The following is a 144,179-nucleotide window of genomic DNA, read 5'->3' on the forward strand; positions in this document are numbered from 1 at the left end:
AAGATTATATTAAAAAGATTAACTTATACTACCATTTGGCATATCCTTGTCATGCAGTTTGGCCTCTAGTTGTTTTTACAAGTAGCCTTAGATTTCCCTTTCGTCACGGGACACTCCCCCCCCCAAAGTCACGTGGTATGGTATGGGGGTTCACTCTTGTTTGTGGCCATACCCCCGTGATGGCACGCACCTGTACGGGGCTAATCATTAGTGTTCGTCAGTCTATTCAAATCCCCCGTCGGTGCGTGCCTCAGGGTTGGTCACTGTGTGTTAGCGTCTGACGTAGTATGTTTGTATCCAGGCTTGTGTAGCCGTTATATTTGTTTGTCTAGCCCATGTTAATTGTTAGCGTTAAGTGTGTTTATGTTCACCATTAATGTTGTGTGAGTGCCACCTTTGTCCTGTGTTCAATGTCATTAAATGTTGCACAAAGTCGAGGGAGTCAGTGCGACCTGTTCCATGCCCCGTGGCACTCGGATCGTTACACCTGTGGCCTGCTCAAATGCATATTTTGCTGATGTATATTCTGTTTTTACTGATTCATATTTGTAATTACTGATGATTTTATGATGATAAGTATTTTATGATATCGGACTGACCAAGGCAGTCCTTGTGCTTCAGCATGAAAAGTGACAATATGTGACAATATAGCAATGAGCTAGTTGTGTCTGAAATTTTTGGTGTGGTTGGTGTGACTTAGTTGTACATTCAGACCTTGTACAGAACCTGCATTTTCATGTCTGGAGTGAAGGATGGCCAACACATCTTGTTAGCATGTGAATGGACAGTGGGTAATGTTTTGACAGAGTGTTTCCAAACCATGTATCTCAGCTTTCCCCTACTGGAAATGCTTAAAAGAGTTCGTCTGACATTATATTACATTATTATTGACATTACATTACTATTGACAAATTACCAGTGAGATAGAGAATGTATAGAGTCTTCCTACATTGTATTTACATAAAGAACTATTAAACCCAAAAATACTACAATCATTTTTTTTTTTTCCAAAGTAACATTTTTAAGGGGACATTATGACCAAACATCTACTGGAACCTCTAAGTGCAGTACCTCAAAGATCCACTAATAAATGCAGCTTCTAATTGAGAAACTGACCTTCATGAACCTACTTTGTAGTGTATTTAGTTTCATTATATGGTTAGACATTCTGAATTTCCTGTTTAGGAGACTTTGTTTGCACTCTCTTCTGTTCATGCTTGAATGGGTAAGTCACAGTTTGCATTTGTTTTTGTCACTTGTACACATCCACGTTGCCTTCCATAGTACATTTAAGTGGAAAGCATACTACTGGCCTGCATGAAAAGTGAATGGGCAGCTCAAACTGAAAGTCATGATCTCCTGTTTACGAGACATACGTTCCCCTTGGATGCTGCTCTTAATCAATTGTTAAATTCATCTTAACTTCTGGCTCCAAATGGATTTGCTCATCTTGTCAGCATAAAAAAATTTGTCCTAACACACACTAACAAATGGAAGCCCAGTAGATACCATAATGTTTAAAAGGGACTAAGAAAATAAATAATTCACCTGCTGATCTGAAGGTAAGACCTTCATGTTGTGTGCTTGGTTAAGTAACACCAAGCAACTGGCTACATGAGCTTGGGGTTCTTTCTGTATAAGCTAAACAGCAATCAAATACACTCAGTACTGGGGTGATGAGGATCTGGAAAGCAGTTCTTGATTGGATGATGTCTGAGGGTTGAGCACCACCTAATTCCCCAGAGGATTATGCAAATCTTAGTTCAGAGCTGCAGAGCCATGACAACAAAAGACATTTACATCAGAGATCTACTTTTCATCTTAGAACAGCCTAACAAATTAACATTTGTTTAATGGAAGGAATTAGTGCTTTAACCTTGAAGACATGCAAATACATATGATAATGAGACACATGATATGCACTTATTTAAAATTCAAAAAAGTGTAGAGCCAATCCACTGACCAAATGTATTCTTTCATGAAGAGTTTACTAAAAATTCAAATAACAGTACTGCAGTTACAAGCGCATATTAGAGACACCAAGTAACAAAAGAAAGTCAATAAACCCAGAGCATTTAAAGGCTATATATGATGGTGCAAGAACTGCAGGCACCACAAGAATGTTCCCCCACTGAAAAATACCCACTGATTTCTTCTTGTCACAAAGACATAAGGATTGAGCATACGATGACGCCACAAAGTTGAAAAGGAGCTATAAATTGTATCTTAGATAAAGGAGTAATGCAGGGGCTTTATGCCTCACATGGACTGCATGTGCAGGTGCTTCCTTATACCAGTTTTCTCAATGGGTCCATAGTGACCACAGGACATCTGTGATTGGTACAATGTCTGAGCTAGAGAAGAGTAAAATGCTGATTGGTTTGCTTGTACAATATGGAAAGTATGGTATTAGATCAAAAATGTTATGTTTTAGAGCTGGTGCTAAATGATCTAAACTGTACCAGGTATTTATTTATAGGTTGTTATTGTTATTTATTTATTGTTTTTAATGGCTTGGTCCAGGTATGCTGGGAGCTCAGAGAGTAAAAATGTTGACTGGCTGGATAGTTCCAAGGACTGGGTTGAGAAACACTGATCCAGGCAAAACATCACCATCACCTGCCTGCTAAGGATATTTTAGTTGTAATAAGTTTTACAAGCACATATCTAGGGCAAATACCAAACATACACTTTCCACCATAGAAACGGAAATCCCTCAGCTTACCTCTATTTATTTTATTTAGTTCTGAAGCTGAAGTAATGGTTTCATTATGTAGTTGAGCAGCTGTTCTTTCCATTCAGCGTATTGGCTTGAAAGAAGAATGTTAGCTGTGAGCTTGATTATACATGGACAAAATAAAAAAACTGTGGTGTAGGAAAGAAATAAAAATCTGGCATTTTAGAAGTCACTATTACAATCAGACATCATCTTGGCTTCCATGCATGAATTGTATGATCAGTCATCAATGCAGGGAATTGTCAGTTACTCAGCAGCATCCAAAACAATTGTTGAAAACAAGTACCCTTAGCAAAATAACTTTCTCACTGCCATACAAACTATTGTTCATAAACTTGTTCATTGACTTGTAATTGTTAATCTTTGTGTGATGAGTGATGACATAGACATTCCCAGTCGTGTAATAAATTACTTCATTGATATATCCTGCATTCTGACAGTGTGCAGAATTGTGCCACTTATTGGACTCTTGGGGAAGCTTTTAATTGTAATTGTAAATTGTAATTAAAGCACCAGCTTGTAAGCATATGAGCAGCTACACTTCCAGAGACTAGAACATTTTCAGTGCTGCCCTTTTTCCTCCAGAACCATTTTTTTCTGAGACAGACACACGAGAGCTTTGAATATTCTCAAATACTGCCATTTCAATGGTAACATTTACTGACCCATCTAGTGTCCTCTCCATCCAACATGGCAGATGGTGACCTATCTGTAAATGTAATTTATGGGTCAACGATACACCAGCCATCACCAATAAGGGCACCTCAACAAATCTCACTCCCACTTGGCATCAAATTACTCAGTGAGCCGAAAGGACTGGAAAAAAGGTCTGACTTTTGGATGAGGTCAAGTGGTATTTCATTGCAATAAAGGAATATGATATCAGCAGTGATGATTCTACCGTAGTTCGCCTTCGAGACATGCTTTGCAGGACTGTCACAGCCAAAAGCACATTGGAGAGGTAATGAGGCACATGCAGAGTGGAAGGTCATCTCCATATGTTGCATATTTATGATGTAAATGAGAGGCAGGTCTAATTACAGTTTTGAGGAGTGGTGCTGTGATTCTCCTTGATAGAAAAAGCTGTCTCATCCAGTTACCTGATGAGAAAGAATGCATATGTAGATCCCTCATATAATGACAGACCAATGATGATGAAGATGATGATGATAATCATGATGATTAGGCCTTTCCCTCTGGATCCAAGATTTTTCCTCAGTGCCTCTCATAATCACTCTGCCCTTAAGTTCATCCATCTCTCTCTCACCTTATCAACTTCAATATCGGTGTGACTTGTTGATTACAGTGATTAAATAGAGCAGTTAAGTGTGAGTATGCAGCTCCACAGTATGCTGTTTCTTTTACATGTGTCTTAAATGAGAGTGAATTATAATGACAAATCAGGTGAGTGTGGCTACAATTCAATTTTCTGCTCTGTACACAAACTTCAAACATCCTTAATCCCTCAAAAGCTAGAGAAGTTTTAAACAGTACCTTCTCTGTCTTTATTGGTGTGATCTTATGTTTGCATGTGCATATGTGCATGTGCAGGTTGGTGCCAGTGGGAGACTGACTGCTGCCTGTCTACACACACAGCAGGATTAGATCATGTGGTGCTGCTATGCAGGGAACCAAGCAAAATCAAGGTCATTCATTCCATCACACAAATGCAGACCCATATAGTCCAAAAAGGCATTCTCTCAGATTTAAGATCTGTAGCTAAATGCATGACTTGTTTGTTCACTTATTTGTTTGTCTTAAATTACTATGATTTTTGCTGCCATTGCTGATGTAACCAGTGAATTAAATAATCTACAGCACTAATTCACTAATATTCACTAATTCACATATACATGGGATCTCTTGACATTAAGCCATGTCATAGTCATAGATGTCATAGATTTCATAATCCAACAAGAATGTGTCACAGATGAGTCTGTGTTGATCAAGTATCCATTTGAGGGAATCTCTCTGAGCTTACCTCACACCCTCTCTCTCTAGGGATACGATCCATCTCAATGGTAACATGCATTCTATCAGACTCAAGGGTAAATGAAGATGTTGGCAGATTGTAAGAGACATTTATTCATTTTTTTTCATGAATTAATTGTCATTGCTTCAATTTATTCGATTTAAAAGTAGGCTTTTAACATCTGTCTAAAGCTCAATACTTATGATCATGGAACAAGTTTTAAAAAACAGCATAGTGCATAAAGGTTGAAATGATCAGGGACCTTCCTAATCATACAAGGACTGTATGCTGTTAAAGAAAGTTAAATTGCATATTGATTGCAAGACAAAGATAGTGTGTGTGTGTGTGTGTGTGTGTGTGTGTGTGTGTGTGTGTGTGTGTGTGTGTGTGTGTGTGTGTGTTACTAGGTCCTCAAGTGTCTATCATAAATGTATCAGTTGTAGTAGTGAATGTTTTCTTGTATTCACCCCCAACTTTGTTCTGGTAGTGATCTGGTAGTGGTAGTCCAGTGGTTAAGGTACTTGTAATCAGAAGTTTGCCACTTCAAGCCCTACCCCTGACAGGTTGCAACCCTGTCATATTGAGTCATATTTATAAGTCACTTTGCATAAAAGTGTCACCTAAATTCTGTAAATGTAAAGGATCCAGTGACCAAAAAAAACGACTACATCAGATCCAGTTGTCAAGAAATGTATTGTAAAAGTACTTTTTCTGAGCTGTTTTTGTATTCCCTTCTACATTAGACCCCCTCTCTCAGTCTCATTCAGGAACTGGCTGGCCTCAAAAGTAGAAAAAAATGGATCACGTCACTGCCGTTCCACTTCAGGTCTATTTATCAAACAGTATCTCCTTTAAAGGCCCTACATTAATTTCCTTTGCCTGCTTGTTTTGTCATCATATAATCTACTATATGTAACTGGAAAGATTAATGTGTAGCATCTTAAATAAATTCTGTTAATCTGATTTTATGTTTTGGAAATCTTCAATGTTGGATGGAGTTTGGATATTTAACCAAGTGAAGTAAAAAGTGGTTGGTGCACATGTTGATCCTGACTCTAGCATGTAGTTGTTAGTTAATGTGTGTCTGATATAGCTGCAGTAAGCTATTTAACACTTTGGCTAAATAGTCTTTACATCCTGATAGCAATCACTAAAATAGTTGCTCTAGAAAATGTTTCAGTGACTGTCCAGGGCTCTGTAATCAGCAACTAAAAAATGTAATGCAGTCCAGCTGTACCCAATCAGGAAACCTGTCTATGAGAAGAAGACCCACCCTCCCTCCCTGTCGATGATCTTGTGTGTTCATGTAGCAGATAGAAGGGTAGGCTAAATGATAAATGTGCATGTCATTGAAGGAGCTTTGGAGAAAAGTCTGCATGAATGGCATGGGATTAAAAGAGGGGGTGAACTTCTCTGGCCTTGTCTGGCAGCAGTTGGCAAGCACAGAAAAACCGATTACAGATGCTTTGAGTAATTACTATTTTAAGTATCATTTTATATTGTTGACAATGGCAGTTGCCAAGAAATTAATATTAGAGAATTGGAAATCCAAAATTCCACATCAAAGGAGGTTTTGATGAATGTTAACCCTACAGTCTCCTAATTGTACTCTTGAGGAAATCCACTATAGTGTAAGAAAGTAACACAATACCACAGATCTCCTATCCCCAGTCAGCCCAAAATAGTCACGTTTATAAGTTCATATATTTGAGGGAGAAGATGATGTGATATTTATGCCATAAAATTTGATGTACAAATTGCATTACAAGACAGTGACATGTGTGATGCAGTGATCCTACAATTGAGAAATTAATATCATACTCATGAGAAAGTACTCTAAAGTACCAAAACATGTTTATCCTCAGTCACATCAGAATAACCAAGTTTATGTTCTTCTAAGTTAATTTAGGAGAAAACCATTATACCATAAAATTGTACTGTAATGAATATTTGTTACATTGCAATGAGGAGATGTATGCTGCCAGAGCATAGAGGAATACTATTATATGTAATTCCCTAAAGGGGAAAAATTGCACATTTACGGTTCAATAGTATGTATATTTGTGATTTTTTTTTTTTATAAATAATAAAATAATTTCTACTAAGTTATATAGCCATACTTATCATTATTCTGGGATTCAATCCATCTCATTGCAAAGTCAGTTCATTTTTTAATGCATTGATTGGCTGTTGGACCCACAGGTCATGCTGGGCAGATCTCAGACTTGAAGTGGGATTTTTGAAAGACCATGATGTGTTTATTGATAGATGCACATAGCTACTGACTACATGACGCCATCTCTTATGAAGGAATGGCCAGCTCAAGGAAGAGCAAACTCAGATACTTACCCTCTCACAACTTGATCAAACTTGATCCCTTGGATAACTTGACAACTTGACCCCTTTCAGCCCATTGTCTGTCTCATTAAGGATATCAGGACACTACAGAGGGCAGTGCCACTGAAGAGGTTTCTATCACCTTCACTAGTCATTTTTGGCCTGGGCTGGTGCCCGGCAAGGCAACATGTACTTATATATTTACATACGAACATCTTCGGACCATCAGAATCAAGGATTTGTAAAAGGCAAAGTATTTTAAGGCTAATGATCATAGTATTAATCACATATCTGTTTGCAATGCTACTTGCAGCAATAAATATCTGAATCTCACAGGAAAAGAACTGATCTACACTTGTGGAACTTTAGAACCCCATGGAATGTATGTTATAGTTTAAACATTTGCCTTTTCTAATATACACTGGTTACACCCCCTAAAACTTCAGAATCACGTTGTTTGCACAGCTGGTGAAGAACAAGGAAACCTTGTGTACTTCATTGCAATTTTGACACTTTTATTTATATATGTATATATATGTGTGTGTGTGTGTGTGTGTATATATATATATATATATATATATATATATATATATATATATATATATATATATATATATATATATATATATATATATATATAGGACACCCATCTAATAGCGTGTTGGACCTCCTTTGACCTTCAAAACAATAGCAGTTCTTCATGGTGTAGATCCCACTAGGTACTGAAGGAATCTTGACATATGAAATATTAAGCTTCTATCCAATCAGAAATTAAAATTCAGAATGAAAGCTTAAAAAAATATATTTTGCTACAACTTCAACATTGCCATAGGAACATATCTGTGCTGATGCCAAGACCTGCTATCTTCAAAAGTCCATCCTTTTCATATTAACATGAAAGGTTTAATTATCGTAGTTCTAACTACACATGCCGCCTTGATAGTGAATGCCTTAGGAATAGCAATAATTATGTCAGGTCAAAGGTTAACTGGGTTCTATCAGGAGGAAGCTAAATTCAAATTCAAGTTACAGATAGCTTAAACACTCTGATAGGAGACATTTTTAAAAATTTGTCTAATTAGTGGAAAGTGCTTTTAATATTTACAGTGCAAGAAATTGTCATTTGAAATAGCTACACTGGAGTAAAACCTTTGTAAAAGTATTTTTCACAAATCAACCTTTAAAAGTGCTCTTTTAAGATAACTTTCTATGTTCGTAAGTTAGAGGTAAAAAACTGAAAATAGCCTTGATCCAGTGAGCTTCCTCCACCTTGCCCAGGACCTTTCACAATTACAGGGATTTGTTGTTCGGTAGCACTGCAATAAGTTCACATTCAATCTAGTGGCACATCACCCTGCAGGCCATTAGTGTATGTTATACAAACCCCAAACCTACATGGTGGACAGGAAAAGGTAGGAGTACTGCTAGCTCTGACCACGAAAAACTAACATGTTAAAAGAACCAGACAGTGCTGAGTTGACGTGGAAACTGGAAACCGATTAAGTTACACTTATCAGCATTAGGCTGATAAATCAGCGCTAATTTCCCATATGCTGTGAATCTGCACGTAGGTGTTAGCCATGAACAGCATAGCAATTGCTTAAAGGTCCACAGTCGCCACTCTCCAGTGCCACAGCAAACTTGAACACTGGGATGGGACTTTTGCTCAGAATGCTCTTGTATGTAGGTAGTGGTTGATGATCCAAAGGACTGTAGAGGGGCAACATGTAAAAGCATCTCCACCACTAATGCAAAGTCAAAACACAGCATGAACACAAAAGCCTGTGGGATTGAACTGAGAAGCACAACATGATATTTGCATTTGAGCTCCAGTTCTAAATACACATCTTACAATAACATGCCATATAAGAGAATTAAACACAGAAAATGCAGCATCATCCTAAGGGTACAAAGTGTCTCAATGTGCTATTTTCCAGCTCAGCATGCAACCTTTATGCCCCTGGTAGCAAGCTCAGTAGGTTACGAATCTTTGCAGATCAGACTGGTGCTGTCATTTAGTGGGGTCACAACAAATAGTAGCTGTTAATCAATTTGGCTTAAACAACAGTATCACTGATGAAAGGCAAAATATGAAATATGAAATGGTAAAAAAGAGCTGAGCATAATTAGTCAATTTTTAATTAAAGACAACTTTAAAATGAACAGGTTAGTACAGAAACACACAAATTACACCTGAAATAAAGCTTGATCTACTCAACAGTTTAGTGTATATGGGACAAACCTGCTGAGTTCCTAGTCTGTGATCAGATAGACTTAAGTGCCATTTATGTAGCCGGAGTGGTAATGACATTCAAAATATCATAATCTACAGGTAGTCACACATTACCTCTTTGTTGGTGGTCTCGGCACTTTCAAGAGATGTCAACCGATTGATGTTGTCATCAGTCAAGGACAGGAGGTTTGATTAACATGGATGCAATTTTGAATATTCTGCATGACAAACATAACATTTTGATGTTATTTTAATAAATATTGCATAATACTTTTAATACAGAGATGTGCTATAGCAATCCCTAAAGACGAAACTTTCAGTACAAGTTGTTCATGAGTGAATTACTGTGGATGTCACTAGATACTTTTTTGGGTTCCTATTGCAGAAGCTCAAGCTGAAACTGCAGATCATACAGTAATGTGTGAATAATGAAAGACTGAACTTTTGGCTGGTTTTAACTTCATGGTCAGTGTCCACCAATCCCATCACCTTCACCTGCTACTTTTTATTTCCTTCCTTGAGCATTTATTTTCTTCCTCTGATATTCCTATACCCTTTGATGTTACATGATAAATGACACAAAAAGTTACTCAGATCATTTAATGATATACCACTATACTTTTCAGTTCACATGCATCTATCTTTTCATCAAAGAATATTTGTTATTTTTACCCTCATGCAAAAGCTCCTTTGGTGATGAATTATGAAATGTGATAATTTTATCAAATCTAGCTGTATTTAATTAAATAACAGTTTATTGTATCAAATCAAATTACTATTTATAACACAAATTTCAGTTCAAATGCATTTTTATTTTTAATTCACATTTGCTGTTTCTACACCTCATAAATATCAGTCTCAAATCATTCTTATCTATATGGAAAGGGGAAAATTTTTGCTCTTGTACACATTTAAACTACTCAATGTCACACACTTGCATAACTCATAAACTCATTAATATGCATGAGATTAAAATATCATATAACAATTATTACAATACATTTCTCCAACCTATCTTAACTAAAATAATTATTCATTCTATTGTAATTCCTAGTAATATTACTGGTGTGAAGTAAAACATATCTAGAAGAGCATTCTGATTAGTTATTATTCTATGTATTCAAACCAGAATTCTTAATATCTACAAATATAATTTAGAGATCTTACAAATAAATTAGAAATGCCTTGAATTAATATTTCTAAAAATCAGAATTTATCTACATATAGGTGGACCTGGTCACAATTACAGTGTGGATATATGAAATTATAATCTTTATTTGTAAAACTGTGGTTTTTTATTTAAATGTTTTTAATTTGAATTTTTACTAGCAAAATGTAATTGTAGATATGATTTTCTGTGTAAATTTATGAAAACACTAAACTGGCATTTATAACACACTTACCACGATTGTAGAACTGCATAATAGCTATAAATACATTTTTTGCATATTAACTGGGTGGATCCTACAGGATGAGGTACAGTATCACATTTTTTTTACCAACACTTTGCTGCTACTTCACCTAGTGTCTTTGCTATCCAGTCTTGATAAATTGAGATTACATCTTTCAAGATTCTTATAAGCATGGGATGAAAAACATACATGAAGAATGTTTGCCAGTATACAAAGGGAATATGACATGTTCATGTGAAATTCTGCAATAAGAGGTTTTTCTATGATTTGTTTGACCTTAATTTGTTAATTCTTCTAAGAGGTTATATTTCAGCTACATCCAAAATGAAAATGAAGAGCGCAGTCACATTTGTGCTCCAAGGTGTAATCACATTTTGTTAGTTTAAATTCTTGTGAAAAATTGCTTTAGAATGTAATTTAGCACCATTTTAAGTAAATTTGATCATACTAGTCATGAAATTGAACAGTTGCTGTAGTTTCTGCTGTATCAAAGTTCGTTCAGAATGAACCTGCATTGTGAACCTGCCACAGCATTATGAATATTAAAATACAGTAAGCTTATACAATACTAAAGTGATGGTGTTTGATGTATATTTGATCTTTGGTGCCATTAGACATACCTAACTTATAGATACATCATACTGATAAGACTGTAGCTCATCTTTTTTCATGCAAAGCTTGCGTAAACCCTCCTCTATACCCTCATCACTGGTCCATTTCTGACCAGTAGTTTCTCTTGTCTGGAAATGTTTTGGTGGTACACGATTCTCAGCCCAAGAGTGACACTAAGGTATGTAAAATTCTCAGCAACTCCTCTGCACCCGATACATTCATACCAGCATGCATATATATATATATATATATATATATATATATAATATGCAGTTATATATATATATATATATATATATAATATGCAGTTATATGTATTTACATTATATGCCATGCCATAAGTGTAAATTGATAAACTAGTTAATATTAACAAAAGCAAATATAGTAAGTTTTTAAACTTTTAATACACACCTGTTGATAAAGGTTTGATTTGTCCATGTTCTCTAATCATGATCTTTCCACCTCAAATGTCTTGTTTTGATTACTATAGATTGCAGTGGGCATTTTATAGCACATAGATCAGTTGATCAATAAATATTACATGTGAACACCTTCTCCTAAAGGCCAACATCCTGCAAAAATGCTAAGAGTCAGAAGCAAAAGAGACTGCAGAAAAAGATGAGATTCCAGAAGAAAAAACTGCATTAGCAGAATTTGCAAAAAGAAACAAAAAATACTTCACACAATTTCTGCCAAAATGTCATACTTAAACTTGCGTTGATTTTGTAGATTTTTTTGCTGTTATGGTCTTTTCCTTTCAGATAGGTCAGCATGTATTGTGTTTTCCAACTATGTAACGTGGGGTGGACGCAGGATGCAGACTCCAACGTCTGGGATGTACATTTATTAACATGCTACACTAACGGCACTCAAGATTCACATACGATTAACATTAAATACGGACGATAAACACGTATACATCTAATAACGAAGATTGACAATAACACACCTCATTAACACGTTACGTCAACAATGACCACCTACACTGCACACCCTGACTTGGGTTTAAATACACAGACAAACGAGGTGCAGGTGTGTGCAGGCGTGGCCACAAACGAAGGTCCTCCCACTGCATGTAGCACGTAGCTCATTATTTTATTATTTGCATCCTTTGTTGCATTTTACATTTTGCCACACTCTCGCCTTTGCTAGGTTTAGCTGAAGATGTTAAAAACTTTTTAAATCTTTTTTTCTTTCTTTCTTTTTTTTTTTTTTTTTTTTTTTTTAAATGTTCTTCTAATGTACCTGCCAAATACTTACCACCTGTAACCACAAAAAAGCCTGGGGACTTTTGACATTTTCTTTTTTCTACAGAATAATTATAACCATTTAAATTGATGAAATTAGAAAAACAATTTCAAACATCATTAAGAAAATATTTGCATTTTTAATAATAGGATGCTCAAATACTGCAGTTTCAAAACCTCTGAAGGTGCATCACAGCACTGTCAAATGTGCCTTAACACTCAACAAAGCCTGGAAACATTTGAATTGAGTTTATAGTGTTTTGAGAAGCTTTCCTCTTTTGTTTATTTTACTGTACATACTGTATTTACTTTGAAACCTGTTGGAAGGGGTACACCTATTGGTGGTTTTGCTGATTTGTATTCTACAGTAAAAATAATGAACTTGTTATTACTCAGCATAAAACAACAGAAATATCAGATGTTATGCTGCTGAAGATGACAGACAGTTGATAATAACTGATGCTGAAGAGATCCGATTGAAAAATCATCTTTAAGTATATGGAACAGTAAATTAAGACCATTTAAGATTAACAGAAAATTAAGATTAACAGAATCCAAGATAACTTGGGGGGCAGTGAAACTCAGTGGTTAAGATAGTCAACTAGTAATCAGAGAGTTGCTTTCAAGCCCCACTACTGTCAAAGTTGCCACTGTTAGCTAACCCTCAATTGCTCAAATTGTATTCAGTAATAATTGTAAATTGCTTTGGATATGTGCATTCCTAAAACAGAGAGATGGGAGCTAAAAAGTGTGCCCTTTTACCAATGGGAAAGGGTTTGTGGTGCAGTAAGATCCACATAACCCAAATCCAGTGGCCATCTGGTCAGTCTGGATAGCAGGAACAGGAAGACAGCTCTGTGGGGAGGGACACCTTTTACAGAGTGCATGACAAGGAAAGCTAGAGAAAACCTCAGCCTGAGTATCACAGCTTTGACTGTACAGCACCTTGACAAATGCTGCAGCACCATACTGAGGAAATTTCAACAGCTGTGATTGGACAGGAGATTGCCAGAGGAAGCTGTCTTGTATAAATACCCTGGACAGAGGCAAGCAGTTTACATTTGTGAGAGATCATAAAAAGTCATAGGGAGAAGCTAGATTTAGCAGGTCATACAAGAGTAGTAGATCAGGTACAAGACAGGTACATCTGCAGGTTTTTTCCTGAGATATAGTATATTTAACTGGAGTTTGTCATTTCTAAAAATGTCAGTTATTCCTAACTTCATTCATGAAAAATAATACTTCTTGCAATCTGAATAAGAAGCAGACAGGTGTGTAATTCCATAGTCACAGGTACAATTGAAAAATTGTACTGAAGGATCACTGGTGAGAGTCCAAAGGGTCACTGGTGAGACAATCATAATGAATTGTCTACAGTTGTAAGAATTCCATACAATGTCTTTATACAATACTTGATTATTATTTATTGCTGTTATAAATGTAATGTAAACAATACAAAGAAACCCACTTTATAAACATATGATGAATTAGTCACATTAGTTGGATTTTTGTGGTACTTTTGCATTTAGTACAATAATATTCACCATTGGAATGCTGTGTTCATATAAAATGTTTGTGTATACTTAAACACTAAATGGAGCATACACTTATGACAATGGAACGCAGGCATGTTCATGTATGAACCGAGATCGAAGCTCTTTGACAGATTTCTAAGAATGTGTGCAGCTGAAAAAGTGGATGATTGAGCTCTGGGTGGATGATTGATCTTATTGATCAGCCCATCACCTATTAGTGTTGCACCTAGAAACCTTGCACCTACAGTTTGGTACTGAAAAAAACAAATAAACATTAAACCTTTTAATTTTATTATTATTGACCCCCAACCCAACCAGGTGTAACACACACGCACAAACAAACAAACACACACATACTGGCCAACCTCAAGCACACATAAACATATGATCCCTGTCTCATTCTCTCTCTCTTTCTCTCTCTCTCGCTCTCTCTCTCACATGCATACATACACACACACATAGACACACACACACACACACACACACATCCCCCCTCCCTCCTTCAGACTCAGTCTTCCCTCTCCCAGCCTCAGTCACTGGTGTATTGCACCAGAGCGGGCGTGAGACCAAGCACGGTGGATCAAAGCTTGCGAGCCCTACCACCACCACCGCCTCGCCCTCCACCCTCTCCTACTCGTTTACTCTCTGCACGCGCTCACGGCTGACTGTTGCTCTGTGCTTGCCGGAGCAGCAGGATGGGTGTGCATGCGTTCCAAGCAGCGTGCTCTCCCTCTTCGGACTGCAAAAGGACAGCGGTCAGCATACAGACCGGAAGCACAAACTGACTCTGCAGGGAACAAGGGAGAAAAAGAAAGTGGAAACCCAGGCTTTGTTCAGTCACAGGTAAGTGGTTTCTGCTGTGCAGTGTTCTTATAAACAAAGTTTTACAACTTTGCTTTACTTGTTTTGATATTTTCAGGGATAAACCCTTTTGAACTTGGTTCCAGGCAGCACTAAAGACCTTATATGGATGACAAACATTTACACTGTTACATTCTGGATGTGGAAGCTGCTTTAGAGCCTTATTGCTATTTCCCGTTACAGCGCCATGTTGATCTCATTTGTAAGCAGTTGATGGGATTCCTTGTCTGCTGCTGACCCGGTCACAGGCTCCAAGTTTGTTTCCAGCAAATTGCTGGATGTTTAGATTTGATGTGTTCGGAGATCAAAACCTGACTGCAAATAGTTGTGAATGCAGGCACTTTACATGTATATTCAAGTGCCAAGAAAAGAGCAGGCAAATCGACCTTGAGGGAAATCAATGATTTATTGGCGCTTCATTTACATCTGTAGTTGATGACTCTTGATGTAACTGCGCGCCTTTTTAACAGGCTTTTGTACTCTGGCTCACTCTCCCCTGGTTCATCCCACTCTTGTAGTTTATCTTTGGCCACAGCCTGCATGCATGCTCATGCTCACCAGCACACAAGGACTCTTGATAGGATACGTAGATGAATGCTGTACCTTACACAGACCCAGCTACATCTTTTCAACTTTCCATCCGGTTACTGGAGACCAGGAGCTTCTGGCAATGCTGTGTAGTTTTCAAACTACAGTAAGCATATTTGTGCGTATGCATGTATTTGTATTGGTACAGGTTTGTGAAAATGTGTGTGTACGTGTGTGTGTGTTGTATGTGTGCATGTGCAGGTGTATATGCGTGTGTGTGTGTGTGTGTGTGTGTGTGTGTGTGTGTGTGTGGTTGCCTGAATATTCCTTTCTTGGCGGGAGTGGTACTTGAAACAGGAGCAGAGAGAACAAAGCATTGGACTGTACAAGAGAACAACAAGCACTCCCCAGATACACCGTGTAACAGCTGTCTACAGCAGGAAGGAAACCTCTTCATAACTGTGTCTTTCTGAGAGTGTTTCTGAGTGTGTTTGTGAGTGTGTGTGGAAAGAGAGAGAGAAGAGAGATAAGGGGAGCTCTATAACAGTGTGCAAGACACTGTGTGTGTGTGTATCTGGTGACATGCCTGGCTGAAACCCTACCTCTGTGTGTTATGGAGATGGCACTTCATTTCGTTGTCACGCAGCAGGCCAGCAACCTTGAACAGAGCTATGAAAAAAAAAATACTGAACTGCTCTGGGGTCACAGAATTCTGTAGATCTTCCTTTTATTTGTTGTCCAGATTATATTACATTATTTTGGTTTAATCTCTCAGTGTAATATCAGGTTAATCTCGCCCTCTGATTAATGTTTCTATAGCGACTAAACCAAAGAGCTCTGCTGGTAAGAGTAAGTGAGTCCCATTGTTTTTTAGTTTTTAATATGTAAATAAGAAGTGCATAGCTCTCTGAACTAGCTTGAGATAATGGCTGCTTTACATCACATCCTGCCTGTCTGTGGTTTCTGCCTCTCATGTGATATCCAGCAAAGCTCATGAATAAAGAACTGAGAGTCTTTTCATGGTCCATCCCCTCCAGGGGATAAGGAAAACCTTGGCCACACTTTCTCTACAGTACTGACTACCTAATACAGTACTTAATACAGTCGTTTGAGCCGTAGGAAGTGTGAAAATCATTTTCTCAAGTCCCTCCTGGTCAGATATTATTCCTTTTTAGGTTAATGTCTCTACTTTGCCATAATGAAGTCTGTAGTTCAGCTGTCACAATATCCCAGTCTCACATTAGTTATTTCCGGTGTTTCTGAAAAGTGAGGAGAAAATGGCACGTTGTCTCTCACCATTTTTAGTCTCCAAAAAATGGTAGTGGGAGCAGTCAGGGTGAGTGTATGAGCTCATGAGGGAGCACTCTGCGCGGAGTTGATTAGTGTAGATTAGGTAGAGAAGTGCTTTCTCAGATGCCTCTTCTAGTCTTTCTGAAACGGAGAGGTCATTATGTGCCGGCAGTTCAGATATGTGCATTTTAAATGATTCCAACCTCCATATTCTCGCATGCATGAAACATATGTATTCAGGCTCAGACCTTCTTAAAACACTCGCTGGATGAAACAAAGGGGAGAAAATTTGTCCCTCAGAACTAAGGTCCAAATTTAGACGACTAATTTTAGGCAGAACTTGTCATTACGTGAGAAGCATGGTGGATTAATGTGATACTTAGTCCCCATATCGAACCAGCAGGGGTTACCATACCGAAGCGGCAGGGGTTATCTGCCTCTTTGCAGCTGAGGAATAAGAGCTGGGAAGACAAAAGTCTTTTATTTCATTCCTTTGCCTCACTACTAGGGGCAGACGTTTCTGATCCTTCCACTTTGAAGGCACATCATGAAAAAGAAGTCATGTGTAAGGTAAAGCTCTCTCCTTCTGAGCTGCATGGACTCACTGGGTGCCCCCCTCTGACTGGCTCAGCAGATATCGTTCAGCTTGCCACAGTCTGACAGACATTATCCTGCTGCCTTTACATGTTGGCAAATGACACTCACCATGCCATTTCACTGATCCAACTACTGGAATCTGTGTACCATTAGCATTTCCCGTTGGGTCACAACAGTGTCAAGGTGGCTCAAGGATGTAGATAAAGGTCTCTGTTAAAGTGTGTGTGTTGGGGGGGGGTATTATTCTTGCATTACTATGAGAGAGCTGATGGGGTACACAGCAGGAGATCGCAAATAAATCCACTCTGTTAGGCAATAAAAAAGCACTTTAATGGCAGAATGAGGGAGGAGGGGTGAGAAGACCCATCCAGTCTATATTAGAAAAAGTAGATGTTTAAATCATAAAATTCCTCTATAATTACAAGAGTGTAGATCAGTTATTTTTCTTTGAGTTTCCTAGTTTCATTGCTGCCATAGGAATAACTGGTAATGCAAACAGATTTCATTAATGCAGTGCCCATTAATATTAAAATGTTTTGCCACTGGAAATGACAAATCCTTAATTCTGATGGTCCAAAGGTGTTCAACAAACCGATCAACAAGCCTTCTCTTGGTGTCTACAATATAAAGCTGATTACATCTCTTGCAAGTGATACAGTAACTCCTTGCAACTCCTGCAGCAAGGCGAGAGGAGAGATGGATGATGATGATAGCGGATCCTTGTGTGCCAGTTATTTTAGTCGCTGTGTTAATAAATTTACATGTAGCGCAAAAAGAGTGGTTGGAGGCTACAGTACAACAGTCATTATCTGAATGGTTATTTATCTCGCTCTTAATGAACATGTCTTTGATGTTTTTGTCTGTAGGAGATTAGTGGAAAATCCTCACAAAGCGATGTGGTCTCTGCATCATCCTAAAGGACTCTGAAGTGTATAACTATATAAGTATAAAATTAGCCACTGTTTTATTTGTAGGATGATACATAGGCTTAAAAGTCTTAAATGTAGATTGTTTATATTATAGGTCAGTATGTCTACTTTCTGAAAAGGTAAAACATGAGCAAAGGCATCATCTACGACTTCCTTAGGAAACCCAGAGTTTTGAAAATGTTCACACATATGTCCATATTTTTCTGGAGGTTTTCATTCTCACTGCAAATGCACTCAAGTCTATTGTAGTAAGAGATGTAGAGATATTCAAAATTTTACTAAACAAGGGAAACAGGATGCTTCAGACAGAGGTCCTTCATTAGCTGTGCAAGCAAAGTACTTCTGAATTTGTAGAAAGAGGAAATTTATATTTGAAAAAGTAGATGTTTAAGTCATAACATTCATTCCATGGGGTTCTAAAGATCCAAAAGTGAAGATCAGTTCTCTTTTTTTTTTTGCTTCCATAGCAACAAATAGCAGTGCAAACAGATATATCATTAATGCGATGACCATTAAACTTAAAATTAAAATGCATTGCCCATGGAAAATGACAAATTCTTTTTTCAGTTGCGCACAGTTGACGAATGCACAGCTAATGTGCAAAAAAGAGGCTACTGTTGTTCATATGGTCAGTAGTTAAGATTCTTGACTTGTATGTGTAAGGTTGCTGGTTCAAGCCCTGCCAATGTTGGGCCCCTGAACAAGGCCCTTAACCCTCAGTTGCTCAAGTTATACTCAGTCATAATTGTAAGTCACTTTGGATAAAATTGTCAGCTAAATGCCGTAAATGTAAATTCATCCTGTAACATTCTCATTTGTGAGAGCCAGTAATTGGTCATGCATGCACTGCTGAAATACACTTAGTCCTTAACTACTTTAATATTAACCTAATTTATGTGTACACAAATAGGATGAAATTTAACTTGAACAACTTAAAAATGACAGAATCCCAGCAAAACTGGATTTGCATCAAATAGATGAGACCTCATAACCACTGGCATCACATATGGCTAGGACACTCCATCAATGCTAGACCTTCTCTCTGCTCTCCATGCAATGATGCCATTAAAACATTTTTTGCTTTTGAAGATAAGGCAAAGTAAACAAAACAAAGCCAACTCTTGCTTCTTCAAATCAGAGAAGGTCATTCAGTATGTTGCAGTCCCTCACTTTGTGTCTGTAACACATTTGTAATTAAGGAGAGAACTGCAGCATATTGCTGTCTTGTATTGGGTACAGAGCAGCTTATTCGAATTCACAGACACTGTGCATGCAGCCCTGCGGCAGTGTTTAAGCCAACACGGATTTCTTGGGCCACAAGCATTCAAGCTTTTCTCCTTAGATATTATCCCTGTCTTTTAAAGTACATATTCTTACAAGCTGCAGAAACAAATGCAACAAGACAGTACATAACATGAAAGAAATTAATAACTACTGCCTTATTTCCAAGTATTCCTGTCACCTTGTAATGTTTCATTCAAGTTATTTTTTAACTACATTGTAAAAGCTTTGTGTGCTTACAAGGAATTTACACCATTCTACACTGTGGAGCCCCCATTACGTAATTTGCTGTATGTGTGTGTGCATAAACAAATTTCTTAACTAATTAAAACAACAGAGTAGCTATTTGATAGAAGGATATTAAAAAGAGGAATGGTCTATTCATTTAGGAACAGTGGAAAGCAAGCGTGCCTGTGTGTGTGTGTGTGTGTGTGTGTGTGTGTGTGTGTGTGTGTGTGTGTGTGTGTGTGTGTGTGAGTGTGTGCAGTGATGCATACAGAGGAAAAACTCCTTATCCAAATCCTCATAACGTATTGATCAGAAGGTGTAAACACGCTCTACTTGTCTGTGTTTTGTGCCTTCTTGGGATCCTCTCCTGTAGTGTTCTCAGTTTCCTCATGGTGCTGTAACCTTTCCTCTGCCTCTTCAGTCTTCTCCCTTTCTTTCTTTCAGCCTCTGTCTCTCACTCACTTGCACCCAAGCACACACATACATTCACTCACTCACTCACTCACTCACACACACACACAGACACACACACACAGGTCCTCAGGGGACAGATAAACACATTCTGTAGTGTCACCTTGGGACAAGAAGCAGGCAGTGTTTTCTCCATCATGTGCACTCCCCGGGCCTTTGCCAGTGGCAGAGTTTTATTTGGGTCTAGGGATGCATTTATGACAGCAGAGGCTCTGGCAGCGATCTTTCACCAGCAGTATTTTCTAGCCTGAGCCATACTTCCATATATTACCTGCCATTTAGTATATGGCTTACTACATTTGAATTTAGTGTTTATCATTAATTTTTTATGTTATTGGTTTTGAACACAATAAAATGTATATAAAAGAAAAAATTTATATATATATATATATATATATATATATATATATATATATATATATATATATATATTCAAATTGTTCATCATTATTTGTAAATTTTTAAAAAGTTGCCTTAAACATTCATCAGATGTTAAACTTTGAGATTTTTTAGACATCATCCTGCAGGTGCAGCTCATTTAAAGCACTCATTACTGTGTTTCTCAAAAATAGCAAACTGCAAGATAAGACTCCAAAACATGACAGGCTGTGGTAGGCTGCCCCAAGATGTCTCAAGCTATGGTAGCTAGACCACATTTGCTTACAGGAACACTGATTGCAACTTACACAAACAGCATGTCAATATAAATCACAATATAGTGCAAAATTAAGCACACACATCACAGAAAAAGGCATTTAGCCTAATGGGAACTGACAAGTCTTTGATATTATTTGACCAACGTGGTTCTCTCCACTCTCAGAAAGATAAGCTGTGACCATTTATGGACACCCTTGTAAATGCACTTTTTTTCATTTCATAAAACTTAGGTTCATATAACACACTGAAGACAAATATAATAAGGGTTTTCCAGATGTTCAAAAATAATATTGCAACAAGTGTCTTATACACTAAAATGCTATTAAATAATACTTTGATCACCAAAACTAGATCACAATGCCATCACGGTCACTGGCTCACAGGTTCTGCTAAAGTAAGTTCCATTTCAAGTAATAATGAGCATTTAGGTGAGAATCCCCACAGATTCTCTGAGCTGACATCCTCTGGATAACAGAGTGACAGTAAAAAGAGACAGCTTGGTGAGTCCAATGTAGCTCTTACTCATCAGCCATAGAATCTAGAGATAGAAAGAAGAGGAGAGAGAGAGAGAGAGAGAGAGAGAGAGAGAGAGAGAGAGAGAGAGAGAGAGAGAGAGAGAGAGACTAACAGACAGACAGAAAAGATGAGTTCCATTCATATGCTGACTTTGCTTGTTGGGCAACATCTCGGTGAGATGAAAGGATGCGTGCTCTTGCATTACAATGATGGATGCCACGTAACACATCTGTACATCTGTGCATGGTGTAGGCCATACTGAGTCCTGAAAAGGTTCCCTGTGTGTGTAGGAAAGAGAGTGACAGATAAAAAAAAACAGGGAGAGAACTGTGATGCAATAGTTTTAGTGAGTGGCATCCAGCGTCTTTCTTAGAGCATTTTTCTTCCGTCTTCTTCATCATACTTTCTCTTTCTCTATACCCACTATGCACACACCCTCTCTCTCTCTCTCTCTCCCTCTCTGTTTACACAGTAGCATCAGTATGTCTGTTTAGTTTACAGCTATGCTAACCTTCATGCCAAGTTCATCATAACACACTATCACACTGTGACCTGCCCACCTGCTACCATTCATCACATCACACTTCCTACACCCCTATAAACAAAATACACATATACTCCTATACACAGAAATGGCTCACCAGGCACAAAGAGAATAATGATTCAAAGGTGCATTGAGTATGGGTTACGCATGTGCTACTTAGAATTAACTCAAAGGGGAAGTCAGTAATATCATGAAAACAACTTTGGTGGCGCTTGTCCTAGGATTTGTCTTGGTTCTTAAATACCTTGTGATTCATGGTGAAACTGTACATCTGCTGCACGTCTTCAGTGATAAACAACCTTCTGCTTTTATATGCTAAACTGAGAAAACAAACAAACAGCACACAAAAACGACCTCATGCGCATGAGCACATGCCACGCTGTTGCCTTGGAAACACATATGGAGATAAAGAAAGCAGCAAAGTGTTATATTTTTATCTCCAAGCAAGTCTAATAATTATGATTTCTTTTGTGGAGATGCAAGAGAACGCGCATATAAAAGAGGAAGTATAATGTCGGACCCAAACAAGGGGACAAATGGCTAGATATTTTTCCTCCTTTAGGTCTCTGAGCACAACAGTGACTTTGTTGTTATGAAGGAGGATGTATTTGTAATGGGAAAGGTTACTTCTGTAACTGGAGTTTTTAAGTGTGTTTTTATCAAGTTCAAATAAAGGCTGCATGTTGCTGTCACAGAGTGAATGCTGACATCAGGACTGAACCAGTGTCAATACTAGATTACAACATTCCAGGCACAGTGTGGAAATCTAGAGAAGATCTGAAGACAATATTATGACAGGCAGCATTTGCCAATTAAGATCACATCTCCGTCCAGTCAGCTAAATAGGTCTTGGATTTGTTAATTATATATTATCATTGTGCTAATCATTGCAATGAATGATGAACATCAGACCCTCCTTGACAGTTTTGTCTCATGGTTTTGTCAGAAGCAGACTCTACATGCTTCTGTCTAAGGAGGTCAAACAATTCCGACCACAGTGGAATAGGGGCTGCTTAGGCAACAAATGATCTGAGCAGAATTACTCCCATGAAATATTCGACCAAGAGTAAATTATGATGTTAAGTAAAAATATTTTGCCAGAACCCAGAATCCTGGCTGTATTGAATGTCTACGCTTAGTAATATAGCTGGGATCCAAATAATTTTAAAAAATGGTAGCGAGCCAACAGCAAAATTTATTTTGAAGGTGAAGCAACAAGAGAAAAGTTAAAAAGTTTGTTTGTTAATTTATTTGTTTTCAAATTGTACTCAAAAGCCAGGAGAAAAAGTACTTTACTATGGCACAGATAACACATACCATAACCCTGTTCAAAATAGCTACAGATTATAGCTAGCCTTGGAGCAGGCATTTTGAGAGACACTAAGGCTGAAAACTCTCCTCTCATTTCTTCTCTTTATCCATATATATACACACACACACACACACACACACAGTCTGTATTTGTTTTTATGTTCAGTTCCGGTAGGAGGAGTGCCAGTGGAGGGGCTAAGTGATGTGTGTTTGCTGAGTCGTGTCGGCCCGCCCTCCCCATCTCCTGTGCTGGTCCTTCCTCCATGAGAACAGAGAGATGACCATGCACGGCCGCTGGTTACACAATGTCCTGGCCATCATTTTCTTCCTCCTGTTCTCTGCAGGTGAGTCCAAAAGCGATCACGTCGACACACAGACAGAAGATATCGCACACAGAAAAAACATATCAAAAGAAGAGCTGTGAAAATGCTGAATTTCATTTTGCACCGAGCTAACAGAACCCAATTTGATATTTCATTGTTTCACCAAGTCAAAGGCAAACCAGATCTTAGTGATGCTTTAGGAGAGGACAACAATTTGTGCACTTACTCTAATTTAGTGGCTATTGAGTTATGTCATTGGGGTTGATGTGAACATGCCCAATCAAACTAATCTGGTTGGTAGAGTGGATCACAATAATCATAACAATAGTTTCATACTAGGTTAATGATCTGAATCACAGTTTTTCTGTCTTCCACATTGTCAAAAGACCTGTTTTAAATTGGTGTAAAGGAGAGTGCAAGATGAGCAAAATTCTTCACAAATGCTAGGGGTACAGGGATTTGTAAATGTTGGAGAGAGGTGACAAATGAGAGCTTGTCAAAAACAAAGCTTTGTTGACTTCAGATAAAAGAAGAGAGAGGGAAAGAAAGAGACAGAGAGAGAGAGAGTGAGTGTGAGCTTTCATAGAGATGGAGAGAGAGAGTGTGTGAGCTTTCAAGAGGTGCTGTTGAAGAGGCAAGCAGATGAATTATGCCCTGTGACAGAAAAAGTAATAGCACCTAAACCAATGGCAGATATATGAGAAACTGAGATGTCCTGCTAATTACAATCACATACCATATCTTTATCAATCCAGAAAAAACTCAGTAGTACACACTTATGGAAACTATATAATATAACCATCCTGCTTTACCTCTGACATCTTTTCAGAATTCAGACATGGTAACTGTAACACAAACACACAATTATACCAAGTCATTTAAGGACAATGCCTACTTTTAAACACACATCTGCAATTATTGAATATATTTTAAAGGAAAACCTCTCTCACAGTCATTCAGTCAGTTGTTTTGAGCAGAAACACATCTCCTTTTATTATAAAATTATAAAAGTTGCCAATCAAAATCATTCCTTTCCTGAAGATAATGAACCTACAACAACCCATACGTTGGTAAAAACGTGTCAAATAAACAATAGATAAACATTATCTATGATGCCAACATACTGATTAAATGTTTGTCTATACATCATCCTGTTCAATGGGAATGAAGTCATTAAGTCATTCTTTCGTCTGTGCTCAGTGATACCCTTACATTTATTATAGAGTCAGAGGTGTTGACATGACTCAGTTTACATGTCCAGTGTACATCTCTGGTCATGTCCTATCTCTCTTCAGCACTGTTTGCTCAAGACTGCACCTGTCATTTCAGCTCTCAAGCTGTGTGTTTCCCTCGTCGTGGGGTTCTGCTGAGACTCGGCGTCTCCGTGCACTGTGGTCAGATGCCTCAGTGCATGGCAAACCAGAAAGCTGATGCTGAAGCAAAACCATGTTTGAGGAAATTGTATTAGAAGTGTGAAAGCGGGGTTTTTCCCAACTTGGCTCTGGTGCTAAAGCAAAAAAAAAACAAAACAAAAAAAACCCAAAGCAGTGAAATGCCAAGGATAAAATAAGCATGGCAATGACTACACTGCATGTTTTCCACTAAAATGTATAAGACATAAACTGTTTGTTTAGAGAAAAAAGCAAGAAAGTAAAGCTTTCTCTTGCACTTTCTTTAATATAATATTGAGAAAGAAAAATAAATCCAATCTTATGGCTGCCCAAGGACTTCACATACAAGTGTGGGTGCAATTTTGTATCCTAAGCTGAGATCAATTACTGCTGCACTGAAAAAAAAAATTACTGTTGCATTGAAAAGACAATTACTGTTGCATTGTGTGAGACAAAGACATTTATACTTTGCATTAAAATGCGATCTGTATCTAGACATCTTATTTGAACTGCAGGGTATGCAAATTGTACATGCGCACAGCATGCATTGTGATTGGTTGTGATTGGAATGTGATTGTAGGTAGCCTGGCTCACACCATAATCAAATATTGGGTGGGTATGCAGTCACGTCAAAGGCATTTGTGTTAGGAGAAAGGACCCATCCACAGTATAGGCACATCATCAATGTAGTCCAAAGATCACTGCAAACTGCAGTCACTCACCAACAGGTCCTCATCACAACTTTTGAAAGCAGGTCTGTTGCCTATTGCCAGTTCCCCTATTGAATGGCACCTGGACATATTCAAAGTTATTAGATCAGTTTGGTTTGGTTTTGTTATTTTGTTGAATTAATACCAGATTTCCTGCACCTCTACACACTGCATGCAAGAATATCTAATCATAAGGGAACCACAAGGATCATTTAAAAAGACCAAATGAAAAACATGGGCAAGACCAGATCATTCATCCTCCAGATGCTGATATTCAGATACAAACCGTGCAAAGTGTAAATGGAACTAAGGCGGGCATGAGGATGTCATGATGAGGTACAGTGGCAGTCAAGGAAGCAGAAACTAGCTCTGGTGCCATTTCAAATTCAGGTTTGAGTAGATGGGGTAGGGAGGAGGCGTTCCCTCCTAAATCACTTCAACATGTGTCTGACAATGCTGCTGGTGAGCTTTGAATGAAATACACATCAGAACAGTTGCCATGGAGAGAGAAAGAGAGACAGAACGATAGGTATTCAAGCTTGCTGTTAGGGAGGTGCCTCTGTACCCAGTGCCCAAAGGAGAAGCCTTCATTTCCCATTCACTCTACTCTGCGAGAAGTGGACATGAATGGGGTCAAGCCAATTATCTGTGAAAACCTATAGGGTGTTAATGATGCAGCTGGCAGAAATCAAAACACATTGATTTGTTTTTAGCCACCATAGTGAAAGGAAATAAAACAGGTCTCTACAGGTGGTTTTCATTTCATACGCCTACCTTTTGCCTTTTGTTTAGTTTTTTTCCTCCCCAGGAATATGAGAGCCTTGCAGCTCGACTCCTTGCTGCTTTGGTTGATGGATACACAGCCTGGGTGCTCAGTCAATGCTTTTTATGAGTGTAGAGGTGTTCCTGGAGGGCTCTCTGACTTGTCTTTAACACTCCTGATTTATTCCCACTGTACAGCCCATGCACAGGGGTAATTGGATGTTTTAGGGCATTTAAAAGGGTCAAATGGAGCCAACTTCAAATTGTTTCCTGTTTTGTAATATATTTTGTAATATTTCTCATTCTCATGTTCACATATGCATTTCAAAATACATTGCTCAAGTTCACTTTCTGAATATGTGTTTATGAATGAACTAAATGCCTATTGGCATAGGTCACTTGTTTTATTCTATTTATGTAATGGTGTGGTAATAAATATTACATTCTTTTTCCCTCTTTAACAAGAGGAGAGAATAATTTAAAATATATATATTAATTACACTTTATTGTTTGCACACTAATTGCAAAGATGGCCTTCCTAATGATTATCTCATGTATCATTATTAATAGAAATGGGAAGTATGCCTAAATGCTAGAAGGCTCAGTTGTTTTTCACTAAGCTCTTTGGACCTCATTCTAAATATTTGTGCATGCAAGACCCTGACTTTCAAGGCATAGATGCGGTCAGCCAGTTAGCTTTCCTACAATGATTTGCCATTGATTTTCAAAAAAAAGTCTCACTGATGTTTATGAAAAGCTGTGCAAAGCCATTTAGGCATTGCTGACAATTGATTTAGAAATATGACACTCCCACTTAGGTCTCCACTTCCCTTATGAACATGAACAGAATGGAAATGTACTCAAATGTTTAGCAAAGTTTCATTTTTGTACTTGAAATACTAAAAATACTTCATTAACTTTTTGAAGCATTTATCTTCTTTTTTCAAGAAGTCATCAGCTCATTGTGCCCCTGAATATTCCCCTTTGTCATCATAAGAAAACTTCCATTTGCCTGTATCAACTGCAGCCTTTCGAAGTATATGCTATAAAAGTATGCTATTTTTGAATTACCAGTCCCAATCTCTAGTATGCACATTAATGATCACACTAAAATGATTTTTAATCCTGACAAACACTACTAGTTGCTTTATTGTTATTGTTATTAGTTATTGTCCTCTTAACATACTATTTTAAGTCCAGTGATCTCCAAATTGTAAGGCAACAAGATATTTACTAAGTACAAACAGCAGTTTTCTTTTATAGTGTAGGATGTTTTTATTTTATGAATGTAGCTGCAAGGTAAACATTTCTAATATTGTGGCTCATGAGTGTATACACAGGTACACCTTTGATGCTCTAAAGCTTCCTGCTTTGAAGAGAGATTCTCTATCATGGAGAGCAGAGGAGCCCCAAACAGGGAGAGCACCTGAGTTAGGATCCCCTGAATTTTTCTGTATATCCCACTTATCTGTCCTTCAAACTCTCATCTATATGCAAATGATGGTATTATCATGCTCTTCCTCTGGAAGACTGGATATGAGTTTAGATGGGAGTGGTTGAGTTTGTGGCCAGACTCAACAGTTAGTCCTGATGAGGACAGCCTGACTCTGGATTCTGGGGAGTTTTTGTTAATATAAAGAGGGGATTGGGAACAGCAGAACTACTGCTCTTGTCCCTTATATGCTAAGATATCACAACCTTTTACAGGTTGTCAGGCTTCATCAACTGTGTGCGATGTCAGGACTATTTCATGGTGGTTTTGTTTGTGTGCTGGGGTGCCAGCCACAATGGGCTATGGACTAAGGAAGTCCATAATGTGTCATTTATGATATTCAAAGCCATATTCAGCCAAACTGCCTTCCTTTTTGACAGCAAAAGATCTCACTTTTTATAAGAAGCCCCCTTCACACTTTGGGACTGAAAAGACACATAAAGGCATGCATGGGCAAAGTTGTAATTAAACATAATGAAGCATTCTGCCTGGTACTTTTATCGGAAGAATATGTAACTGTTCTGATCCCTTATAATAGAATCAGTATTACCATTCATTTTGAGGTGTATAACATGTTGTCTATGATACTCATTTAAAAAAGGTGAGACTTGTAGCAGCAGAGTGACTTGTCATGTCTTCTTAGTGTGTCTCAGTGTTTATATTATGAATGCTAAATATTTGATGATGTACTGAACAGATTTACTGTGAGAGTAAAGGTGCATGTATATATGCAGTGTCAAGTCAGACAATGATCAGTCAATTATCATATTAATATGTACTGTATATGTTCAAATGTGAATGAAGTAACTTTCGCAAATATATTTATATAACGTCTGCACTTAGGAGGTTGCTATAAGTTCTGCATCTTGCATTTATAATGCATTTTTTTGTAAGTAGTATTAGAAAGACTGGTTATGTGTTGTAATTATGAAATGTCAGCAAAGTTCTTCTGTCTCAAAACAACCTTTTTCATATTGTCCTTCTTTGGGACAGCTCTTTCAGCCCACTTCAGGATGTGCGAGCCCTATTCAGACCACAAGGGACGCTATCACTTCGGCTTCCACTGCCCCCGTCTCTCTGACAACAAGACCTACATGTTTTGCTGTCACCATAACCACACAACCTTCAAATACTGTTGCAGTGAGAAAGAGTTCCAAAGCATCATACAGCTCAACATCACTACCAATTCTGATGGCATTGCTCACAAGTAAGTGGAAAGAAGTGGGATGGGATGATAACCGTGATTAATGTATTTGGCTGTTCGCACTTCTTGACATGGCAAGTAGTTTATTGCTTTCAATGGCAGATGTCATTCAGTCTTCTATAGCTGAAGCTGACTAGAAAGATGCTCAGGAAGGACATTAAGGTAGCATGGTTCTTGGATTGTGGAGCAGATATTTTGTTCATGCTCAGATAAACAACAAAAAACAGAAGTCTCACATTTGTCTATATAATCATTTTAAAAAAATAAAAGGAGTATTGAAATAAATCTGTAGTTGCTCACCAATTTTTCCACATTTTCTTGCTCAAATGTAAATGGTGAAGACTGAATTTATTAAAGGGCTTCAAGAGCGTCATCAGGTTGAGTGGTTTGTCTTGTAATTTCATTTTCACATCATTGGGATATAAATGACGAATATTGGAATGATGCTTGAAAATACAAAGTGATGTTACAGGTACTGTTTAAGGGTGTTTTTTTGTTTGTTTCTTTTGATGAAAATGGACATTGGCTGCAAAAGAAAATCTGCATTTGTAAGAATATGTTGAGAATGCATGACCTCCACATTTTTATCACAGCCTTTATGAATCTATAATATTCACAGAATGATAGAGCATTTTTCTCCATTGACAATCCATTGCATGGCTCAAGCCTGAAATGTAGTGAACTGACCCAAGGTCATGTGATGTTCCTCTCCTCATCTTAGCTTATTTATTTCTCCACTCAACTGAGGATGGCACATTATAGGTATACCTACTTAGAAGTGGCGTGCAGTGCATACAAAGGATACTCCCACCCCCAACCCACACACACATTTTGTTAATGCCACATAAACTTAGGCTTGACTTTAAATTACTGTACACAAATGCAATTACAATTACAAATGACAAAACAGAAGTAGCATGTATGAAATATGATATTTTTTTATTTTCCATATATTAATTTTCTATGTAATGCAAAAAAATCCATGAATCCTACAAGTACAGCTGTTCAGCAAGGTAGAATCAATAATTTCATATGCATACAGTATGCCAGTAAAGCCAAAACATGTATACAAACACCAAACTCACCAGTCTGTTAGGCTTAATTGAAAATAAAGTCCATCCTCTGCTCCTTGGCCAGAATATTATGCTGTGAGACAGCTGTTACCCAGATATACTTATCGTAGTTTGTCTTATAGAAAGTACATGCATACATTTTTCCTTTCTGACAAAGATTTATAGGTAGAGTTAGCTGACCTCACTGAATTATTATAAGTTTCTCATGGAAGATTAGCCTTGAAATTGCTTTTTAATTACATATGCTACAATATCTGTCTCATTTGCAGTCACAAAATCTAGCTAGCTAACCTAGTAAGCATGTGCATAGAAAGTGATAACTATGGGCCAGCTCCCTTAATAAAAATCATAAATCTGATTGGTCAGATTTGCCAATAGACCTGCATTACAAAACCCTTCAAAATATCATCAGAAGGGTCACACAGGCACATACACAGGAACAAGTCCCTGAAGCCATTCTAATGAGCAGTTTTAATTGGTTATTACTGCTATCGGACAGCTGATATGCATCCTATAGCAACCAAGAAAATGCATAATAGCATTTTGAGCTGGTTTATGTTTTTGATTTTACTTTATTCATGAAATAAATGTTATATTGCATTCATGAAATACTGTATAATCCATGAAAATCTTCCATATACTTTTTTGCTACCTGTTTTCTGAAGGGTTAAAGGGCCTGACTTCACACCACTACTTCTTAGTGAGATTTCTTTCCCTTTATAATCATACAAATGTAAAATATAATACATTGGTATCTTATCAAGTGACATGCCTTTGTTTGATCTATGCTTTTTGATATTCCATCATTACATTTATTGTATATTTTCATACATAGATTTAATTTCTTATCTCATGATGAAAGAACTTCTTAGTGGACTTTTTAAGAGCTTCCTATTAATACAGAAATGAAGTCAGAGCTCTACAGAAGGCAAAGTTATATCACCTGATTTCATTTGTGCAATTAAGTAACATACAACAACCATGTGTAGTATGTAAATGCAAACAATTCCATGATGCAGAATATCTTCATTTTTACCATTACATCTAAATATAGACATCAGCTCATCAGGGAAGCCTGTAACCATCAACTGGCACTAAGCAGGCATAAAAAGGAATTTCACACTTCAGGCTCCATCTGATCCTCCCAGGCATCCATAGTCTCTGAACAATGGCCCTCCACCAAAGCCAGCTGTACAGCTCTGATCTCCATACCCAGTCTTATTAGTATCTTGCCAAAGCAGTCTCAGCAGCAAACACAAGGCAATTAAGCCACCTTGCTGTCACTCATGAGGCTGTGACCCCTATTTTCCTTTCATCGCTTGATTAGAGTAGAAGGAATTTGCTCTGTTTTCCATTATTGGGATTTTTCGTTCCTTACCCAGAAGGGTTTTAAATATTTTCTCAGAGGATTGTATTTGTTATGTCCCTGCTAGGGTGTAATGCTTGCTTCTAATATTGAGGAGCAGATACAGTAAAAAGCTGCTTATGGTGGAGAAATGATGCTATGTGATGCTACAGATATGGAGAAAACTGTGAGAACTTAATAATAATAATTACTATTATTATTATTATTATTATTATTATTATTATTACTATTTTAGTTTTTCATATAGCACAACAAAAAGCAAAGTAAAATAAACAGTACAAAACTAATTAAAACAATTGGGCATAAAAGCTCAGTCTAATTAAAAATAGTATTAATCAATGACTAAGAGTATGAGTCACGTAGAGAATTATGGATCTTAAGGTTGCAGCAACTAAAAGTGGACTCCCCTGTGCTGGAACGGTATTTGAAATGAAAAAGGAAAGTTTCTTAAAATCAATTCTACAGAAATATGGATAACCAGTGTAGTCAAATGTTGATATGTGATCCCCCATTCCTGGTGCATGTGAGCATTCTAGCAGCAGCATTCTGTACATCTTGTAAATTAGCAATTGCGCTCTCAGTGGGGCAGATAAGAGGGTGTTGCAGTAGTCTGTTTTAGTTGACACAAATGCATTTCTGTTTCTAACTGTTTCAGCACTGGACAGAATGTCAGGGACCGTAGAGATAGACATGTGTTTTCTTTAAACTGATACCACTATCAAAAATGGAAAAGGACAGATATAACTGCATGTCATCTGCATACTCAATAAAGCAAACGTTATGTTTATTAATGATACCAGCTTCAGCAGGAGAAAGCATGTTGTATATAACCAGTCTCTAACCAGTCAAGTATAATCTCATTATCAACCACATTTCAAAGGATGCACTGAGGAGTTTTCCTATATTTAAAATATGTTTCTGTCACTAACTGTTAATTATTCTTTTCTGTCTCATTTCCTCCTGATTGCTGCAGCAATTACACTGCTCTCATTGGCGTATGGGTTTACGGTTTCTTTGTCATGGTCCTGCTGGCTCTGGACTTCCTGTACTACTCAGCCATGAACTATGAGGTGTGCCGAGTCTACCTGGAGAAGTGGGGATTGGGCGGCCGTTGGCTGAAACAGGCTAGGAGCAATTGGCACAGCACAGCAGTGGATCAGGAGTTAGAGCTGAGCACTGCAGCTGCTTTGAGCCACGACCCCCAACAACACCATGATCCCAGACATGGTCTCAGAGGAGAGGCCCAGAGCCCCACCCTCATGACCTTCCAGACCTCCACAGCCTGGTGAGTCTCTTTTTCTCTCAAATGCATAGTGACTATTTCCACATAAAAGGTAACAGTTTTCATGATCCTGCCTATGGTTGTTATGAGTCTTCTGAATCACAACATGGCATGAGTATATGAGTCATGAGTCTTCTAAATGAGCACAAGTCAGTTTGTCCTTTGCAAGCTCATTGTTATGCACATGCAGTGAACAAAATGGATCATGTATATGCAGACTGCATATATCAGCCTCAAAAATCTGTCAAGTGTACAGTCATGGCCAAAGGTTTTGGGGACTATTTAGCTTTTTTTTTTTAAGATCCTCTTGTCAGATGTTCATATGATATAGTGCAATAGTGGTAAGTACAATGAAATTATTATTTTTATTGACAAATACATCCAGTTTAAGCAAAGACCTAATATTTACAATGTTTACAGTCTTAAAGTTTTTTAAGACTTGGCATGCTGGATATCAGCTTCTGGGCAAAATCTTGACTGATGGGAACCCATTCTTGCCTGATCAGTGCTTGGAGTTGATCACAGTTTCTGTGTTTTTGTTTGTCCACCCTCTTTTTTTAAGGATGAACCACAGGTTCTCAATGGAATTGAGATCTGGGGAGTTTCCTGGCCTTGGACCCAAAATTTCAATGTTTTGTTCACCCAGCCACTTGGAACACCAGGTCACAAGGCAAAAGTGATAACCATCATGCTAGAAAAAGCATTGTTCATCACCAAATTGCTCCCAGATCGTTGGGAGAAGTTGCTTTTGGAGGATATTTTGATACCAATCCTTATTCATAGCAGTGTTCTTAAGCAAAATTCTGAGCAACCTCACACATGAATGCACTTTTGATGCAATGCAGTCATGACTGCCCATGTTTCCTAGTAGGTAACCATGGTTAATAGAAGAAAGCTTTAATCACCACCACCCTTTTAAAGCAACCAGTCTGCTCTTTTAATCAGTATGACAGTGATATCAGCTGCTTTGTACTCGTTAATACTTTCTTCTGAGCTAATGAGAAGATCACTGAAATGATGTTAGCAGGCCATTTTGTGGCAGGGCTGAAATACAGTGTCTGGAATGCAGTAATTTTTGTGATTAAGTTCATTTTCATGGCAAGGAATGACTGCAATTAATCGCAATTCATCTGATCACTCTTAACAATCTAGACTTAATGCAAATTGCCACCATAAAAACTGAAGCAGCAAACTTTGTGAAAGCAAAATTTGTGCTAGTCTCAAAACTTTTGGCCACGACTGTAGTGTATACACAGTTCTTAACATGGAATGAACTAAAACATCACAAGGCACTTCAAATCTAATGAACATAATTAAATGTTTAAGGACAAAATTGCACAATTAACAGTTCAATGAGCATGGATTTGATACATTGATAATTAAATAGTAATGAACTTGTTCAAAATAGTAATACATGTCAAAATTTTTGTTGATACCACCTGATCATCTCACGGAACAAGTGGACAGACATGCTGAACACTGACTTAAGAAGTGTCCTAAGCAATTAATTGGAATATTTGTCAATCTACTGCTGAAACTTAATTGCACTGCACTAACAGACTAAAGGTATCAAATACTGGTCCTGATGGAGCGCAGCACTACATAGTTTAACCTGCTATGATCAAATGATTCATGTGGTCTGCTTCCCTGGTTCCTGAAGCAAACAGCACCCTTGTTGAAGGCACTACATACATTTTGACAACAATTTTTCATATCTAAAAAAAAACCCCACAAAAATGTAATTACTGACAGCAGGACTAAGAGTTCCATTACCTACCAGGAGCGTCCAGATGCCCAAGGAACTTATGGTGATGGAGCAGTGACTTCAAGTTGTCTGGGTTACTGATGGATTCCTCACAGTCCTTTAAAACAGAAGGACTCAGAGCCCAGCCAATCTACAGTCTTAAATCACAAGGATAGAGAAGCATTTGAACAATTCCTTTAGTCAATCAAAACAATTATGGACTGAGCAATTAGGCCCATTATTTGTATAACACAGAATTATTAATTATTTTTTGGATTGGTCATCAAAAATCAAAGTAGACTCATTTCAAAATGCTTCATGATTTCCTACCTGCAGGAGATCAGGGACAGGCAGGAAGTGCCCCAGTCAGGACAGAAAGTCCCACATTAGCGTCTGAATAGCAGAGTCATAATCCGGACCAAACTCCACTGGAAATATATGCTGTAGAGAGCAGAGACAGGGATATAAATAATGGAAATACTATAAATGTTACCACCTAACTAAATGAAATTCAAAATTCATTTTTACACAGTTAAGATTGTTTATTATCCTGGAAAGGCATTTGAAATTACTGAAATTTGTGGAATTTCTGGTACTCGTTTCATTAGGGCTTTACCACATCTGGTAAGAAATCTTCACAGTGTTCACAGATTTAATTAAAAACACATAAAAACAGAACTGACTAAATAATGCACAATTAACAGTTCAATGAGCATGGATTTGATATATTAGAAGGATTAAACATGCTTTAAGGACTTAGGCAAACACCAAAAAGCTGTGCGGGCTTGCAGTTGACAGTACTAAGAGATTGTGTGATCATGTGCATGTGTGTGTGTGTGTGTGTGTTTCATTGGGTTTGCTCTTGGATTGATTTCATATTCTGTGACTTCCTGCCAAAATGTACCACCTACCATCTTTTACTGTGTTTCGAATTTTTATGAGAAAATTATGAATGAATACATGCAAAAGAACTGAAGCATTTGTTTTGGAATGCTAACCCACTACTTGACATTATAAACAAACTTTCCAGACAAACATTAAGTCTACCAGTTAAACAATAAAGATTTTCTATGTACAGTCTGCACTGACTTAAGTCAGGTATGGATGCTGCAATGCACTTTTTTGTGGGGGCTTCCATATTTTATTCACCATGAATGTAGGTTTCAAAACACTGATATATGCATACTGTTATTCATCTCTACAACACTAATTGCTGTCGCAGCACTGGTTCTATTATTGTCTATTATGATAAAAATAAATAACCATATAAATGTATAGTTTCATTTCTTTTCTCTCAAAATCATACAGGACCACTATGATCACATTCCGGTCCACTCTGGGTTCCAAGCCATAAGTCCATATAAAAGTTTAAAAGAATTCACACTTGCTATTGGAACATAAAATCTATTAACGGTCCATTCTTTTGTTTTATGGTCACAGCAAAGCTTGCAAATAGTTTACTTCACATTTCTCCTGCTGAAGCACGTCTGATTAAAAAACGTTGACTATGTTAAGGTTAAAGAATTTTTTGTAACTGAAGCACTATTTGTTAACAAATAAATCTTTTGAAAATTCTGGTTTTACATTTTGCTAGTTGTTGAAGTTCCAACACATATACAGCTCAAGGGAATTGTATATAAGTTAGGCCATAGAGTTAAAACACCAGTCTGCAGAGGTAAAACACCAGTCTGGAAAACCAACAGCAACATAAAAGAATAACCCATATTCCTTCATTTGAAAACAAGACAGTGAAGTAAGGCTAAATAGGAAGATAAAACTAGAGAAAAAACTAAACAAACAGGGAATAAACAAACAAAAGAAAGTGAATAAGCAAGGCCAAGGATGGAGCCAAAGCAGAGACCAAAACACAGGCAAATGGTACAGATGGTGAGGGAACCGTGGTGGAAATGGAGAGGGTGATCAGTGAACCGAGGAAGAGTGTCATATAGTAATAACACTCATTCTCTACTGAGATGTCTGTCATTTCCAAATTGCCTCAAGAGCCAATGTCTGTTCTAATGTCATGCTTTTATATCAAACTAATCAAGTGGTTTTTTTATCTAGTTGAACAGCAATCTAGCTACAGAATATATTTTAAAATGCAAAAATTGTCATCAAACTGCTTGTTCCCTCCTCCAGCGCACTGTCTTGTCGTTCTCTCCTTTAGTGCATCTGGAAAGAGTGAACTGGGCTGGAGGCAGACAAGTGGAATCTAGCGTGTAATGTAATGATGATGTGCCTCAGCCTTTGAAACGAAGAGGTGCTCTCACAGCTCAGAAAGGCATAGATATACTGCTGGGTTGCATTTAACTGTTTTTTATGATTCAGTCTCCTGAAGCTTCAAAGCCTCTAGAAAGAGCAATAATTGTAACACTAGGCTAATATTACAGTCAGTGTGTCTTTAGATTTTCCTGTTGTCATCTAGATTGCATTCAGTATTTTATAGTCAGTGCTCAGCTGCAGGCCTAACAGAAGTAGGTCTGCACCCTTGGGCAACAGAGGTTAAAATAAAATTCATAATTGGACAATAGAAGGTAAATCCCACTATCACTGGGACAATTATTGCCCACAATTAGATTAACTAAGGTAACACTTTAATAGCTATTAAATGGCCACTAAATAATTATTGGCATAAGTCCATGTGAGGGAAAGGCAGCTTGGTATATACTGAAAACAACTTAAAGGTATGCACAATTTCCAAGTTTACAATTAAGATTTTAAATGGATAAAGTCTGCAAATTTTGATGGGGGAGGAAACTCAGTCAATCATTCAGGTTAAGATGGCGTACTCAACAATTACCACAGTTTTAAAATTGCTTTTATTAATAGATCCTTAAAGTTTTTTGTAAAATTGAAAATCAAAGTTAAGATTGGACTGACTCCAAGAGACATTGTCTGTGGTAGACCTATATTTGAGGACAACTGTTCAGTCCAAAGAACAATGCTGGTTTAACGGTCAGAGTCCTCTGACACTTAACTGCATGAACCTCGGAGACAGAGGTTCTCACATACCAAACCTGCAACACTGCATAAAAGCCTATCACTATACATTATAAATGAGAGTCAAGTTCAGACGCTTTTAAAGTAGGCCAGAGGAGTACACACCTGCTAGAGTGTCAATCGGATTGTGTGAATGACAGGGCAAAGGTCATGTTGCTAGACTGAATTGGACATTCATCACTATAAACGTCTGTATTCATATCTTATTTAATTGGGCTGTTTCTCTACAGTGCTACACTATTGTGCTTGCATAGCCAGTTGCCCATATTTATCTGTTTTTATTCTAAAAGCAGTAGTCAGCACAATTACAATGGATTGTAATGGAATATATATAAGAAATGTCTGTGTTGCCATTTGCAAACATGCACAACCAGGGTGGGGGGGGGGGGGACCTTTCTTAGGATGGTTTCAGAGAAACCAATCTAGTTTATCAGCCAGTTCAGAAGTATACAGTGGTCTACATGTAGTCTAGGAATGTAAAACCCCAAATCTTTATTAATGACACTATCTGCAATAAAACACAAATAATGGCTATTGCAATAATGTACCTAAACTATATGTACTATTCACTGCATATCATATTACCAGTAAACACAAATTAGGAATTTAAAATATGGTAATCCAATTAAATAACTGTCATAACCAAATCACATTTAACCGAAATGTGGTCTTGGAGAAGTGCAATAACAAATTTGCTATTCTTCTTCAAAAAGCAACTCATTATCGTGTTAAACACTGAACTAGCAGGTTGTCTTAGGTAATGGAGAGATTAATTGGCTGTTGAAATTATGAATAAAGAATAAAAGAACAGAACATATTACATTCTTGTACTTGGCCACAATCTATTCATTTCATTGTTCTGTCATTAGTTTTTGTCATTATCGTTTATATTACACAACACTCTTTCACTAATCCCGAATGCCCTTTATTTGATGTTTCAGGTTTCTTAACGTCTTGTTACATATTTCATCATTCCATTTTTAAATCTGAAATTTGTGGTGAACTTCAGTTTTAAAAAGTGTGATCTGCCCTGGTCTTTTTGGTGGAGGTAGGATGTGGGTGTGTGTGTGTGCTAGATGAACTAGCTGAATATAGGCCAGAGAGCACTGAACTGCGCTGCAGCCTTCATCTTCTCTGTACACTTTGGATTCAATTCATGACTACTCACACCAGCACACACCAGTCTTGACAGTAATCACAATAAGACACCGCTGTTCTTGGTTTACCCTGTGCAGTTTGTTCAGACCTGCAATATGCCCTAATTAAACTATTAGAGGGATAAAATTAACCTAGTCCTATAGTTTGTGTAGCCTCAGGGGCTACATTTAGATTTCAACAGGACATAATCTTCAAATAATAGGTTTGTTTTTGATTACATGAATGAATCTGTGGTGACTGAAATATCATCCGAACATGGTAAGCTCTGTACTTGTTTACAAACCAGTGCTTTTGGGAATCTCCACTCTGGTTTATGTGTTTACACATGCAATTGGTATGCAGACATTTGCTAATGTGCTTGTATCCAAATATAAATCTGATGGATTATAGTGAAATATGCTCCTTTTTATATGCTCCTTTTTCCTCGATAAATTTCAGTGAAAGATCAGACATATAACACACATTAAAAAAACAGAACTCCTGTGTAAACATCCATAACTGGTAACCTTTATTAGGTTTGTGTGTAGGCATCATATTTGCTTTTCTATCTTGCCAGGTCGTGTTTGTTTTCAAAGTGACTAAAGGTCCTTATTTAACTGTATATAAGCATATAGCCGCAACAGGTGCTGGAGAACAGCTGTTGCTCTGTAAGGGTATAACTCAGGCTTGCTTCTACAAGAGAATTTCATAAAGTTTTTTCTTTTCCTCTCATTTGTGCATGCATACAAGGTGATTTTACTTCAGAACCATTTGACAAAAGTGTAAAGAAAAAATAATAGATTTTCTCTCTCTCCCTCTTTGTCTCTTTCTCTCTCTGTATGTGTCTTTATAGATACTTGAAATGTGACTTACTATAATGGACTTTGCTTAAAGAGCCATGGAGGAATGGTCATGCCCTTCTGGAACCCCACTCTTAGTTCAGTGTCCCCTCCATGGCTCTATCAATCTTTATGATGTGGATGGTGTGCTCCAGCACTGAAGGCTCCTCTCCCTACTCTCATGACCAGCAAGGAGATTCCATCACCTGCTCACCTCCAACTCTGCAGAAAGAGTGCTGTGGCCATTCCACTGTGGAGTTTACTGCAGTAAACAGCAGCCTGCACATCTGGGGAAGCTTACTGGGTAAAGCTTCCTGTCTTCTAGTCTCTTCAACCAATGAAACAGGGTTAAGCTCTTTTTCGAAGAGAAAAGTTAGAATTCTAGATGTCCCCCTGCAAGCATTTTGTCTACCTTGCCTACCAAGACCTGACGTTTCCTAAAGCAGAGGAAGAATTATTTATTACAGCTGCAACTATTGTACCATCTCAGTAGTGCTTTGAAGAGTTTAAATATGAAGGTGACTAGAGAGAACAGATTCAAGACTAACTTAAACTAGTTAAAAAGTGCATTTAATTCTATAGTTTACACCTTCTTGCTTTACTTTATGTTAAGACAGCAAAATAAATTGATTGGGTTAAAACATGGATTGAAAAATTCGATCTGGTGTCCAAGCACTCAATGGTACTTGTAATTTTGCAATATATTGAAGTACTTTTAACTACTGAGGTTGAGTGTGTCAGATAAAGCAATATATAATGGTAGTAGATGTTGGATTTTACCTGTGTGTGTGTTCCATATCTAATACCTAATAATGTGGTAGAGCGTTTTACTTTAGCCAGACAAAGCTATTCGCCTGACAGACCCCTTAGTGGATATAAAATCCTCACAGTAGTTTTGTTTCCCCTGTGGAAAATGTGCACTGACTAAATGTGTGTGATTAAGAATAGGTAAGGCCAGGCTAGTTAGGCTAGTTAGAGCATAGGCGTTAACCTGCAATAATGGACAGTATTGTGTTATACTGTATTAGAAAGAGACCTTTTGTGATCACATTTTTTAGTGTTCTGGGGGAGTCTAAGTTTTCCTAACTGGAAGACACTCAACATGGCAGTAACTGCTACTGGTCATTGTATAAGTTGCCTTACAGTAAGTCTATAGTGCACACCTAACGTGTTGCGTAGTGATAGACACCGCACTGCAGGCATAGTATGTCAGTGCACCTATTCTTTGTGTGGTTTTACAACTGCATAGGGTGTGTGGATGCAGTACCGCTGTAATTGCACTTATTAACTTTTTATTGACACAAGCTGCAACAAATAAAGATTTATCTTTTGCAGTGTGTTCAGTGCCTTGTTCATCATTTCCTGATTCGCTTTTCATTCACTTCCCTGAATCTCCCAGCGACATGCACATCACAAACTGTAATGACCTTGTGCCGTTCCCTGGTTTTAAATTCAGGCTTTGGGAGTTCTAATGGATGCACACATCTGTATGCGATGGGTCAAAGCAACTCAGCTCTGATTGTTAAAAGCTTCTCTGTAACTCACAGCAACACAGGCGTGATGCTTATTTCCAGCCCAGAGGGGGAGTCACACCTGTTCCTTCCACTAGCCGCAGAACATGCCTCAGGTGGGTGGATGTGCCAAGACTGCACTAGCTCTAATTGGTAGGAGGCAGGTGGCTCTTCCCCTGCGAAGGCATGGGGCTGCACCCACTCGAGGAAGTACAATTGCCACTTTCTCTGTTTTGCGTCCAAAAACTGCAACCAGGTGCCTTAAAAGAAAGCAGGACAGACAGCAGCCTGTGCTCACAGGAGATGAACTCGCCAACTGCGAACACATTAGTCCTGCCCCATCTTTAGAGCCCAGCAGTGCAGAAGCGTTAGAGCTATTGTGCAAACATAGGAGAAGACATACAGATAAAGAAGGGAGAGAGATTCAGGAAGATTGCGGATGAGGGAGAGAGAGAGAGGGTGGGTGAATGGGATATTATAATAGTTTTGCATATACAGAAATTGGAAATTGCCACCATTTGCATTCATAGGACCTTCTTCTATCCACCATGTATTCTTCAAAATGCCAGAGCCACAAATCAGAGACTGCATTAATCTATTAGAGCTCTATTTATATCCCTCATCCCAGCCATCTGCTTTCTGTCGAGAGGAATGAAGCTATTCATTGGGAGGGAAGTTAAACAGGTTAGCTCATTAGGCTTGAGCAGGGCTCTTTAGGTATGCATTACAGCTTATTCTAGCACTCTCCACAGAGCTCTTAAATATTTGGAGGCAGATGAAGACACATCTAGGTTCACCTCATGAGGGCAATGGCAATCAAGGGAACAATGTTTGAGTCTTTGTATATTTATTTCCAATATTTCAGTGAGATGGAGGACATTCAAGTTAAGAGCAACCATCTGACCCAGTCTGGATTTCATGGTCACTCCTTGGTCACAGGCACATGAATGTGATTTCTGTAAAAGGAAATCAGCTGTTTTCTTCCTCTTTGAAAAGAGGTAAAAATATATAACAATAACAAAATTATATTATAAATTACACTATTACATTAATAATTACAATATTTTGTCAAAGACAATATTTTCATAGAATGGCCCCGGACAATATATGTCTCCTCATTATTGATAATTAATGATCACATCTATTGCAATGTAATATAGAGTTTAAAAGAAAAGATTATTTTATAAACTGCCCACAGAATCACAGATCAGTGACAGAACACAGATTCTAAATAGCTTCAGCACTTCATTACCTTCTTGTTTGAAGACAAATCCCTGGAAACCTGACAAAATCCTTTTTCTTAAATAAAGCCTGGAAATAAAGCCCTATCTGAAATCCACATAGACCACACCAATACAGGTACAGAGGCTGCTAACATACTCACCACTCCATGGGTGTTTGAGTTTCATACATGAGGGAATTTGTCCATGTTTGACTGTTAGAAATTCAATAACTCGCCTCTAATCTGGTTTAAAAGTCTCATATGTCTGCAAAGGCGATGCCCATCTTTGGGCAATAAAGGATTACTTCATCCAAGTAATTGATTGTTTGAGCTGTGAAGTGGAGCTAGACCATGTGATGAGTGCAAACTATGCCCTAAGGAGGCTACTTTCCCCTTAGTTCAATTGCAAATTACAGAGTACATCATCATCTACAAATACACAAACTTTTAAGGAGAAAAGGGAAATGGAAAATGTCAATTGGAAAGGGTAGTCAATACATCTCAGTTTCTGCTGTGATGTGTTTCACAATGCAACTTGAACTGGATCCAGTCTCACTGTAAAAGACTTAAAGATCCTCTGCTGTCACCAATTAAAGCCATAAAAACTCATCTATGCTCATCAAAATTACATATTTATAAGTCATTTCCAAGAAAAAAATCCCTTAATGCCAAAGTGTCTTAGATGTAAATCTACACCTTTGTCTTATTCAGTATGCATGGATCTATGAATATGCAAATAGGCTCCCCTTTTATCTCCACCCATGCCTCTGCCACTTGCCTGCAGCTCAAGCTTACTTGCTCACCTTCAACTGTGCTCATTAAAGACACTAAACTGCTTGTTTCCTGTATTGCTAACTACTGGGTGCTACGCAATGATAAGCAGTAATATTGGAGTAATTCAGCCTACATGTTTGAACTGGAAACTGACCCAGAAGAAGAGCAAACTGTACAGAGTTGCCTACAAGTCAATGTATCAGAATGGTAATGTGTTTTGTGCAACACTCCCTATAATTTTAGAAACCTAATCTTAACAGATAAAATGATTCTTTGGCTTGACTATGGTCCAGGTCACCAGCTCTGACAAGTTAACTACTTTGTAAACATCCAGAAGTACCATAAGGAAGAAACAATTCGAACACCACAGAAAGTCTCTGGAAAAAGGCAACTAGTTTGTAAAGAATATACAGTCTATATGCAGTATACTATATACAGTGTGCAGGTATTACATTTACAGTGACATTACATTACATTACATACATTATACATACATTATAAGAATAACTGAAGATACAGAATGCCCCATTGAAAAAATATTTCAAAATAAACACACAATCTCATATCCATGTCTTATATTTATTTAGTTGTGCATGGTTTTCTTTGCAAAATGTGCCAACACTGGTTTCTTCTTGACCAGAGAGCATGGGCAATGACTACATGTGGGAGTTGCTTGCCTTCAGGGCTTTGTCAGAAAGCATGTGTCATATGCACTTGCTAACGCAGTTCTAGCAGCTTGAGGATGACCTGTGACATGTTTTCTTTGTGAACAACCCCAAAGTTATGTGAAGTATTCTGTCAGAATTACTGTAATGAATATAACCATCATTAATTCAGCAGCTTGGCTATCTGACAAACTGTTTTGAATAACATTCAACCTAACTTTCTTTGTCAACATCCCAAATCATAACATGCCTTTTAATATGAATCAATTGACATGAATCATTGTGGTACTTGCCAGGCTAACATCTAACATTATCTAGCACACTAGTTTTGTTGTATATAGTCCGCAGATAAAACACAAGAAAACTAAACTTACTGGTTGACCATCATGTTGGCTCGTACATGCTGTGTCCCCAAGAAAAATTAATGGAAGAGAATTGGGCTTCAAAACATCTTTTTTTTAAATAAAATTTACAAAACAATCCTCTGTAAAGTGAGTGCTGCCAACCAGAGTTTATTCTGGAAGTTTGTCTAGGACACTCCAATTTCTCCACTAATTTTTTGCACTTATTTCTCTCGGATTTTCAGATCCATTGGAAATATATGAAGCATCACATTCACTCCTTTCACAACTTTGCAACTGAAAACAGAACGCGTCTCTGCCATAATATTTAAAATAGTTCCAACAGCTGGCCAAATCAGATATCAACTACACTTCTTATACCACACATTTCACCAGAGCATTATTGTAATGATATGGAAAGTCCCACCCTGCAAGTTCATAGGCTTGGTTCCTTGTTTCTAATGTATAAAACCTTGGGTCTCTGTATCTGTCATTGGTACACCTTAGTTCCAAAGCCAGTTTGTTCAGCCATAGTGTTGACTGCTTATTTCGGTCGTGATTTGTCTTCTAACATATAAAATCACCACATAGACATGTTACCAAGGTTAAAAACATTTCCACTGGAGGGGGTCTTTATTTAGGAACTGACTGACTTCTGAGCCCCACATGGTAACAAGACCAATGCTATTCTCATATCTTTTAGCTCTATGTTGAGATACACCTGGGAGGATGCAGAAGGAAATTAATTTGGATGCTGAACAGTCTCTCTCCTCTTTTATAGAACAACTGCTTCCGGTGTGAAGAGGAATGGACCTGAACTTATTTATTAGCCAATCTAGCATATCTCAACATGACACCAGAAAAGCAGTCACTCCACCTCACAATTCACCAAACCTCTTTCTGCCAAATGAGATCACTCTCCTGTGTAAACTGACTCACATTGCACATAACACCAGCTTTAACTCTACAGAAGTGTTAAATGAATAAATCTGAGATATTGGTAAACTCCTACTGAAAATAGAGCAATATAGCACATTATAACTGCATTGTTAATCTGATTTCAGTTTTGAGTTTTATTTGTCTTCTGGATGTAAACCATTTGGCTACATATCACGTAATAAGCAAGCAGCACCATTTCAAGTTCAAGTTCAAGTTCAAGTTTCAAGTTTGGTTTATTTGTCACATACATAGTCATACACAGTATAACTCGCAGTGAAATGGTTGAGAGTGCTCTGTCCAAACTGAGGAAAAAGAAAAAGGGCACTGTCCTAACTTCCATGTATTTTTCACATACTAAGGCTGCACTCAAGACCATAACCTTTCATCATCGAATAAAAAAGACAAAATTAAGCCCAAGACACAGTCAATCAAACCTCTTTAGCACAGCCTAAAACCATTGTTAGTAAAGCACTCCAGCAGGCTGAAACAACCATTACAAAACCAAAACTGCTTGTGTTCTTGGGATCGCTTCAGCACTAGAAATCACACATCGCTGATCTATGGTGTACACTGCGGCTAGACCTCTCCCACTGACAGCCTTTTCCAATTCTTGCACAGATTTTACATGCACATTCCCGATTTGCTAAGCAGTAGGGCATGGCTTTTTCTTGACTTCAAAGGTGAAGGATGCCACAATGCCGCCAACAGTTCATGCCTCATGTTTTAAAATAGTATAGCAATCCTTCCTGCATTCTAAAGAGCTGTCCTACACAATCCAATCCAAAATATTTCTTGCTTTTTGTCCAAAGCCTGACCCCATGATTCTCGGCAGGAAACGTTAAATGAGTATTGTTAAATGGGTGCTGTTTAGTGACTTGATGTTTAGTGACTTAACTGAACAAATTATACCTTTACTGACAACTGGTCTTTTAACAGCTTGTTCAGTATATAAACATGGGAGCTTAGCTTCAGAGCTGTAAGCTTTTCCAGCCAGAAATTGTAATTACAGTGTACATGTTAATTACTGTGCCTTTCATTTACAGAAGTTTGAACGAATTCCAAAAAAATCATTCTGACACTGGAAAAAGAATGAATCATGCTGTCCAGTGTATAATCTACCCAGGCAGCCAGACAAAGCTCCTTCGAAGAGGCTGGGTAAAGCATCTGGGCTTTCATTGGACACTCAGCACTGAGTTGCTTATTAAACGTAATAAGTTAATTTAGTGTTTATTACAGAGAACGGGTTATTGCAAAGCCCTATAAAATTAGTACCTTTATATTCATACCTAGGTAGAGAAAGTTGGCACTATTCTGTTGCAAAAGGACAACTCCTATGCAGAGCACTTTTGAGCACAGAAGGTCACTGCACAGCAGTAAGGCAGTTGAGCCATTCTGATTACACAGCAGGATTCCAAAGCTGGGGTTTGGTGAGAATGAAGAGAGGAGCCGGGCACAGTCACCTGCTGGCAGTTGCCCTTTATGCCTTTCTGCTGTCCGGGAATTGTATTGAGTTTCCCATTTAGTTGGCTGCACACCCTCAGGAGAGGAAAAACCATGAAAAGCTTTTAGCAATCTACAACATTCAGAATCCATTAACAGATTAGAAGATGGCACAGAGAACTATATTGGTGTTTATTGTATGAAATAATTTTTTTGTCAGAAGCTAAATGAAACTTTAGTGCAGCTTTGCAGTTTTAAGTGATGTTTCTTGTGCCGTGAATACAGGAAGATTTTAAATCAGTGGATTTAATGAGTAAGAAGTAATAACTGGCACACGGAAAACATTTAGATGAAAAAATGCTGACATCAACTGTACAAATAAGGAATTACACTTAACTGATGGTACGGAAAAGGCCGAGACAAATGGACTGAAATTAGAGAGCGCAGATGTAACCATGTTCTCTGAAATGATCTTGTTTTTTTTGCCTTCAAGTAGCTGCACACGTAAATTCCAACGGTTTTGTCAGAAATGTAAAAATGTATGTCTATGTCTCTGGGGAAAAGGTGAGTGTTATTTAATCTACTATGTCCATATCTATTTTATAAGTATAATAAAGTATAAAAAAAATTAGGGGAAAAAAAAGGATTTAAGTATACAAATTCAGTAGTGAAAGGCATGCCAAAACACTCCAAAGCCAAATTACAAAATTACATCTCATCAGTCCTTTTTTAACCAGTTCCTGAGTCCAACATATTGAGAATATATTCAGAATACATTTAATGAAAACACCATCTAATAATTCTTGGCAGCAATATGACAAGTTGTCTTACTGATAAACTATAACCATGTGACATGTAAATGTAGATGCAGTGGCATCTATAGCAAAAGAACAGTCTTGCACTGTTGCATTCTGTAAAAGCTCTGAAGGTTATAGTGATGGCACCGATACTTTCATGGCTGAAGAAGCCATTTGGAATTGTGTGTTTTCATGTGTTGTAATACCAGCAATAAGAGGGCACAATATTTTTATATTTAAAAAAGTCAGCAGCTTAATGGAATCATTCTTCCATTTACTTGTGACCCGTTGTTTAATTTTGGCTTTGGAAAACTGGTCCCACATCAGCAGAAGCTGGTAATGGAGATTTAAGATGAAAACAAAAGTTTCTTCTGTTGCTGTTTGGCAGTGCTAGTCCTTTGTGATCTCTGACTTGATTCTGCCTACATATCATAAAGATAACAAAACAGTTATTGTTGTGGTCGTGCTACGAGATCTCTGATGTACTGTTGACTGTAGAAGAGTCAGGTGAAAAATTGGTGTTTCTAACCAGCAATGCTGATATTCCTGAGAGGGAACTTGCTGATCTTAGAGAAGCATTACTGAGTTAACATAGCAAATACCTGCTGAACCCAAGCCCTTGTTACCAATCTGGCCGATTGGGTTTTTAGTGATAAAGGTGCATCTGCTTTGAAACAAAACCCCAAGAAGAAGGGAAGAAAATCCTCACATAAAAGTGTTGCTAATCATCCTCCCTGTTCTTTCGCAGACATGAGTCCGCCGGTGCACCTTAAGCACATAAGCCTGCCTGAAACGCTTCCCGCACTCTGTGCACTCAAACGGCTTCTCCCCGGTGTGAATCTGCATGTGCCGCTTCAGACGGCAGGATGTAAAGAAGCTTTTGCCGCACTGCGGGCAGGTGTATGGCCTCACTCCAGTGTGGTAGCGCATGTGCAACTGGAGGTAGCAGGCCTGCGTGAAGCTTTTGTCGCAGTGCGAGCACTGGAAGGGCTTGTGGCCCGTGTGGTAGCGCTGGTGTTTTAGCAGCTCGCCGAAGGAGAAGAAGCTCTTGCCGCAGTCGGCGCAGAGGAAAGGCCGCTCACCCGTGTGCGTGAGCTCGTGGCGCGTGAGGCTGGCCTTGTAGGCAAAGGTCTTGTCGCAGAGTGAGCAGCGGAAAGTCTTCTCCTTGGTGTGGCCGGCCATGTGGGCACGGAGTGTGCGCTCTCGTTTGAAGCTCTTGCCGCAGTGTGAGCACAGGTGCGGCTTCTCTTTGGAGTGCGTCCACTCATGCTTGCGTAGGGCGCCTGGGTAAAGAAAGCTCTTGTCACAGTGCGCACACTGGTACGGCCGTTCAGCCGTGTGTATGCGCTGGTGTGACAGCAGGGCACCACGGTACGTGAAGCCCTTACCGCAGCCACAGCGGTACGGCCGGTCAGGCCGGTGTGCCAGCAGGTGCCGCTTGAAGCTGGTGACGCAGGCGAAGGTGGCCTCACACAGCGTGCACTTGTGTGGCCGCTCGTCCAGGTGGCCGCGTTTGTGCCGGACCAGCGCCGCCTGGCAGCTGAGGCGCTTGCCACAGTCGCTGCAGCGATTCAGCTCATCCTGGGCATGGCTGCGGTGGTGATCCCGCCGTGCGCTCAGTGAGCTGAAGTTCTCACCACAGTACAGGCAGCAGTACATCTGGGGCTCACTGGCTCCAGGCTCTTCCCCCTTCGCCTCGAGTCCCAACTCCTCGGTGGGCCTGGAGGCATGGATGAGGCGATGGCGGCGCAGGGCCTGGATGTGGGAGAAGCGGCGGCCACAGCGCAAGGCCGTGCATTGGAAGGGTTGCTCGCCAGTGTGCGTGCGCTCGTGTGCTTTGAGCATACCTGGGTAGCGGTAGCCTTTGCCACACACCTGGCACATATGAGGCTCCTTCTTGCCATCCTCCTGTGGAACCGGGTGTATCTTTTTGATGTGGCTTTTCAGGTACCGCTCTTGAGCATGGGTGAAGGGGCACATAGGACAGGAGAAGACCTTTGAGGAGACGTCTGCAAAAGAATCTGGTTTGAGAGACAATACAGTGTCAGTTGCAGTGACCAGTATAACCAAAATCAAATAATTCTCTATGTATTACGTTAATATGAAGCAAACATTTCTATTGCACATAAATTAACCCGAATGAACTTGCTGCCAAATGGTAGCTTACTATACAAACAAAGTCTGATATTACTATTATAAAGATGTGGATGGGATATAACCTGTAATTCCATCATTTGAGATCAAACCAGAAGACACATCAGAAAGTTCAACAGAATCCCTTGAAAACAAGGAACATAATACAAATATACAGGATAAATACATTTAAATAAACTTGGGTCTTAATTTTTGTATTTACCTCTAGATCTCAGGGCATGGTCTAACATTCAATTTATTTTGTGACAGAATCATGATCCAATTATTACTGAAACATGGTGTCCACAACCTTTGCTGTGAGACGAACGTTTAAGCATTTTGCTAGCATGTAAAAACATACTTGAACACAATGTGACTTAGTAACAGAGGAATAAATTTACATTTATGGCATTTAGCTGACGCTTTTATCCAAAATAACTTACAATTATAAGCCTTGCTCAGGGACCCAACAGTAGCAACTTGGCAATGGTGGGGTTTGAACTGGCAACCTTCTGATTACAAGTCAAGTACCAATGAAATCCATGTCAGCAGCAATTCCATGTGTTTACCTGTTATTTGATGCAACGGGACCTGCATTCAACTCTTTGACTGCTTCAGAGTTTCTCTTAACTGTGGCAGGCCTTCTTCTCTGCTTTTGGCAGCTAACCACTTTATGGAGCACAGGTTTTCTTTTCTGCTTTTGGAGGTTCACCATTTTGATCTTCCAAGTCTTCTTGGGCTCTCGGGCTGATCTCCGAATCGCTGTGAGATGCGTGAGCGTAGTTGACTCTTCATGGGCGCATGCAGGCATGCATGGCGAAGGGTCCAGTGCGGATGTGCCAGCTGGGTTACTGTCCGACCAGTTTCCACCCACTGTAGGGTCACACACATTCTCCTCTGGTCTCCGTCTTTTCGCACCCTTCAAAGATCCGTCACCCTCCTTACAGTGTAGAGCAGTTTCCCCCAAATAGTCCTCAGCATCAGCCCCTCTTTCACTCCCAAGGTCATTTTCCCTAGTTGTTCTGTTATCCTGTGACTGCCTCAGTTGAAAATCATCAGCATGCAGCTGGTTGATTCCATGCTCAGCAGCTTCCACTCCAGGAAGGCACTCTCTGGCCGGATTTGCATCTAGTTCGCCATCTGCCCATTCTGACATGACCACAACGGTCAATACGTCTGTTGCATCCATAACACACTCCGGGATCTGAGCGGGAACTGAGTCCACTGGGGAATTTGGCAGATGGCTGCCTGTGCCAAGACGGTGCATGGTGTCTCTCTTGCCAGACAAAGCAGAGAGGATGCAGCCACCCACACTCAAGCATGGTGAGGAGGCTTAGGAGGGAAGTAAAAGAAAAGTGATCAGCTTCAGATTTAACTAGCAGAGTACTCGGACTTTATAACTTGGCAACAAGTTTATCAGCTTGATTTGGGCCAATTTTGTGTGTGCTCCTTTCACTAAAGTAAACTAAAAGATTAAATAAACAGCTATGGACAGGGGTCCTAAAAGTAATGAAAATGAACTGAAAAGGTATATGTACATAAATACTGACAACATTTAGGGTCATGATTTAGAATTCATCTGTCACAGCTAGGAAGTTGTATTTTTTAATACTGAACTGTTGAACATTAAAGGTTTTGATAGTTCAACTGTTGAACAATAAAAGGTAGCTACGCTGTTATTTCTTTGGTTGTATGCATGTAACAATGCATTCTACAATAAGAACACAATTACAAAATATAACAATTAACATGTACTACAAAAAAATGCAATTATAAAGGCATCTATCCATTATAATAGCTTTTTATGACCTCTTAACCGCATAAGAACTTTGGTGAAAGGCCAACCAATATTTTATTGGTTCTCACTTTGATTTTGGGGTATAGATAACCCAAAGAATCATGGACAATAATTAAATACTAATGAACTTGTTCAAAATAGTAATACATGTCAAAATCTTTGTTGATACCACCTGATCATCTCACGGAACAAGTGGACAGACATGCTGAGCACTGACTTAAGAAGTGTCCTAAGCAATTAATTGTAATATTTGTCAATCTACTGCTGAAACTTAATTGCACTGCACTAACAGACTAAAGGTATCAAATATTGGTCCTGATGGAGCGCAGCACTACATAGTTTAACCTGCTATGATCAAATGATTCATGTGGTCTGCTTCCCTGGTCCCTGAAGCAAACAGCACCCTTGTTGAAGGCACTACATACATTTTGACAACAATTTTTCATATCTAAAAAAAACCCCCACAAAAATGTAATTACTGACAGCAGGACTAAGAGTTCCATTACCTACCAGGAGCGTCCAGATGCCCAAGGAACTTATGGTGATGGAGCAGTGACTTCAAGTTGTCTGGGTTACTGATGGATTCCTCACAGTCCTTTAAAACAGAAGACTCAGAGCCCAGCCAATCTACAGTCTTAAATCACAAGGATAGAAAAGCATTTGAACAATTCTTTAGTCAATCAAACAATTATGGACTGAGCAATTAGGCCCATTATTTTGTATAACACAGAATTATTAATTATTTTTTGGATGGTCATCAAAATCAAAGTAGACTCATTTCAAAATGCTTCATGATTTCCTACCTGCAGGAGATCAGGGACAGGCAGGAAGTGCCCCAGTCGGGACAGAAAGTCCCACATTAGCGTCTGAATAGCAGAGTCATAATCCGGACCAAACTCCACTGGAAATATATGCTGTAGAGAGCAGAGACAGGGATATAAATAATGGAAATACTATAAATGTTACCACCCTAACTAAATGAAAATTCAAAATTCATTTTTACACAGTTAAGATGTGTTTATTATCCTGGAAAGGCATTTGAAATTACTGAAATTTGTGGAATTTCTGGTACTCGTTTCATTAGGGCTTTACCACATCTGGTAAGAAATCTTCACAGTGTTCACAGATTTAATTAAAAACACATAAAAACAGAACTGACTAAATAATGTTACTATGACATTACTATAAAACTTGGATCAACTGTGTCATTTCTACGATAACTTCTTTAAACATTACAATGGCAAGGTGATCGCAATGAAAACATCATAGCATATCATAGCATCCCTTAGATGTCATTTTGGCTATATGTAAACTGTAATGATAAATATATTATTATGTAAATAATAATTATGTAATTATGTAAATTAATTTACATAATTCACTTTAGGCAAACTAGTTTTTATACTTTTTAAAAAACATTTTGCTACTTGTGCATATGTTACACTAGTGGGAAACAGCAGACTAGCTTGCTGACAGTAAGTATGAATAGCAATTTTTAGTAATAGCGCAAGTTGCTTAGCGACTGTCACTGTTACACATTTCACATGGACGTGCAACACAACAAATGGTCTTAGTTGAGCTTAGGCAAAAACTTTACTTAGGCTCAACTTTACTGTAACAAGCCTGAAATCCTGTCTGAAAAATGATCTTAGCCACAACCAGTTTAGCAATTATTACCCTCAATATTCTGCCTTTAAAATCTGCCTTTATTTTTTTTAAGCTTCTTGGAACACAACCTTCAGATCTCTCTCTCATAAGGTTTAAAAAATTATTACATGAGCATGGAAAGTCATTTCCTAAGAGATTTCTGACCTGGAAGAAGTGATCTCTCTCATCAGTGTTTTTAATGAGGGTTTGGACCAGCTCCACAAAAGGCAGTCCTGCCTCTCCCACCTCTGCGCTGTCCACCTGCATGACCAAATGGCAGACTGATCGCAAGTTGCATGTACATTTCTCCATACACTCCTGCACTTCAGTGGGAGCACATATAGTCCAATAAATGTGCAGGCTGCATGATGGTCTTTCTGATATTATGGGGTATATTTGTCTTACATCTTTGACTAGGGGCAGGGACAGCTGGATGCTGTTGAGGTGAGTCTGAATTGTATGTGTATCCACTGGCTCGCCCCGGCAGCACAACTCCAGAATCAGCTAGAGGAAACATATACATATCCTTATGATCAACTGCTGATACTGCAGGTTTAAATAATTTGTAGCAATTGAACCAGTGGAGGCAGAACATTACAAGTCAGTGCAATGGCATGAAGCAGTTCTAAGAAAACAAAAAACAGAGGACCATAACTGAAAAGAACGAGGGAAATGGATAAATGCTTCCTATAATTAAGCCTGGTACTGGACCAAGGCCAAAAGTCACACATTAGCTCAAGCACTGCCACCCTTCAAATGTAATGTACACGGCAATCATGTCACAAATTTCCTACCTTCTGTTCACTCCAATCAAGCAATTGATCAGTACATCAATAAACACACAAGAGTTCATGTTGAAGGCATCACCTTTGCTCGCAGTCCCAGAATAAGTTCAACTCCGTGAGTGTGGCTGAAGAGCTCTGGGACAGCTTCAGAAACCAGTGACACAAAGTCTGCCAATATCCCATATTGCATCACATTCCGCTGCTGCATGACACGCCACAGGAGGGCAGACATGAGCCGAAGTGGTGGAACCAAAAGGCGCAGAGAGGACAGAGGCAGAGACTGATCTGAAACATGGCGCACGCTGTCAATTAAACATCATTAAACAAAACTTCAAGAGCCTTGCTGTGACAAACAAGCATAAGCGCTTTATTACTATAAGTGAGGAAAGGAATTTTACTTCAGTTCAGTTAAGCAACACTATTCATACTAACGTGGATCTTTTAGTTTACCAAGCTGAATGAATATAAACTAAACTACATGCATCCCCTGCGTAGTAAAGGGTAATAATGCAGTGAGGATCTAGTTCATACCTATGCTTTGTCTGACACAGCTCAGTACACATTCTTACGGATTGAAAGGATAGTATCTGCAAGTAAACAATTATTTTTACAAAGTAACTAGCGAACATTTGCTTCGTTATTCCTTTTAATCTCACAAACAAACATTGCTTTTGGGTGGAATGCTCCGTTAACAACAGGTTTTCTGAGCGTAGTATTCCACTAGATGGTCTACTGGTGCTGTAACCCAACTCCCAGTACACCTGTAGCCCACTGGAATGGCTTGGTCCTGGCGTACTGAGAAGTGGGATAAAGCAAATAACGTGGAAAGTGTGTCGAAAAAACTGCCAAAGCACCTTAGCGTTAGCTACTATAAGCACGTCAGATAATGTTATTTCCCTCTGCTGCTGACTCTCACACGTCTTTGGTTTTGACGATCGCAACCATTACAACTGCCGAGGACGTGAATTCTGTTCGGTTCAGATAACGTGTACAAACCTCCGCACTAAACGCTCCCTATACTTAAAAAAATAATAACTACAGCCAAGAGTGAGTATACATTATTTGCTTCTGGAAAAAACTATTCGCTGCTTATTAATAACCTTCAATTACCTGCATCCTCCTGTTTTGGCAATCCGACTTCCATCATTGCAGCTTGATAGCTAACACTGTTAGCTGGCTAGGTAGCTACGATAGCAAGGTAAATAGTCTCCTAACCTGTAACTAGCGTTACTTTTTAAGTTACTATGTTCCCACGTGCATTCGAGATGGGTGCTCAAACTCATCATAAATAACTAATACGTTCGTGTCATTACGGTAGGAGAATTGACTAGGAACAGTTTACAACAGTCTGAACACTCTCGCAAGTCTTCACAGAGCTGTTTAACCACCAGACGTTTGCATATGCGCTCTTAGCCGAACCATAGCGCCGCCGTGCGTCCAGATGACTAAATGGTTGCGTCTTTTCTCCCTCCTGTGGACGATGTTCATGAAGTGATAATCATTATACACTACCGTTACCAAACTAAACTTACACGTCTCTCTGAAGTGCTTCAAACTAAATCTGTTATATTCTCATTTGCTGAACCTTCTACAAAGAAACTAAGAAAACGTTTAAGTTGTTTATATAGCTATTTCAGATAGATTATAAAGTTTATAAATAACTGTTTTGTCAATTAAGACCAGTCAAAACATTTATCTACAGCCAGCTCCTTTATTTACAACTTTCAGCCAAACCAAAAGTGGTATGAAATATGAAACAATGTGAAAATAAAAATTCACACTTCCTCTACATTTTATAACTCAAGTTACAGATGAAGGTAGTTCTTTGAATTTTGATGAAAATCTAGAGCATGTGGCCAACATCTAGACAATTCTATTGCATGTTTGTTCTCTTCCAGCTCCTAACACACCTGTCATGCCAGATAAAGAACTGTAGAATACCAATTCACCTGCTCAGGTAAAATGTCGTGTCATCTGTAGAACTGTCATTATAATGAATCCATCACATGCTACATCACTACAAAAACAATTTCAAGTTTGAACCGATGTAATATAAAAAGAGAGCATTAAATGAATGTCTGTGTGTCCATGTTTCATTTAACGTGTGCTCATGTTTTTACAAGTGTCATGACAGAGCATCAGCCACCTCGCTCTCATGAAGGGTGGACTCATGCACTTCCACCGTGTGGCTGATGTCAACTGGGCACTTGCTATTGTCCTGCGCAGCATGGATGCGTGCGTGGCTCTTAAGCTTAGCGGCACTCGTGTAGGTTTTCGAGCAGTAGCCGCAGGCATGTGCTCTGGCCTGCGTGTGTGTGCGCCGGTGCCTGGCCAACTCCGAGGAGCTGCGGAAACGCCATGGGCAGGTGGGGCAGGCGTAGGGCCGCTCGCCTGTGTGTACCCGCTCGTGCAGCGCCACTTCCGTGGCTGTAAGGAAGGTCTTTGCGCAGTGTGCACAGGAGAAGGGCCGCTCGCCGGTGTGCATCAGATGGTGGCGGTTGAGAGCAAATGGCTTCGTGAACCTCTTGCTACAGTAAGAGCAGGCATAGGGTCGTGCGCCCGTGTGACTGAGCGCGTGCTCCCGCAGCGCACGCTTGGACTTGAAGCGCTTGTGGCACTGGCTGCAGGCATGTGGCCTCTCGTCCGTGTGCGACTTGTCGTGCTTGAGGAGCTCGCCTAGTGAGAGGAAGCGCTTGCCGCACTGGGAGCATAGGAATGGACGCTCGCCCGTGTGCATACGCTCATGGCGGTGCAGAATGGAGATCAGGTTGAAGGCTTTTGGGCAGTGTGGGCAGCGGTACGGCCGCTCGCCCGTGTGCGTCATGTGGTGCTTCTGCAGGCCCGAGCGCAGTGCGAAACTCTTCCCGCAGAGGGCGCACTGGTGCGGCCGCTCACCCGTGTGGCTCAGCAGGTGCCGCTTGACATCAGCTCGCCGCGAGTATGTCTTGTCGCACTGCGGGCACTTGAACTTGCGGTGGCGCCGGTGGCTTTGGCGGTGCGCGGATCGCTGCAGTAGCGTGTCGAAGCCCTCGCCACACTGCTCACAGCGGTACTGCTGTGTGACACTGTGCGTCCTTCGATGTGCCGCCAGCGCAACGGCACTCGAACTTGCCTCACCGCAGATAGAGCAGTAGTGGGGCAGCTCGCTGGTATGGCTCTTCTTGTGGTGCGCTGTGAGGGTGCGCAGGTTGACAAAGCTGCCCGTGCACAGGCGACATGAGAAGGTGGCCTCACCGTGGAACTTGCGGCAGTGCTTGGTTAGGTCCCACGCATGCTGGAAGGTCTTCGCGCATTGTGTGCAGTGGAAGGGCCGCTCGCCAGTGTGGGTCAGCTGGTGCCGGCGCACGTCTGACGTGCGTGTGAACTTCCGCCCGCATGTGTTGCATAGGTATCGAGCACGGGGGTTTTCTATGGTTTCAGTCTTGCAGGACTTTGTTGTTGTGGGACAACGGTCATTATTTAGCAGTGTGGTTTCCATGCCGTTCTGTCCTGCCTCTGGTTTGCTGGGTTTTCCATCTACAGCAAGAAGCAAGACAGCTAACTAAAAAGTTACTTTAAAAAACGTTTTAGTAATTAGAAAGGTTAAATTCTTAAAATATATAAAACTGCTAATTTAATTAATTGTTTGCACCCCTCAAATATGAATTTTCCAATACACACCAACTTAATTTCAGCAACAGAGGAAAAATATTACACATGATCAAATGTAAGAGAGAGACTACCAGTACAAACATTACAGTGTAAGGTATAAGGTAAGGTAAAAAGGTATATTTTGCGATGTACCTGATTTTTCTCCAATATCCTCTTCGTTTTTCCTGAAAACAAAAAGAACTTAAGTCTGCATGCCCACAAAACTACTGAAAAGGGAATGATGAGGGAGGTGTGATCATTGGTCCATGTACATTAGCCATTTCCTTACTCTTTCTCTGCTTTGACTGTTGGAGGCCGCCCTCTTCGCCTCCCAGGCTGCACCACCTTTGGCGCAACTGTGTTCTTCCTTGGTCTGCCACGCCCCCGTCGGGGCGGCAGCACCTGGCCCGTGCCTGCTTCAGACAAGCTCTTATTTCCACTAAGAGTGCAGTTAGCTTGTCCACTAGCCCCAAGGCTAGCATCAGCAGTGTGCATTATGTCTTTCTGTCCAATAATTTCACTTTGTCTTTCCATATCAGTTCTGACGCTTTCGTCGTTTTCTGAGCTCTCGGCTGCTCCCAGACAACTCGGGGATAGTAATCCTCCTCCATCTCTTGGAAATTCCATTCTAAGGTCACACTGAACTGATTTCTCACAGAGAGCTTTCTTCATTTCTTCCCCAAGTTCTACTTGCTGATTCATGGCCATCATCTCGTCCTCCTCACCTAAGGTGCCTCCCTCAGTGAGGATCGCCACCACAGATCTGCTCTCCACATTTACTGCGCCTTTCGCTGCCGGGTCCTCCACGCCTCCATGAGCAGCCTCTGACACCTCCTCCAACACATCATTGGTGCTCAGCTCCACCTCAGCATAGTCGGTCACAATGATGGCCTCAGAGCCCAGCTGGCCCAGGGTACCCTGGCTCAAGATAGTCACAGTGGTAGGCTGCATGTGGTAGACAGTGGGCTCTGCAGGAACCACAACATGCGTCGATGGAGGGATAGAGAGGCTGGAAAGGATGCAGTCCCCTGATATGGACAGTGCAGTCCCTGCAAGTTTAACCCAAAAAACATCAACAAAAAGAATATAATGGCAAAATGGGCCTTAATTCTTTACTGTTTATCAATGCATTTCATCATACTCCCCACACAATACAATATGTAAAATATGGCCATTACCAATAGGTGCTAATTATCTAGTTACCAGACCTCAGAATTATAGACTAATAATCATAAATAAATAAAGTATTTACTCTCATAAAATTACAAACTATTCATTTGTCATTTCAATTAACAACTTGGATGATTTAAAATTATTACTGGAATTACTATTCGATCAGATCAGAAATCATAGTCTTCTAAATAAAGAGAATAATATTAGTGACAACCAAGTTCTCTCTAGGAAGGTTTTCTGAAGGAATTATTTTTATAGACATTGGCAACAACCAAATGATGCCAACTTTGTTAATAAATGAACCTTGACACACACACACACACACAAAATCTTCTATTAAACACAAATGAAAAGAATCGACAGTATATTTACATGAATGTAAAGTGCATTTGCTGGACAAAGACAAAATACTGTGCATTCGTATTTTTCTTATGAATTATTTTTCCCTTTATGTTATTCTATGCTATGCTCATTATTCTACCTAGCTGAGAGTGCATGAAAAGACAAAAGATCCTATTTGCTGTGCACATAGATATCCAAGTTTAATCTGTTATATAAAAAAGTAAGTGGCAAGGTTAAGACATTAAACTGAATTCAAAATATGTGCAAGTATGTCATCAAATCAAATTCAAAATTCACCAGTGAGCAAAACCCTTATGCACAAAAATTCTTCCTTGCACAAGAAAGATACATACACATTTCTGGAAGTGATTGGTGGTCTTCTTGTGAAGCATAATCTGAGCTCACCTGATTGTAAATTGATCATTTAGAAAATCACACTTCTAATCATCTAAACTTAATTTTCCCCCCTTTATAGAACAAAATATTTATTACATTATAAAATATATTAACAAATTTGTATTACAACTTTGCTAAAATGTGCTTTGAACAAATACACAGGAAAACAAATACACTGAAAAGGGAAAAAAAAAAAAGATTACTCCAAGTGACAAGTACTGACAGTCCAGCAATCACAACCAGCTTCCAAGAAGTATCCAATCCTATCTTTGGTTACAGTAGCCATGCATGGGCCCTGCTCTCAACTATCAAAATAGATTAAACTGTTAGGTGACAGGATATTTAATAGCAAGCAAAAAAGACACTTGAGAATCAGGCTAATTTTCCTTGTACAAATAGTTCTCTTTGGTAAAAATTATGTTTTTTCCCCCCTCTCTTACACAAGTAGCACCTCATGCCAGGGTGGTTTTGATTGTGTGATTTCCCTCATGCACAGCTGTTTTTGCTAGATTATGATTTTTTTGTTATTTGACACCATAGTGCAATGTACTTTGGCAAATGAAACTATAAGTTACATATGAATGTACCTTCTTGTTTAACAAAGAATTTTTTTAAAGACTGCACACCATTTTTCCTCCTTACTCAAAATGTTATATGAGCAGGAAGTATGTGATTATCTTCTTAATTCTGCTTCAGTTCAACATTTATTGGGCACTGAAGAATGCATAAAATAACCTCCATTTTTTGTGTGTGTGTACTGCCCGCCAACTACCAAAGAATTACACTTCATTTGGTATTATCTTTGACGTCATAGATAACACTAATTTACTACTGCAAGTCATAAGTTATACTGCATATTCATGAACTGTGAAATTAACTGACCCTCCCGCACCTCATTCACTCCATCGCTCTTCTCGACTAACAGACATGGAGAAATGCTACTCTTTACAGCTTTCCTGACACTTACTGGAATCAATGTGGATGACAAGTTGGTAAGACTTTATTTTTAATCAACAGTTATTTTTCATTATTTTTATTATTCAGGAATGTAGCAACCATTGCAACTATAACAATGTTCAGGTCAACTTTTCCTAATTTTATGTAATTTAGGTCAGCTAACCAATTTACTTTTATAATGTTATATGATGCGATACACTGACATTTTTTAAGTTGCCATTTCCCATGTTTAGCTCCCGTTGTCGATAGTCAAAGCCTGTTAACTAGACCTGGTTATAAGATAGATAGCTAACTAATGCTAGCTAACGTTAGCCAACAGCTTTAATGTAAATGTGATCAATATGTAAGAAACATAGTGTATACAATGGACGGGACATCACAGTTGACTCCCACTGTGAATTTTTGAAGCCACCAAGATGGCCGACATGGGAGTTGCCATGAAAATTGCAGATGAAAATTGGAGCCAATTAGAAACCTCCATTAGTAAACACCAGATGAAGAGAAGGCCTATGACAAAGTAAAATGGAAGTTTTTAATTGCCACATTGCATAAGTTTGGTTTTGGAGAGTCATCCATGGCCACAGTCATTACTAATGGGATAACGTCACAAAATTTCACACTGCTCAAATCTTTATAGAACTGCCACTATTTACCAAAATACAAATCAAAGGTATTCAGACAACAAACCTAGAACACAAAATCTGCCTATATGCAGATGACAGTTTAATGAACCGAAGTGGAGTAAAATATCAAAATAATCAAGAAATACTCTAAAATACCAGATTACTCAGTGAATTGGACCAAATCAACCATCCTTCCACTTAACATAAAGATATCAAAAACACTAAAACACACTTTACCTATCCCCCTTAGTTGTCAACACAACACCCAGCTGTCAGAGAGGCATAAACTTGATGTTAAACCACTACTCAAAATTATAACTGATGATCTTCAACATTGGATGAACCTTCCATTATTCCTTGTTGGCAGTTTCATTTATTAAAATAACATTACCAAAAATAAACGATTTTCAATGACTCCCATGCAACCCCCTTTAACCTGTTTTAAATCTTTAGACTCCATCCATTATCTCCAAATTCTAGTGGAAAAACAAACCACCAAGAATTAAACTAACCACATTACAAAAATTTTAAATGCATGGCACTCCTAATTTTCAACAATATCTCTTCGCAAATCAATGAGAGTATATTCTCAAATGGACAAAGCCTAGTCAGTTAGATGAACCTTGGACAGTAACAGAACTAAGTCTAACCAGTGAGATTCACATATCAGACTTGCTGTTTATCAGCCCAATATTTAAACAGCACCCTTGTTTCACAAATCCAATGATAGCTGGCACACTGAGAGCTTGGTGGAAACTACACACAATAAACACCAACCAAATATATACCCATATGGCAAAACCCTGACTTCCCACTTTCCATATACCAAATTTCCATATATGGATACAAAAGGACATAATACATTTCAAGCACATTTTTCAGATTAATAATTTTATATCGTTCTCATATCTAACCAAGACATAGCACTGGGAGTAACCAATACCTAGTATAGTTACAACTTAAAACAATTACATGCTCAAAAGTAAAGAAAAAAGATATAAATGACAAACATAACCTCCCCAAAATCAGACTTCATTAATATCTCTTCTACAAACAAACCCCTATCCAAAATTTTAAGTTAATATCCAAAACAGATTCAACTATATATATCATGTAGGAAATAGGAAGATGATCTTTCACTTACAACTAGCAGTGGTAGGCAAAAAAAAAAATCATCAAATAACATGTATAACATTAATTGTAAAGAAAAATATTGGGAGAGATATTAATGTGAGGGGACCTCATAGAATTGACAGAACACAATTGCCAAAAAATTAATTAGATGTGTAATTTGAAATTAAAATTTGTCGTTTGCACAATTCACTTACATGGGAATGGGCAGGGTTAAAAGTTGTACAGCAGGCAGCCACTAGATCAGACACATAGTGGCTTCCCTTTTCACCCACTATCATCCAGTCCACTTCTAGATAGTCTATGTGAGAAACGCACAGATGATACTGCTCTAAATAAGTCCTTAAAATATTAACTGTGGTGTTCTCCAATTTAACCAAAGAATTTGATTAGCTTGTATTTAAAGACGGCACGGATTCTGCTGTTGACCGAGACCCCTAACAGCCTTTCACCTCTTCAGGTTCAGATAAGTAAAGTTGATGCGATCTAATTTCCAGCCTGCTCCATAAAGACATTCTGACTAACTGTTATGTTTGACACAGAGACTGAATCAGTCAACTGGGGTCCATGCCCACACAGCAGAGGAAAAAAAAAAAAAGAAAATTCAAAACACTCCTTTTAATGTCCTTTTGGGGGGGAAAACTGAAGATAACTGGAAAACATTAATTGTAGAAATATTTATTTTTCATAGAGTTTTAACAACAACTGTGCAGGGCCTTTAATGAATATTTAATGATGATCATCTGGGAATTCAATTATGTGGGTTTTAATTCAGACATGAGAGTACTTTAAAGAGGGTTTTGGTCACCTTCATTATCCTGACCCCACAACTTATCTTTTCTGAATTTATAAATGCTAAGCAATATACACCATCAAAATGCACTGCACCTACTTTTACCACCATCACAACTTACTACAACTGCCAAACATACTAGCCTTTATTCATCAGATATACATATGATCAAATCGGATCGTAAATGAGTATACAGAAATTTCAATGAGTTTCAATAATATCATGTGTGAGATATTTACATGATCATAACAGTTTAACAAATGTGGGACTTGCTTGTTTTGTGGTCAGATAATCAAAACTGTTATCAATTATCACTGATAATTTTAAAATGTTAACATTTTTAAAATTTGAATAATAATACACACAACCATTTGTACTAAAATGGTATGTATTTCAGTTACTGTCAACATTCATAATCTGTAAATGTCAATTCTATTTTGAAGACCTACATTATAATTAATAATTGGTTCTTCAACTAAGTATAAACAACTAAGTATCAACTAAGTAAGCTTTAGTGAAATTTCTTTTTCCTTCTAGAATTACTTACTTCCTTTATTCTTCCATTTTGAAGTACAATCTGCTTAATGCTTGCCTCTTATTGTCTTACCAGTACAACACCTGCATAAATTTATATTTAATGCAATTATATATTTAGGGAAATTCAATGTGTGCCCATTGAAAATGATATGTAAATAAAGCGCCGTTGCACCCACATTTGTTTTCACACAGCTGAAGGTGATTAAAGCGCAGTTGATGAATCACCACTTGTTGTAATGACAGTTTAGTGAATCAGACCTGTAGCACTTTGTTCAGGACAGTGCTTATTTTCTACGTAACTTTGATAAACAAGGGCCATGAGACTAAGCAGTGCCACACCATAATTACTGTAAGGTATTGTGTTTAAGTCACAGCTCTGTGAATAGCATTCCAGTAATATCTGCACCCACAGGAAATGCATAGGTACATACAGAGGTATATCTGAATTTCAGCAAACACTTAAATGATGTATTGCCTCCCAAGTCATTCTAAACAATATACTCTACTAATAGGAATTTATGTTTAGATTCTAGCATGCATGGAAGTATTCTTGAAAAAGCATCTGTTGAAACATCTCCCAGTTGCTAACACATATATGCTGTGCAACATCACATGTTACAAGGCACAGTCTGTATAATGTAGCTATATTGTCCATTATAGTGCACTCAGTATGTTCTCAGGAAATCAAATACTATGTTGTGTAATTTGAAAGTCCAGTATATCTGATTTTATACCAGTATAGCTTACCTAGTTTGGAACCTTTACTCCAGTACTGATTGTCCACATTACTGATGACTTTATGTTGCTGTAGCAGTTCTTGCAAATATTTTGGTTCTGATTCTATGCATTCATCCAGGCCAGCAGGGGCAGGAGTGAGCCAAGACAGCGTCTGTAAGACAATTTGATTCATTTACTGGAGAAATAAGTAAGACTCAGAGTACCTATATTTCATTAAAGAATTTCAGATTTGTACTCAAGGTTAAGGTACTCGACTTCGAGCCCCATCACTGCCAATTTTCCACTGGTGAGTCCCTGGACAAGACCCTTAACCTGCAATTGCTCAAGCTGCTTTCAGTCATAATTTTAAGTCGCTTTGGGTCTAAATCTAAACTATGCTGCACATGATGCAATTAGCATTTTTATTAATTTATTTTATAACAAAAATGCAAACTGCAAATGCATTGGCCTTCAAAAGTGTGTTTGAAGATGCTTCTAAATGTAAATTAATACTCCTCTACATGAATTTTAATTTTTTCACATTCACACTGATAAAAAGTATTAATAAGTGTGACTATGTTTTTCACTTGTGTCTAACATACATGTGTTACATCACACAAACATGGCAGGGTTCAACAATTCTCCAAGGTTGAAAAACTTTTAAAGTAAACAGTACTGTGAGAAATTCGCAGTACAAATCTACAGCTGTGTACAACTATTACTGTACCTTTTTAAAGTCTGGAACAGGAAGCAACCTCTCCAGACAGGACAGTAGTTCCCACATTAGTTCCTTGAGTGCTGTGTCATACCGCGGTCCGTACTGCACAGGAAACACTGCCTTGGTAAGAAATAATTAGAGGCAAACAAGCATTTTAAAAATATTGTCCAACCTTTACATAGTATTTCCATGAACAGAAGCCAGATTGAGGAGACATAACTGAAAAATTGTCTACTTCACACCTGGAAGAAATAAGCTTTTTCTGCTGGGTCCTTTAGCAGTTCAAGCACCAGTGCCTTGAAGTTAGCCACTGAGAGCTCCAAATCAGAATCTATGTCCTGAAAACATTAAAACAGCTTATTAGCTTCTATAGGCAGTCTGTAAATGTATGTGCACAGGTTTGAGGTTGGATTTCCTGTGGTAGATTAAGCCTAAAATAAACTCAAAATTATCTTCAGTGATTTACCACAGTCACTGCAGTTTACTCTGATACAAAGTTTTGTCCATGTCAGAGGAGCTGGCCCACACAGACTACTGGTAAACACTCCACCAGTATGAACAGCATCCATCTTTAACATATACTTACTACTGAGCATCCAGCTGGAACAGCAGGAAGTCCCATTCTGTCCAAGTGAGCTTGGATGATGACTTTTACATCCACTGGGCCTCGTAACATCTCTAAGATCATCTTAAAATTTAAAAAATGAATTATGATGGTTATTCTTTGAATTTTACCATCCTCTTGCAGCAAGGACAGTGGACATTTTATTGATGATGCTTTTATTAAAACATACAAATACACCATACTACTAAATATGAATAGAACCTTTAAGTTCTGCTTTAAATGAAGGAAAAAGGACATCAGAGCTGCCTGTTTTTTCAACAGGTAGTTGGCTAACTAATCTAACATGTAAACACCTAAAGCACTCATGATAAATGAAATCCTCACAGATCTTAGATTTAATATACTCAGTCTAGCAGAAACTTGGATCAAGCCAAATGAGTACATAGCTTTAAATGAAGCATGTCCTCCTGGCTACAGTTATGTACACTGCCCTAATCTAACTGGCCGCACTGCAAATATTTATAACGACACATTAGCTGTAAACCAGAAAGCTGGTCATGATTTAGTTTTGTTTTTTTGTTTTTATATTAACATATACAATGTAGCCAGCGATAAGACCCTGCCCAGCCTCTTCCACTTATTGGTATCTACAGGCCACCAGGATCCTATTCAGGATTTATTAATGAGTTTGCAGATTTCTAATCTAATCTAGTCACTCTAGTAGAAAGAGTTATTATTGTTGGTGATTTCAGCATTCAACTAGTGAATAGTGCCCAAGACCCTCTCAGATGGGCCTTTAATTCTATATTAGTTAATTGGTTTCACCCAATGTATAAGAGAACCCACATTCTCTGGTGGAAAAACACACTTGATTTAGTACTGACATACGTGCAGATACAGAGAACAGTCATACTACCCCAGTCTAGTTCCATCTCAGACCATTCCCTCCTTTCATTTGAACTATGTTTGAGCCACAATATAGTAACCTCTCACTTAGAATCAGTATTTCACTGCACACTCAATGATCTTGCACCACTTAAGAATAAAAAATTAGGTACATAAAATTAGTACCTTGGTATAATGATCACACTCACACACTTATTAATGCTTGAATATGTTATCTCTCAACCCTAATAGAAAATTAAAATAATCCTAAATTTTAATTTACACACAATTGCACATCTAACTAGGAATAAAACTGACACCAATGCTCAGATTACAACATCCCATAGTAGTAATGAGTTCATTAGTTTTCTCAATTTCTCAACGAGAAAATTTAACATATTGGAGATAACATTCAGAGTATTAATGTGACACTGAGCAGCTACTTAGAGATCAGAACAACCAAGCCAAAAAAAAAAAGACTCTAGAATCCTTTACTCTTATCCATGGGCCTGAATTTACATCTCTGATTTCACTCTCAAAATCTTGCACTTGCTTACTAGATTTGCTGCACACACACTTTAACTGAGCCTTTACTAAATTTAATAAACTCCTCTTTGAACATTTGGCTACAAACCTAAGTCATTCAAAAGAACAGTAATCAGACCACTTAACAAAAAATCTAATTTCGACCTATCAGCCGTCATGCCAATCACGAACCTTCCTATTTCCAAGATTCTAGAAAAAGCTGTAGCTCAGCAGCTAAGCTAATACCTGAAATCAGATCCAAATACATGAAGTCTTTCAGTCAGGGTTTAGGCCTCATCACAGTAAAGAGATAGCACTGATTAAAGTAGTTAATGAGGAGTTGTTTGCTTCTGACAAGGGCTATGTCTCTTTACTTATATTGCTTGATCTGAGTGCAGCATTTGACACCATAGACACATTTTACTAGATAGACTTGAAAATGGTTTTGGGATTAGCGGAACAGACCTTTCCTGGTTTAAATCTGATCTATCTGATTGCTACCAGTTTGTCAACATGAATGGAAACTTTTCAGCATACAATGTTAGGTATGGTGTCCCACATGGATCTGTTCTAAGGATTCTGCTTTTTTCTTTATATATGCTACCTCTAGGTGATATTATACGTAAATACTGTGCTAGTTTCCACTGCCATAGTGATGTGTCCTCTGGTTTGGCTGAGTATCATCAGTTTAGTATTACTGAGGAGTACGTAAGTGACATCAGACACTGGATGTTGAAGAAATTTTCTTTCACTTAATCCTTACAAAACAGAAGTGCTTCTGTTAGGCCCACAAACAGCTAGGACCTCGCTCTCTAATTACTTGATGAACCTCAATGGTCTCCCAATCACATCTTCTTCAAAACTTAAAGCTCTTGGAGTGATTATGGATCCCAGTCTCTCATTCGAAGCTCATGTAAATAATATTTCTATTACCGCCTTTCTCCACCTCAGGAACATTGCAAGATGAGGAACATACTCCCTTCACATGAATCAGAAATGCTATGACACGCATTTACCACTTCAAGATTGGACTACTGTATGCCTTACTATCTGGCTGCACCACTAAGTGCCTAAACAAGCTCCAGCATGTTCAAAGTGCATTAGCCAAAGTTCTAGAACTAGAAAGTTTGATCACATTACTCCTATCTTGGCTACATTATATTGTCTCCAAGTAAAATTTCGTATTTATTATAAAATACTTCTAATGACCTACAAAGCACTGAATGGTCTTGCCCCCAGTACCTAGTACATTACAACCTCACTAAACATATTATTACACTCCTTACTTAAACATGTCTTAGTAAACATTCTGACCTTAGTATCATAAGGTTTGATTTGGCTGTTTATTGTTAAGCAATTGATCAAAAGCAACTAATATATGAAATTTGACATGGTGATTTGGTGTTTGCCTACTCCAATCCAGGGTTAGCAAGGAAAAATGGGCCCTGAGTTAATGTATATGAGCCATATCATTGGGCATTTATTATCTACTTCTTGAGATGTATGTCTTAATCTGATATCACTGACAATGTATGCAAAAACACAGCAGACCTGGTTGAAGGTAGAGCGACCACTGAGTTGTACTCTAAAAATTCTAGCATGGCTGACAGAATCGAGCACCAGCACCTAGTTAGTCTTCTAACCTCACTAACCTTTGCATCTTTAATAATTAAAATGCTAAGTAGTATCAATCCATAGCATTGTTTTGTTAGAAAAATGTCTAATATTACCAAAGTTACAGCAAGAAAATGTTATTTTACCCATTTATGGTCAGGAACGCAATATCATCTATGCATTTGGTATACTTTGCAATCATGTGTAATAATGTAAATGATATTGTCTAAATCTCTCCATAACATTGGGGGCATCAGAAACACTCTGCTACAAAACAAAAAACAATAGGTGTCAGTACAGAGTGCAACAAAACACCTATAGAGAAAATCACTTATTGCTGCTTTAAAATGGCATCTCCCAAATCAGTGGACATAAGCCTATTCTTTTACTTTATTTCTTTTTATTTCAATTTAGGTCATTTAATTTCAGTTTCTTCAGTTTGATTTTTCATCCTTTTCCCTCTTAAATAGTTTTTTTACTTTATAGAAAAAAAAATCACTTTCATAAATATTTTTGCTACTTTCTACTGGTAGGAAGAAAATGACCATTCGACCTCAGAAATACTAGGTATCAAGAATATGAAAATGTCTGGTGATTATATATTTTTGTTATGTGATATTGTTTTGCTGTATTATGCACCCCCAAGTTCTCTGACTTCTGCAGTTTTACCTCCATACTCATTCAGGTCTACCTGTAGCTATGTTTGGTGGGATGGATGAAGTTATGAAACATGGTGAGTCATCACTAATAGGCTAGCACATCCAGGAATACACTGGGTGTGATATGTAAGTCCTTCTAAGTAATACCAGATTATGCTTATGGGGAACAGTGTGTGTATGAATGTGTGTGTATGTGTATGTCAGCCAACCACCTGGCAGCAATTCTGTGCATTTAGGCATGGTCAAGACTACCTGCTGAACAGCTGAACTTCAAACCAAGCCTCAGAATGAGAGAATGGAAAAGAAATGTGAATTAAGAGAGGAAATATCCATATATAAAATATAAAAGAGAAAATATCCAGTGAGCAAAAGTTCTCTGGGCAAAAATGTCTTGTTGGTGCCAGAGTTCAGAGGAAAATGGTCAGACTGGTTCAAGCTGATAAAAAGGCAGCAGTAACTCAACAGAAACTCAAATAACCACTCATTACAACCGAGGTATGCAGAAGAACATATCTGAGCGCACGACACGTCAAGCCTTGAAGCAGATGGGCTACAGCAGCAGAAGACCACACCAGATGCCACTCCTGTCGGCCAAGAACAGGCAACTAAAGCTACAGCAGCTAAATCTGAGGAATGTTTCTAGCATAGCACCTTGTTGAAGAATGAAGGCAGTGCTGAAGACCAAAGGGATCCAAACCAGTACTAGAAAGGTGTACCTAATAAAGTGGCCAGCAGAGAGTGTACATGCATATACACATTATTGCAAGACATATACACACCTACTACTTGCCGATGCAACTGACCTCTGTTCGAAGAGGCTGATCAACTAATCTCAACAGCTAGATCAACTAATCAACTAAAGGTTTGATGGACAATTAAGATGATGTAATGACTGTGGACTTACTGCCTGACCTGTATAATACATAATGTATGTGAAAAATACAGGGCTGGTTTCCTAGTATTACAACTAATCTAGGTATGGGAACCAGCCTTCAGTATAAAAAAAAAGAATTATGCTGTGTACACTCACCCTCGCCCTCAAACCCAGTATGAGCTGTGCTCTTTGTCTGTAACTCATCAATTGTGGAACATTTTCTGTAACCATGGACACAAACTCCTCCAGTTTCCCATAATGCAGTACATTTTTCTGTTGTAGAACTTGCCACATAAATGCAGACATCAGGTGCAAAGGTGGAACCAGAAGACGCAAAGAGGAAAGGGGTAGTCTGAAGCCTACAGGGAAAACAGACAAATAATTGCATTAAATATATGCTGCTTTATTAATTGGAAAATGCAAATATGTCTAAATCTCCAAATACTGTGGTAAAAAAAGCTCAATATAAAATGATCTACAAGTGAACATATATATTCTATACATCTGTATATGTAATAGATTAAAAAATAAAAATACGATGAAATTATTTTGAAGTTGTTTTAAAGTTTACTCAACCTTCATACAGCTATTAATAAAATACATTAACTAGATTAATGCAACTTGTACAGTGCATGCCATATTTAACCCCTAACACGAAAGCTCATAAGTCACGAAGCCAAACTAACAAGTACACTCCGTTAAAATACATAAATCAATTATTACTTCATTCCAGCCAAAGTCTTTTTCCATATACTAAAAAGGTCTGCCTAATACACTCCAATCTTTCAGTATTTTAGGCAGAAGTTTTCGAGACAATTTGTTCACTTTCTAGCGTAGCAACACATCCCCATCTTGACGTTACCGATTCGCTAGCTAGCTGGCATAAATAACAACGTGAAATGAAGTGATCTTCAGTGTACAGAGGCCAGACAATATGTACCTTGAGCTTCTGTTCTCGGTAACTGTTGTTTATCCATTGCTACCTAGAAAACTGAACAGCTAATGGATAACAGGTAAGTTATGATATTTTCCTTTTTAAAAGATTAGCCAACTAGCTAGCATTGCTTACTACGTGAGCGCAGTACGAAACCAAAAACTTCCTGTCTACAAATTCCAAAACAAAAGCACGATATTTACTCCACTAGTATCTTATCCTAATGTGTACTATTCATAGTGAAAATTATTATTACAGTGAAACCTCCACGCCTATTAATTTTTGCAATAATTACGTTATATCATAATGACCTTTGTATATGAAAGTTATTTGTCAAGGGTTTTTATGCTATTGAACTCTAATTGGCTGTAATCTTCCTAACACTGTTTGGCAAACTTCTTTCAATCCAGTAAAAAAGATGCAATAGGCAATAGGCAACAATTGCCCCACTTGAAAATGATGATACATTTCAAACAGGTTGTAGCAGCATATTTTTCACTGGGTTTGGCTGGTTAAACATTTAATATTATTTAATGTTTTAAATAACAAACTGTGGGTTTGTTTTGTGCTAAAATGAGATTTTTCAGCCTATATGCGCTCTCTTTTTCCTGTACTGCCAGCATTTGAATCCCTCAAGATAGAAATATGCTAGCCTAGGAGTCTGTACTAGCAAATTTAGTTTATTTTGCTTTTTTCTATTAACATAATTATAATTGTGGATCCTGTAACACACTGCAATTGTGTAACAGGATTTTTCTTAAGTAATTGTGCAAATTCTTAACAATATGTCACCATCTTTGCATAGGCTATTTGTAGTCTTTATGTATATTTATGGTGGTAAATATGTGTGGTAATTGCAAGTTTGGTTAAAATCATAAAACACTGTTGTGATTTTGGGTATAACCACTGTCTACTGAATAAGTATATGGTACTCTATATGAACCATTTTGGGGGCACACTGTTGAGTCTGAATGTGTGAACAACAAACTACTGTAAAAATATTTCCTTTACAGTGTCATGATTGCAGATGTTTTTGATTATGTTTGTCACAGTGTAGCATTTTGGATGGCATGTAGTCTGGCCTAATAAAATCTGGAAGAAAATGGTTCATGAGTTTTGAAAAGTACATTGGGAAGAATTCTAATTTTCTGATCAGGGAATCCAGCAGACTGCTAGTGAAAACACTTCTACACTGGGTCTGAATTGTGTAGCACATACCATTACAGACTACACCTTATAGGACTTGATTATGATGCCTGCAGTAGTAACCTACTGTATCTAAGAGTGTGCTTGACTAATGGTTTCTACAAGGGTAAAGTGATCTGCATTTCATACATAGGCACAGTTTTACAGTAATCTTAGATGGCAGTGACTGTGCAGCTCTGTACCAAATCTGTGTAACGTGAATAATATAATCAGAATAATAATAATAATAATAATAATAATAATAATAATAATAATATTCTGCATTAATACTTCTGAATTTGCCTTTATGCACCACCTTAAATAATCTTTACTATGCCAGTGTTTGGTATCTTTTTTTCAGCACAGTATTACCTATATAACCTGAAATTTTATTTTTTTTTACTTTGACATACTTTATTACACTTTATCATATAGGACCCAAAAACCACAAAAATATACATAAAATCAGATTTGAAAAAGGATGTTTACTATAAAAAAGCATTTCAAAGACTGAAAATAGAAACAGGTTGCAAACAAGAATATTTAAATGTAAAATTGAGAGTAAATTAAACTATATACAATTATTTACATCAAAATGCTGGTGTGGCCATAGGGTTTTTTTTCTTCTTTTTTTCCAAATCTGTGCCACTCCTCCAAGCAGTTTCTGTTAACTGTGACGCAGAGACCTTGCACAGGATTTGCACTTCCAAGGAATGAGCTTTCTTTTTTTGTCCACTTGGAGGCAGCATTGGCGGGTCTGGCGGCCTTCTCACTAGTATCTGTAACCTTGGCAATGATAACAGAAACATGGCAAGTGCTCCTGTTGATGGGAACCCCTATCTTGTCCACTCCACACAGTTGGGACACCATTTCAACCAGGAGGTTCTTGTGAGTTATGTACTGGGCCCATTGTGTCTTGCTGATCTCACAGTGCAGGATGTAGGCATTTGTTGTTGCAATGTCCATAAAGTGTAGGAACATTGTATGATACCAGCAAGCACTTCTGCAGTGGGTAGAGTATTACTGGAGGAGCTGGTCCGATAAGTCAACCACACCCATGTTCTTATTGTAGGCGATGACTGGGCAGGGAATGTCTTTCAGGGAGTGTCCATCTCCATCCTTCATGCTCCTCTTCACTACCTCACCAGAAATTGCAGGATGAATTGTGGAGCACACAAACACCTCTCATGTGTCCATTCACTTCACAAAGTCCAGGGCACCCTCACTGATTCAACTTACTGTGCCTCTTTTTGCTTTTCTGGTGAGGGCATTTGCTCTCCCAGTGGGACATCCTATTCAACTGACCCTGTAAGAAACACAGGCTCCAAACTTCATGCTGGCCAAGTCAAGGAACAGTGGGGGACTTGTGTAGAAACTTTCCATATAAATATAGTATCCAGACCCAAGAAATGATGGCCGAATGAGATCCATGACAGCATCATATGACAGTCCATGCCAATATACAAGTTTAAAGCCAAAAATGGACCACCCCCTTCATTCATTAGGTCAATGGTCAAAGCCCGATCCGTACGGCTTGGCTTGAAATACCTTGCTTCAAGGACTCATGGACAACAAGAATCGAATGGCTCCAAGATGGTGGAATGAACTCCAACTTGCAGTCCCTTGCAGTCTTCAAACGCAGACTGAAGACCCATCTATTTGTAGAATATTTAAAGGAGAACCAACACTGCTCACATATTGAATGACTAATTTAGTACTTATCGTAGGGTATTTTTTTATTATGTTTTAACAAACTCTAGCACTTATTGTTTATTGCACTTATCATTGTTTAAGATAGACCTTATGTATTTTGTATTCTAGGTACCAGCACTGATCCCTGTATTCTACAATTCTAGTTCATTGTAGTTCATTGTATTCTAGTTCATTGGTATGTTGGACTCTAACCTACTGTACTGTACTAGGATATTCTATGAGTAAATGACAAAGCACTTTTATTAGTCCCTCTGGATAAGAGTATCTGCTAAAGGCTGTAAATGTAAATGTAAATTGATGGTGTAGACATTGCTTGACTCAGCTAAGACGAAAAGCTTGATTTACCATTTTGTCCTTCAAATATTAGGTCATGCCGGTTTTAGCCTTAGTTGCCACCATTCTCTCATCGGGGTGCCAGTTCCTTTCTTGGGTGGTAATGAGGTTTGCAGGCATTGTGAATGTCATCAAGAAGAGGCTTGACTCTGAACACCTTATCAAATTGTGGTGTTCCCTTTTTCTTGTCATTTTTTGCATCCTCTTCTGGATCTTCTGGATCATTGAGGTGGATGCCCAATAGTAATGCCCTGATTCTGTGTCTTGTCATGATAGTGTCTGAAAACAGGACAGTCAAGATGTGGCTGTGTCTCCAGTAGTCTTGGACATTTGGCAGTAACACCAATGCGCTATATATGAGGAGACCAAGGAATCTGTAGAGTTACTCAACTTCAACCTCAGCCCACTTTTACTTCTTGCCCATTTTTGTTGCATGCTTGTTTTGGATAAAAACAACTGGAAAAGGTCCACAGATGAATGCATGGAATGTGTGTTTCTGGTGTTCTGCGGGGCATGAGGCTACTGTTTTGTGGGGCAGAATCAGGATCATATTCTGTCTAACAGGGCTCAGAGCAGTGGTGTGGCTGTGCTGACTGGGCTTGTCAAGATCTAGATGTGGCTTTATCCCTCCTTCCATACTTCCTCCATGTAGGTCTCCGTCTGCTCTTTGTTGGGGTTTTAGATGTTACTAGCAGCTCATAATCTCTGAGTGGGTACATTAGAATAATACATGTAAAACATTCAAGATTATTGAAGCAACACTGTACACTGTATATACAGATAAAAAAGTTTATAAAGTGTACAAAAGAGAGTAATGTGCAAAACAAAAGCAGGGTTGCCATCTTTCATTTTTTGGCACAAGACATTCTGAGGAGAATGTATTGGATGTAGTATACAATAACAATCAATTTGTTATAAAGTTGTCTGGTATCCCTTTAACTTCTGGATTAATGATTATTTAACTACAACATGCGTTTTTCAGCAGTCACTGCTGAATTTCCATTGTATAATGGCAGTTTGGTTTTTGTCATTCAGGTGTCTACTGCATGGCAGGTGGCACAATGGAAAAATATGTTAATTGATGTAAAAGATGTTTTGCAAATTCACATGTAGGTCATGATCAGAGCTTGGATAAACTTTTCTTGCTTTACTGGCAGAGTCTCATAAATCTTTAAGGGCACCAGCATCTTTTAGGTTGTGTGCAGTCTGTCTCTGTTCTTGCGGATATTTTCTTCTTGCTATCCCATTTGCACCTCCTCATCCCACAGTTGCGGCATATCTGCCGCCATGTGCAATGTACCTTAGCACAAAGACATCATGGATTATGGGAAACTGGAGGAATTTGTGACTTTGGTGACACAGATGGTCTTGGATCTAATGAGCTGTAAATAAGAGGGTGAGATTAAAGGTGAAAAAATAAGGAAGAAATAGTGTATTACAAATATAGTGGTATACCTTTGTAATAGTGAAATACAACGGTGTCATAAAAAAAAGAAATTTTGAGATGCACAGTTTTAATGGCAACAAGGAGAGAATTTCAAAAATTGTGGTCATAAATGCATTTTGTTTAACGGCCTGAGTGACACAGGACAAGGAGCAGGACGTACAGAATCGCTCGACAGAGACAGACGTTTATTGACGAACACTGAAGACACTGGCACTCACATATAACACAAGCGGTGATCACATACACAGGCATTGAGAGGGTGACCATTTTTATGGAACTGGATAAGTCCCTACTGATGTATTCAGGACAAAGGGAGCACTTCTTGGAGGCAAAGGTTTTTCCTGATTTAGTTTCGTGATGAAAAATAGGAAATACATTGAATCTGAAGTTACACTGGAATAGTACTTAACTAATTTAAAAGCCTTGAAACTTTAGGAATGCAAAGTGTTTCAGTTCATTCAGCAACTGCTACACTGCATCTCTTTCACCTTAAAGGATTTCTGTATGATTTTTAATGTTGGTGCAAGTTTATGGTTGTTCTAATGTTTTTGAAGGGTGCAGATCTTTAATAGTGTGGTGGAAAATCAGTGAAGAATGTTATGTACTTGTAGAAAATTACAAATCATGTATTGTAAAAAGTGCATGTTTAGGGGTTCTTAGGACATGTAATGTAAAAAGGCATTAATGAGACAGACACTGTCACAATTTTAACACCAGCAAAAACATACAATCAAGAAGTGCAATATATATATGTATATATAAAATATTTTGTTGGACCGCCTTTAGCTTTGATTACGGCATGCATTTGTTGTGGCATTGTTTCCACAAGCTTTTGATGATGGGAGATTTGGACCACTGCGCAAAGTCTTCTCCAGCACATCCCAAAGATTCTCAATGGGGTCCAGGTCTGGACTCTGTGGTGGCCAATCCATGTGTGAAAATGATGTCTCATGCTCCCTGAACCACTCTTTCACAATTTGAGCCCGATGAATCCTGGCATTGTCATCTTGTAATATGCCCATGCCATCAGGGAAGAAAAAAATCCACTGATGGAATAACCTGGTTGATCAATATATTCAGGTAGTCAGCTGACCTCATTCTTTGGCCACATAACATTGCTGAACCTAGACCTGACCAACCGTAGCAACCCCAGATCATAGCTCTGCCCCCACAGGCTTGTACGGTAGGCACTAGGCATAATGGGTGCATCACTTCAGCCGCCGGTCTTCTTACCTTGATGTGCCCATCACTCTGGAACAGGGTAAATCTGGACTCATCAGACCACATGACCTTCTTCCATTGCTCCAGAGTCCAATCTTTATCCTCCCTAGCAAATTGAAGCCATTTTTGACAGTTAGCCTCACTGACAAGTGGTTTTCCTAAGGCTCCACAGCTGCTTAGTCCCAATCCCTTGAGCTCCCTTTACATTGTGCATGTGGAAATGCTCTTATTTTCACTATTAAACTTATGAGTTCTACTGTTATTTTTCTACAATTTGATATCACCACAAATTTAAGTGATCGCCAATCACGATCATTCAAGATTTTTTTCTGACCACATTCCTTCCTCGAAGATAATGTTTCCCCACTGTCCTTCTACTTTTTAATAATGCGTTAGACAGTTCTTAACCCGATTTTAGTAGTTTCAGCAATCTGCTTAGATGTTTTCTCTGCTTGGTACATGCCAATAATTTGACCCTTCTGAAATAGATTAACATCTTTTCCACGACCACAGGATGTGTCTTTTGACATGGTTGTTTAACAAATGAGAAGCTACTCACTGCATCAGTTAGGGTTAAATAACTTGTTGCCAGCTGAAACATAATCAATCATGCAGTAAGTATTCAGTGGGAGGCTCTTACCTATTTGCTTAGTTAAATCCAGGTGGTGACCTTTTTTTTGGCCAGGCAGTGTATATATGTTGTTGTTTTTTTACATATATATGATTTTTACATATGATTGAACATTGTATCAGTAGTATTCCAGAAGGACTGTGCTCTTCATAAGTGCACTTTTAGACTGTGTATATTGCTTTATAACATTTCTTTGGTGCTTTAGCATCAGTAATAAAATTTTAGGATTTTGTTAGCAGGTGACGAATGTAAAGAAGTTTATAGGGCCATGTGGCCTCTTTTTGTGTAAAGTGTAAAAATCCCAGCGACCTGAAGATGCAGTTGAGGGCTTGCACTGAGAGTAGCTGTTCTCAGGCAAGAAAAAACAAAAAACAAAAAAAAACCTTAAAATAGAGCGTCTCAACCACCTCCATCCTGCAGAAGCACATGACGGCATGGGTAAAGTAGAAATTAGCAGCATCATTCTGAAACAGGTTTGTCTTAAGATCACTTAAGGCAGCAGGTCATAATGCCTAGCATAGTGTTGCAAGTGTTAAGATGATCCTTGTGTTAATGATTCACTGAAATGATGATGAAACACTGTGGCATTTGTGTTAACATTTCACTAAAAAGTTGCATCCTAATGATTGCTATTCCAACTATACATGAATAATTGGCACACTAGTCCTTCCACATTTAACCAAGTATAGACTTACATTCAGTGGAACTTTGGTTTGTGGGTGTGACTTAAATTACCCTGTATGCAGTTTAGCACTGGGATCTTCTTTGTGTGTGAGCTTGAGAACATACTGCTACTATAGACTTTAGAAGCTCTGTAATCTTCAACCTAAGCACTACACTCTATACTGTTTTCTAATGTTACCACATCAGAGACATCACAATTGCAACTAATATGCAAATTATAATCTTAATTTTCCAGGAATCACATGGATAAATTAAATTAAAGGAAAATGCAGGATGCAAAAAACAGGACAGTGTTACGATCCCACCAGGAATAGGCAGAGGTAGAACACAAATGCAGGAGGCAGTTTATTAAAGAAGGAAACATGAATGGTAAAACAAACAGAGGCAAAGGTGTAACACACACACACACGACAGGAGTAAACCAAAGTAATGACAACAGTAACACAGGCATAAGGCAAACCTGACAGAGAAACATAACTTACCATAATAACCAACAACCGGAAGACAAAACCACAGGGCTTAAATAAGCAAGACAATCAGACACTAAAACAGATACAGGTGAACATGGGAACAGCAGAAACTTAAACAAGGAGTGGAATCGAGCAACAGACGAGGGCAGAGAAAACGAAACTAAGGCATAGAACCAGGGAGTGCAGGAAGACAGGAAAACCGTGACATCAGGGACGTGAGGAAGGTGGCCATTTGTGACAGACAGCAGCTTGCCTACCATGTTTAGTTTATCATATGTCTACCTACATCTTATTTAAAGGGGTATTCCAGGCTAACTGTAACTTTATGTAAATAAATAATGTATGACTGTGTACTGAGAAAATACAGAGTTTTCTAGTTTGTTAGACAGAGATTAGGTTACTATTAGCCTGGAATGTCCCTTTAACGTAATTTATATAAGATAATAGTATTTATCCAAGTGTTACTGAGAGCACTATTAATTGTGCACCTGTGGGGTATGAAAGAAGGCACGATATGCAAGCTTTCTCCAGGCAAGCCTTCACCCTCCCACATCAGCAATAACAGGAACAATGGCAAATGTAAAACAGGAGAATAATGACAAACCTCCATTAAACTTATAGGTTAATTTCTTCATGACTGATATCTTATTGCACACTTTACCAAGAATCTAGTTCACAAAACAACTATTTAACTAGCTTGAACAAAGCACTGCTTTTCAGTTCCGAACCAGTAAAAGCACAATTTTACTTGCTATTTATGCCTTTATAAAATGTAATGAATACTGGTGCTGCATGAACATTTGGCTAAACATAACAACCAAATATCTTACAATTAAGATTTCTATTAATGTGATAAATATATGAATATTAGACGTAGACTTAACTTGCTGACAACATTCTGTATGCTTAGTATATAGATTGTTTGCTGAAACATTTAAAAGGCTATTCACCATTAACATCTCTACACTAAAAATCTCTGCACATATCATATCCAGGGCAGAGTCTGGCATTTCTGGAAAATAGATAATGTCAATCACTGATTAGTTAAAAGTAAATTTAAAAAAGGTACAGAATAATCACTAGCATGCTACTCACCTCCCCAGCCAAACACCATCTGTTTAGCAAATCCACAATGCTTGGATTAACATAATTTAGAGGGGTGAAGTAGTTCTATTCCAAATATCACATTTTTTTAGCCAGAGACAAACAATGTGTGAAGGGCATTTTATTTGTCATGACGTTTAAACAAATGGTAAAGAAAAATAAAATTATTTGTAAGGGATAGAATGGTATTCCAGAGCTCACATTTACTGCTGTGTTCAACATGAATCTGCAAATCTACAGAGACCAAAATGAAGCCTGCACCCAAATGAAGCTTAGTTATAAACATACAACAAACCAAGTATTAAACAAAGCTTGTTAAATGTACAACTGTGTAGAGTACACTCACTGGCCTCTGTGCTAGAAACACTTAACTTGTACCTGAGTTCACTGGCAATTTACCAAGCACACCACCTTTACAGGTACATGTTAAAGGGGTACAATTATAGTTTATCGCATCTATGATGCCATGCAGTTTGTCAGCCTCTACTGCATTCTGATCACTGGTTGGTCCATACATAATTTAGACAGTAGAAAATGTTAATCACACCATTGTGAGTTGAGTGTTCCTTATGCTACAAATATCCATCCAACAAAAGACAACATCCAATAAGTCAGAAACTAACTTTTGATAAAAGGAAATGGTTAAACATAAATTGCCACCCTTGACAATGAGCAAAAATGTCTGTCATGTAGAAAACTTTGCTTTATTAATAATTCCATGACTAATACATTCATTTAATTGTTGATGTGCATAGTTAATACAGAACCAAATAAGCTTTTTCATATTCTCAACATTTAGCTTGATATAACAAGTTTATTAACCTGTAATAAATGTTAGCTTTTTAATTTCTAGTTGTTCAACTTCCATTATTACCATTCAGGAATGTCCCCTAGCACCTAATACCCACCCCAGGCCCACTTTAATCCCATTGCACAACACCACTATGCACCCTTATTATGAAATGCATCACATCAATGGAACATTTCTATAAGGTTGGAGATATAAAAAAAACAACTGGATTTTTGATTAAGTGCCTCATAAACCAAATGTCCTTTTCTCTCTGCTGTACAAACATTTTCCAGGTGTCTCCTTCAATATCAAAATGAGATCTGGTCTCCAACATCTCAGAGCACAGATTTATATTGTGGTAGAATATGAATAGAGCCAATACTCTAGTCAAAAGATGCTGACTAAGGCCCCCGATTCAAAAAGCAGTTCTACATGTTCTCTTAAGAAATTAAGAAAGTTGCATCCCAAGTATGGAGACACAGGCTTTAACTAAAAATCAGATTACTTTTTTGTTGTTTTATAATCTGCATACTTTTGACATGTACCGGGAATGGAATGGAATACCACTGGTAATTTAAGGCATAAATTTCTTCAATCTTATGCTTAATGTCTGGAAGAGGATTTGTTAGTATATAAAACTTTATGTGAATACACTAAAATTACTTTGTATTGAATGATGAGTCTTAACATATTTTTATTCATATAGCTACATCTTGCTGTTTCTCATTTCCAGTTTTGCACATGGCATTTGTTGGCTAGGGCATTCCAACTTTACAAAAGTTGATTTAAGTAAAATTATATTTGCTTCACTTTTAACTAATTTGTTTATGAAAACAAATATAGCTCCTTGGATATTAATTGGATATTGCACCACAAATATGCTGTATTAGAGGGGGAAATTCATACCTGATTTTTTTTTTAACCACCAGAGAAGTAACCTTTTCTTCATTGTATAATATACTGTGATTTTTTCTGTAACAACATTGCAGCTAACAGCTCTAAGAGTTTGTTAAATAAAAGTAAAATCATGCATATATTTTCATAACAACATTCATAATGAATAATGGTAGAATGTAGTGATTTTTTATTCTAAATATCCTACAGCACTCAATTTTGTGGTAGTGATTCTATGTGATACTGATAAAGAAAAAAAAAAAAACTTACCAAATCAACTACTGAAAAAAGACCAATCAAATTTAATTATTGCCATTATTTTTTACAGCAGTCAATAAAATAAAAGCAGTCATAAATAAAAGTATCTATATTTAATATAATAATTAGTCAGTCATCAGTATGAAATCATTTATCTCCATTATGTATTCTCTGATGTACTTTTAAGTATCCTGATCTGAAAAAGCTCTTCCCACACTGATCACATTGGTAGGGCCTCTCTCCAGTATGTTTTCTCTGGTGAACTTTTAAGGAACCCGGATGAGAAAAATTCTTCTCACACTGAGAGCACTGGTAAGGCTTCTCTCCAGTATGGCTCCTCTGATGGACTTTTAAAGCACTTGACTGAGAAAAACTTTTCCCACACTGAGAGCAATGATAGGGTTTTTCTCCAGTATGCACTCTCTGGTGGCCTTTCAGAAGGCCTGCATGAGAAAAACTCTTCCCACACTGAGAGCAATGATAGGGTTTCTCTCCGGTATGGATTCTCACATGGATTTTCAGTGATGTAAGGTGAGAAAAGCTTTTCCCACACTGAGAGCAGTGGTATGGCCTCTCACCAGTATGGATCCTTTCATGAACCTTTAGTGAACTCGGGTGAGAAAACTTTCTCCCACATTCAGAACAGCTGTAAGGCTTCAGTCCAGTGTGCATTCCTTCATGATCTTTCAGTGAGCTTGGATGTGAAAACCTTTTCCCACACTGAGAACAACAAAAAGGCTTCTCTCCTGAATGCATTCTTTGATGTTTTTTTAAAAATTCATGTCTAGAAAAACTCTTTCCACACTGAAAGCAATTGAAAGGCTTCTCTCCAGTGTGTATTCTTTCATGCAGCTTTAATGATCCTGAAAGGGCAAAACTCTTCCCACACTGAGAGCAGTGATAGGGCTTTTCTCCTGTATGGGTTCTCAGATGACCTGTTAATGTAGCTTGATGAGAGAAAGTCTTGCCACACTGTGAGCAAACGTAAGGCTTCTCTCCAGTATGTCTTCTTAGGTGAGTTTTTAAAAACTGTAGCCTAGCAAAAGTTTTGTCACATTGAGAGCAGTAGTAGATCTTTCTAGTATTCCTCTCTTGATTTGTTGCCTCGGCTGAAAAGATAACTGTCTGAACGTTTTGATTAATGGCTTCCTCATTGATCTCTGCATCTTTTCGTGTTTCCTCTGATATACTCTGGTCATCTACTTCATCTTTCAGTTGCACTGTAATACCTAAAACAAAAATGGCAATCAAAAGGTGATACAAAGAGTTGATTCTTTGAATTTCTTTATGGAACACATCATAAACACAATTTAACTTTTAGATACAAAGACTCAATGATAAAATCTTACTGTGTGAAGTCTAAAGAAATATTTTAGTCTCACTCATGGATCTTTTCCTGTATAATCTTTTTTTTTTCAATTAAACAAATGGCACAAAGAAAGAAAGTGACTTTAAAATAGAGTTCTATGTACTAGGCTTTCCAAAATGATGACTTGTTAATCAAATAAGAACCTCCTTGTTTTAAGGTTTTATTTAAAATATTTAATCTGTAATTAGATTTATTAGGATCTGTAATGAGGAGTGTGTTACTACTATTCTACTGTTCTACCACTAGTAGTAGTGGCTTTTCATTTGGAATTTAACTGCCGCATGATTTTCACTGCACAGGCCCATTTTAAGCTTTCTTATAATTGTGACCAATCCTTTTATTACATTACTTAGCAGAGACTCTCAATTTCTAAAACTTAGAAAACAACCTGTAGACAACACTCTTAACAGCCCATACAAAACCGCATGTCAAGCTTGAATTTGCACTTTCTGTAAATCATTATCTTGTTTGTCTTTTCCCTTTCTCCTACAGTCCTGATATTAGATATATTCTGTCAATTATAATATTTTTCTCAATTCTGATATAGATGTACAAATAGGATCCAACACAAATAAGCAAAATTACATTTTAACATTGACATAAAAAAGCACTGATTTTGGGCATTTTCTGACTATGAAATTTATGTCTACTGGTCATGCAAAGACAAAACAAATGCAACACAAACTGCAAATCGACCAATTAAGAAATCCATAAGTTGACTGATGGATCTTGACCGTTAATGTAAAAGAATAATCGTTTAATTCTACGATTTGACTTTCCACAGACACACATGCTAGATTATAACCTGCTTTTTACCATCAAATGAACTGTTATGAGCAAAATATAAATAAATGATAAATAAAAACACTTGGGATTCCTAAAGGTACGTGATTCCTTCCGTACGGTAGATACTAGAGCAAAGAGTAGCCTGTAGATACAACGCATTTTACGCAGATTCTTTATTACCTGAAGTGAGGGCCTAAGACAGAATTCAATGGGTGCGAGCCCCTGTTATTAAGGACGGGCTATTGCTTAGCTGGAAGCAAGCCGTACTTTTAGCAATGTGGATTCTAACGCAGGTGAATACACCACGACATCAGCAAAACTGCAGTTCTCTTTAAAACTCACCTTCCACTCTCATATCTACGCTGGTTTCGTACTCCTCTATTTTCACTCCGCACTCTGTGAGAGTAACGTCTTCATACTCCTCTTTCATACTACATTGCATTGGGGCCACTTCCGGAAAAAACACTGAGGGCTGAAACATTGTGGAAAAAATTGACAGAGATCTGTACAATGAAAAGATTATCACTTATAAAACATTTTAACGCTTGGTATAGCTATTTTGCTTTCCACCTTCTTCTGCAAAATGACACTAAAGTACGTACAAGTAGGAGGGTACACTGCCCCCTACTGTATGAAATATCCACAACCAATAAAGCATCTCATAGGAAGGTCTTCTAGAATTATTCATTACCCATCATTGATGTGATAGAGTGTTATATCACGCTCAGCATCTTTGTAGTTTTAGTTTGTAGGCATATAGTTTAACACATCATTTTTAACACATAGCGCCAGTTTCTTTGTGCGTTTTTTTTTATAATTTCTTATTATTTAGTTATTTTTTGCAAGTAAGCATTTCCACTGCACAGGCACAGATATACCACATGGATCATAATAGCATAGAGAGAAAAAACACTGAAAAAATCATTTGATCATACCCACAGAGCAGCTATGTGGGTGTCAAGATAATCCCAATTCTGAACATAGAAAGACAGCAAGTATCATGCTGCGTCCAGCAAAACTGGAAAAGAGCAAAGAATTAGACCTACTTCTACCCTACCTGACTTTGGTTAAATTTGGAACTGGTTTTAGGTTAACATCAGTTCAGTGTGCAGCAGCTGGCACTGAAGTAAATTCAGTGGTTTGTTCTCCTAGGCATCAAAGCTGAGAAATGCAGGGAGAAGTAAAAAATCCATTACATATGGCACACAAACATCAGGGAGGACTGTCCTTCTGGTAAACTGTAGCGCATCCTCAGTAATTAGTTACAGGTGACTAATTTGTGGTGGTGTCTTTGTTTTTAAATCTGCTAGGATGGCAGTTTGACTTCTCCTGCATTTCTTTGTTTTGTTTGGGTGAAGAGTCCATAAGGTAAAGAGTGGTTTTATTTTGTGTTAGCTAAATGTATTGCTTGATTTCATTGATGGCAGTCTGATAGTTGCATCCTCCCCTTAAGGAGGACAGAAAAATTGCAAAAAGAAAAATCTGTAGCACAAAAAAAAGTGGTTTAATGAGTACAGCAATCCATGTCTATAAATATTTTATATAGATTAACTATAAGTAAGTCATAGATAGCTTGAGAAAAGTGTAGTTCATTTTTAAGATTGTCAACAACCAAGGTATTGTTTTAAAAGTTCACTCAATAATATATTTATGCAGAATTGGTTTACACATTTTAATTAAATATGCCCTAATTTTGCTTATAATTTATCCAATATTTATGAACAGTAGAACTGTTACAATTTTACATTTGTTGGCTAGGGAAGGGAGGGCACAGTCACAGTATCCTCCACCAAACACATGCCTCCTGGAGTCTGTAGACACAGGCAGTGGTGGCAAGGCATGGAAATGCAGCCACACTGCACTTATTCTAGTAGTGCGAAAGTCATGTGATCCTGGGTTGGGGTGTGGGTGGATACAGTGTGCACCACACCACCCAGGGCACAGAAAACACTGCAACACCCAGGGCTTGGGGCACAGTAAACACCACACCACCCAGGGCTTGGGGCATGGCAAACACCACACCACCCAGGGCTCAGGGCATTGTAAACACTATGCCACCTAGGGCAATGGTGCCCCCTTTTGTCAACTATACATGTACACCGTGTCCTCTTTCATTGATGGGGGCTCTTTGTGTCGAGTGGGAATGGAGATGGCACCATGTTGCATCAACAGAGCCATCTTGCGTTGTTGAGGCACAGAGACCTCTTACACCCTCTTGCACCCATGTAAAACGTGCTCGTCCTGGCATCTGTAGACATAGGCAGCAGTGACAAGGCATGGAAACGCAGCCCCACTAACGGAACTTTTCTAGCATTTCGCCACTGTACAATTCAGGGAGGTTTGAGCATGGTAAGCACGGTGTGGTCCCACCTAGGTCTCGGGGCATGGTACCAACAACAGAAGCACAATCACATCAGCTACAGCACCTAGCTATATTGCAAATCTCCCATCTTTATAATTTCTGAAGGGGATGCCCTCAAACCCAGAATCTCAAACCCAAACCCTCAAACACATACCCTGATCAAATTATTTATGTCTTTAGACTCAACATTTCACAGCACACATAATGATGTTGTATAAAAATGAATAAAAAATTTGAGAGAAAAAAAATAGTGCTATAGTGATGACATATGCACTTGGTTCCAGACTAAACTTATCATTTTCCAGCTTGCATGAAAAGAGAGCCTTCTTATAGAAAGGCAGTTTACTGCTCAAACAGGCTAAGGTTTATTATATATGCATTTTTCTATATACATGCTACCTCTAAGTGAAATTATTTTTGAACACTGTGTTAATTTCCAATGCTACACTGCTGACACTCAGTTTTACAGTATGTTTTGGCCAAACCAAAGGAAAAATATTATAATGTTACTGTAGAATGTGTAATGGACATCATACACTGGATGTTGAGAATGTGGCACTTCTGTGTTTGTACCACCTTGTTTGCCTGTTTAATTTCATTTTCTGGTTTCCCTGTGTTTAATTTTCCTGTTTTGGTTTTGTTGTTTTATGTTTAGTCTGCCAATTCTTAATCTGTTAGCCATGTACTGTGATTGTTTCTTTGTGTGACTCTCCTAGCTATTTGATCCTGGTCCATTCACATGACACGCATTATGGATTTGCCCTTAATAAATCTTGCTCCTCTCAGCTATGTGTCTGTCCCTCGATTGCCCCTAAGATTACATAAGTGCTCTGATTATATAATAATCCTTGATGGTTTCCCAGTTACATCATGTTTAACAGACAAAGATCTTGGTGTAATTATAGATCCAAGTCTCTTGTTTGAAGCTTGTATAAATATTTTTAGGACAGCTTTTTTTCACCCCAGGAACATTGCAAAGATTAGAAATATACTATCATTACATGATGCAGAAAAGGCATATGCAGAAAAGTCTATGCATTTATCACTTCCAGATTGCACTACTGTACTGTTTTATTATTGGGTTCTACCACTAACTATATAAACAAGCTCCAGTTAATTCAAAATGCAGCAGCGGGAGTTTGTACTAGAACTATAAAGTCTGATCTTTTCACTCCTATCTTAGCTACACTAGATTGGCTCCCAATAAAATTAGTTATTGATTATAAAATACTTCTCCTGATCTACATAGCACTTTATGGTCTTGCCACACAGTACCTTAGGGAACTCTTGGTGCATTAGGATCTGCCACATCTGATTGGATCAAAATGCACAGGCTCTTTATTAGTACCTAGAATGCAGATATCTTATACAGGGCGCAGAGCCTTTTCCTATAAAGTTTCCAATCTATAGAATAACCCTCTGATAAATGTTAGAGGCTCAGACTCATTATCAATATTTAAGGCTAGGCTGAAAAACAATTTGTTCAGTCAGGCATATTAAATACCTCTCATTTTAGATAAAGGTGTAGATCTGGGGGTGCATGGGCATTGAGAGTTATGGTAAACTGGGATGCTGGGATGTTATGATGCTATCACTTCACCTCTTTTTTGTCACTCAAGTTTGTTGGATGAGAGCAGTAGAATGCTGATGTTCTAAGGAGACCTCATGTCTGTATTAGCTTTTGGCTCTATCATTTTACCTGTGCTGTTATAGCTAGATCTGCCATCCTTGCACATTACATTTACATTTACAGCATTTAAGAGAATGCTCTTATCCAGAGCGACTTATAAAAGTGCTTTGTCGTTCACTCATAGAATCCTAGTACAGTACAATAGGTTAGAATCAAACATACCAATGAACTAGAATACTGTAGAATACAGGGATGAATGCTGATACCTAGAAGTACAAAATACATAAGGTCTGTCTTAAACAATGATAAGTGCAACATAAACAATACCCTACAATAAATATTAATTCTAATAATATAACACTGCTCCCATATTGACAGACTAAATTAATATTTATTGTAGGGTATTATATATATATATATATATATATATATATATATATATATATATATATATATATATATATATATATATATATATATATAAAACGTCTATAGTCTGAGGCGAGTGAGATGTATCTGTTTACACACAGATTAGTAGTTTCATTGATAGCATCATAGTTCCAATTCAGAATTCAAGAACAAACATGTGGAAATATCTTACTCAAATAGCTGTATTTGGAATACGTTTTGCCTTGGTTAGACAGGGAGCATGAAAAATGTACAAGGGAGTGATCGCCGGAATTGTATGTTGCTAGCTAAATTGCTGTTTCGATTTCAGTTGAAAACCATTCTAATATTATATTAATTGGCAGATGAAAACTACAGTCTAACATTCATTAGCAGTAAAACCACATTTTATCATTGCTAAGAGGCTTATGCAGGTGTATATAATGCAGGTGCAGGTGCAGAGGCTTATGCAAGTGTATAGAAACGAATTTGATCCCAAATGTAACTTTTAAAACATGAACGGGACACTTTAAAACGTTAAAGCTGCATTTCCCGCCCATCTTCGCGCCTCCAAATGCGGAACTTGCGCTAAACTACTTCCACCCGGTTAGACCGTTGCTTCCGTACGAATACATTCAACAAGACGTCGTCAGGCTGCAAAGAATCCTCTTCCACAGCTCAATAAATCGGCAGATTAACATATAGACATGCACATCAAAACAGGTAAGATGTTCATTTTTTGGGCTTGCTTGTTGTAGCTTGTTCTATCGGTTTGTTTTTAAATGCGTAGCTATCAAACTTAAGAAAGTTTCAAGCGATCGAGTCAATAACGCCCGAAATGAACGAAGTCCGACGAAAGTTTGTTGCGAAAGAGTACAATTATTTTACATTTTCATTCAATGTAATCAGCAAATCGCTGAAGATTATTACCAAACCTAAATATTCTGGAGGACTCTGTCTAGCACATACCATGTGTAGCACGTATAACAAGCTTTTTAGCTAGCTACTGAGTTTGGGTTGCTGTGCAGTTTTACAAGATAGCTAACGTCAAGCTACACCATGACACACAATCTAGCTAGTTAGCTAACTAGCTAGGAGACATTTCAGTAACAAACCATCGGGGATTATTGTAGACGCATTAAGGCATGATCGCACTGCTTTAATCAACTATGATGGCTATTAATTTCCGATATTACGTTAATTAGCTAGCTCTATAACTGCTGGTGTCTTTCTGTTGAAGCTAGCTAACCAGAGTACTCTGCTAACCTAGGTTAGCTAGCTGGCAAATGTTATTTCATCGTATTTGATTTTACTCGCGCGTGTTTGATTTTATTCCTTACCACATTAAATTTGTCAGTCTGGGATTAATTAAATGTGCTAAACTTGATTTGCTTCATTTTTATTTGTTAAAATAACTTGATAAACTTGGTACCACCAACTTTCACCAGTATGTATGGCTGCATCTATGCTAGCATAACTAATGCTAGCTAGTTAACGATACCAGGAAATTCTAGCTAAAAATAAAAGTTCCTTGCCCATGAGCAAGCGCAGCGGCTATCTTGTGACGAAGAAGACAGTATCACCCCATGATCTTTCTATACTGCGTCTGTCCTTAAATGGCTTACACACTATATTTTCAAGTGTGCATGAAAATACTTTGAAATAATAATAAAAACATTTATTCGTATATTAAGCAGTGAAGTTTTAATGTTGCCATGTAAGAATGTAACATTGAATGCATTTTACTAATGCAGGTTTTGTTAAGTAGTAGATGCTTAATAGATTGGAGCCTATGACTAGCGGCTACAATACTTGCTCGAAAGCAAGTTGGTTAGCTAGATATTTAACCGAATAACTAGCTAATTATCTCTAATAGTACAATTAAGCATCAATCACCGAGTTCACAAAACTAGCCATGCATGGCAAATGTACTGCTTCTTATCTGCCTGTCGAGAATGGTTTCTAAAGCAGTCGTTTATTTATTGTACTGTCTTGTAACTTTGGGGAAGGATTTCAGTTGAATAAGATCAAAACTTCATCTGTATCGTTGTGGTTAAGTGAGTAACTACAGTTTTAGCAGATCTCGCTCATTGACGCGGCTGAAGAATGTGTAGATTTACATTTATTTATGGCATTTACTAATGCGTTTATCCAAAAAAAAAAAAAAACCTTACAATTATGACTGAATACAACTTGAGCAATTTATGGTTAATGGCCTTGCTGAGGGGCCCAACAGTGGTGAGGATTGAACTGACAACCTTCCAATTACAAGTGGAGTACTTTAACAGCTGAGCTACCACTGGACAGATATCGCACCTAAAATCATTTATCTTACCTTTCATCTTGTGCGTTAATAAATGCTTTTATTAAGAGATGAGAACATGGCGAATCAGATTCTTATAAACAACTGTGAGAAGCCTATGAAAAGAATTTAATTTTGAGGTTGTAAGAATTTTGGCAGATTGTCTGCTTAAAAACATCGGTGTGCCTGCACCTGCTGGCTTCAAAAAGGGTGTCTGATCCTTGAGCCTTTAAACTCATACCTGTGAAGTGTCATAAAATGTTTAAATCATTATAGCATCTGGAGGAGTATGTGAAGCCATGAAACTCCTGGTTTCCTTTGTCACCTACTTTCTTCTATAATAGAACTAAGTACCCAAGTGAATTTGTCAAATTTGAATTTGAGATGCAGTCTTCATGCTCCTAATCCTAATCAATCTTTAGTGAGTTTTACACATCATATGATGGCATCTATTTCTTTTGTCAGGTACCTGGGAAGCAACTAATACAGTGTGTGAGTCTGACCCACTGTGTGACCCCGCGGTACTTGTTTCACCCCCAAAACCGGAGCCACACATACGTAACCGGCGCCTCTCTCCTGGCTCCAGTGGTTGTGGAGGTGGAGGAGGCTGTGCATCTGAAGTGGACAAACTGCCCCCACGCCAGACACCCTCCGGCAACCCAGACGTCGACGTCCAGGCCCCCATCGCAGACAGGGAGCGGCGAGCCCAGTACAGGGGGCGGGGCCCTCGGCGGGAGGGAGCCAGTCCAGCGGCTCGAGGAGGGGAGAAGCTCCTCAGGTCTGCTCTGGCCCATGTACAAAAGGACAGGTGGGTGGGGGAGACCCTAACATCTCTCAGACCACCACCTGCCTTCCCCGTGAAGGACAGCCCCGCAAAGCTGCAGCCTGCAGTTAGCTACGCCTCCAAGGTGAAGGCGGGCGGGGCCTCAGGGGGTGTGGCTGAAGAGCCACCAGGCATCCGTGTACTTCTGCAGAATCAGTGGGGGCTCAGCTTCATCAGTGACGGCCCGCCGACAGAGAGCACAGCCTTGGTGGTGCCTCAGGATGTTCCAGAGGGGAGCCCAACTGCAACGCTGCACCCTGTCACCGGAGAGGTGAGCGCTGAAGAGCCAGCCACCTCAGAGTCATTGGCGGTGTCTTTGTCCAGCCAGTGCCCAAAGGAACCTGAGCGTTTTGCAGAGCTCCTGCTAACTACTCATCATTTAGTAGAGCCTGTGCAGTATCATACTCAAGGTGAGTCTTTACATCTATAATTTTACCATGCCTGTTAAATAGGAGAACTAAAAGGTTCTTAATCCATTAACCTTTTGACAATGCAGTTGTCTGTGCATATATCAAGCCCTAGTTGCTGGACTAAAGTATTGATGAGCATTTAAAAAAAAAAAAAAAGAAATCAACAATCTGAAGTATGCTGACAATTTGCACTGATCATTTTACATGCTGCTGATTTATTTAAAAGTTACATTTAAAAAAGAAAATCTTAAATTGATCCACTTGTTTTTTAAAGGAATGTTGTCTGTGGAAATGCTCTTTGCACATTTATTTACCCTGGTATGTTTTAATCCCTACCCTACCCGACCCTGCAGAATGGAGCGCAATATTGTGGAAACAGAAAGAAGGTAAGAATGTAATCTCCCACATTTAAAAATACACACTGAGTGAGACCAAAGTGGTTTTGCTCATTTAAAGCCACAGGCTTTAAAGCATATTTCTGTGCATCTGATTTATTTTTCTTCAATGTGCAACTATTTGGCAACTCTGTACATCAGAGATTTATATACACTCTTAACTCCTTACTGTGTTTCTCAGTACTTGTATTGTCTGGACCACTACATTTTATTAATATATTCATACATTATTCATTAAAACGTTTTTTTAAATGTTCAGTTCAGTGGCATAACTGCCACTTTGTTGTTCTGAGATGCCTGACTAGGACTTTGAGTGCAGCCTAAGTAAATAATTAAAGCAAACCCTCACATGTCCATTTTAGGAGTGGGTTTGACAACACTGACACTACCACTTATGGGTTTGCTGTTTTTCCAGATCCTGCAAAGGTCGTCTGGTACCGGGACACCTCGTAGCAGCTTCCCCAGTGCATGTGTACAACTTAGCAACACACTTACTCCATACATACACTTTTTTTTTCATCTCTCTCTCTAGCAGGCTTATATGACTCTCAGGTTGTTCTTTCCACACCTATTTGCACTGATCTCCACACACAACTCTCCACCCATGTGTCTGTAGAAATTATGTCTCGGGCACATTGTTGCCTTAACCTGAGGACCTTCCTATAAATCTCTTATTTTACCTTGGTGGAGAACTCTTTACTCTTTTAGAATTTGGCAATCTTGTTGTAAAGAGCTGAAATTTTACTTGGCATTTTTCCCTTCCTGTTAATGTACAAGTGGCCTATTAAGAACTTTTGTACTTAAACACATCCTTGTGTCTGGACCCACAGTTTTTTAGAACCGTGTGTGTGTTCAAAGGTGTCATTCATTTTGTCTTCACACCATTAGTGTACATACTTTTTTGATGCTGTTTACATGGATGCAGCTGCAAGTGTAGCAGCATCCTGCTCTGTCTGTTCTCAGTGCTGTTTTAAAAGTATTTCACCCTAGTTTGAATGTCATAAATGTATAATGGTTTTTTTTTTTTTTTCTGTTTTCTTATTTTAAAGGGGCACTGGACAAGATTCAGACATTTAAGTGAACAGTGTTGCATAATAAAAGCAAATTATGAGGCAAAAAAAACCCCTACAATTTTATATGGTGATTTATTGTGTGTAACCCTTCTTCCAGAAAAAAAGGGTAATGGAAATATGGAAATGGGTAGTCTTAATGATTAATATCCTGATTGTGTGTAATGAGATGCTATTATAGTGACTGCAATCAGATTTTTTTTTTTTTTGAGATGCAAAATGTAGGTGTTAATATGGGCCCTCCTATAAATCCAAGCAGTCATCCCCCTCCCCTCCAGTATTTCAAGTCACATCTGCATAAATGCTGATGTTGACTATCTTGATTCCGTAAAAGGTTCCTACTGCTATAAATATCTGCTTTGTCCATATAACCTTTTTCAGAATCCATCATTAAAACAGTGGAACCAGAACAAGGCAGAAGAATGAAAATATTGATGCCTAAACACACTGCTGTTAGCATACTTTTTGTAGAGCAACAAGAAAAATTGAGTAGCAAAAAGGAACCCAGTAGTTGCTAATTTAAAGACCTACATGCATTCATCTTCAGCTGTATGTTTCTCTATACGTTGTTGGAAAACTGCATGACTGTAAGCAACAGCAACATGACCAGGGTTTTCTGAATGCTATGGACAATTTAAACCAAAATCTAAGTTCATGAGCTTGCAGGTTTTATTCTGTAGCAAATTCTCCCATTTTCTATTTTATACAAGTCAGTACGTTTGAGCATAGAAGTAGGTGCTTCAGGACTCCAGTCTAGGGCTTCATAAACAAATACAGAGCAGTTACTAAGTGCTTTCCACCAAAAAATAAGTATATGGAATGTCATTCATGAGAGATTTGTTATATTTATGGTCAAGTTTATTTTTCTGCAATTAAGAAACTTTCTTTAATAACAACCTTTAAGATCTTCATAAAGAATCTAAAGTGTGAAACCAAGTTGTGATGCTTATGTACACAAATGACATGCAAAATTGGCTGCTTTGAAGACATACTATTTATTAAATGATCCACATTTAATAGAAGCCAGGTAATCAAGTCTGAACTATTTAAACTGATTTTCATACTAGATAACTCTTGTCCAAGTTGCAAAATGCTCTTTCAAGATTGCTGTGTAGCTGCATGTCATTAAAAACTGGTTTTCAAAAATATTCCATTCTCTGCTAGTTTTTTCCTCAAGTTAAAATAGTTATCAGGGTCTGTAAAAGTTCAGTCTCGCCAGGCAACGTCTACTTCATCTGTCCTGTACCTGTGATAGAAGAAACGAAATACCCCATAAGGGGTAAATTCAGCCTTACACACTAAGAATACATGCAAAGTTGACATTTAATTCTTAGTTGAATGCAATTATTTTTAATATTTTGTTCTATACTAAAATCTTTTTTTCTGACTTCTATTTTAAATGTTTACAATCTGTCATTGAAAATGAAATGGTCTCGGCAGAATGTAGCATTGTAGTAAAGGTATACCTCTGTGTGATCCAGGAGTCGGCCAGCTCCGTTGTCTGACCCACTCGGAACATTTCCCAGCCAGCTTGTGCAATCATCGCTCCATTGTCGATGCAGAACCTAAAAACCGAGTGCATACTTTGAGCTTCGTGGCAAGCATGGAGGAGCGGACCAAGTCGGCCCAAAAAACAAGCTGCCTCACCTCTCATCTGTGGCAAAGAGCTGAGCGCCCCTCTCCTCACACATCACACCCATCATCTCCTGTAGCCGCAGGTTACCTATGGTTACAAATAAGTGCAGAGAACTTTGCAAGTATACTGTCAGTAGCTGCAATGAATACTCAACGGCTGCGGTCATTAAATAACCTTTGTACAAATATGGGGCTAAATAAATAATATTCATGTGTGTTATGTGAAGATTAAATATAATCACTTTTGACTATAGAGAGATGTGTACTTCAGTTTATAGGGCTAACCACTCACTCACAGCCTACTCCTCCCACAATCAGCACTTCTTGGGAGCCACAGTGAGCCATGGCCCGTTCGGTTATCTCCACTAGCATAGAGAATACAGTCTCCTACAAAAAGATGGCTTCTTAAAACTTATTGCTCATTTAGAAGAGAAATCATGTCAGGAAGATGTTTTCATTCCTTGCCTGCAGGGAAAAGCAAAGGTCCTCTGCTGAACACTGCCCAGAGCTCAACATTTTGTGTGCCACCTCCTAGGTTTCAGTTGGCAAGAAAAAAAACAACATTTTAAACAACAAGCACAGTACTCTGTTTTACTCTTTCATCTCCATAGCCTTACCCCCTCCTTAGAAACGATTGTCATCCTAGTCTTTTTTTCCATAATCATTATTTTTTCCATCATATTGCTCCTCTGACACATGACAGCACTAGACATTAATGCTATTTAAGGAGAAAAACAGCTATACACAATGTAGCATTTTCTCCTATTTTCTTATTACTGAAGCCTTTCTACTTTTCTTTAATTATCACAACAACACCTAAGTATATTTGCTGCTTTGACTGTAATTAATTTAAACTTTAATATTTTTTCATCTCTGCTGCAATTAGGGATACATGCTAGGTCTCCTGTGTTCAGTCTCACTGACCGATGTAAACATAGATCGGTCACTGCAACTGCTCTACACTGCTTTTTCTGAGATTCTATGCAATGCACATATGACTTTGAACATACTTAAACACAAATATCATGATACCTCTATATACGATAAAATCCCAGAGAAAGAAACATCCATTCCTTTGACTGTATATGGGAGCTCTACATACTGCTTGCCCCTACAAAGAGAAACAAGCATTTTCAATAGATCATAAGTTGCTAAATCATAAATAATTAATACAAACAACTCACAATAGTTCTGTATATGTGATTACTATTTTCCTAATTCCATGCCTTTCCACGTCTCTGGTTCCTTACTTCTGGTTGTGCTACAGCCCAGTCTACAGCGCTGTACAAATTTACAAATCCCCTTGACTAAATGGTGTTGCACACCTCCTCACTATGTAATAAACAATTTGCATGGCATGGTAATTTGACATAGGATCAACCCTTATGTGTTCAGTGGCTTTGTTTACACACATTACTGTCATCCTTCTTGGCATCACTGAGCTCTCATCATTAAGTCTACTGCTACACCAAAACCATGCCTTTCTGAAAGGAACTGCCCACCTAAACAACCAACTGTCAGGGAAAGAAAAAAGTTATGTGCACACATGATGTATGCACTTACTTCTTTGCCATCTGTTCAATGTTGTAGCCAGGACTAGGATCATTAGATATCTATGAAGAAAGGGGAAAATTTAACACTACACAAATTTTTGAAAACATGAGTAGGTAGAAGAAGGTGCTAGCAACACCAAGGTCAAGTATTCTGTCCTCAGGGGAGCACAAGTACTGTCATGCTGATAAATATGCAAGTCCTTCTGGATAACAGCATTTGCCAAATGCTGCAAATGTAAATGTAATTACCTCTGCAAGAACCTGTATAAAATTAAATGTTAAATAAATGTTAAATACCTTGATGACTCTGGCAAAGCGGTCCAAGCAGTTTCCCACAGCAATGTCTATCGTTTCCCCAAAAATTCTGTAGCGTCTTTCTGAATAAGCAATCACCTTATTGAGGGAGGTATCAGAATATAACTCAAACTTGGTTGTGATGGGTGAACACAGAGGCCTAAAAATTGGTACATTTTGTTTTAAAAGCACACACCTGAGTGTTGCCACCACTAACATACAACACGGTAGGGTTCCTGGCACCAGTGACCAGTCGGCCCATTTCAATGTGCCCAATGCAGTGGTTCACACCCACCAGTGGCTTTTCCCATAGCTGGGCAACAGTCCTGGCCACAAGGGCCACAATAACCAAAGGGGCACCCATCCCTGGCCCTGAACATCAGGTAACATCAGTAAAATGAAAGACAAACAGTAATATGTGAATACAATGCATCAGATTAAAGTAATAGTCTTGTTCATGGTTATAGAGTACAGCAATAGAGTTTTAAATATTTCTAACATTCACCTTTGGTGTATGCTACACAGTCAACATCAGCAGGTTTCAACCCAGCCTCATCTAGTGCTTCTTGGAGGACGGTTAGAATAACACTACGATGATGTTTAGCTGTTTCACTGGGAAGAAAACCTAGAAGAAATACCAATGTTTTCTATTCACAAAAGAAGCAAATCAGTTGTCCATAAAAGACACTAACTACAAAGCTTTCACATTCATATGATGAAAATCAACAGTGCTCAAGCTATAACACAACCAGCTATAGTGTGTTTTGGGCATGTGAGGAAGGCTTTCACTACATTTGTCACTTCGTCTTACCTTGACCAGGTGGAGTAATATAGGTACGCCTGGGGTTTGACAGGACTTCCCCATCTCTCACTATCCCTATTCCAATCTTATTGGCACTGCCCTCAAACCCAATAACCACAGTCATGACTGCTGTTGAGAAAGAATTGAAAAACCAACTTAGATACTTAGCGACTTTCATTTACTACTTCGGTAAACACTTAATGCATTGTGTAACATATAAGACACTTGAAGCAAAGGTCTACCATTATCAGTTACCTTTCGGATTTGGAAATCTAACGCTAACTAGCTAGCTAGCTATTCTACCTGTCTGCTCAAATCAAACGCTGTAGCAAGATTCTTGACTACTTTTAAAAAATAAAATAGGTTAAAGGATCTGGCCACCTACTGCAATAAAATATACATTTATATTTACATTTATATTTTCCATATGGACAAACCCAGCAAGTTATGTTTTATGTGGATAAATCCCGATAGGAAAACAAGTAAAGCTCCGCGTAATAACTCGCTATCTGCCTATTTACGTTCACGAAGATCAGGTAGCTAACCTAGCTAGCCTGTTAGCCTTCTGAACGCAGCCAGATACACCTACAGTACTTTCATTTAACAAGCCGCACAAGCCGATTGTATTAGACTGCAAACCAGAACATAACACTGGCAACGTCGCACATGTAGCCCGCTAACAGAACTGCGAAAACCTTTAATTACCGGTTTATCTGCACGCTTCTAACACAAACCTCGCGCAACCTCTGCAAGGACCATAATGATAGTAAAACAGGTAGCTAGCTAGCTATATGAAATCTTTCAAAATCCATTTGTATTATACTTACGTTCCACTAAAAATATAATTTAATATTTACTATATAGCAAAATTAATTGGACTGAATAATGATTATACAAATTCTGTATTAAAGTTTGCATTTAAGTGTGCAGTTAAAAAATTAATTTTATCAGGCAAGAGGTTGGGCAGTCCTGTGTAGAGGAACATGTGCTGCTTTCTTTTATGACAAAGCTGTGAAACTGCGTTTGTTAACTGTGGAGGTGTAGGGTAAGAGTTTGGGTCTACTGTTTGGTAACTGCTACTGTCTTCTGCAGATAAAAGCTGTTTTATTGTCACAGCCGAACTACTTAGTCGCCAAATATTTAATATTAGTAGGTGCTTCTTAGGTTTCGTGGCAGATATGTCTATGCTAGCTAACTCATTCATCTCACTAACGTGGCCAGCTAGCTAGACAACTAGCTAGCTACCTCGCCAGCCTGTATAGCCTCTGGCTATCTATGTACACAGATGACTTTGAAGTTGAGATTGAAATTCAAGCATAACACTTAATGAACTGCCACCTCTTTTTCCAAGGTACTCGGGTGTATCTTTGTGTGCGTGCTGTGTGTCTCCGAGGCTCGTGCAGTTTCAGAGTATCCGGAAACATGCCGAAAAGGGCCAAGAAAGCCGAAGAGGGTTCTGCAGATGGCGGTAACAACAATGGAACAGGTACTCAGTGGATGTGTCTGTTAGTGAAATCTGTTGTCGGAACTAAATGGGTAAAAGTATTATTCCTTGTGGCTTATTTGTGATATTTATTAACATTTTTAGAAACGGCAGTGAAGAAAGCAAAGAAGGCAAAGGAACCAGAGCAGCCCATTCTGTATGAAGATCCGCCGGATAAGATGACCAGCAAGGATGGCCGTGCAGCCAACATGAAGATAACATCTTGGAATGTAGATGGCCTTCGTGCCTGGGTTAAGAAGAATGGAATTGGTGTGAGTTTTGTTAAGAGATCAGTTTCCTTATCTATATTTTGGTATTGCAATTGTCCATAGAAACCTGTTGTTAATTTTTCACCCATCCATAGTGCACTCAGTATCTACTGAACTGCATTGTATTGTATGCTATGTTTTTGTTTTTTTTTTGTTTTTTTCTGTTCACTTATTGTTTTAATTACACAACTCCTTTAGTGCATAGAGTGCATTGTAACCCTTCTCCCCTGTTTGTCACTGCCATTAGTGGGTGCGTCAGGAAGCTCCAGATGTGATCTGCCTTCAGGAGACAAAGTGTGCTGAAAGAGCCTTGCCAAAAGAGATCACCTCCTTACCAGAGTATCCACATAAGTACTGGGCTGGATCTGAAGACAAAGAGGGGTACAGTGGGGTGTCCATGCTATGCAAAACTCAGCCTCTCAGTGTCACCTATGGCATTGGTGAGTGCTGCCAGTACCTCTATGGACAGTGGAATTTGTTCTCTTTGAGCTCTATGGAAATTGAGTTCTCTTTCAATTTACAGTGCCAAAGTGATTTATTTTTTTAAATTGCATATGAATTTAGGCAGGTTTAATATGTGGTTAAGATGTTAGTTTCTGAAATCTCTCATTGGGAATAGTGATACTCTGGATCAGTATGGCACCAATCTGATAGTGTCTGATACTCATTTGACACAATCTCTTAGCTGTGGTGTCTTTGCTGGAAGCACGCTATTCCAAAAAGTCCTCTGTGCAGGAACTTTTCCCTGTACTGTATCAGCTTTGCAAGTGAAAAACTATTCCATACAATTTCATGTAGGCTAAAAGTTAGTTCAATTAAATTAGAATAATATGGTTAAATATGAAATGAATAGTAAGGGTGCCTTGTTAAAAAAATGTTCAATTTAAATTTCAGCTACCAAGGCATGCAGCATGATTAATGCTGGCTTGTAACAAACATCTGCAATTTGGAAGCATTTCATGCATGATGCAGCTATTGGTAGCACAGCTAAAGCTTGTGACTTTCGATCAAAATGGAATTGATAAATGTTTTAGTTCTATACTGATTAAAAAATAAAACTCTGATCATACATTTCAGTCAATGATGATGAAAGTTGCTGTTTTACAGAGTAGAATGAATTGTTCTAAGGTATGATTACCCAGAATATTATACGTATGGCCAAAACAAAACAAGCAGTTGCTTTCAGTTCTGTGACTACCCAAAAGTAGTGACTTTAAAATGCTGATTTTGCAGAAGAGTAACACCACAGGTTATAGAATGTCTGGAATATCATGAAATTGTAAGAAGTCTGTGGAAGCAGATGAAAGACCCCGTAATGGTCAAATGGGATACTTTGTGACTGAATTTTCAACATGACAGCATCATTTATCACTACATTTACATAATCACCCAAGCCTAGAAGGTGTGTAAAAATATCCTGTCAGGATCAGCACAAGAAAATGTTTAGATAAATTCATTAGATTAGGGTATCTCAGAACAGACATTGGGCTACTTTTGGTAGCCTAAAATGATTGAAATAAAACTTTGGGGTTGTGGGGAACTAAGAGTTCCTAAATGAGAATTGTAGAATTATTTACACTTACTACGTTTGCTGCGTAATAGCGGTAATGAAGTTAGCAAAGCAAACCCCCTAGTTACAGTTAATGTAACACATTTGATATCATACAACAGAATTTCCATTTCAAGATTATGAAGTCTTCAACACATACAAGTAGTAGAGGTTGAGAGTAAGAACATTCACACCCCCTTTTCAGCCTTTTCTTCCTGTTTTCTCCACTGTAGGAAAAGATGAGCATGACAAGGAGGGGCGTGTGATCACTGCTGAGTTCCCATCGTTCTTCTTGGTCACGGCCTACGTGCCCAACGCAGGGCGCGGTTTGGTGCGACTCGAATACCGCAAGACATGGGATGTGGACTTCCGTGCCTACCTCTGCAACCTGGACCAGCGCAAGCCCTTGGTGCTGTGTGGTGACCTCAACGTGGCCCATCAAGAGATCGACCTCAAGAACCCAAAGGGCAACCGCAAGAATGCTGGCTTCACCCCCGAGGAGCGTGAAGGCTTCAGCCAGCTCCTTGCCACTGGATTCACCGACACCTTCCGTGAGCTGTATCCAGAGCAGACCAATGCCTACACCTTCTGGACCTACATGATGAACGCCCGGGCCAAGAACGTGGGCTGGCGGCTGGACTACTTTTTGCTGTCAGCCGCCTTGCTCCCTGGCTTGTGCGACAGCAAGATTCGTAGCACTGCCATGGGTAGTGACCACTGCCCCATCACCCTGTACCTGGCTGTGTAGGGTTGATCCCTTGTAACTTCAGTATATAATCTCATTCTCAAGTATCTAAGGGCAGGGGTAGATTTTATTTTGGAATCCCCCCCAATCAATTTAGATCTTCACATTAACACAGTAATGTGTAGTTTAAGATTCTCTATATCTCTCTCTCTCTCTCTCTCTCTATATATATATATATATATATATATATATATATATATATATATATATATATATATATATATATATATATATATATATATATATATATATATATAATTTTATAATCTTGCATATAAAAGGCTCAGATCTGGCATTAAGCTGTTATGGTAAATGGACTAACCCATTCCCTGTGGTGTTCCCCCCCCCCCCCCCCCCTTCTTCAGATAGTGAAAATTGAACATGTTTAAGAAAAGTATTTTGTGGATACTAATGTCTGAAGTAAGAACTTTGAGGACTGTTTAATAATCAGCAGAAAATGATTAAACTGTTGTTCTTTTTTTAAAATCTGTATTAGCCTGTAGACTATAATAGCGCTGTAGTAGTTTCTTCTTATTCAAGCCAAACTTGTCAGTGCGCTGTTTTGAGGTTATTTATTTAGAATCATACAACTTCAAGGGTAAATGAGCCACCAAAACTTTGGTAAGGAGTGAAATTGTGATTTAAAAAAATATTTGTTTTTTTATTGAACAAACATTCTCTGAATCCTTGCATGTGTAAAGGATGCAAGAACATACCAGGATGTACAATTTGGCATGCTAACCTGGGCTTCAGTTTCAGTTATTTCTGAATTGAACAGTAAAAAGGTTTATCTCAAGACTTAAACCTTTTGTATTGAATCCAACTGATACCTGCAGTTGTGCATCAAGCTGCCATTATTTGTTTGGTGCTGTTGCAGAATTACGATTTTCTGGTGCTAAAGCAGTCATGTCTTCACTGTGCTTACTACTGTTGTTGCAAAGTAGTTAAAGGCGTTTAATTAATTCAGATAAAACTAACAAACTGTCACTAACAGTTATTTTCATTGTTTAAAATTTCATATTTAGGAACTTGTCTGTAATCATATTTTGTAATAAACGTAGTTTACTTTAAAAAAAAAAAGCCTGTTTTTTTGTTTGTTTGTTTTTTCTCTGTGTATGTAGCTTTGTATTAAGGTTGTCATTTATTTGATTTTGCTGTTTTAAATAAAAGGGAAACACTTAAGTAATAACTGTTAACTCCATGTTAGAGGTAAGTATAGGCATTATAAATGTAGCCATCATTCATATTTAGCCTTCTGCATACACAGTTGAAATAGTATGGTTTTTTTCTCTCTTTTCTCCACACTAAATTTACAGTCACTAAGATTATTGTACCTCTGGACATACAACTTTTAGTAAGCTGAGAATCTATTCTTTAAGCATAAGTTACTTTAGACTTTTTATTTTTAATGAGGTTTACACTCAGAAGTGTTGGAATCTAAATCTGCTGTTGATATACTCTTCAGTAAATGACCTGTATTTTGGGAGAAATTGAGTTGAGGACACAATTCATACTTTCAACTACTGTTTTGTTCCCTAGACAGGTGGTGGTGGTTACATTTTTCCAAAAAATACAAAATATTCTATGCTAGAGTTCTATGGATTTGAGTTCATATTGGTAGACAAAGTTCAGTAATGCTTGGTGATGTCATTGGATTGCAAGCTTAGTGTTGTTACCATGTACAAGGAATAACTTTCAAAATAGTTAAATTTACTTAAAATCTATGTGTACAGGAAATTGCATCAAGTGTGCCCAAGTTCAACCCTAATCATCTACCCTCCTATAGAGTTTAGTTCTAGTCCTAATCTAGTTCTAGTCCTAAATATGTTGTACTATAATTAAGATGCTACTGAAGGCCTTGATTAACTGGAGCAGATCTGTTAGATTAGGAGTTGGAACTAATATCTGGGATTTGTCTTGTGCAGCCCTGAATTATTTGAAATTTTATAAATTATTTCTGTGTACCTTCTGGTAATGTAAAAAAAAGTACATTACCAGAATGTCAATTAAGGGCAGTAATGAAAATATAAATGACATTTAGCAGACACTCTTATCCAGAGCAACATACAAAAGTGCTTTTTCATTTACTCATAGAATATATCCTAGTACAGTAGGTTAGAATCAAACATACCAATGAACTAGAATACTGTAGAATACAGGGATGAATGCTGATACCTAGAAGTACAAAATACATAAGGTCTGTCTTAATGATACGTGCTATAAAAGTGCTAGAGTTTGTTAAACAACATAAACAATACCCTACAATAAGTACTAATTTAGTCAATCAATATAGGAGCAGTGCCAGTTGTCCTTTAAATATTCTGCAAATAGATGGGTCTTCAGTCTGCATTTGAAGACTGCAAGGGACTCTGCTGTCCGGACAGCAAGTGGGAGTTTATTCCACCATCTTGGAGCCAGGACAGAAAATAGTCTCGATGCTTGTCGTCCATGAGACTTGAAGCAAGGTATTTCAGATTACATTTTTAAAAATCTGGATGGAAGAAGCAAATTGTAAGAAGTCAGTGTTTCATGAACAAGTCTGAATAATATCTTTGTTCAGTGCCCAGCCTCCATTACTAGAGTATATCCAAGTTCTAATAGAAGATACAGTGTCAACTGTAACTGTGCCTTTTTCCTGTTAGTAATAGCTACCTTGCAAAAATTTCAAGATCAAGATAACTAATGATACAATTCTATAATTTTACATTCAGTTGTTTTTCTTAATATCTTTGTGTTATTCACTACCACATAGGTATCAAATCAACCCCTTGGACTTAAATGTGTCCATGGACAAGGAGGCTTTAAAACAAGCAAAGGGCAGTACCAAAAATACCTATTTAATACCTCACTAACGACTGAACACAGCTGGTCTAAAATGATCCCACATGACCAGAACTAATTCCACTACAATACACACCATTTTCATAAAATGTTATAATTTTTCTGAATTAGTATTGTTGCCATTATTATTACTTTTTTTTTTACTCATCATTATAACCTTTGCCCTTTCAGCGTTTAGTATTAGCTATCCAAAGAACCTAAAAGTGAATAGCATAACCTGTTGAAAACCTTGTTTAAAAAAACATGCTTTGCCAAATGATTCCAGAAAATGTTTAAAAACAATTTAGACAGTAAAAGTTGAGCCAGTGAATATATATTTTTTGTCTGAATAATTTATTGAATCAATAAGAAAAGATTATATATTTACAAATCAATCTTTTGACCACAGATTTTATTAGCAATGAATAAGATATCCAATTATTTTCAGTAGTTTCTTCTACCTCCTCCAAATGCATTTTACAAAAAAATGGTTGAAAAGAGTTCATTTGGTTATTATAAATAAAAGATCCAAAATGTCTTTTTCCAAACTACTTTCTTTTGTTTTAACTGCAATTGTCATTATACAATCCCAATGTAATGAGGACTGCACACTGGCCTCAGGAATATCTGCAATATGTTAATCAATGCTTCTGTGAGCATCAACACTCCACGAACTGAACTAATATTACATGTGGTCCACAAGTTTAAAAAAAAAAAAAAAAAAAAAAAAAAAGGTTCCAAATGAACAAGAGAAAGTATGAAAATATGTTTTCTATGTAGTAAATCTAAATCTAAATATTGCAACAAAATTATTTAATCTTATGAATGTATCTCATATAAGCTTATACTTGGTAGGTATGTGGTGCATGCCTCTCACTGCTGTCCTAATGTGACCAACTTCCACATATCTTAAGTGATGGTTGGAATTAAGAGTCTTTGAAGTTCCTATACAGGGATATCAACATTTTATCCCAGCAAGATTACAATGCAAGTTAACTCATCTGACTACTTGCTGCTACACATTTGCACCATCACCACCTTCTAAACTAAATAGCACATCTTTGCCCTCCTCTACAAGGTAACCTTGCTGACGTAAGGTTTTCAAAATGATAACTAACTCAGACAAGAAGGCCAACCTCGGTCTCGCAAAAGCTTGAAAGCTGTAGGAAAGGAACTTGTGCTCTTCGGCCCTTTATGTGCTTTTGGTTTGGCTGCGCTTGCGGCCACTGGACTGTTCGCATCCTCTGCGCTCACTCAGATGGGTGCGCTCATGCTTGCGCAGGGGTGCGGCAAACTTGAAGCTCTTGCCGCAATGAGCGCATCGCCATGGCCGCTCGCCCGTGTGGCTCAGCATGTGGTTCTTCAGGTGTGATGAGTGCTTGTATGTCTTCCCGCACTCCGTGCAAGTGAAGGGCCTCTCACCCGTGTGCACGCGCTCATGCCGCTTCATGTTGCCAATCTGAGAGAAAGCCTTGCCGCACACAGCGCAGCTGAACGGTCGCTCGCCCGTGTGCACGCGCAAGTGGCAGCGCAGCATCTCAGGCCCGGCAAACGTCTTGTGGCAGACAGTGCATGGGACACGGGCACGTGGCCTCTCGTGGTTGCGTTGGTGCTTCTTCAGGTCAAACATGTAGACGAACGCCTTGCCACACACAGAGCACAGGTACTGTCGCTCGCCCACGTGGTAGCCCTTGTGCCGGCGCAGCAGGCTGGCATAGATGAAGCTCTTCCCACACACGTTACACTGGTAGGAGCGCGCCATGGAGTGGTAGCGAACGTGGATGGCCAGTTTGAATGCTGTCGGGAAGCACTTTTCGCAGTGCGGGCACTGGTGCAGGCTCTCTGACGTGTGGCATTCGCGGTGGATCTTCAGGTATGAGCCCTGCGAGAAGCTCTTGCCACAAACGGTGCACATGTACGGCTTCTCGCCCGTGTGCACACGTGCATGCTTGACGAGGTCAGCCTTCTTGCGAAAGGTCTTGGCGCACTGGGTGCACTTAAACGGCCGGGCGAGTGAGTGCGTCTTAATGTGGCTTGACAGGAAGCTGAAGCAGCGGAAGCGCTTACCACAGTCCGAGCACTGGAACGGCCGTTCACCTGTGTGTGTGCGTGCGTGGTTCTTCAGCTGGCACTCATAGCGGAACTCTTTCATGCATACGCGGCACACGTGCTTCTTCTCGCCCACCTCCTGAGGTGCCCGAGACTCGCTGGGCACTGCCAGCGACTTCCTGCCCAGCACTGCTTGTGTCGGAGCACTCTTCCTGTTAATGATGGCCTTGATCGATGGTGGTCTTTCAATAACAGGAACATATGTTGTCTCTTCTGTGAGGACCTCCACAGGAGTAGTAGAAGGCAAGATGGGAAGGGATATCACCTTCCCAGCTATTTCTGAAATCCACTCCTCCATGCTCATTTCCCTTACCCCAGGGGTCTCCGCTCCATCTGACTGCTCCAGAAACTGCAGCTGAGTGGTCTCCTCTCCCCCGTTGTCCAATTCTGAAACTATAACAGTAGATCCATCTGCAGTGAGGTAGATTTGTTGAAATTCACACATCCCCGTATTGTTCTCTTGACAAACTGACTCCTCATTTAGTTCATCCTCCACCCTGACTGTGTTGGGTATGGCAATGCTGTCTAAAGGCTCCACCTCCTCTGTGTCACTGGGGGTTGGACTCATTATAGTGGCAGCAGCACAGTCAGACTCTGACTGGTTTTCTGAGATGGCTTGTGTAATAATGATTGTCTCTTGTGCCATGGACGAGGGAGATGGGATTTTGTCTTGTGCAACCGAACTGGCAGGTAATACTGCTTCTTGTTCAGATGAAATGGAAGGTAATATTCCACCAGTTCCTCCATCGGAAGGGAGGGGTAAACAAACAACCTCTGTTGTTGAGTGAACGGCTGCTGTCAGGGAAAAAAACAAAGGAAGAATACAGTAATCATTAAGTATACTAATAACCACATAAGATTTAAAATGTATACTCTGGAGGAAAGAAGCAACAGTCCTCGCTTTATTCAAATGGTCATTGTCTAATGAGCAGAATAAGATGTGTTGATGCTTTAAAAACAGTATATTACTACACTTCAAGACTAAAGTTTGATAACATTGGTGTAAGGTGATGTTCAGCCTTTAGTAAATTAGTTAATGTACCTCTGAGAGGCTTACCATTTCTATTGCCATGTCTCCTGGTTTTGAAGTGTTGTAGCACATCCCTTAACTCTGCTGGATCAGATAATGGCTGAACGATGTCCTCCATGGCAGACAAGGCACCACAGAGCCATGAGGCTGTCTGAAGAAGTACAAAACTTTCATCTTAAACACTGCGTGGAGAACTCACTGAATATAAACTTTGTTAACCTCTGTAATCTGTGCGAAGCATACTGAAAATTCCAAAATTGTAGTTTCCACTAGATTTACTAGTGTGTGGCTGTGATTTTAGTACCTTTTTTGTACTATCAGGTGCAACAGAAATATCTTAAAAGGGTTTAAGTTACTGAGAAATTGGGTTAGAACTTCAAAAGGGATACTAACACAAATTAACAATTGCCCCAAATTAGTGCCTGATCCTAAAAATCACAAATTTAATAACTGAAATGGTTTTTGCTTCTGCCTTTGGCATTGTAAAAAGACACCCTAGCATGTGAGTAGGGCAAATTAATAATTGCTAACCATTTCTAAGGATGCAGAAATTTATTCCTGTGAGAGTAGAATATTTGTCCTTGCCCTGGTTAAAAAAAAACCTTGAGATTCCATTCATTATTAACAAACAAAAATACACATCACAGTTAACAAATACTAAATAAAAATAGTTATGCAACTGGATGAAATTGCCCACCTCTTTAAGGTTTGGCACAGGCAGGAGTTCCTCTACTCGAGTTAGGAACTCCCATGCCAAGCTCTGTAGCACCGCGTCATACCCAGAACCATATTCTACAGGAAAGACATTCTGCAGAGATAAAATGGTAATAATAAGACAATAGGAAAAATGGCAGTATGGAAGCAATTAAAGACTGAATAGCTAAAGGAAGAAGAGAAGAGACAGAGAGATCCATATCAAACCTGAAAAAAGTTCTCTCTCTTGGTTGCATCCTCCAAGATGTTATGGATCATCCTTATGAATTTGGTATTCATTATTTCACTTTCAACATCTTTGCACTGTAAAGTTCAAATGCAATAACATGGCTTACTGATATAAGCATAAGCCTGATATAAAACAGGTACACTTATAAAGTCTGAATCAATTCTGTCTGACTCCTTGAATGCCATTTGTAAAGACATTCTTATGCTTTTACTCAGTCATAAAGATCAGTTGGGGTCCTCTTGATGATACAATATCACATTTACTGTTATTAACTCTTCACTTCATAAGTCTGGTATGTATGGTTTGAGAACTGATATTTGAGAACATAAACTTTTGGACAAAAGTTTTTTTAGGACACCAGCCTTAAAGTACTAGTATCTTGTAGCCTTAAATTACTATTAGGTGGTTTATTTGAAATGTTTTAAACATAAAATCATGCCATTTTATTGTTTTTTTATTGAATATTTATGGAATTTTGTTAGTTTATTATCATTAAAATCCAATCTTAATGGTTGTGCAGACTGACAGTTTGGTGGTTTGAGATACCAAAACATAAAATAATATATATTCTTTGAATGAAGTAAAAATATGTTAAAACTAAAGCACAGATAATTCCAAAACATTCATGATTTATCTGACAAATGCTTTAAGGTAGCATGGTATATTATTTGTATATTATTAATTGGCCTTTAGGATTTTAAAATTGCTAAAGAATGAGACATGCAACCGAGACCCTCTAAAATATCACATTTTGTTTTATTGCGTGATTGTGTATCTTACTCTGATTAAAGGTTCACCAATATTTTTTAACATACTGTTATCACAAAATACAACAAAATAATTGCAATATACTAGTTTGTCCAAAAGGTGCAAAAGGTGAAACTGTATATTCACACCTACTTTATAAGTAAGGTTACGAAGTGTGTCCAAATGTGCTTGAATAATCCAGCGGTCAGGAGTTTTGTCCTTAAAACAGAGCTCTAAGATCACCTACAAGAATAAATTATTTACAAAACATTTTGCATGGAACTATTATTCAAATTTGACATGTGACATCATACTAACATTATTTTTTGTCTCAGACACTAAGGTACATTACATGTAAAGGAAAATGTTTTAATTCATATGTATGAAATTCTTGTTATTTATTTGAAGTTTACCTTTTTCCGCAAGTGAAAGACCAGCTTATTAATTAGACTTTGACTCATGATGTCTGGAACTGCTTCTGACACCAGCATAACAAACTGCTCCAGTTTCCCATATTGTGTTACATTGTGACGCTGAACCACTTGCCACAGAAAAGCAGACATTAGTCGCAGGGGTGGCACCACAAGGCGGAGGGCAGAAAGAGGGAGTGCAGGGGCTGAAAGAGAAGAAGCAACAGTTATTTTATGGGAAACGTTTAAATAAACCCCTTTAATTAGGGCATTATTGTGAGGGAAGGTGTCAGAGCGTGTTTACACCTTGCATTAACATGCATTTTTGGTGATCGAATAACGTTCAGCTTTCACTTGACCTGCATGAAAAGCCAGGTGTAAACACACCCAAGACACATTACAATTGGATCACTCAAACCACATTTGGAGGTGGTCAGAGAGAGATCTTGAACATGTTTTTCCTACAAGTGTAAAAGAATGCATCTTCTGTGCATAAAATTACATAAGCATAAACGCATCTGCTGACTAACTACAGAAATTACAGCAATTGCCAAACAGAGCCTTCTCCTGCATTAAAGCCGACACTTCTTTGTAGAGTTTCTGCATATATTTAACAGTATATGATACACTGGTAATAGTACGTCAGTTTCAGGAACTAAAATGGAAGCGTTGTGTTGCTTGGTTTGCTTTTTATGTGGGAAATTAAGATTGGTTCTTTGTAAGATTGGCAAGATCTGCTCACACTGGGGGCACATTTTAGTGAAAAGTGTAAATGGAATTCACCCAAAGTAAATCCAGTATATATAAACTAGGCACTATATAAATGTACATAATTATAAATGAGTTAATTATGGCTGCAAAATATGGGCAAAAATATTGTGTGATAATTGCAATTGTAATATGCTTTGCAATAAGTTAAAAGACATTTTACTGAAACCATGTGATGTTGGTAAAGTCCTGGATAAAAGACAACCCTGATTCATTAAAATGCACACAGAACACTGATCAAAAACATCTTAAGGTGGCCATGATACTCATAGTAGACAATAAAACAATGCAGTGAACTTGAGCAAAGCAAAGACATCTGGCACAGTTAGTACTGGACATAGTTAAAATTCAGGTCTGAGATACATGTTTGCAGTTTGCATTCAAAATGCTCTTCTCCAAAAGGAATAGTTTGGATACATATGCATATTAAATCACCACTGCAGAATCTCTCTCTGTATGCATGATTACCACCAGTCTATGGTAAGGAAAAAAGTTAACCCAGGTCTAATTGCCTAAGTTGCCAACATAAACTTCGCTTATTTTCTCAGCTTTCCTATTCCGACAATAATCACCGCATGCATTATTAATAACTAAAAAAATGCTACAAAAAGCTACAACGGTAGGAAAGCCTAAGTAACTCTAGAAATGCAAAAGTGGAGCAAAGCAACTAGTTACTCTTCTGCCACTATACAGATTTATTTACAAGCAAAACGTATAACGGCAGTTTATAACGCATTTCTAGTCTGGACTCAACAAAGACTATTTATAACTGCATGTTATTATTACCGTTAAAAACAATGGAAGCACCACATTGGCCTAGAAGCTGACAGTAACAATCAAACTGCCGAACTAATACATAAAAGTCAATATAATTCAGTGTTGCCGTTGGCAAATGATTGCGTTTGTTAGCAAATGGGCTAACATGTAACCTTAAGCACTACAGACCTAAACCTTTAATTACCATGTCAATGTCAACAACTAGAAGTTTCTCAAATATTTTTACTTATGCATATCTGAGGGATACTGCTGGGAAATATTGTCATACCATGTCTGTACCTGCTATTTTGACAGTATTCGCTTTGCTTGCTAGCTTCACTCTCTCTAAATCGCGCCACTTAACCACTTGCTAGCGTTTAGCTCGTAAGCTAAGTTGCTTATGGTTTTCACTTACTTGTTTGGCGACTTTCTGGAGTAACTATTTCCATGATTATGTTTTAAAGAAGCGCAGAAATATATATTTAATCAAATGTTAATGACCTCATATCAGTAAGATCGTATTATTAATCAATAACAAAACAACTACTAATATATATTTATCGTGAAGCTGACCGAAGCAACGAACAACCATGCATAGCCGGAAATCACACCGGATATACAACCCACCTCTGTTTCGCAGCGACAGAAATTCTCTGTAAATAACTTTTAGTGCCCCTTCTGATCTGGTGGTTAAGTGAACTGAAACCATATTAACGTTATTACTGTTGGCCTATGATCATCAGGGTGGAAGATACAAAACCACTGAATCATCATTATCAAAGTATCGAAAAGGTAGAATATTCCATATGTGACAGAACAATTCATTTAGATTTCCCCACTATGACACAAAAAACATGAAAACAACTAGGCATAGTGTGTTCCGATTAAAGATGATTTTTCATTTGAATGTACACGTTTAGCATTGTTTATAAAGTTCTGACAATGTTACGTGCTGTAGATATAAACATGCATTATGAAGAGGAACCATATTTGAAGAAACTATATGGCTGTGAGAAAATGTGGCCATGTAGAGACATTGCTAATCATTTCTTATATACTAACATAATGTTATCAACAGTGCAGAAAAATAATATTAATCACCATGACACCACCATAATTAACTTTTTAAAAATTGTTTATTCTTGCTTTATAAAGCTATAAGCCATAAAATGCTTGGAAGACATCTTAGTATGTTCTGGTTATTAGTGATTGTATTTGAGGTAATATGATGTTCATATCAAATACCACAAATAAAGTGTTTAGACTACATCACTTAAGATATATTGATGTAGCATGTAATAACTGGATATTACAGTATTATTCCCAATGCTAACTAATTTCATTTTAATTGCCCATGCAAGTAGTCTTTTTAGACGATACAAACAAAACACAATACAAACAACAATGATCTGTCACACTCTGGAAACTAATAAGCCCTCTGCAGTGCATCACACCTGCTTTTAGAGTGAACAAGCTGGCTTTACTAATCCTCACCTCTCCATCTCCATTTGTCCTGTATCACTGGAAGCCTGCCTGCCCAACTTAGGCTTGATGGCTGTCCTTTTCTAACTAGACCCTCAGTTTCATGAGTGCACTCAATTGATGGAAAAGAGAAAGGATGAAACGCTGTATAAAAGGAGGGAACTGATTTATGAGGTGGTGGTGAAGAAGTGGCCTGGAGCTGTTAACAGGATACACAGAGATGAGCACTTTCCCAGTAATAAACATCCAGTTTTATATGCATCGCTGAGGGTGATGACTCTGTGTGTATGTGTGTGTGTGTGTGTGTGTGTGCACACGTGCACTTGTATGTTAGTTGTGTGTCTGTATTTAGGAGTAGCCCCAGATAAGAAATGATACTGTAGCAAATTTAGTGTACATGCTGGTTCAGCTGCCTTTATTTTATTTAATCATCAAATCCAGGGGGGAAATATATATATATATATATATATATATATATATATATATATATATATATATATATATATATATATATATATATATATATATATATATATATAGTGTCTTTTTTTGGGGGGGGGGGTTGTCTAATATTGAAAGGGAAGTAATTTTTATTTATGAGAAGAGATGTTCACAGGTGGGTTTGGTTATTGCCTGTCTGTGTTGTGGAGTTACATATATAATTAAAATTCCACGATGACGCCAAGGGTATCAATCCAAAATGCCATAAAACAGTGATTTGGAATAGCACTTAATTCCGCTTGCCTTGCCTCAAATATATACCATACATATTAAGTGCACAGTGTGATGTATGAGACATGTTATAACAGTAAGAACAGAATGCAGTACAGGAATGCTACATTCTTTCAGGGCCCTTAAAATCACAAATGGCAACAATCCAAAAAAAAAACAAAAACAAATCATCTTAACATATATCATGAATAGTCATCCCTTTACCGAATAGAGGTGGTTTGAGACATGGGGTGTTCCCAGTTACATCCCTAAAGCTCCACCCACCCCAATACATCCCCACTGAAGAAGCATAGCTAAACAGCTACAGCACTGGATATAACACTCACTGCAGAGGCATGGAGCATTTGTGGTCAAGCAAGTGGAAGCGATGTCAGAAATGAACATCTAAGCACCGTGAAGAGTAGAGCATATCTGCGGACGAAGATAAGACCTCCATGTGTTGATTCACTGTGGAAATTTATGGTGAAAGGACAGGGTGTGGGGAGGTAGTAGGGGGAGGCTGGACGACAAAGAGTTGATGGCTAAGCTATAAAGAACGAGTGGGGGGAGTGAAGAATGTGAATGGACATTGAGAAACAAAGGGAGCAGATAAAGAGAGTGGAGTAAATGAGGGAGAGAGAGTGGGTGGCAGGTAAAACCAGAGTGGGGACCATGAGCTGCGCACTTGTGACTGCGTCTTACGATTCTCTGCCTGCTCGGCTGAGCCCCCAGCGCGTGAAAGATCAGCACACTGCTCGACGGCTTTCATCACCACGGGGCTCAGGAGCTCCAGCCTCGCCTGTGGCTCTTCGCCGCCCCTCTGCTCTGCCCGGATACCTGCTCTCGCCCTTACAGGAGCCCAGTGAACTCCGGCATCACAGGCAACAGCGCTTCTCCCTCTCACTGGATTCGGAAGTCTCTCTGGCACCCCCTGTGCCTGTGGCAGGCGCTGCCCCACCATGCTGCCACGTAGTGGGGGTGGTGCCACTGCTGCGCCTTGCACTGCTCGTCTTCAGCTGCCTCTTCTGGGCGGCCGGACTGGCGATCTTTACGCTGGGCATCTGGGTGCAAGCCTCGCTGGCTGACTACATGCTGCTCTCGGTGAACCATTACCCTAATGCCCCACTAATACTACTAGCCACGGGGGCGGCCATCACTGCCTGGGGATTTCTGGGCTGCCTGGGAGTGGCAGTTGGCCTGCCCTGCCTCCTCCGGGCCTATGGCATCTTTCAGCTGGCTGTGCTCATTGGGGGTTTGGCCGCTGGTCTCTCGGGGCTCTTCTACAGAGAAGATATTGCTAGAGGTTTTCGCAGTGGCCTACAGAGAGCCGTCGTGAGCTACGGGGATGACGAAGGCCGTGCCAATGCCCTAGATGGCATTCAGAGGGCACTTAAGTGCTGTGGGGCAGAAGGTTGGCGTGACTGGCTCCTGTCTGAATGGGCCACCCAGGACGCTCTTTCGCCAGCAGGCAACTTGGGTAATGGCACGTTTTCTGTGTCAGTGCCAGACAGCTGCTGCATACAGCGCAAGGCCTGTCATAACAGGCCATTGCCAGAAGGGGGCAGTGGAACCATTGAAGCTGTGGGGATTCACCAACATGGCTGCTTCAGGAAAGTCTTCAGTTTTGTTAATGATAATGTCTTTCATATTGCTGCTGCTGTGCTGGGGCTTGCCTTTACGCAGGTGTTAGGTATTGCTCTAGCATGTATACTTGCTAACCACCTGGCTTCTCAGCCTCGTAGACAAGGTCACTAAGAAATGTCAGAGTTGTTGTTCAAGAGAACGACCAGTAATCCAGCATTATTCTATGAAAAAGCTAGTTCCATAGACTTCCTTATTAAGTCTACTTATATATTGAACAAGATCTTCAATAGAGAGTATGTACAATTAAACAAAGAGTTAGCTTAGAAAACCACCTTCAAGAAACTTTCTTTAAATAACACTAAGTAATTTTTTCTGAAATATTTATGAAAGTGATTATTTATTATGTTTTTTTTTTCTTCTTTAAAGTACAGCTCAAATGAGATGAAGAATCTAATTACTTGGTAGTCTCCAAATGAACTAGTTTAAGCTTCATAGACCAGGTCCACCACATGGAAGCGTCATGTTTGAAATACATTTAGTACAGAGTATTTGACTCATCTAGGCCATTAAGCATCAGTGTAATGGCTGTTTCATAATGTGAGGACTCAGTGAAAAAATGACATATTGCTCCTTTAAGTGCACATTATCAACTAGGGAGATGCTCCAATGGTGCTTTCAGGTTCTGTATTTGTGCTGGATTCCAAGCCATTCTACAGGAACCCTGGATTTTGATTTAAAAACTGTCCAACTATCCAAACTGTACACTATGACAGATATTTTTTTGAGAAATAAGATGCACTAAACTAAAACAGAATTAAGCTTGATTTGACTTTGGATTGACTGTGGAATTTATAACATTTTGTTGTTTGGATTTTCTGATAACCATGTACATTAGTACTTATATTCAATGGTGTTTATGCAATAATATAATAATACCAGGCATACCATATGTAGAAGCAGCTTGCATGATTTACAATTACTATTTGAGGATAAACTACATAAATATGAATGTTGCTGACAGATTAGTCTAAAAGGGGTGGGGGTGGGGGTGGGGGGGGTATATCAAGTCCTTCACACTTTAAACAAAAACTGATATGTTTCTTGAAACATTTTTGACTGAAAATGATTGGAATCACAGTAAACTGTAATTATGTCTAGAATTCTAGTTTTAGTCTTAGAAGAAATGTGGACTTGGATAGTTGTATCTTAAGGCAGACACCTGTAAATTAAAATTCTAAAGACAGATAATCAAGATAGTCTGCTAATATCTTAATACAAGATTGAGTTGACATTTTAAAGAGCCTAATGTGTGTAGAGATGATGTCAAGCTACTTTGTTTTACTATACTTTTCAAATATTTTACTTTTGACAAGACAAATATCTTAAAGTACAAACTTCTGTGTTGGTCACTTATTGAGCACAAATTTTCTATCTCATGTTCTAAGTGTTTCCTCATTGAATGATTAAGCCTTCAATTACTTAATTTAACATGCAGCATGCAGATGACCTGAGTTATGCTAGAGGAGGTGTATTCATAATCAAATACAGGGCAGCATGACTGTCACAAGCTTTCGTTAACTGACCAATTACAATGTGAGAATTCAGCTAAATTTCTTGGACAAATACTTGCCTGCTCTAATAGGTTTGTTCAGTGTGTTCATTAGTGCCAGGCAGCAGTAGGCCCTTTGCAACAAATTCCACTGTATTCCAAGCAGGTTGTTCTAGTTCTCTTCTTAATGTTCAGTTAAACACTACACAAGCCCCAAGGAATGGCAGTTAGCTCAATAGTTAAGGTACTTAACTAGCAATCAGAACATTGCCAGTTCAAGCCCCACTGCTGCCTTACTGTGACAGTTAAGCCTCACTTTCTCAAGTTGTGTTCAGTCAGAATTGTATGTTGTTTTGGATAAAAGCATCAGCTAAATGTAAAGGCACCCTATGCAAACAGCTCTATTGGATGTGAGGAATGTGTAGTTTTCTGAGCCATGTAATAAATAAAAATGAATAAACATCTGAGTTTGATTTCTATTTTAATTAGCCAAATTTATAGTGCTCAGATTGAAGTTTTCCACTGTTACTGACACATTGTATATTATGTGTCCGTCTATAATGTGTGTTTATGTGGCATTCTAATGTGTTTTTTCATTGACTTTACTGATGCAGTTTTAAAAGGCTAAGTCTAGGAAGCCAAGTGTAATTAAATTGCTAACAATTTCAAAACTGGGTTCCATGTCTCAAAAATCTGTGCAGCACTTTACATTACCTTCAGACTACAGAGTACCTGAAAACAAGAGCAAGACTCATTTGCATTTTAAGAACATGAATAATAAAGAGCTATACTTCTTTATCACGATCCTAGATTACAAATGTAAACAGGTCTTAAATTTGGCCTGAGTTGGCAAGTCTATCTGATTTCTAAATTACCTGACAGAGTGTGGATTCATGGCCAGTCAAACGAATCTCATTTTGACCTGAAGTCACCTTAGTAATTAGATTTTTCCCTTTTTTTTTTTAGTTGGGCAGTGTGTCTCTCTCTCTCTCACACACACACACACACACACACACACACACACACACACACACACACACACACACACACACACACACACACACACACAACCTGGGATGCAGTGGAGAATTTTGCCTCTTTGACATACTGATGCACATTTTCATGTTCACTGAGGTAAAGCAAAATGAGCAGTGTGCCATTTCTTAAAACAATGAGTCTGACCTGCTGCTCAATCCTCAGTCTTCCATATGAATCCTGATAATACCTTCGGCGAACGCAGTCACCAAGCCTACGTGTAACTAGCCACATGTGCTGTTTATAACATTGTACTCAGAAAGGGCTTTGTAATGTTTCAAACATGATTTCACTTCAAAAATGTTACTCTGGGAAAAAGAAGAGGATTTTTTGAAGGAACCTGGATCACCAACTGTAGGAGTAGCAACTGCATGGAGCAGAGCATCTGAACAGTTCCAAGTTAATGCCAGGCTCTGAGCCTGCTGCATTGTTACTGTGTGCAAGGCAACTTGATAATGGTGCTTCATGTTATTTCAGAGAAGTGGAGGTTAGTAGTAACCAAAGTGTCAACCCAGAGTGAATTGCTGGGATACTGAAGTCAAAGGCACAGAGCTGAGGGGTATTTCAGGCAATTTATTACTTCCTCAGTCAGGTAAACTGTAAATAGGCACCAGCTGCCTTCGAGTTAAGGATAATGTGAAAGTGTAGGGATTAGCACAGTGCAGTAGAATGTCACATGCAATACAATGTATTAATGTCCACAAGGCAATACAGTATCCACATATGCAATTTTGCCATGAATATGAAATGGCTTCAACTGTGGTTTGCATCCAGTGGAATGTTTAAACAATTACAACTGCAATATTGCTTGGATTCTTGATCTTTTACAACATTTTATCCTAGTCAAATAAATAAATTAAATAAACACATAAAAAAATGGTGTTTTAAAGTTAGTACTTTATGCCAGTTCATACACTATTCAATTTTTCAAAATGTTTGTTCATATAGGTCATACACAAGTGTAGTGAAGATAGGGGAATAATTTTTAATCTGATGAAATTCTAACCTGGTCAAAAGGGGGTACTTTCTTCCACCCCTAGGGTCACAGACCGGACCTGGGACACGCTGGTGCGTTGAAGATTAGCAACAAAGCCATAAGTGGCCTAGCTATCGAGATGGCCTGGCTCCTGACCCACAACCGCCTCTCCTAGTTATAAACTGATGGATGGCAAGGTGAAAAGCTCTTACCAGCCTGGGTATGGTATCGAAACCATACATTCCATTAGACAGGGCATGTAACTTTGCTCATCCCACATTCACAAAGTAACAACTTATCATTTAATTGACTATGATATCAAAGAATTGACCAATAATGTATAGTGATTTTAATATAATCTCCAAATTGTGAAGTGTGCTCCTGTTATTTTATAAGTATCTGTCGCATTATACTGTTCATTACTTGTTCCTCATTCATTTGTATTATTCACCCATATAACTTCATCTGTACGTTGCTTACCTCATGCATAGGGAATGGGTAGGAGGGGACGGGCAACCCCTACTGAACTTTGACGGAGACAAAGATTCTTTTTTGTTGTTGTTGGTTTCTTAAACAAGTCAGTAACCTCTCGCTAATTACCCAGAAATACTAGGTTCTTTAGTGTTTATTAATCAGATTAGTTAACTCTTCCCTCACCTGTGACTCATAACACTTAATTAGTCCCCCCCTTCACTGTTCGCGACGGCTTTCTCTCCTGATCCTCTTATTAGGTTGTAGGCATTCTTTTATTACGAATTTATTAAGTTTCCTTTGTTAGTCTTGCTCGATACGTAGATTACCCATTTGAGTACTCCCATAGATTGCATGAACTATTCTATTTACTTTGTTTCTCTAATTATTTTTATTAGCTAATCTAGTTACCTGCATCGACCACGACTTGTTTGTGTTAAATATAGCTGGTTTATATTGTTAGGTTTGCGATTGCGATTCTAGTGAACTAGCCACTCCTGGTAATTAATAGAATCTTATTCAATGATTTGTGTATGTTTTTTTTGTTTTTGTTTTTATTTTTGTTTTTTCTTCTGCTTATGAGTCAGGTTACGGAGTATAGTTGGGTCATCCGATCAGAATGAATAAATCTGGTATTCTGGAATTTATCTTCCAAACTGAATTATTTCCTGTTTATTTGGTGGTACAGAGGTTGAGTGACACAGTAGCTCTCTGGAAAATCGACTCTGTTTTCCATGTGCACAGGTGTGTGTGTGTGTGTGTGTGTGTGTGTGTGTGTGTGTGTGTGTGTGTGTGTGTGTGTGTGTTTGTGTGTGGTCTTAAGGCATACAAAGAAACATGATCAGAACATGTACAGAAACAGTAGGTATATTATCAATATACATCGGTAAATGACTCCACCTAGTGGTTACTGTTTTACTTACGCGTGACCTTCTACACCTGTGAATCCACATGCATCAAACATCATGCACTTTCAAATCACGCAAGAAATATACAGTAGAATGACCAGTTATATCAACATAAAAACAGTTGCGTTGGCATATGAACTATAACAAAGACTTTTAATTCCAGGTTTGTTAAGGGTTATGGTTTTATCAATGCCTAAAATTACAATAAACTTATAATTACATAAATTGTACATCTACTCACTCATTCAATGGATGCACACAATCATTATCTAATCTGAACACAGTCGATTCCACGTTCTACCAGGAACTAAATCAAGTTGTAAAGGAAAGGAATTCCTACAGGCCGTATGTTCATCACATGACTATCAGAACAACGTCCTTTTTAACATTACTCCTCATCAGCTCCTGAGGCATTATGAGTCACTACACCTACAGGCCACATAGACATAGGTAGGTGCTGATCAGTGATCGTGACTACAGTTCCTACTCGGAGGTCTTTGGTTTCTGTAGTCCACTTGTTTCTGGGCTGAAGACACATCAGAGGACATGTATGCATGTGGCTTTGAATTCAATATTCCCTCTCCTATCCGGACTGTCCTCAGGACCTCCTTGGTGACAATCTGAGAGCCAAGGGTTGCACACAGGGCTACTTTCAGAGATCTAATCTCCCTCTCCCAAGCACCACCAAAGTGTGGTGCTCTGGGTGGGTTAAAAAGGAATTTAATCTCTTAGCAAACTGAAATTGCAGTGCAGGTTGTAGAGTAGTAAATGCCTCTTTGAGCTCCTTATCCCCAGCATTGAAATTGGTGCCCTGCTCATACGATCTCGTTAGGCTTTTCTCTGCGGGCAATGAATGTACGCAGTGCATTCACTATGAATCACTATCTATGATACTAATGAGATCTATGTAAACACCTCTTGTAGTTAGGCATTTGAAAATTATGCCCAATCACCTTTCACTACAGGGGCCTACTCTGACTATAAATTGCCTAAAACAATCAACACCAGTCAAATAGAATGTAGGTTTAAACAACAGAAGGTGGAATGGTGGCAGATCAGCCATTCTCAGTACTACTGGCTTCCCCCTCCATTTTCAGCATTCCCCCCAACTAGTGTTTCTTTATAGCTTCTTGACCCTTGAAGATCCAGTATCTCCTTCACAATTCTGCATAGATTTGTTCAGGACCTCAATGTTGTAGCTCTTTATCACAGTGTTGTATTAGGAGATGGCTGATGGGATGGGGTTTTTTTTTTGTTTGTTTTTTTTTTGTTTTTTTTTTCCTAATACAACAGGGTGAACAGCTACCTGCTCCAGTACATCACTATGTCGCAGGTGACCTCCAACCCTAATAAGACCATCTGGGTCAAGTTCAGGTGCTAAAGTAATGAGTCTACTCATAAAAGGGGCTGGATTCCCTGCTGATAAAGCTTTAATGTCTTCTAGTAAACTGGTGTGTTGAGCATGTTTAATAAGACTAACCTCAGATTCCTGATATGTGTCTGCTGATGGGTTACCACTTTGATTAGCTGTTACATGTAGTTCCTGTATAGAGGACTCAACTAATTAATTGAAGCTGCAATACTGTGTGTATAGCAGGGTTATCAGTTGTAAGACCCCCACAAAAAGTGGGTCTATGTTCCTGTTCATCTTGATCAGTGGCAATCGTTTTGGGCTGGATGGGCCACACCTCTGTTTTTCTATGAGAGAGGTCATCTGCAGGGTTATCCTCAGTAGGTACATCATGCCACTAATGTATGTCTGTAAGGTCCTGGATTTCAGCTATTCTCATTCTTACAAAGACCTCATAATGACAGGAATCAGATTTAATCCATGTCAGTGTAGTGGATGAATCTGTCCACAGGTGTGTCTCCTGGATGTCCAGTGTAAGTTACTTATGAAGTGTTTTAGGCAGCTGGGCTCCAGTCAGTTCTACAAAGAGTTCTAGTCTAGGCATTGACAGTTACTTCTTGCATGGTACTCTAGAATGAGCTGCCAAGAAAGCTATTTGAATTTGCCCTGATTTATTCTCAGTGTGGAGGTAGCCCACTGCTCCATCAGCCTGTTGAGAGGCATCACAAAATATGTAGGTAGCTCTTTGGCATCCAATGTATGGGGAACATAACACCTCATCACTGAGTTTCTTTATATGCTTCAGTTCATCCTCCAAAGTGTGCTATATATGAAGTAGACTGGAATGCAGACAAGGATTGTTCCAATCTCTTTGTTTCTCTGAGAGTTTCTGGACCAGAATCTTAGCTTTTGTATTGAAGGGTACAATATATTGTAGTGGATCATATTGGCTAGCTAAGATGCGATAGATATTCTGCATAGTGGCTGTCTGAAGCTCTGCCATTTACAGGTTAGAATGTACATCCCTTGGATGAGAGCTTGCTCGGGGATGGCAGAGGCAGGTGTGAGTGCATCTGCATGCACAGTGAGGTGAAGGCTTTTGGAGGATGGCTTGGTGTCAAGAAGGGCAGCAAATAAGCTACATCTCTCCAAGGGAAACATCAAGGACAGGGATTGGACTCCAGAGGACTTGGGGGAGGGTGTGGGGGGTGTGGGGGGTGGAGGGTTATTTTCTCTGATGAAGCCCCTTTCAGACTGTTTGCAACATCTGAACAAATTATTGTCCAGAGAGGAAAAGGTGAGCACTACCATGAGTCATGTGTCATGCCAACAGTGAGACATCTTGAGACCATTCATGTGTGGGGTGGCTTCTCATCCAAGGTAGTGGGTTTGCTTAAAATTTTGCCTAAGAACACTGCCATGAATAAGGAATGGTATCAAAACATCCTCCAAGAGCAACTTCTTCCAATGATCAAGGAGCAATTTGGTGATGAACAATGCTTTTTTTCAGCATGATGGAGCACCATGTCACAGGGCAAAAGTGATAACCAAGTGGCTCGGTGAACAAAACATTGAAATTTTGGGTCCATGGCTAGGAAACTCCCCAGATCTCAATCTGATTGACAACCTGTAGTCAATCCTCAAAAAGAAGGTGGACAACCAAAAACACAGAAACTATGATCATCTCCAAGCACTGATTAGGCAAGAATGGGTTGCCATCAGTCAAGATTTTGCCCAGAAGCTGATATCCAGCATGCCTAGTCTTAAAAGAACATTGACTGTAAACACTGTAAATATTAAGTCTTTGCTTAAACTGGATGTATTTGTCAATAAAAAGATTTAAAAAAAAACTTATGAAATGCTTATAATTGTACTTCATGAAATTGTACTTTATGAAATGTTTATAATTGTAATATACCATACAAACATCTGACAAACTGAGGCAGTAAACTTTGTGAAAACCAAAATTTGTCAGTCTCAAAACATTTGGCCACAACTGTAGGTTTGCCATTATGGGTCACCATGTGATGTGGGATGTACCATGACTCAGAAGACTGCGCAGCGATACTGGGTAGCACATTAGTGACATATTTTTTCTAGTTCGCGGACCTCTGCACTGTATTCCTTTGCTGTATCCAGGTCCTTAGCTATGCACGTCTCTGTTGCCCTTAAACGACAGGATGGATTCCTTTGGGGATTTCGGCTCGGGCATGTGTTTCTTGTGTAGTAGGGGAGTCGCATACTGAAGGAGGAAATTTACCTCTTACAGTCCTAGCTTGGAGTGTTATGAAGGGCCTCCTGGTCATGTCAGTAACGAACCACCTCCTTCTCATTTCTATAAGGAAGTATATCTAACTGCCATAGCCTCTCATTGTGCTCATGCAGTTCAGTAATAAGTGAGGCAAAGCATGTGAAGAGGAATTGTTAGTGTAGTAAGTTATGCTAGATAAGCCTTGTTGGTCCCTGTAGGGTCCAGCCCAACATTGTTCTTACAGCAGCAGGTCACCCTGGTGGTCCTAGCCTCACTGGCTTTGCTGGTGTAATTAAATGTGGGAAGTCAGAGCCTATCACTAAAAGTGTGTGGATATTGTTGAATGATTGAAGGGGAATTCCACTGAGGTGGCTGTGCTGTTCTTGAAGCATTTCTGTAGCGTGTGTATGATGATCAATCCTAAGTACTCAGCAGTGAATGCGCCTTCCAGTCACTATTTATTTATTCTCAGGCTGTGTTGCTGTAGATAAGTGGAATATAAGTCCTGCAAATCATTAACGGTTCTCAATGATAGGTTTTCTGGTGTGCCTGTTAATCCTAGCTGTATTGCTGCTCTGGAGCAAGATGGTCTTTTCAGACCTGTCATCTATAATGGCATATGATATCAGGGAATGTGATCTAAGCTTTAGTTGAAACTTTACAATCTTAAGGAGAACATTATTTCCATTGTCAGGCCTGTCCAAATACAAGGTCCCACTGGATGCCTTTGCTACTACAATTACTTTCTCACTCCCATTTAGAGGCCTATAATTGAGATCATGAAGTGCAGTTAGATGTCTACCCTTGCAGGCACCTTCATTCTACACTGTGCTCCATGATGTTTACGGCCAAATCTCCAACATCTATGATTTGACTTAATAAGGTCTTCTGCTCATAGGTAATTTGTGCAGAGTTGGTACACAGGTTGAGATGATGCTTATTGTTGTCACAGTATGGACAATAAACCTTAGCTATCTCTGATGTCTTGATCTCTGAAGGCCTAGCTTCTGAATCCCCTGTGGTAGAGCTGCGTGGTTGATACAAACAGAACTGTTGAAGTTTGTGGGGCCTGTCTAAGGTCCCTTTTCCTTTCCTTCTGTTTACCTCCAATATCTGCACTTTCAGTCGAACCTATCTTTATGTCAGTGCTCTGTACCTCTATCTCAAACTCCAACCTATTAGGGTTAATATAGGCTGTCTGCATGGATGAACATACCTTTTGAAGTTGGCTTACATGCTGTATGGCAGTTTAGTTAGAAGCCTTGATACGTGGGCCCCACAACGAAGCTCAATAGATCCTACCTGTCCCATCTGGTCCAATATCCTCACCAGAGCTCGAAGTCTCAAGGCAAACCTTGAGTATCCCCACTACAGTCATCAGGTCCATCCATCGCCTCTGCTATTCTTCTCAATGACAACTTATGTGGCTGCCCATAGTGTTCAATCAGGGAATGCATGGTGTCTGTATATATTCTGCAATCAAGGCCTCTTCAAATTTAAGATGAGCTACTAAAATCTGATATTTAAAGCGTTCAGTAGCATCATCTGGTAATATGTTGTCTAAGCCTAGCTTTAGTCTTGCAAACTGATGAGGGTCATCACTGATAAAGTAGGGAACTAAAGGTTTAGGGCCTTTGTATGCAAGTTCCCTGCCTGGTGGGTGATGAATGCGGGAATACTCATTTAGGGTAGTACTGATTGTAGGAAAAGGATTGCACTGCTGCATTCTTTTTCTGCTTTCTGCTCGCATGAAAAGGGAGCTTTCTCAAGTATTGGCATTTATTAGTGCACAAGCGGCTTCTCTCTCAACCCTAATAGAAAAGAACAAAAATAATCCTAGATTTCTATTTAGTACAGTTGTATATCTAACTAGCAATAAAACTGACAGCAATGCTCAGAATACAACATACCATAGTAGTAATGAGTTCATTAATTTTTTCAGTGAGAAAATGAAACACATTAGAGATAATATTAAAGATTCAGAGTATTAATGTGAAATCAGGCAGCTATTTAGAGATCAGAACAACCAAGGGAAAAAAAAGACTCTAGAATCCTTTACACTTATCCAAGAGTCTGAACTTACATCTCTGATCTCACATTCAAAATCCTCCACTTGTTTGCTAGATTTATTGCCCATACACTTTTTTAAGGAAATCCTACCTGAAACAGTCTTTACTAAATTAAATAAACTATTCTTTGAACATTGGCTACATAACTAAATAATTCAAATTAGCAGTAATCAGACCACTTATCAAAAAAATCTAACCTCAACCCATGTCAGTTGCTAAACTACAGGCTGATCTCAAATCTTGCATTTATGTCCAAGATCCTAGAAAAAGCTGTAGCATAACAGTTCTTATTAAAACTAGAAAATTTGATTACATTATGCCTATCTTAGCTAGGTTAGATTGGCTCCCTGTAAAATTTCATATTAATTATGTAATACTTCTAATGACGTGCAAAGCACTGAATAGTCTTGCCCCACAGTACCTTAGTGAACTCCTAGTGCATTACAACCCATGTCGTCTGCTTAGATGAAAAGGTGCAGGCTCTTTACTAGGACCAATAATAAGAAAATCTACTACAAGAGGCAGAGCCTTTTCCCACACTATGGAATAACCTTCCTGTAAAATTCAAGACTCAGACACAGTCACAGGAGACACTGCAGCCTCCTCTGAACATCTTCAGGACTGTAAATCTGTCTGTCAGAATGCCAGTATTTCATAAGCATTTTATTATGGTGACAGATGCTGCCGTTCTGATTAATCTTATCTTTTGCAGCTTCACATCTAGAACCAAATTCTTTTATGTCCTCCAGAAAAAAAGGCTGTAAACTTCTGTCCCAAATGTACTCAGAGATCTCCAAAACCACAGCAACCTCATTCAAATGCATGGCTAAACCATCTGATTCATTGATAATGATAATTAAAGGCTTTCTGTAGCGCAATCTTGGATTAGTGTTTATTTATTGACTACATGAAATTTCATTAAGTCATGGGAAAAGCTAGATAGATCATCATCATATCTCTACAGTCCTATTGTGTTAGTTATTGTGACAGCACTGTTCCAGCCTACTAGCTTTTCCCCACCCAGACTCAGGTCCCACTTAACTGAGTACTGATAAGCTATACCTGTCTCTCATTCCAGTCAACCATATAATATCCCAGTTTCCCACCTCCAACTCGTGAAGTATTGTATCCCTATGTGCATACTGAACGTTTCCCTGTTTCTCCTGATTCCCAGGCTTTTGACTTCTGCTTTCTCCTCAGACTACACCTCATTCCTAGCCCTTTGGATTATTTGTACCTACAGATGGGCAGTGGGAACTGTAATCACGACGCTCCTCGTTCAGACTCCCCCTGCGTTGACGAGAGCTGCTCAGATCCACCACAGACCCATTCCTGTCAGTGTCAATAAACTTGTGCTATTGGATCCTCACTTACCTGTGTCTGGGAGTTTGTTACAGTTATCAGAAATCCTTGAACAATATATGAATTTTTTTAGTTAGGGTATCTTTGGGAGTGAAACATTCCATGTTCCTCAATCAGTGAATTTTCAAGCATTTTTGAAGGTATGATTGTGTTTGAAATGTTTTAATGCACCATCTAGATAATTCTGTGATTATTTGTATTTGTACGTGATGTGAATAATTTAAGTTCTGATTTCCAGGACGTTTTTATACCATGTGTATTTCACTTGGTGCAATAAGACCATTTTTTCTAATGTAAAATATAAGTGAATAAATGTACTTGTGCTTGTATTGTGTATAATGTAATTTTTAGCTTAATAACCATAAAGTTTCAACAAAGCACCCAAAGTTAAATCACAGGGTAAAAGCTTCAGATTTGTTTAAAGTAGTAAACATTCCTGCTTGTCCTATTACCATGCAATTATAACAGATGTGAAAATCATTATAATTTTATAAGTGCATGAGCTATCTGTACTTTGTGTCTGTAATGCCAGTATATCAGTGGTTCTCAAATGTTTTATACCACGTAAAACCTCAAAAAATACTTCTCAAAGTACCACCACTATGACCAATGGCATTTTATTTTTAAATATTTATTTTAAACATCCTCTTTCTACCAATAGAGGAAGCACTTGCACCATAGTTTGAGAACCAGTGCACTATACATTCACATGTATTGATTAGAATTTTTAAGATTTATTTGCTCATTGGCAGGTTAACTCAGCTAACCCTGTGTTATTCTGCCTTTTTAGCTGAAACCTGCAGACTGAAGAAAGTGTCAGACAGCATGTCCTTTTCTGGAAGAGCCAGTTGATATTCTCTGATCAGACTATGCTTGGATGTTTTATCATTCCCTAAAGAGAATCTGAGCATTACCATTTTCCTGTACAATTGATCATTTATCTGAACAATATTCATATCTTTCCTATTGCACATGACACATCATAAACATTCTATAAGTTCCAAACTAATTCTTTGTGTTGCATTTTGTTTTTTCTATCATGGAATATTTCCCATGTAACATCACTGATGCTGAGCATATTTCCAAGGGAACCATCTGTCAGGCTGTAAGAAATGTTACTTTTGCACTTAAACATTTACTGGTTTACTGTAACATTTACTGTACATTTTGCCAAACCACAGCCTCAGAAGACTCATGAAACAGAAATTCCATAGAATTGCAGGTATCAGTCTAAGCAATTGTTATTTGATTTAGTATGAAGCTTTGGAGCCTGAACCACTAATCATTTGTTATTATATGAGTTGCCAGATGTCTGCTAAATGCTGCAAATGTAAATGTAGATGGTACAAAGATTGTGAACAGAAGTCTTTCACAGTACAGCTAACATGGAAGCAAAGTGGTCTGGATCTAAATGACTTACAAATCTGTGAGCATACACTGAATGAGATTTTCCCATGGGTAGATATATATACAAAGATCAACATTTTGTTTCCATCCTATTGCAACTAAACATTTAAACTAACCTATTATCATAGAGTTTGATGGTTATGTGCTGGGTGACAGAGGGCGTCCAGCCCACAGCAGCATTATAAGTGGTCTCACTGCAGGACACGAGCCAAGATAAAGATGCCCACTGGAGTGCTCAAGGGCCTGGTCCTAGTGCTTTTGTAGGCTCAGGGTCACCCTAGAAAGGTCATGTGACATTATTGTGGCATATGTGATTCTCCAAAACTTTGCCACAATTAGAGGGGAACCATGCCCTACTCAACCAATGGGTGATCCTGATGAAGACGATCCTGATGACAATAATGATGAAGAGTCTGACCAGCCTGCTGAAGCATGAGATGGAAGAGCAATCTGACACAATATGCTACCATCATTTCTGATTGACCATCACTTCCCCAGTATCAAATAAAGAAACTACACCTTTTGTTTTATGTGTCTTTATTTCCTGTGAATACATCTACTGCAGTACAGTAGTTACTGTTTCTTATGTTGTTCAAATAAGTAAAACCATTCACCTGTGGGAACCTCACCCACCTTCAGTTGTTGTATTTCCACTTTGGTGTTTTGTATCTGTAGCTTTATGTGATCAATTTCTAAGATTAATTTTTCAATCTGTTTCTCCAAGTACACCCTGTGCAGTTATTTCACAGGGAGCTACAAGGACACAAAAAAATTATGTTGAATTTCACAATGCCAGGTTTACTCAGTTCTGTTGTAAGTCATGGGCCGATGCTGAACATCTTACGTTTAAATTACGTTGAATTTAAAAGTTGTTTTTTTCCCCAATAATGTCCTTCTTTACACCAACGATACTACATCTAAAATGAGGGGTGCTTAAAAACTCCATATATAACCGTAAAAATTATTTCTGTTAAATTTTAATTAGTAAAAAGGAAGGTGATGGTGTATTTTACATATTCAGTGACAAAATATGCAACTAACCTAATGGTGTTATTTTTTGCTTATCTGATCCTGTGAAAGATAACTAACTGTTAACTCACCCTGAATAATCAGACACAAATTTTATACAATAGAAAAAATATTCTAAAAATAAATACTGTCCCCCAATGTGTTATGGGGGACAGAAAAAAACTTTCTTCATGTCGGAAGTAATATAGCTAGTTAGCAGATGTTGCTAGTTGTCTTAGCTAACTCAAGTCGGTGGTGTGTTGGTGAACGTTTTTAACAGCAGCGACACCGTTAGCTAACATGTTAGCCCGAGCTAGCTAATGGAACGCAAGTTACCACGCCCCTTTACCGAGCTAGACATGGGATCCGAGAACGACGGTAGCTGAAGTTACTCGTCTCAGTTAATTAGCCATCTGAATTACTCAGTCGTCCCAGAATTTAGGTTGCCAGAATGAAACATCAGATTAAGGACAAACCTACCGAACTGTAAACTGCCGCTTAATCATCCAAAACACACGGACTGTTGTACTGCCAGGCAGCCGAAGCTATAATTTAGATAGCGAGCTAATTACTGTCTCAGGTTAGTTTAACACAAGGAATCAACTCACGTGCCGTGCAAACTTGGCCTCATTTAAAATTTTAAGATAAAACTCACCCCAAATTCTGGTTTTGTCTGCATCATAAGTTAATGTCGCATGTTGAAATTATTACGTGATTGTTATTAAAATATATCTCCATAGCACCAGGAAGAGCTTTCAAGAAGAGTTCACTCTTAAAAAGGGCACAGCGGGCATCACGTGGCATGTTCTAGCAACTTTGAGTAGAAAAGAACACAAATAACGAAATATCAGATCTTGGCTGAGAAATTCTGAGCTCATTATCATAGACCACTCTATTAAACCGTAATCGTTGGCCGTTCTTATCATTCTTACTTGTATGTATGTCCAAATGTTACTATGATGATCGGATGTGATGCACGTTTAAGACGTCGTCGTGTGTGATGCTTTGTTAAAATGGGAAGTTTGGTTTATTACTTTTGAAAAGAAAAAAACTACTTTGGTTTGTTCAGCGTCGGATATAACAACAGTATTATTAACAACAACAACAACAAGAACAAGATTTAAATATGTAGCACTTATACATAAATGCAGCTCAAAGAGCAAATAATATCTGTGAGTGCTGCGTGAATCGCGCTCTCGCATTTTAAAAATTGTGCTCTCAGCTATTGGGAGGACAATAACGCCATAAATATGCTGTCCGTTCTGGATGGTATACACCAGAGTACCAGACCCAGCATGGGTCCAAGCCGTCTGCACCCAGAGGTGTTCATGTACTTACTTCGATCGGTATTATCATTATTTGAGGTTGAGTTCTATATTATTCATTATGCTATAGTAAATGAGAATGTGATTTAAGCATATATGTGTTAAATGTGGGTAACATGTTTCCAGGGAATGGATGACTTTGACAAAGGATACATCAAATACAACCAGACAGGAGTTGGGACTTTGTGCGCTACCATTGTGATCTCAGTCACAAAATCTGCTATTTCGCAGTACCTAACAGCTCTTATGGATGCAATTGGGATAGAAGAAGCTCTCAGTGCTGAAGAAGGAAACTGAAGCTACTTCAAAGAGTTCAGCTCTCATGTCTGAGAATGCTAGCTCTGTAGCTGGACCAAGCCCAACACAAAAGGTTTGCTTCTCTTCTGCCCTCAGTATTTACAGAACCATGCAGAATAATGTTTTGGGGTTTCTCCATGGGATACAGGAATTATTTTCAGGAGAGAGAGAGAGAGAGAGAGAGTCTTCCACACCTGTTAAGCCCACTGAATCCATGAGTGTGATCTCACTCAATGCATTGCCATCTACAGTACTTCCCACCATCAGTGCAGATGGCATTGTTTTTGAGAGGCCAAGTTCAGCATCAGATATCTTTGTATAGAAGTCTGTTAAACCCTTGCTGAGCCACAGTTCAGCCTCATGTGTAGCTGGTCAGTCAGTTTCACCTACTAAGACTAGGCTGAAAACCTATCTGCACAGTCAGGCAATTTATTAAATACTTCTCATCTTAGGTAAAGGTGTAGATCTGGGGGTCCATGGGCATTGAGAGTTATGGTAAACTGGGATGTTATGATGCTGTCACTTCAACTCTGTTCTGTTACTCAAGTTTCTTGACTGAGCGTGATGGAGAGCTAATGTCCCAGGGTGCCCTCGTGCCTATGAGGCATCTATCCTTTTAGCTGTGCTGCCATAACTAGATCTGCTGGAGTCCATCTTTGCACATTAGTTACCTAATTTACACTTTTTAAAAATGATTATTATTTTTTCTCTCTCTCTTTCTCTACCACTACTTATTCTGCTCCTTATTGTTTATATTGTTGCTATTGTATTGTCCGTTGTCAACCAGAGGAGGATGGGCCCCCCTTTGAGTCTTGGTTCCTCTCAAGGTTTCTTTCTCATGCTCTAGGTAGTTTTTCCTTGCCACTGTCACCCTTGGCTTGCTCACTGGGGGCTTGGACTTGGGCATGTGTAAAGCTGCTTTGTGACAACAGCTGTTGTAAAAATTGGTACATAAATAAATTTTACTTTAATTTTGATATTTACTTGCACACATCTCAAAATAAAATTAACCCTTTTGCAGTTGAATTCACTGCAAGTGAGTTTGTTGCATCTCCCAACTTGCCAACATCAAATTACAAATTCTATTTACAAATTCTATAACATGAACTAAAATGTTCATGTGTCATTTCTGCATCTCATTTCAGCATTCAGGGGTGTCTGTGCAGTGCTTCCATGTTTACTCTGGACATTCACCCTAGTGGTGACCTCTGAACTCTTCTTCAGGAAGGACACATTCTACACTTCTCCTCTGTGTAGCTTCATGTAGTTCACACCTATATGAGGTAGCCCAAGCGCTTCTGTCACTGTGCATTGGTTGCTTCTAGCTGAACATGTCAATGCATGTGTGTGTTTATAAAGGAGGTTTTTAGCTCAGTCTTCATGAATTCTAGCCAGTCCAAATTTTTATTCCTAACAAATATGAGCAATGTATTCAGACTTCTGTAGCCAGGCACTTTATTATTTAGTGCATTTGGGTTTGGACTGGGAGCACAGACTGGAAGCCTTTAAGGACTGGATTGAGAATCCACTGTCATGATTTAGCCTGTGAACCTGTTCTTGCACATTATGCATGTTGTAGATTAAATTCTGATATTATGTAGTTTGGGAGGACACACAATTGGCATAACATGTTGAGTAATTGTTTTTGATTTCTTCTCTCAATGCTTGTATTGCAAATTGTGATTTTACTTTCTTTTAATCCTTCCCAAATACTGTCTCAATACTTAATGCAGGCAGACAGAAACCAAAGCACTGGGTTACATACTTGCAATTTGAAACCACATTCAGTGTTGAATATTGGTCATTTACAGTGACAGCAAATTAATAATTAATCAGAGTAATAACCCTGCAAATGCTGCATGCATTTAAAGAGGAATGACAGATATTTATTGAAAATGTATGGATGAAAGATGACTATCTTCTCTCTTTGTAGAGACACAAAAGTTTTGGCTATTGTTAAGTCGTGTCATGTACACTGAGTGCTGAAAAGTCATGGTCACAAAGCTATAGTAAAAAAACATGTTATTAGTTGGACTACAGGAAAATACAGACATACATATTAGGGAGGAAATTATTTTATAATCTAACATTGTTTTCCAGTCATGTAGGCCAAATAGTTTGTTGGATAAACAGTGCCATCTGCTGGACACAGCTGTTATTACAGTTAAGTGGCTAAGGGATGTGCATTGAGCCTACTCCAAAAATCAAAGACCCATTATGAAGACATACCTTCCACTCCATCTATTTCCTGGTTTGAAACAAAGATGCTGTCCTTTTGTGTCAACTAAAGGTATACCTAGATTATTTTTCCATTCAGGCACTTTATCCTCCAGATATGGATCTCTCAAGATATCCGTTATTTTTTATAACCCCATTTACTTCTTGAGCCACATGTCCGCATCTCTCCATTAGTGCTTGTTTGGTTTATTTGAAATCTTCCACGCAGTCAATGACTTTATGGGAATGCAGGCCCAACTCCTAAATTACACCATCAAGACATTCTACTCCAAAATCCTGACAGGGCACACTGAATGCAAGGCAAGGAATGCTGTTTTCTTCAGATAGGTTGGCACCTCTAAGAACATCACTGTGATCATTCCAACCTGTTGGGTATTTGCATTTATAATGCTGATGACCATATGATGACCATATAAGTAAAAAACCATTATACATAATGCCAATATTAGTTATGTGCAATATATTAATGTGTATCGATGTATCAACCTAAAGTCATTTGAACAGAAGGAAACTTTATTATTTGCCTCATCATTGTTCCAGTAGGTATGTCTTCTGGTCCATGCAGATGATTGTACAGATTGCCAGACTGATTGCTCTGTAACAGTGTAGGTTTCTGTCATGGGGTCCTCAACACAGACGATATGAGCATGCTGGGCCTTGGTATAGACTAATGCTGCATTTAACTTTATGAACTGTTTTTTTTTTTTGGTTTTTTTTTTACATTTTCACATTTTACAATGGTAGTTACATCATTTCACAGGATGCAATTCTTTTTTGTAATTAGATAATGATGTGCACAACATCTATGCCTGCTATAATTGCATGCTGAAAGTAATGTGCTCCAAACAAACACAAAGCTTTAGCATTTATTTTACTGACTGGTATACTATGACATTAAGCTCTTACCCACTTCACATAATGGCAGAAATAGTGCAGATTGGCTGCACTATGGAATGAGCCTATCTCATTCCAGCATTGACAAGCTAATGTATCTTTACTGTCCCTCAAACCACATTTAATTGTCTACAGTATGACAGAAATCGCTGCTTTTACAACAAGCAGCTTACAAGTAGGAAGCCCAAATGCCAGTTTTTCATAATGTCTAGGTACAAAGAGGCTACCAGGAAATGGCATTTCAGCTGCAAACAAAAATCTGTGAAGTCAGGATATTGGAAACCAATTATTGCTAAATATTGCTTAATAAGATGTACTGTCATCAGCAGTCTGTTAGCTACTGGAGATTAGCTTCTAACTTGTCATAAACAAAACTGAATATTTTTAAAGCAGCCACCTAATTTGTCATATATCATATGATTAGTTCCATGCAAGTGAAATACGCATCTTCACTAGCTACAATATATCCATGAGGCAGTAGGAAAAGACGTATAGAGTAGAATGCAAGTACTGAGATTTGTTTATGTTTGTTAGAAACACAATAATAAATGCTGTTCTAAAATCTGGGAAATTGAGCACAAATGTTATTGTTTATCTCAAATGTTTGTTACCTATACTGTTTATAAGCTTGCGTTAATGGATGCATAATAATGAACAGGGTAACTCACCGATACGTAGGGACTCGCGTAGGGACTTACAGTAGATTCCATTATTATACGAGCTTTATTTTGAAGGACCTTATTAAATATTAAATGCCTTCATATACGCACCATCATTGTGTAAACATAAAGGTAGAATAATAATAATCCTTTGACCCACATACATACAATACCTTTACATAATTATAATTTAGCTGTTAAATAAATGGGGTTTAAACTGTGGATAAATGGCACAAATCTCCATTTCCGTTGCCAACATTCGTGCGCAATTTTCTAATGTTTCTCTTGAATCCACCTGTCGTAAAAAAAAAAGCATGGCTAAATCTTTAATATCGACAGGTGTGGATAGTCGTGCTACTACAATATCCAATCAAATGGGCTCCTCTCAATTTTAAAAACAGTATGCCGGGAACACTCTGAGCTGTAAGGTTTATAAGACTGACGACATCTACGGTGGCGACATCTCCCTTTATCGTTGCTTTCGTAGAAAACAAAAGGTATTCCACTAGTCCTACAGATAGCGAGGAAAAACTGATAAGTTTATAGTTTTCACTTTTTCGTATTTTAGTGGTACAGTTAACTGGCTTACAATTTTGTCTTTTCACGTGTTGGTGCATCGTTTTGTTTGGCTGTTCACTCGTGTGAACCAACTAGGAGGTAGCATTGTTGTGGATGATTTATCGTATCGATGGTAATAAAATTGTGAGGCTGGCATTTAGTTTTGCTAGACAACCTAGTGGTTCTGTTTTATGTTCCGTGCGTAACTGCACATATTTTATTCCTTTCTTGAAGGAATAAAATAAAGGCAAAATAGTGTCGGTCTATGCTGCTTTCCCAAAACTAAGAGCTGGGACGGAACTTTTAAGTTTGACATCATGAATACCCGGGAAAGGTAAGCTCAGTTTTGGAATAAAAGGTTTAATAATTCTACTTCCCTTATATACTACGTTTAGGGAAGGCTTAATTCATTACATGGAAGACGTAATTTAAGCGCTCTATACAAGTAGAGCTGTACTGTTTTTAAGCAAGAAGAGGTACACCATGCTGTTTAAAAATTGTAATATCTTAATTTGCCACCCGTAGACAACGAATTGTTGGACACAAATTAATGTAACGTCTTGCTTGTAGAATTGTTGGATTAGGCTACCCTGACCTTAAAGAAACCCAAAGGTAGTTAATTCTAGTCCGTTATTTTGTAGTGTTGTCCATACAATTTTTCACTGTTCAAAGGGCTAGTCTGTGTCTAAACTTATGGTGTTTCTTATCCCGTAGAAAACAAATTCATAAACGAAGCTTGGCTATTTGCTGCTGAAAGCTTAGAATTATTTCCAAAATCCTTATCAGCGGTTTTATACATTATATGGTTGTAAGGTTCCAATTGTTTTGTTTTTGTTTTTTTTTAAGTATTGAAGGATTAGTACTCTCAGTATACTTTTTAATTAATTGAGTTTAAAAAGTATACTGAGACTTTATTTACCTCTTGTGAATGTGTTGTCCATGCTTGATTTTATATGCTGAATGTTTGTGGTGGATTATAGCTGCCATGAGTGGTTTTGCCTGATGAACCAGCTGAAGTGACCTTACAAATTTGACAGATGAAGTCATGTCTCCTCAAGACTAGACTCCTGTGTAAGATGCAATAAGGCATGTAGAATGGTTCCTCAGTGAGAATATTCGGACAAGCTGTGAAATGGGTGGGTCAGCATGTACAGGTACATTGTAAGTGTACTGAACTTTGGTGTGTGGTGTCTTGTGAATGTCGCTACTATTTAGAGTGGGATTGGCACTGGTTTATTCTGCGGTTTGTGTTCAGGGTCAAATGCTTGTTGCTGTCAAAATGGCAACTCCCTGTTAATGCTGTGACACTTGACCTCAGGCATGGTGAGTTTAAATATTTAGACAGTACTATGCTATTAAAATTGTATTGTGCCTTTTACTATTCTGTATAAACAAAGATTTACGTTTTGTCACAAACTTCGGCAAGACATGAAATGGATTATTGTCGTATAGATTTGGCTTGTCTTAGAAAGATTTTAGTATATCAAATGACTTGCAGAATAGTTGTTTGGATGTGGTGTTTAACTGTTCATCAAAGAAGCAAAATCATACTTTTTAACGTACAAGTAAAAGCAATGGTAGTGTATTGATAACTCTCAAACAACTACTGACAAATTTGCAAAATTCTCAAACATGTCAAGGTACTGACTTTAAATTCGCAATATTGCAGCACTTTGACTAAATGTTCATGTTTTAGCATATACATAATCCTGTCAAAATAAATATGTACAGCATTTTGACCTAATGGTGGTCTCATTTTAATATGCCAGTAATTAGTATTTGATGCATACAATTAGACCCTTGGTATTTCTAGTGTCCATCCTAGTAGCTAAAGTAGTCTCCCTGCTTTATCATGAAGGTGGTGGTCAATAAATTCGATTTTGAGTGGCAAACTGTCCAGTAAATCTGCCCCAAATTTTATTAAAATGCATCTTACTAAGACTAGTTATCACAACACCCATTTCTTGCCATCACGTCAGTGTTGCTAATACTTAATCAGCAAACAATGTTTTGTCATGAGTCTATTATTCAGTTCAGGAACCTTATTAAACTAGTAACTGCATTACTGAGCTATTGGCTGGTTTTAACAGCCTGTACACTTTCAGTTATTTTGTTTATGGTGTTTGTAAGCTGTAAAATTGCAAGATGTGGAAACCTAGGCTGATCTGAATTGTCATTTGGAAGGTATTTTTCTGCTGCAAAAACATTATGCTTTAGAAATGTGGTAAACAACCTTGCAGGTCTACATATACAGAACTGGTGGAATTTAAGTGTAATCTTTTTATTTCCTTAGGACTTTAAAATCTAAAGTCTTTTTAGCCATTAGACACCATGTTTTGTGTAGTTGATTGTGACCCTTGCATTAAGTACCTTTTTAGAAGGAAGCCTTCTGTTGGGAGAACAGGTGGTTCTACACTGTAGGGTAGGTACACTGAATGTAGGGGAGTCAAAGTGGCAGTAGTAATTACTGATGGGTTTGATTATTTAGTATTGAAGGATGCATTTTCTTGTGTTTCCTGTTTTTCATGACACTGAAATAACTTTATGCAGTGTTAACTGAAAATGAAGAGGGTGGTCTCTGGCAAGAACCACAAGTGTAGTCAGTTCTTGTATCCATCAGGTGAAAAATTGTGAAACCATATCTGGTTAGGTTCAATTACCTTTTTACACAGAACGTGTTCTATAAGCTGTTTTAGGTTTGCTGTTTTGATTATGATGCTGCATTGGTCATGTCCCATCCAAATTAAAATGAAATTCAGTTAATTTCTATAAATATTGCAGTGCTTGCCACTACTAGTTTGATCCTGCTTGTGCCCTCATTGATCCCGCCAATGACAGCATGGGGTCATTGTAACTTTCTGAGCACTGACTAGCATACCTTTACAGTGGTGGTCTCCAGAAGTACAGTCAATTCATGTGGCAATGGTACATAAAACTGATGAAATGGAATAACAGTTAAATTATGAATCATCATGGTGGTGCAATGGAGCTTTGCATAATTTAATGTTAATTTTCTTCTTTTTTTCTCATCTCTGATCTACATAGTGAGAATGGCTCTGGTCTGGGTTGGATTACTTTTAGTGACATTGTGTGCACCCAGTTCCCTGGTAAGAATGAAGGAAATCTGAATGTGTACCTGAACACCCTTTCACCATCTATTACAAGTGTTCTATACATGTACTTTTACAAAATGGTATCCGTCAATGCTCCTAATGGGAAGTCTGGCAATTTAAAAATAAATTTTATAATGCACTGGAGGCTGATTTTAAGAATTGTTTTTTTTTTTTTTTTTTTTTTTTTTTTTTACATTAATTTATTTTTTTCTCTAATTTCTAAATTGATACATGGCTTGAGGCCAAAGTGTATAACTGAAATGCACAGGCAATATAACTTTAGTGGGACTTTTGAATCACTAGGAATTCATCAGTTATAGCTAAACACTAAGGACAGAGAAGCAGTGATTAGCTTTTAGGCTGCTCTGGATGAAACTGACTGTCAAAGAACCTTAAGTGCCCTGACACTTGGACATTTCTAAACTGAAATCCTACCTATTCAGTCAGATTTTGTTGGGCACCGTTTCTGGTTCTCAGTATTGTACTACTGTTTATTGCCTACTTTTTATGTGCTTTATTCTATTATATAATTATGTATTTCATTTAAATGTTAATGTTAACAATTCCACTTTTAAAAAGTTTATCCCTTATTTGTAAACACCATGAATGTAGTGGTGTAGACGATGTGCTATTAGAAATAACCTTGTCTTGTCCTTAGGAGCAGCAAATGCTGGGCTCTGTAGATATAAAAGGTGAGTTATTATACTCCCAAAGTTTCTTTTTTGGATTTTGTTTAGCATTCCTCCTTTCCCCCTCTGTTCCATAAGAGTACTCAAGTATTTTTCCCAAGAAATTGGCTGTTTATTAGAACGCTCCCCTAATGTTTATTCGGGTGGCAGAAATGGAGATGGTGCAAACCAGAGGTGGTAAATGGATACAATATGGGATGACTTGTGCGTTGCAACAATTTGTTTATATACAAAACCATCCATAACAGAATTCTACCAAGACCAAGGTATCAGATGTTCTGCATGGACAAAAAGCAAAGGAATGTTTTCTTGGACGAAAGATGTGCCAGTAACTGCAAAGTTAATTTAGAAAACTGTGTGGCTGTGTACACTGGAATAAAGAGTTTAAATACACATCTGGGTGCCAGCAGTTTGTTGCCATAAACAGTGGGGCAATGTTACTGAACAACAAACATGCACCTTGCATGCAGTTATGCTATGGATAATACTTGGGTCATATCCAATTCTAATCACGTTTGAAATAAAGGCTATAATGCTGAATATTCTTGGATCTGTATGAAACGTGTAAAAAAAGTTTAGCTCCACATATCCTTATTTGACTTTCTACTGTGAGTTTCAGTGGTCATGGGCTCAATTCCCCAAAAGCATGAATACATTTTATACTAATTTAAATATTTTGCTCTGAATAAATGATATGTCAAAAGTTGAAGTGTGTGTGGCTTTAAACTCTTCTTTTGGATGTTAGATACTCTACAAAAGGGAGCTATTAACACTTCACCAGGGCTGCTTTGAATATTTCTCTTTCTCTCTCATATTCAGGGACAGACTGTACAAACATAAAGACACGTTCCCCCAACGCAACAAGTGGCGTCTACACCATTTGGCCAACTGGAGTGAAAGGGTCTTTTGAGGTGATGACAAAGTGTAGTCAACTTTAATAGAACACCTCAAATCAAGTGGCTCACATGAGACTTGGTACATTTATGAAAACGAGGTGTAATTGTGTTCCTTAGAAGTAGATGAAAATACCACATGGTGCTTTTCAAGTAGAAGTCATTTTTATTGGGCGTCCATTATGAAAAAATAAAACGCATGCTCATGAATCTATTTTTTGTAAGCTTGAAAGACACCATGTTTGACTTTACAAATTTTATTTTTAGTGAAACAACAATTTTACCCATTTTCCAAATCTACTGTTTTTGCGGTGATGCAGACCTATATAACCACAATATACATGAACTCATGCAAGCTGAAAACCCACCATCATACCACTAGTATGCTGAGTGGTTCACTGCTCAAATAACATCTGGTCAGCAGTGGTCCTGTGGACAGAACTGACCAGTGATGAGCAGGTTAGACTGCATGTTTAACAGTCCATTGTAGCGAAAGGGCCATAGGCATTTTTGACCAGTGTGCAGTTAGACTATATTAATCAATTCATTAAGTATACTTTGGGTTTTTAAAGTTGCTAGTAAGTTTGAAGAGGGGAGTCCCATTGGATCAGCAAAACTACTGTTGCCAAGAGTGGTCCTAAGACTGCCCCCCCCCCCAATTTTCATTAAATATCCTGCTAAACTGTAACTGTTTTTGTTTGGTCTAACTTGGATCAGCCATTATAGTTGAACTTGACCCACTTGCATAAACTGTTTACTTGTATCCAGGTTTACTGTAAGATGTTAAAGGATGGTGGTTGGACTGTTATCCAGAGAAGGACAGGAGGACAACTTTCCTTCAGACAGAACTGGAAAGCATACAAGCAAGGGTTTGGAAAGTGTCAGAGTAAGTTTTAAGCATCAGGAATTATTCACATAAAAACAACTGAAATATAAATTATTACAATTTGCTGTGCCCCTCTCTTGCTGTTGTAGTGGGAAGAGAGCCATTGAGTAAATCTGCATAATTTGGACTTGAGGGTTGAGCATTTGCAAACTTGTTTAAGTCATTTTGTCAGTAAAATCAATTGCTGAGCAGTATTCAAACCCTTGCATGGTAATTGAGGCAAGCATGTGTCATTCTCTCCCCCCCACCCGGAAAAGAAGACACTCTGTAGATATTTGTCTTAGTGGAGGGGTGGCTAGGGTTCACACACCCTAAAACTAGTATGAAATGTTTCTTTCTTGTTTCTATGTGGGTATTTAAACTGTTGTTAAATAGGCTCTTGGCTCCTTAAGGCTGAAACATAGAATGCCCTGTTCTGTGGAATAATGCTCTACCATATTAAATATTTAGTCACAAAGTGTACCTTAATCATTCACCTGGACATGACAAAAGGTTGTAAATCAAGTATTTACGTCAAGTTCTGAATGAATGTTTAGGGGTTTTGTTAACTTCTCTTATTTATTTATTTATTTATTAAAGAGGATCACTGGCTGGGCCTGGACAAAGTTTGGGCTCTAACCAAAGGCAAAAACAGAAATTCAGTTCTCAGAGTGGATCTTTGGGACTTTGAAGGAGGCTCTGCCTTTGCTGAATACCAAAACTTCAGTGTTGGCAATGAGAGAATGGGCTATAAACTGCAAGTTGGCATTTACAGTGGAAATGCAGGTATGTGAACTGCAATTTATATCTTTATGCTTTACATGTTGCAGTTGGTCAGCCATGCACATTATGGTTCTCAGTTACTATATTTTGAATTGTAACTCAATTCAAACTAGTTTTTCACTGTTTTTCTTGCATGTGATTGAGGACAAGGTGGCTAACTTTCTCAGGCTCTTTTTCTTTTTTTTCTTTTTTTTTTTTTTTTTTTTTTTAATATAATAATCCTCTCCTGTAACTGTTTCCAAGGTGACGCCATCCGTGGTGCATATGCTGGCATTGAACAGGATGGTTATGGTTTCAGCACACTTGACCATGACAATGATGGCTGCTCCCCATGTATCTTCGGTGACATTGCCATAAATGACTGCAGCAGAATGGAGGGCAGTGGAGGCTGGTGGTTCAGCCGTTGTGGCTCGGCCAACCTCAATGGTAACTGGTACCCAGCTGGAAATAACCGAGGCTGGGCATCTGGCCTCCGCTGGGACACATGGAAAGGTCCTGAGCCCTATTCGGCCAAGGCAACGTGCATGATGGCCAAGTTTGTGTGAACGCTGAACATTCCTAAGTGGAAGGAACAAGATGATCTTACCAGCAGTAAAATTATGGCAATTTTAAGTAGCCTGCACACTTCAATAGGGCAAGATTTGACTTTGTAGGTCTTTCATTCTGTTTTGTTACTGTTGCAAGGCAAATTTTGTATATATGCTGCAAATAACACCAACCTCATTTCTTAAAGAAAAGCAGGTGTATATATCTATAGTTAAAATGAACTGAACATCTAAATGGTTGGCAATAAATAAATAATCCCACTTTGTGCCCCTGTTAAGGTTTTTCTTGGCCTAAGCCCTTTCTGGCTGTATCAAACTTTAGATGACCCATTTCCTATTGTAGTATGCAAGTGTTACATGCCTATAGACTTCAGAGTCCAAGTTAGAAAAATGTGAGAACTTTCTCCAATATAGCACATTTAGTTATTTAAAAGGTAAACCTTTTGGATAAACAACTACCCAACATGAGTGGCCACAAAGTTGTCTGGACAGCATCAGTAAAATCTTTCCTAGCTATGATCAGAAATGGAATGGTCAGCTCCTTGCTATCAAGCCAAGCAGGACAGGATGGTTCTATTCTAGGTTAGAACAGAACGTCTAAGGAAGTCCCACACAAGTGTAGGAGCTGGAGAGATGAGGAAAGCATACAAAAAAAGCTTTGAAGGCAAATTTAATTTTGCTGTTAAAGGAAAGTGGGGGAAAAACAAGCGAAATATTCCCAAGCTATACGTAACAAAGGAAAAAGACATAATTGCCTACCTACACTACCCAACTTCTATATGAGATTAAAGAAGTGAATAGACACACAGAACTCCCTTGAAAATCACTAATCGATGTTGTAACCATTATTTTGTGTTGTACAAAAGGCTAAGCAACTAACAATCATACTGACCAACAAAATCCAGAGTGAGAAGGGATACCACCCCATCACAAAAAAGCCAAATACCCATTTAGTCATACTGTTGCTATTCTGATGACTAATGCCAATATCTCCTTAAACCCTCCTTCCAAAGTTTGGTTGAAGCTCCTCTTGCCTACCAGCATGATAGACAGGTAATATATGGGAGAGCTGGAAACATAATTGTCAACATAGGCAGAACAACATGGAAAATAATTTATTTAAAAAAATGTCCACACTGTCATGCAACATCAGAAATGCTAACTGACATAGTTCAAATGGTTTATATGCCACATGCAAGCCCAGGGCCACTGCATAGGGGATGGTTCTCTGTCCTGGGTATTGTCCCCACCGCTGTTACTCCCCTAAGAGCTAAGGCTGGTGTGCTCCCTTCTTGATGACTGTGCTCCAGTTTGGGATTTGGATTCTTCTGCTGTCTTGTTACTGACTCCTCCCTGCAAATCAAGGTGGCCTATGTAGGGACATAGCTGGATGACTGAAGAGAGCTTCTTAGGACTCAGCTTTGTACTTGTTCTGCTTTCCTTCTTTGAGCTGGTCTTTGTTATCCTTCATCACCCTGTGATCTTAGTAGCCCTTAGACTAAGTTCCTGTTACATTTTTTAAAAATAAAGTTACATACAGCATTGTTGCTCTTTGAATAATCTCAATTTTACATTTAAACAGCTAAATGAGGTGTCTATTAAATTAAACCAGATGGCAACTGTAAGAAAATATATAACACCTGTTATTACCATTATGTTTACTCTGTTGTTACATTTTGAGTTGTTCATACTGAGACATCTTAGTTTTCTTTGGGTAGCACATTGTGTATGCCTAGCATGATTCTCCTTATGTTAGCTAATGGAGGAATGCATTACCATGCTTTGTGGGTTTCCATAACCATCCTCAGTTTGTCAATCTGTTGATTAGTAAGTTGATTAGTAATTATATTATACTAACAGATTGTATTTCGTGTGACATGCCACAAGCGGATGATCCTGATTTGTAGTTGAATACTAAATTCTCCTGGATCGCTGGGAGAAGTTGCTCTTGGAGGATGTTTTGATACCAATCCTTATTCATGGAAGTGTTCTTAGGTGAAATTTCAAGCAAACCCACTACTAGATGAGAAGCAACCCCACACATGAATGTTCTCAAGATGTCCCACTTGACACAGAACTCATGGCAGCACTCACCTTTTCTTCTTTGGACAATCATTTAGTCCAGATGTCCCAAATAGTCTTTACCCCAGTCCTCTGCAAGCTAATCCCTATACTTCTTGCAGAATGTCAGACTGTCCTTGATGTTTTTCTTGGAGAGAAGTGGTTTCTTTGC

General features: G+C 38.4%; 10 protein-coding genes across 19 annotated transcripts; 5 read left to right on the forward strand and 5 right to left on the reverse strand.

Moving 5' to 3' along the window:
• The first annotated feature begins 14,657 nt into the window (after positions 1-14,657).
• Positions 14,658-40,922, forward strand: shisal1a (shisa like 1a). 2 transcript variants are annotated; one of them, XM_027006831.2, is made up of 5 exons: positions 14,658-14,928; positions 23,465-23,642; positions 28,970-29,183; positions 32,593-32,904; positions 39,636-40,922. In XM_027006831.2, coding segments are annotated over exons 2-5 (594 nt in total). In that variant the 5' UTR covers positions 14,658-14,928; positions 23,465-23,575; the 3' UTR covers positions 39,637-40,922. The 2 variants fall into 2 exon arrangements, with proteins under 2 accessions (XP_026862632.2, XP_026862631.2); XM_027006830.2 differs by lacking the exon at positions 39,636-40,922 and having other exon boundaries at positions 32,593-32,908.
• A 1,070-nt stretch (positions 40,923-41,992) lies between these two features.
• si:dkey-14k9.3 (C2H2-type zinc finger protein) lies at positions 41,993-55,048 on the reverse strand. Of its 2 annotated transcripts, none has more exons than XM_035519705.1 (9): positions 54,784-55,048; positions 53,756-53,875; positions 53,294-53,392; positions 53,054-53,149; positions 52,045-52,155; positions 51,752-51,875; positions 50,013-50,775; positions 49,530-49,588; positions 41,993-49,331 (listed from the first exon to the last, which is right to left on the reverse strand). In XM_035519705.1, the coding sequence occupies exons 1-9, from the start codon at positions 54,787-54,789 to the stop codon at positions 48,016-48,018; spliced, it is 2,694 nt and encodes an 897-aa protein (XP_035375598.1). In that variant the 5' UTR covers positions 54,790-55,048; the 3' UTR covers positions 41,993-48,015. The 2 variants fall into 2 exon arrangements, with proteins under 2 accessions (XP_035375598.1, XP_035375594.1); XM_035519701.1 differs by having other exon boundaries at positions 53,756-53,958.
• Positions 55,049-55,375: 327 nt separating this feature from the next.
• Positions 55,376-70,896, reverse strand: LOC113575372 (zinc finger protein 345-like). 3 transcript variants are annotated; one of them, XM_035519686.1, is made up of 9 exons: positions 70,753-70,896; positions 69,969-70,171; positions 65,277-65,378; positions 64,933-65,028; positions 64,700-64,810; positions 64,003-64,144; positions 57,593-58,352; positions 57,457-57,488; positions 55,376-57,189 (listed from the first exon to the last, which is right to left on the reverse strand). In XM_035519686.1, the coding sequence occupies exons 1-9, from the start codon at positions 70,787-70,789 to the stop codon at positions 55,799-55,801; spliced, it is 2,874 nt and encodes a 957-aa protein (XP_035375579.1). In that variant the 5' UTR covers positions 70,790-70,896; the 3' UTR covers positions 55,376-55,798. The 3 variants fall into 3 exon arrangements, with proteins under 3 accessions (XP_035375579.1, XP_035375581.1, XP_035375586.1); XM_035519688.1 differs by lacking the exon at positions 70,753-70,896 and adding an exon at positions 70,536-70,609; XM_035519693.1 differs by lacking the exons at positions 65,277-65,378; positions 69,969-70,171; positions 70,753-70,896 and having other exon boundaries at positions 64,700-64,806; positions 64,933-65,016.
• An 8,777-nt stretch (positions 70,897-79,673) lies between these two features.
• LOC113575359 (zinc finger protein 436-like) lies at positions 79,674-84,195 on the reverse strand. Its single transcript, XM_027006822.2, has 2 exons — positions 83,974-84,195; positions 79,674-82,705 (listed from the first exon to the last, which is right to left on the reverse strand). The coding sequence occupies exons 1-2, from the start codon at positions 84,110-84,112 to the stop codon at positions 81,624-81,626; spliced, it is 1,221 nt and encodes a 406-aa protein (XP_026862623.2). The 5' UTR covers positions 84,113-84,195; the 3' UTR covers positions 79,674-81,623.
• A 4,427-nt stretch (positions 84,196-88,622) lies between these two features.
• On the forward strand, positions 88,623-94,156 carry si:ch211-214j24.10 (uncharacterized protein LOC558894 homolog). Its single transcript, XM_027006829.2, has 4 exons — positions 88,623-88,733; positions 90,778-91,545; positions 91,899-91,931; positions 92,356-94,156. The coding sequence occupies exons 1-4, from the start codon at positions 88,718-88,720 to the stop codon at positions 92,391-92,393; spliced, it is 855 nt and encodes a 284-aa protein (XP_026862630.1). The 5' UTR covers positions 88,623-88,717; the 3' UTR covers positions 92,394-94,156.
• osgep (O-sialoglycoprotein endopeptidase) lies at positions 92,959-98,054 on the reverse strand. 3 transcript variants are annotated; one of them, XM_027006824.2, is made up of 12 exons: positions 98,000-98,054; positions 97,304-97,423; positions 96,998-97,117; positions 96,689-96,864; positions 96,496-96,591; positions 96,209-96,258; positions 95,678-95,756; positions 95,111-95,176; positions 94,942-95,032; positions 94,658-94,733; positions 94,477-94,575; positions 92,959-94,256 (listed from the first exon to the last, which is right to left on the reverse strand). In XM_027006824.2, exons 2-12 carry the CDS (start codon positions 97,416-97,418, stop codon positions 94,217-94,219), a joined length of 1,008 nt encoding a protein of 335 aa, XP_026862625.1. In that variant the 5' UTR covers positions 97,419-97,423; positions 98,000-98,054; the 3' UTR covers positions 92,959-94,216. The 3 variants fall into 3 exon arrangements, with proteins under 3 accessions (XP_026862625.1, XP_026862626.1, XP_026862627.1); XM_027006825.2 differs by having other exon boundaries at positions 97,304-97,420; positions 98,000-98,045; XM_027006826.2 differs by lacking the exon at positions 98,000-98,054 and adding an exon at positions 97,707-97,830.
• A 211-nt stretch (positions 98,055-98,265) lies between these two features.
• apex1 (APEX nuclease (multifunctional DNA repair enzyme) 1) lies at positions 98,266-101,498 on the forward strand. Its single transcript, XM_027006828.2, has 5 exons — positions 98,266-98,339; positions 98,646-98,780; positions 98,883-99,049; positions 99,294-99,486; positions 100,829-101,498. Exons 2-5 carry the CDS (start codon positions 98,717-98,719, stop codon positions 101,341-101,343), a joined length of 939 nt encoding a protein of 312 aa, XP_026862629.2. The 5' UTR covers positions 98,266-98,339; positions 98,646-98,716; the 3' UTR covers positions 101,344-101,498.
• A 3,403-nt stretch (positions 101,499-104,901) lies between these two features.
• On the reverse strand, positions 104,902-111,518 carry si:dkey-14d8.1 (zinc finger protein 485). Of its 4 annotated transcripts, none has more exons than XM_027006819.2 (7): positions 111,339-111,518; positions 109,403-109,605; positions 109,143-109,232; positions 108,221-108,316; positions 107,997-108,107; positions 107,327-107,450; positions 104,902-107,061 (listed from the first exon to the last, which is right to left on the reverse strand). In XM_027006819.2, exons 1-7 carry the CDS (start codon positions 111,370-111,372, stop codon positions 105,353-105,355), a joined length of 2,367 nt encoding a protein of 788 aa, XP_026862620.1. In that variant the 5' UTR covers positions 111,373-111,518; the 3' UTR covers positions 104,902-105,352. The 4 variants fall into 4 exon arrangements, with proteins under 4 accessions (XP_026862620.1, XP_026862619.1, XP_026862621.1 ...); XM_027006818.2 differs by having other exon boundaries at positions 104,902-107,064; XM_027006820.2 differs by lacking the exon at positions 111,339-111,518 and adding an exon at positions 111,113-111,185 and having other exon boundaries at positions 104,902-107,064.
• A 2,239-nt stretch (positions 111,519-113,757) lies between these two features.
• LOC113575361 (tetraspanin-7-like) lies at positions 113,758-115,053 on the forward strand. Its single transcript, XM_027006823.2, has one exon. It carries the CDS (start codon positions 113,789-113,791, stop codon positions 114,869-114,871), a length of 1,083 nt encoding a protein of 360 aa, XP_026862624.2. The 5' UTR covers positions 113,758-113,788; the 3' UTR covers positions 114,872-115,053.
• A 23,055-nt stretch (positions 115,054-138,108) lies between these two features.
• On the forward strand, positions 138,109-141,997 carry LOC113575373 (angiopoietin-related protein 5-like). Its single transcript, XM_027006841.2, has 5 exons — positions 138,109-138,182; positions 139,642-139,771; positions 140,522-140,639; positions 141,219-141,404; positions 141,645-141,997. Exons 1-5 carry the CDS (start codon positions 138,109-138,111, stop codon positions 141,944-141,946), a joined length of 810 nt encoding a protein of 269 aa, XP_026862642.2. The 3' UTR covers positions 141,947-141,997.
• Positions 141,998-144,179: the final 2,182 nt, after the last annotated feature.

The sequence above is a fragment of the Electrophorus electricus genome, chromosome 2 (genome assembly GCF_013358815.1).
Source record: "Electrophorus electricus isolate fEleEle1 chromosome 2, fEleEle1.pri, whole genome shotgun sequence".
NCBI classification, from domain to species: domain Eukaryota; kingdom Metazoa; phylum Chordata; class Actinopteri; order Gymnotiformes; family Gymnotidae; genus Electrophorus; species Electrophorus electricus.

Coding starts and splice junctions, on each gene's coding strand:
- LOC113575361 (XM_027006823.2), top strand. CDS start 113,789: ATGAGCTGCGCACTTGTGACTGCGTCTTACGATTCTCTGCCTGCTCGG.
- apex1 (XM_027006828.2), top strand. CDS start 98,717: ATGCCGAAAAGGGCCAAGAAAGCCGAAGAGGGTTCTGCAGATGGCGGT. Junction 99,050..99,293: donor TTAAGAAGAATGGAATTGGT/GTGAGTTTTGTT, acceptor CACTGCCATTAG/TGGGTGCGTCAGGAAGCTCC. Junction 99,487..100,828: donor CAGTGTCACCTATGGCATTG/GTGAGTGCTGCC, acceptor TCTCCACTGTAG/GAAAAGATGAGCATGACAAG.
- LOC113575359 (XM_027006822.2), bottom strand. CDS start 84,112: ATGTTTCAGCCCTCAGTGTTTTTTCCGGAAGTGGCCCCAATGCAATGT. Junction 82,706..83,973: donor CGTAGATATGAGAGTGGAAG/GTGAGTTTTAAA, acceptor TTTTTGTTTTAG/GTATTACAGTGCAACTGAAA.
- LOC113575373 (XM_027006841.2), top strand. CDS start 138,109: ATGGCTCTGGTCTGGGTTGGATTACTTTTAGTGACATTGTGTGCACCC. Junction 140,640..141,218: donor AGGGTTTGGAAAGTGTCAGA/GTAAGTTTTAAG, acceptor TATTTATTAAAG/AGGATCACTGGCTGGGCCTG. Junction 141,405..141,644: donor CATTTACAGTGGAAATGCAG/GTATGTGAACTG, acceptor ACTGTTTCCAAG/GTGACGCCATCCGTGGTGCA.
- osgep (XM_027006824.2), bottom strand. CDS start 97,418: ATGACTGTGGTTATTGGGTTTGAGGGCAGTGCCAATAAGATTGGAATA. Junction 95,757..96,208: donor ATTGAACAGATGGCAAAGAA/GTAAGTGCATAC, acceptor TTCTCTTTGTAG/GGGCAAGCAGTATGTAGAGC. Junction 94,257..94,476: donor GACTCCTGGATCACACAGAG/GTATACCTTTAC, acceptor CTTCTATCACAG/GTACAGGACAGATGAAGTAG.
- LOC113575372 (XM_035519686.1), bottom strand. CDS start 70,789: ATGGATAAACAACAGTTACCGAGAACAGAAGCTCAAG. Junction 65,379..69,968: donor TACTGGGTTTGAGGGCGAGG/GTGAGTGTACAC, acceptor TTAAATTTTAAG/ATGATCTTAGAGATGTTACG. Junction 65,029..65,276: donor TTCCAGCTGGATGCTCAGTA/GTAAGTATATGT, acceptor TAATGTTTTCAG/GACATAGATTCTGATTTGGA.
- si:dkey-14d8.1 (XM_027006818.2), bottom strand. CDS start 111,372: ATGGAAATAGTTACTCCAGAAAGTCGCCAAACAA. Junction 107,451..107,996: donor CTGTGCCAAACCTTAAAGAG/GTGGGCAATTTC, acceptor GTACTTCTTCAG/ACAGCCTCATGGCTCTGTGG. Junction 107,065..107,326: donor GAGACATGGCAATAGAAATG/GTAAGCCTCTCA, acceptor TTTCCCTGACAG/CAGCCGTTCACTCAACAACA.
- si:ch211-214j24.10 (XM_027006829.2), top strand. Junction 91,546..91,898: donor TGTGCAGTATCATACTCAAG/GTGAGTCTTTAC, acceptor CCGACCCTGCAG/AATGGAGCGCAATATTGTGG. Junction 91,932..92,355: donor ATTGTGGAAACAGAAAGAAG/GTAAGAATGTAA, acceptor CTGTTTTTCCAG/ATCCTGCAAAGGTCGTCTGG.
- shisal1a (XM_027006830.2), top strand. CDS start 23,576: ATGACCATGCACGGCCGCTGGTTACACAATGTCCTGGCCATCATTTTC. Junction 23,643..28,969: donor CTTCCTCCTGTTCTCTGCAG/GTGAGTCCAAAA, acceptor TCTTTGGGACAG/CTCTTTCAGCCCACTTCAGG. Junction 29,184..32,592: donor TCTGATGGCATTGCTCACAA/GTAAGTGGAAAG, acceptor TGATTGCTGCAG/CAATTACACTGCTCTCATTG.
- si:dkey-14k9.3 (XM_035519701.1), bottom strand. CDS start 54,820: ATGATGGAAGTCGGATTGCCAAAACAGGAGGATGCAG. Junction 53,959..54,783: donor GCCAAAACAGGAGGATGCAG/GTAATTGAAGGT, acceptor GCCATGTTTCAG/ATCAGTCTCTGCCTCTGTCC. Junction 52,156..53,053: donor AGAGAGATCACTTCTTCCAG/GTCAGAAATCTC, acceptor TGCTCTCTACAG/CATATATTTCCAGTGGAGTT.